At 43.4% G+C, this 141222-nt stretch overlaps 5 protein-coding genes and 1 long non-coding RNA gene across 22 annotated transcripts in view; 3 read left to right on the top strand and 3 right to left on the bottom strand.

Annotated features, from left to right (window-relative positions):
* Positions 1-22633: 22633 nt before the first annotated feature.
* Positions 22634-37888, bottom strand: LETM2 (leucine zipper and EF-hand containing transmembrane protein 2). 3 transcript variants are annotated; one of them, XM_050940077.1, is made up of 11 exons: positions 37812-37888; positions 36067-36141; positions 34554-35004; positions 33771-33914; positions 31331-31468; positions 30238-30441; positions 29126-29245; positions 27988-28098; positions 26658-26747; positions 25699-25773; positions 22634-25211 (listed from the first exon to the last, which is right to left on the bottom strand). In XM_050940077.1, exons 2-11 carry the CDS (start codon positions 36111-36113, stop codon positions 25161-25163), a joined length of 1431 nt encoding a protein of 476 aa, XP_050796034.1. In that variant the 5' UTR covers positions 36114-36141; positions 37812-37888; the 3' UTR covers positions 22634-25160. The 3 variants fall into 3 exon arrangements, with proteins under 3 accessions (XP_050796034.1, XP_050796035.1, XP_050796036.1); XM_050940078.1 differs by lacking the exon at positions 37812-37888 and adding an exon at positions 37372-37584; XM_050940079.1 differs by lacking the exon at positions 37812-37888 and adding an exon at positions 37412-37584.
* A 190-nt stretch (positions 37889-38078) lies between these two features.
* On the top strand, positions 38079-48190 carry LOC127045022 (uncharacterized). Of its 2 annotated transcripts, none has more exons than XR_007772588.1 (3): positions 38079-38204; positions 38937-39698; positions 45376-48190. It is a non-coding gene; the product is annotated as an uncharacterized LOC127045022 (long non-coding RNA). The 2 variants fall into 2 exon arrangements; XR_007772589.1 differs by lacking the exon at positions 45376-48190 and adding an exon at positions 42561-43170.
* Positions 48191-50076: 1886 nt separating this feature from the next.
* Positions 50077-114226, top strand: NSD3 (nuclear receptor binding SET domain protein 3). 7 transcript variants are annotated; one of them, XM_050939836.1, is made up of 24 exons: positions 50077-50461; positions 64989-65716; positions 70162-70230; positions 70960-71119; positions 72388-72542; positions 74289-74807; positions 75786-75912; positions 80312-80412; positions 82943-82988; positions 84338-84468; positions 84914-85042; positions 85865-85991; positions 86438-86635; positions 87303-87473; positions 92070-92219; positions 94560-94716; positions 97778-97980; positions 98428-98540; positions 99419-99688; positions 103752-103868; positions 104542-104683; positions 105685-105791; positions 106564-106768; positions 108443-114226. In XM_050939836.1, exons 2-24 carry the CDS (start codon positions 65033-65035, stop codon positions 108682-108684), a joined length of 4323 nt encoding a protein of 1440 aa, XP_050795793.1. In that variant the 5' UTR covers positions 50077-50461; positions 64989-65032; the 3' UTR covers positions 108685-114226. The 7 variants fall into 7 exon arrangements, with proteins under 7 accessions (XP_050795793.1, XP_050795794.1, XP_050795795.1 ...); XM_050939837.1 differs by lacking the exons at positions 103752-103868; positions 104542-104683; positions 105685-105791; positions 106564-106768; positions 108443-114226 and adding an exon at positions 101089-103292; XM_050939838.1 differs by lacking the exons at positions 99419-99688; positions 103752-103868; positions 104542-104683; ... (1 more) ...; positions 106564-106768; positions 108443-114226 and having other exon boundaries at positions 97778-97807; positions 98428-98519.
* Positions 114227-115681: 1455 nt separating this feature from the next.
* Positions 115682-129718, top strand: PLPP5 (phospholipid phosphatase 5). 3 transcript variants are annotated; one of them, XM_050940267.1, is made up of 7 exons: positions 115682-115799; positions 122054-122162; positions 124208-124298; positions 125146-125209; positions 127839-127963; positions 128366-128536; positions 129098-129718. In XM_050940267.1, exons 1-7 carry the CDS (start codon positions 115738-115740, stop codon positions 129265-129267), a joined length of 792 nt encoding a protein of 263 aa, XP_050796224.1. In that variant the 5' UTR covers positions 115682-115737; the 3' UTR covers positions 129268-129718. The 3 variants fall into 3 exon arrangements, with proteins under 3 accessions (XP_050796224.1, XP_050796225.1, XP_050796226.1); XM_050940268.1 differs by lacking the exon at positions 115682-115799 and adding an exon at positions 116119-116447; XM_050940269.1 differs by lacking the exon at positions 115682-115799 and adding an exon at positions 123205-123350 and having other exon boundaries at positions 122076-122162.
* Positions 119287-122042, bottom strand: LOC127044962 (uncharacterized). Its single transcript, XM_050940299.1, has 2 exons — positions 121271-122042; positions 119287-120877 (listed from the first exon to the last, which is right to left on the bottom strand). The coding sequence occupies exon 2, from the start codon at positions 120414-120416 to the stop codon at positions 119739-119741; it is 678 nt and encodes a 225-aa protein (XP_050796256.1). The 5' UTR covers positions 120417-120877; positions 121271-122042; the 3' UTR covers positions 119287-119738.
* Positions 129719-131363: 1645 nt separating the features above from the next.
* The window catches only part of DDHD2 (DDHD domain containing 2), a 20534-nt gene continuing 10675 nt past the window's right edge, over positions 131364-141222 (bottom strand). For 2 of the 6 annotated variants that reach the window (XR_007772542.1, XR_007772543.1), the window contains 13 exons: positions 140900-141035; positions 140013-140221; positions 139659-139729; positions 139253-139375; positions 138605-138700; positions 137563-137715; positions 136576-136731; positions 136143-136245; positions 135871-136029; positions 135123-135294; positions 134749-134867; positions 133198-133464; positions 131893-132344 (listed from right to left, as the gene is read on the bottom strand). Coding sequence is in view for 2 of the 6 variants with exons in the window: in XM_050939968.1 (XP_050795925.1) it covers positions 134786-134867; positions 135123-135294; positions 135871-136029; positions 136143-136245; positions 136576-136731; positions 137563-137715; positions 138605-138700; positions 139253-139375; positions 139659-139729; positions 140013-140221; positions 140900-141035 (1460 nt within the window). In the remaining 4 variants the exon portion in view is untranslated. Of the gene's footprint in view, positions 131585-131892; positions 132345-133197; positions 133465-134748; positions 134868-135122; positions 135295-135870; positions 136030-136142; positions 136246-136575; positions 136732-137562; positions 137716-138604; positions 138701-139252; positions 139376-139658; positions 139730-140012; positions 140222-140899; positions 141036-141222 lie in introns of those variants that run through there. The other 4 variants (XR_007772544.1, XR_007772545.1, XM_050939968.1 and 1 more) reach the window with 4 other exon arrangements.

Raw genomic sequence — 141222 nt, 5'->3', positions numbered from 1 at the left:
CCAGTCAGGGTCAGGGCCCCATTGTGCAGGACGCTGATCAAACAAGCAAGGAAGAGCTCAGACTCTGGGATTCTGAGGAGATGCAGCATTAGATGAAAGAGACGAGGAGCCAGTGAGATGATAGAAGGAGCAATAAGCATCATCATCTTGGTGCATTCTCTTCCATTTGGAAGCACAAAGAGCCACCCATGAGTTGTGGGAGAACTCAAAATCCATTGTGCAGAGACTTCTCATCCAAGTGTCATTCCTGCATTGGTTTAGATTCGTTTGGGGGTTTTGGTCTCCTTTCTTTTTAAGTGTTTTTGGAGTCATCACTGGGAGCCAGAGAGGCATATCTAAGTCATTCCTAATAACCAGAACAGATCAGTGCAGTGGTAAGTGTCAGAATGGCCATGCGCCAAGTACCTATCATTTCTATTGCATCTGTGGGACCCTGCATCAAGTGGCTCAACCACAAGCTAGGAATCAACCCCTTAGGCACCAGTGACGGGCTGTATTAACATGTCCTGCTACATTCTATAGAGTCCAGTGAACTACCTGCCTATTAAAATCAATTTCACTAACTGCAACAGCAAAATTATCCCATGAGCTAAAATAATTAACCCCTTGCTCTCCATACACAGGTACAGTGATCACTGATCACAGTCCAGTGTTTGCCAGCAGTGATATCTGAGATTCCTAGGGCACTCGGTGATGACAAATGGCCTATGCTGACTCGGAACAGCTTCTTCTGTCTCTAACCCAAGCCCCAAAATCTTCAGTCTAGTCTAAATGGAACAAACTATCTCCCAGTGTTTCTATGGGATGGGCCTAAACCCTGGGGCCAGACTGTAACTTCATTTGTATCCAGGGCTACCCACTGTGTCATTCTGAGGAAGGTAATGAAGTCAGGTGGGGAAATAAGTAACAAAGGCTCCCAGTTTCCATGGAAACTTCCCCCAGGACAGTGTTGAGGGGGGAAAACAGCCAGGGCAGGACAAAGATTTCAGAGGACTATCTGGCAGAGAGAACTCTCCGCAGAGGGGCCAACAGCACTTCAAGAAACCAATCGTTATGCAGAGGACGTTTCCCCAGAACTCGGGATTTCAGCAGGATCATGCTCTTGGGCAGTGCTGCCAGCTGACAGGGTCTGCTCATCTGGCACTGCTCATTTCAGCATGAGGAGAGAGACCACTGCTGTCAATCCAAGGAGGTTTGGATGCCAGCCAGTGACAGGGAGCTGCCCTGGAGCATGGCCGAGGAGTCTGTTAGTCAGGAATTCACAGATCCTGCAGAGCGGGGAACGTGACACCATGACAAGCAGGGGTGGAACATTTTGGAATGTACATCTCTGGCATTTTGAAAGACACTCTAGCCTGTCTGTGCCAAAGGGGGCAGCCAAACGCCCGCCTGCCCATGATGCTTGCAGCTCATCCTCCGAGGGGAGCCAACTGCTCAGAACATTTCCCTGGTCTTTGCCCAGCTCATTTAATGCTAAGGGATGAGAACCAGCCCTCTCGCTGCCTGGGACATGGTGGCCGAACAGCGCAGAACCTTGGCAAGTGAAGAGCTACCGACCCCATCTGAGAGACTCGGGAACGTTTCCTTTTTAGTTTCAAGCCCTTCTGTTGCTGTTCAGCCTCCCACCCATTGGGTGGCCTTTGGGATCCCAATGGGGAGTTCCCCTGTGTTTGAGAGGTGGTTACAGGTCAGGCCCATCTCTCCTAAGGATATTTGCCTGGAAACAAGATTGGTTGAGTTCCACTCCCCTCTGCACCTCACCCACCTCGGAGGGCAGGGTCCTGTTTGTGGTGCTCCAGCTGCTGGCTGAGGAATGTATTGTTCTCACTCCTGCCCGTAGATGGCAGCCTCATGAGGACAAAGGCTTGTTTGGCACAGATCACCGAGTCTGCAGGGCTGAGCCTCACCCTATGACAATCGCTCAGGCTCCTATCCAGCCAGGTACAGAATCAAGTGCTTAACTTCAACCACATGTAGAATCCCACTGAAATCACTGGGTGTGCCACTGCACATGCCAAGTGCTCTACTGGGTCGGGGCCCCAGAGAGGAGCAATGAATAGTGACTAACGAGAAGGTAGACACGGCTTTTGGCTGGTGCATGGGCTACTTCTGGCTCGGTGTCGTCTGCTCTTTCCTTGGCTGGGAAGGGACTGTTCCACTGAATGTTCCATAGGTTTGCTGTAGAATGCTAAGCAAATTCTCTTGTATTTTCCCCTGTTCCTCATTCTGTATGACTTTCCCAGTTCTTTTTCTCAGAACTTCTTGGCTACGGAGCCTTCATTCTGAGTTTATTTTAATCTGCTGTAAACCCCAGTCCGTCTTTCATCGTGTCATTATGAATTCATAACAGAAACAAAAGCCTGCTAGGAACGTGATGCTTTATTAATACAAAGAGCTATAAATCCCAACCTTGTGTGGGCCTCGCTAAATCAATTCCTTTCTGTCAGAATGCTAATCAATTATAAAAATGCTGATCCAGCAAGGAACAAGGATGGGTGATGGATGAAACACATTTTCCTACATTACCAAAGCTCTAGAAAAACCTGCAGAAACACTGGTGTGGATACTCACAGCTATAATAGTCTAGGTGATCACTCCCTTGTAACACACCCATGCACTACCCCAAGAGAAGGATGGAGAGTTTGACATGGGATGGAGCTCAAGTGCCAAGGCACAAGAGATATAAAATGTGAAGGGCTAGAAAGGGACAGTATGGGCAGGGCTGCTTGGTAAGTTGATATCTGTGCAACTCCCCCATCTGTCAGGGTGTGTATCCATCCCCCTGGGGCTTGTAGTGACCCATGTAAAACATCACCCACCTTTAAAACATGCTAAATCTCTAACATCCCCCAATACTGGCACTGCAGGCAAAGGGCCCGAGTCTGGGGCCTACTCAGAAGGGGCAGCACCTTATTCCCAGTGGCCCAATTGGGACTGTTTGTGGAGTAAGGTACTACTCAGTAAGAGGGAGAGTATGAGAATGTGGCCAGAATATGGTACTGGAATGTGGGCAAGTATTAGGAAAGGGATGGATACTAAGGGCTGGTCTACACTACGGGGGAAAATCAATCTCAGATACGCAACTTCAGCTACGTGAATAACATAGCTGAAGTCGAAGTATCTAAGATCGAATTACTCACTGTCCTCACGGCGCAGGATCGATGTCCGCAGCTCCCCATGTCGACTCCGCAACTCCGTTGGGGTTGGTGGAGTTCTGGAATCGATATAAGCGCGTTCGGGGATCAATATATCGTGTCTAGATGAGACACGATATATCGATCCCCGAGCAATCGATTGCTACCTGCCGATACGGCGGGTAGTGAAGACGTAGCCTTAGACAGTAAATATCACACTGTCCTATATAAAGAGACTGCATGCAGGTCTCGTCCCCCCATCTCAAGAAAGATGTATTACAATTGGAAAAGGTACAGAGAAGGATGACAAACATGATTCGGGGTATGGAACAGCTTCCATATATGAGAGATTAAAAAGACTTGGACTGTTCAGCTTGGAAAAGGGACGACTAAGGGGGGATATGATAGCGGTCTATAAAATCATGACTGGTGTAGAGAAAGTGAATAGGGAAGAATTATTAACCTTTTCACATAACACAAGAACCAGGGGACACCCAATGAAATTAACAGGCAGCAGGCTTAAAACGAATGAAAGGAAGTATTTCTTCACACAACACAGTCAACCTGTGCAACCTGTTGCCGGGGGATGTTGGGAAGGCCAAACATATAGATGGGATCAAAAGAGAATTAGATAAGTTCCTGTAGGATAGGACCATCAATGGCTATTAGTCAAGATGGTGATATTTACGTTGGCGATACCAGCCCATTGTCCCCTCTCTCTGCTCTGCCTGCTGCTTCCATGGCTGTGAGCAAGCAGGGTCAGCACAGTGTCACAAACCCAGTTCTCGCTGGATAGATGCAGTGATCTCGTGGGCACAGGTGAGCTGAAGCAGTGCTAGCAGGCTGGTACCATACAAGCGGATGCATGGTGCACACCCCCTGTATGCTCCCCTGGCGCAGATGTGAGCTGAGGCCCTCATAGGCCATATGCAGTATCTCTCAGGTGAGTGCCAAGAAGTCTGCATGAGCTGAACCCAGCTGGAAGCTGCTCTGACATGACCATCTACATACTAATAACTAATGAACACACTGGGAATGATGATGAAGTCGCTCAGAGACTGAGTTAATCATGTGCAACCTTGTAGCAAGAACATCAATAAAATCAATCCCCTCCCCATCCCGCCCAGCAGCCAGGACACGCAGGCTAGGGCCATTAGCACAGGCAAGTCCCGGCTTTATACAGAGCTGCCAAAGCAGGGCTCGCACTGCAAAGAAGCAGCTAGGCATAACTATCCCCACTGCCCATCCAGGAGGGGATGGAGGCTTGAGGCAAACCAATCGGGCTGATTTAGAGCGAACTTCACTGGCTAACAAACGCGCAGCAAATCATTGCAAATAATGGCCAGTGGCCTAGTAGAGGAGCCCTGTTGCTGGGGATGCAGCTGAGCAGCAGAAGGGATGCCATAGTAGAGTTGTATGTGGAGGGAGGGAGAGTCAACTAGCCTGAAAGATGAGGCCCCCACATGCATGGCAGGCAATTGCATGTGTCTCTGTAGCTAGTGACACAAGCTAACTAACCCCAAAGGGCTCACGGACATACAGAGCCACCCACCTCCTTGCGTTGCTGTTTGAATTCAGGAATGCTGAAGGGCCCGATTGGCTGCCTGGCTGGAGGACAGAACAGATATGGGACAGGTATGAGTGGCAGCTTGCCTGGTGAACGCCGCGTTCACTGCAAGGGGCGAGAGGGAAGTTCAGGCTCCATGGCTCGGCCCAGGCTGCATCCTCAGCAAAGCCTGCCAGCCACTCAGAAGTGTGAAGGGGGATGTCAAGAAACAGGACAGACCCATCCAGCTCATTTCAGCCAAGGGGGCTGAACAGACAGCAGATGGTAACTACCTCTGGTCAGTGAACTTGGCTTCATTGTACCCCATGGCCAAGAAGGAGAGATCCATTATCAACTCCCTGGACCAGCCACTTGTCTGAGACCCCTCTCCTCCTGGGGCTGGTGTGCCACTCACTGTCATTCCCCCCCACCCCTCCGCCTCCCCGCTCAAACCAGCTCCTTTCTTACAGACCAAACCTGAGTAGATTCTTCCTGCCTCTGCCCATCCCAGCTTCTCCTGGACAGCTTTCACTTTCTCCACATCACTACCCAGCTAGCCGAGAGAGAAGGAGATGGGGGACGGAGGGGAGGCTAATACAACTGCTGCAAAAATTCTCTGGTAATCACTGTCTCAGCAGGTTGTTGGGCAGTGGCAGCTTCGCAGCGCCTTTGTGTGTCAGCGAAACGCGGAGTCTCACGTTCCCAAAGGAAGGGCTCAGAGTGCTGGGCATCACTGTGCCTCTGATGGGACTGGCCCCAAATGCAAGACCCACAATAGGCTTCTTAAAGTCACAGCCCAGGCCTAGACAAGCCTGTTATCACCAGACAACCACTCCTTCCGCAACCAGCTTCCAGGACTGATGGCTCACTGTGGGAATCAGCAGCATACAGAAAGAGACAACTAGCAGGGGTGGCTTAGAGTTTGACTGACAAACTAGATGCTTAGCCTTCAGAGCCAAACGTAAGGGGTGTGGGTGTGGGTGTGTGCGTGTGCACGCAGTATAACCTAGGAAACCAGAGGCAAGCTGTGCAGCGTTTGCTTTCCAGAGCATCAGGAGCTCTCTGCACGTGCATGTGTCATTCCAGCGTTGCCCTGTCTCCGGCCCAGCGTTGTGATGAGGCTGTGTTTAAACACTGGGGCCAGCTTCCGGTCTTGGTTGCACTGACATAAAGCCAGGTAGCTCTTTACACTGAGGCTTTGTCGTGATGAGGACGAAGAAGTCACGGTTAGGTCAGGCTTAGCTAACAGTGCTAGCTAAGCCCTGACTAAACTTGACCCTTTTCCTAGGGTAGCTCTAGGAGGAAGCCCGAGCTTGATGTTAGCTGGGCATATTCCAGCCTAGGCGGGAGCAGAACTTGACCACGCTTCCTAGCCAAGACAAAGCCTGAGATCAGAATCTGGCTCTGGGATTTAGGGATGAAATCCAGAAGAGGCATTTTACCATGTCCTGATTCTGCAGTATTCTCTCTTTCCATCTATTGGCGCAAAACTATAATATGCCCCTGCCCTACCTCCACCAAGAGCTTAGAAAAGTGGATCAGAAAGCTGAGTAACAATAGAGATTGGACTATAATGGGGTACCTCTGCCCTCCAAAGCAGAGGTTAGTAAATTTGTTTGAGTTCCTTTAGAAGCCAGCCTGGCTTCCCTGCCTGCAGCTTGGATTCACAGGACAGACTTGCAGGGCCCTGCTTGCTGCCAATTCTGGTTCCTATTCTCCCCCTTCCTCCCGTTGCACTGAAAAGCAAAGACGAACCAAACGAGAACTGATAACATGAGGGATGCCCCTAGAGAAGGATAACCCTGAAAGGAGCAGGATCTCTGAAAATAAGAGCAGGCCAGAAGGTGTTTGGCACCAGAGTCCACAGGCTGGAAAAGTTATCTTGGAGCCAAAGCACATACTGGCTTGGCTTTCTGAACAGCTTAATTTGCTATTGCTGCAGAACGAAATCTTATTATTTATGGGGCTCTATTTAGTTAGTTTCTTTCTCTCTCTTGGTGGGTCATGTACCCAAAATGCGGACATTCTTTTTTCTTATGTTTGTCCAATAATGGGATCCTATCAGGCTGCATAAACTCAGTTTGGGAATGAGACGAGGTACTGGCAGAACCAGGAGGTTCTGGGCCCAGCACTTAACCTCATGGTCACATCACACACATGCCTGAATACCTTGCACCTCAGATTCCTAACATCATCCTGGCTGTTCAGTCTAGTTCCTCTCCTCTGAGGGTTTAGTGCCGGGGTGGCCCACAACTATCCCATGCCCTGCAAAAGGGAAAAAAGAGGCTGGTGTTCTACATTTTGACAAGTAAATAAAGCCAGAAAAGGCTTTGCCTCTCCAAAAGAGGAAGGCTGCATGTTTTGTTACATTAGAAAAGTAGGTCGTGTCTAGCCTGGAAAAGTCTGTGGTGCCTAGAAAATTAGCGAGATGATGACATCACAAGAGTCCAAACATGCGAAGATGGATTTACAGGCAGGAAATGTATAAATCCCTAGACAGTTACACCTTTTAAGACTCTGTTTTGTTTTTGTTAACTCCTGTTTTACTCCAATGCCTGATGAACGCTTGGGAGAAAGGATTTCTTTGCTAATGATCCAGCATTTTCCCACCCTGTCAGCTAATCTGTCAGGGCTTGCAATACACATCCCTGGGACCTCCCAGAAATGGAAACACTACTTTGACTTTTAGCTGGCTAAGCAGGTTATGTGGAAGCAAGAATCTGCTGCAGCATCTTTGCACAAGCTGGAAAATATGAGACCTTCCAGCCAAGCATCCTCCCAGCCAGTCAGCAGGACCAGTCTGAGCGTTATTTTTCCTACCAACTAGCAACCATGTGCAGAGTGAATGAAGAGCCTATGTGGCAGGGTAGGAGCTAAAAGGGCTGGCCAGGGGTCAGTGTCTAGAGAGGAAACAGCCACCTCTGCTGGACTGAAACAGCAGGAAAACTGAGAAGAGCCAGACAGGCATAAATACGGATTTTGGAACCGTCTCTGCAGGAGCATGAATATAACTGAAAAGCCATGATTTTCTGTTTTGGCTGGGGAGAAGGGAGACCATGTGAAGCAATCCCTGGCTTTCCACAGGCAGCAGCCAAGTGAGAGGGAGGGACAAAGCGGTGGGGTCCTTAGCAGCGATGGGAGGCAAGCGGAGCTGCTCAACCCTGGTTACTGATGTGCTGTGTCGCACCACATGCCAATGGTCCTCAGCAAAAGGAAAGGAAATTTGTTCAAAGCCAGCAATGATGGGAAGTGCTGGGGCCTCAGTAAATGGCACCCTCTCCTCCCTGAAGGTTTTTGGTGTGGTCTCTTCCTGAGAGACACTTTAAAGGCTGAGTGCCCCCACTGCATGGGCACTGAGCACGTCTATAAAATGGGGTATTGATAGGGTGACCAGACAGCACATGTGAAAAATCGGAACAGGAGTGGGGGGTAATAGGAGCCTATATTACAAAAAGATCCAAAAATCAGGACTGTCCCTATAAAATCAAGACATCTGGTCACCCTAGGTATTGATAATGACCTCTTGTGTACAGCGCTGTGAGGTCTGCTGGTGGCAAGCGCTAGGTAAGAGCTCCGGATTATTTTTATTTAACAAACAAACCTATCCGAATCTACGTGTGTTTCCTTAATGGGGTGGGGTCTTCCAGGGTCACTGGCCGATGAAAACTGGTCTCTGTTAAAAACAGGTTTGCTTGCCTGTGTTGCTAATAACCAGGGGCGGCTCTAGGGATTTTGCCGCCCCAAGCACAGCAGGCAGGCTGCCTCCGGTGGTTTGCCTGCAGAGGGTCCGTTGGTCCCGTGGCTTTGGTGGACCTCCCACAACCTGCCTGCCACCCTCGCGGCACCAGCAGAGCGCCCCCTGCGGCTTGCCGCCCCAAGCACGCGCGTGGCGTGCTGGGGCCTGGAGCCACCCCTGCTAATAACTGAATATTAAACCTGATTGGCTGCCTCAAAGCTTGTGTTTCCTTTTTACCCTTCCCACTCTGTGTTTACTCTCTATCTGTCAGGCTGGGCAAAGGGAATCGCCTCGTCCGATCACATCTTGTCTGTAGCCTCTCACCAGCTTCTTTTTCTGATCACACCGGAGTTGCCAGGATGCTGCCATGGTAGGGTGGCAAACCCAGCAGGGGAATGTTCTTTCTTTCTTTAGTTTCCATGGCAACATTTCTCTTGGTGTTGAGTTTCTACAAAATCCTAAATTCTGGGCGTATAGTGTCATTATTATTAACTACAGCTGCCTGCTTCCGTACCATCTTTTATCCAGGATCCCACTATGCTCTGGCTTGGCTTTTTTGCTCCTCCCTCCCTGTTCTTGTCTCATATGATCTCTTCCCAACCAAACCCCTACCCAAAACATGACTCATCTAAAAGTCCTTGGATGGGTTCACACACACACCTTTTGTTTTTTTGGTGGGGGTTTATGCTTGCAGTCATGTTAATTGAAGGAGGAGTTCACACCTATCAATCTCAGTTGGGGCTTTAACTCAACCCATCACAAGTTTGGCTCATAACAGTACCTCATCCATTAGCTATTTACCTATATTCGGATGTGGAGCAGTCTCATAATGTGCTCAACGGCTCTGAAAACCAGGTCCCTTACATGCAGTTGTACTCTGAAGAGTGATTCTACCAAAGTGACACTGTGGGAGTCTAGAGTTAGTAGATCTCCATGTTCAGAACAAATCTGCTCAACGTAAAAGTAAACCAATTATTTTTCTCCTACTTGCCAGCCCTGCAAGCTCCCCCAGGGATCTGAGAGTCAAGCTGGATATTTTTCTCATGTCTCATGCCAGAACTAGAGGTGTCTCAGGCAATGAAGTTGCACAGGTGTCAATGCAGGGCAGAGATAACCCAACAGTTTGGAAGTTAGCTAGAAATTCTGCTGGTACACAAGCCGGCTCCCTCTTCCGTAGCTGTGTTGGTTCTGCAATGCTGACAGGAACAAAGTCTTATTTTGGTCTCCGGGCTAGCGCTCAGAGCTGTCGATTAAATAGATTCCATCACTATTCACTGTATCTTCAACTTGGATCCAGCACATTTTAGCACAACGAAAAATAGGAAATTATTTTACAACTGCCTTCAAAGCCTGTACAATTCTCTCAGGCTGTTTGGACTCTCTGCCTCCAGAGTGCATTGTCCAATCTGTGCCACATAGCCGGGAACAAGGAAGACATTATTCTGACAGGCTGTAATATTTTAAGAATGTTGACGAGCTTGGAGTTCAGTTTCAGATTGTTGGGTTTCTAGTTTTACTGCAAAAAGTAGGCAGAAAATTACTCCGATAATGCCCCTAATTTCCTGCAAGTGGATAATGTTCTCTTGAAAGCTGTTCTCTCTGATAGTCTTTAAATGTATCTTAAGAGAATATCTTCTACAATCTAATATAGGATAATGGGAAAAGGCAGGTTCTTCAGACTAGTATTCGAGATCTGTGTCTGTTCCAGCTTCTGAACTCAATTCTTTCCTAAGTGCACTTAGTCATTGGCTATAAAAGTTTAAGGTAATTTGACCAGATAATTGCCCTTTCAGCACTCTCTTTGCAGGCTTAGGTTGGCTGATTTAAACAAGAGGCAGATCTGGCCAGAAAGGTCTAGCAGCACAAGGAACATCCCAAGCCCTGTTTCTCAAAGTCCCTGAGGGGCTGCTGCTGGGTGCAGAGCTCGAGTCACCTCAGCCCCCCTGCTGGAATGTTCGAGTGTTAAAACACAAGGATTGGCCAGCTGGGCAGAGTGCTGGGGTCCATCTATCCTGGTGCTGCATATCTGCCAGTTTGTTTGCCACTCAGGTTTTCCTAAATAAGGGGCCTGAGCAGAACGCATTTCTTCTATCCATATAATGTGTCCAGTCCAGACTGATTGTCCCCCTGCTGCTGCATTACAGGCAGAGGGACAGTAATGGCTTCTGAACAGTGTCAGTGGCTTTATTTGTTTCAGCGGCTTTATTGGGTATTGTCACAAGAATCATAAATTACCTGCCGTCAGTGCAGATTGATATGTCTGCAGGATGCTTTGCTGTAGCGGAGCTGAATGCTTTGTCCTGCTTATTGAAGGGGATTTCCTGGCTGTATGCGCCCAAAGTCAGGCATGCCTGCTTAGACCTTGGCACTGGAGTTTGCTAGTTGAGCATGACATCCTGCCTTACTGGCAAATCGACCTAACCTAGAACCACACACAGTGCCCTGGTCCCCCCATCTCCACAGCGGGAGCTTCAGATGGTCCTTTGGCTCCACCATAATAAATATAGGTGCTAATAATGATAATTCATATGGGATGCAGCTGTTAGTCTGGGGGGAGGGAGGTTAATTTAGCCCAGACTGTTGTGCAGCCATTGTGGCTCTCATTGGGGAGCTCAGCTGAGTGCAGCTTGATCCACAGGTAACATCCTAGGGTGTATCAACCCCCCTAAGAGAGAGAGCCAGTGACAGGTCACTTCATCTCCAGCCAGGGCTTGTAGTGACAGCATCACTCTGGAAGGTTGAGCAAGGCCCACCTTGCAATCAGAGTCAATTCAGAGAGCAGAGCCAGGGAAGGCCAAGCACAGGCCAAAACCCACCCTTTCATTTCCCTGCCCATCACCTCTACACACTCCCAGTGTCGACTCCCAGCTCATCTCCGCCTAGGGGCCCAGCCTTCATCGCCCACTTGTTAACGTTTCCAGCAATCACCTTCCTGCTTTCCCCCATGCTGCCCTGCAAGCGTGGGAGGAGCAGCCGGCAAACATCTGCAAAGCTACCTCATCAGCCTTCAAATCCTTCCTTGAACTCTCCTCTCCTGTGATGCTTAGAAAAAACTTGACAATGGGATGTACTGTGACCACTGCCTCTCATACTGACCAGTAGCGTCTCTGTGTGTCCTCTCTGTCTCTCTGCCTGCATCCACCTAGTGTCACTTATCCTACTCTTAGATCGTAAGATCTTTGAGGCAGGGACCTTTCTTTGTTACAGATTTGTGCAGCGCCTAGCACAATGGAACTCTGGTCCATGACTGTGGTTCTTTGGTGCTACCACAACACAAAGAATAATCATTTTATTTCTGGTGACATCTTGGATTCCAAACAGTCCCATTTATGGCACAGACTTTCACTCAGTTCGCTCCTCCCACATTTATCAGCCGTTTGCCTTCCCCTTTCCTGGAACTATAGGGACCAACATATAAGACCGTGAGCAGAACAGAGGCGTCCTTTCCAGTTACAGTCTTGGCTCCCTGCATCTCTGGCTCATTCCAGCAAAAACAGCACTCCCAAGTCCCTGCTGGGCCCTTTTGCTGAAGTCTTGGCATTAGGAATTAGGAAAACGGCTTCAGATGTCGCAGAGCTGCAGGGGAGGAGTTGAACATCAAAGGTAAGCTCTTAGAAAGGCTGCTCCCCACCCAGCAGCACAATGGAAGAGAAGGGCTGCCCTGGGTTCTCAATCATAGGAGCTGTGAGTTCACTGGTGCCCTGGCAGAAGAAAGATGAAATATCTTTTCTTTCTGAAGCATATGTGAAAATGTTTACAGTGGCATGGGCTGTTGCTAATGACCACAGCCAGCTCCATGCACAATAAACCCAAATCTATTTAAGGTCTTTCCAGGAAACTCATCACCATGGTATCTTAGAATAACAAACTGCTGGCCTTTAAAGGCCACTGAGCACAGGAGAAGATGGCAGAGAATGCTCCTGCCCTGGGAGTTAATTCAGCATGTAGCTGCAGACCTGTGGGGAGCAGGACTTGGTAGAGATGGTGTCACTGCAGCATCTCCATTCAAGAGCAAGGCGATCCCAGGGATCAGTGGGGCTGTGCCAAGGAACAGGACCCAACAGAGAGAAGCAGCAAGTGCAAAGGGGGTTCTATGTCTGCAGGACTGGAGGTGCTCAGCATTGCTCAGCTGTGGTTCTGCTTAATCATTCATCTCTCTCCAGTGAGAAGTGACTGAGCTCCCTTTACCCACCACTACTCTTCTGCCGAGGGGTTGCAGCCACAAGTATCAGATGGGGCTCTCTGCGGACACAGTGCATGGGGTGTTATTAAGACTGGCCCAGATGGGATGTTCTTTCCCAGCATACCTTTCTGGGGACTGTCCTTTTAAATTTGGCACAGACAAGCAGCTGTAGCCCTAAAATGACTGTTTTACAAACTGCTGCTGCTTGCTGTATTTCCTGATCTTCCAGCTGGTGAGTGTATTGTTCCATCTATACTTATTCCAGGGGAGAGAGCCCATTCTCCTGCACAATGCTCCTCCTCTAACCTCCTAAATGCCAGGCCTAAAACTTACAGCATCTTCTTCCTGGGCTCAGAAATGCCTGCTTTGTTCAGCTCTTGTAACTCCTGTGCATGCCTGAGGAGTGTGTGCTGCAGTTTTCCCTGGCAGACCTGTCTGCAGCCATAGAATGGATGGAAATATTCTGGGCTGACAGCTAGCCAGTGCTGCTTTCAGCCCCCCATTCTGAAGTGTTGCCCGCTCTGAGTCTTGTGGTTATGGAAGGTTTCCTTAAAGGCCCTGCTCCTGGAGTCATGCTATTACATGAGCATCTCAGATTTCTTTCTTTCTTTTGGTAAAGTATCTTTCTAGCCTCTATATGGGCATGGAGGAAAGCTTGACAATGTGAATTGTAAGGTTCCAAGCCCAAATACAAAGACACCACTTTTATTATTCCTGTAAACTCTCATGATTTTTAAGCCAGTCACATGATTTTTTGGGGCCCTGACTCATGGTTTTTAACTCTTTGAGGTTGGCAGAGCTGGAAGCTTGATCATCAGAGCACTCCCTGGGGTGGTGGGTTTGTAGTGCGAGCTCCTTAGTCGAACGTGAAATTTAGTCTCTGTAACAAAGTTGTGTTCATTTCCTCTCATCCCCTGATGACCTGGGTTCATGCTGGGCCTACAAATGCAATGAGCTCAGGGCTCTCGCTCTTGAAAGATGCCCAGGGTGGAATGAGCCATGGAACAAGATTAACTCTGCTCCAGAACAAGCTGATCCTCTCTGGCGAGTGTTGGGGAAGAGGCTTTGTGCAAATTGCCTACAAACTAACCAAACAGCCCATGCCTGGCCAGCCACTCTCGCTCTGGACACAGAGTCCAGGGGACAAGCCTGTCAATTGAGTTTGGAAGGTGCTGTGTGGTCTCATGGCCAGCTCTGCTTTCCCAACCACTGACCACCAGGGCTGCAGGCGACGCTCTCTGGGCCCAGCTGTCAGGAGTTCTGTTCTGGGCTTTATTGTCATGTCTTGTAATTCTTTCCAGTCTCTCTAGTGCTCAGCTCTGCAACCACGGGCAATCTCCAGGCTAATAACATTGGTTCAGAGTGACCCAAGCTACTTCTTCCCCCCTTGCTGTGGGCTGCAGATGGGGACCAGCTGGCACCCCTACCCCAGCGCTGGGAACCAGCTCTTCTCCATTAGCAAGTGGAACTTGTGAAATATTTGTAACACTGCAATGCTGAGCAGTGACCCCTGTGCTAGCAGTGCCACCCTCAGGTGCAGCTGCCTTGCCATAGGGCGGGAGGGGAAAGGTCTGCAATAAAAACTGCTATGTGTTCCTTGTATTGGCTTTTGCTTTTTCTGTCCCTATGCTCCTGGGCCAGAAGAACAGACCCAGACTGCAGAGGCTGGGCTCAGAGGTTTGCTGCACCAGCCATGCTTCTGCCTATAGCTAAACAGCAAAGAAACAGGCTGAAAATGAGATGGGACCACCTGTGGATGAAACCATGAAGTCTCACATTTGTTCTGTGCAAGGGAGTGCGTGTCCTGAGGGAGCAGATAAAGGGAGGACAGAAGAACGTGGATTGTGTCTATAAAAGCCTCACTGGGGATTGTGTAACAGAGGGGACGCCACCTGCTAGAGGTGGCTGCTGTGCAGCGGCTCAGTAGGGGGTTGACCAGGAGGTAGAATATACAAAAGCGTCATTTGCAGTGCAGCCTAAAGACTTGAACCCTGCAAAGCTGCATGGCTAGGAGAAGCCAGGTCTGTTCCGGGTTAACCTACAAAGCATTCTCTAAGCATACAGGGGTACCAGGCTGTACCTCGGAACTCAGTTGGTGGGGGTCCACTTCCAAACCGTTTTGTTGCTGTCCTTGGCTGGGGTCTGGAAGTCTGTCCCTTGGCCCTTGCCCCTTCCGGAGCTGGCACGGGCTGATTTGGGACCTTTCCTGGCATATAGCAACTTGGCCTTGGGCCTTTCCCCTTTTTCAAAGGGACTGAGGACCTCCAGAGAGATAGGATGTGTGGGTGGCTTAGCTGGTTGTTAGGCAGTGTTCTTCTGGGAGCTGTGCACGGAGCACTACCCTCACCCGCCCACAGCTCAGTTGGACGGCACTCAGCCGGGATTGCAAAATGCAGGGTTGAAAGGAGCCAGCCTCAGAGTTCGGAAGTTCAAGTAATTTTGTTGTTCATTTCTACTTGGCTGGAACAGGTCTGGATGCAGCACTGGGGCCCGGGCTTTGAAGCTTCAGCTGCTGCTGCCGGTATGGAGCAAACAGAACCCTTTGAAGTCTCCTTGGTTTCGACAGCTCTTCATTACAGCACACACTAACGATCGGCTGATTCTGCGAATTTGAACTTCTTAGGGCAGCTTTTTAACCAGGACGACTGCCTTCAAAAGGGCCCTGTCAAGAGAATGTGCATTTCTGGGTAACATTCCCTCTCGCTGGCTTTAATTACCCCGGAAAATGATGTCTCAGCCAAATTCTTCCCCTCCCTGGCGCACAAACATGGGTTTGTTATTGTAGGGTTGTTTGCAACAACCAGACTGTGTGTGTGTGTGCTGAGTTGTTATTGTAGGGTTGCTGCCAGCTCTTTAAAATGAGCAAAGTCCAGCAGTGCATAGTGTGCACGTGGCTTTTGTCCTGGAGGGGAGCCACAGCTGGAACCCTACAAATGCTAAGACGAATAATATGGGCACTGTCTGGCTTTTCTCTTCTCTGTCTGGCTGCAAATTGCTCTTGAGCAGCATCTCTGCTTTTCAACTAGCAACTCCAGTCAGGTGGCCAGGGCTGGGGAAAAGTCCTGACAACCCTTCCAGTGCTTTGGCCACCACCGGAGCAGCCCCAATGGCACAGCTATGTGTGACGAACTGGGAAAGTTCTTAATGTTTTCTCTGAGTACTGTGTTGGTGCCTCAGTGTCCCCATGGCAGTTCTGGGCTGCACCACCACAGTTCTATCTGTCCCAGGGTCTCGCCCCCGCAGGCATGTTTCCCCACTAACCCCTGGGCAGCCCCCTATGTCTCTCTGATCCACCATCACCAGTCCACGCTGCTGCTGCTTCTCCTGCAGCTTTTCCTCGGGCTCTTGCTCTCTCTCACGGTCCTCTCGCTCTCTCGGGCTCTGCTCCCATCCCATCCGTCTCCAATCTCCTGATGGGGAACCCAATCGTGAAGACCCTCGTCTGATTGGGGACCAGACTCCTGGGGATGCCTGGCTGATGCTCCAGCTGCTCTCAGATCCTCTTGTAGCCCCATCTGGGCCAGGAATCTGCTCCTCAGAGCGGTCCTTCTCCTCCAACTGCACGATTAACTGTGCCTTGGTGAATTTCCCCATGCGTAACCCTCTCTTTGTGCACAGGATCACAATGTCCTTCTCAAGGAGATGGTGATAGGCCATCACTTCACCGTTCCCAAGTGGCTCTGGACTCACAGGCCTGTGTGCTCTTGGCTCCCCCATGGTTTCCAGGAAGAACCCCTGGTGTGCCAGCCCTTCTCGTGATCACCACCTCTTTGCCAGGGTCGAGCTGCAGACTCCTCCGCCCCTGGGACTGCTCCTGCAATCCCCCGGGGAACCCTGCTACTGCAAAAATCCTTCTCTCTCCCAGGGTCGAGTGGCAAGCTCCTCCGCCCCTGAGACTGCTCGCTGCAGTCCTCAGGGGGACCCTGTTACTCCAACAGTCCTTCTCGCTGGTCACACACTCCCAGAGGTTAACCACCCCCTGAAACCGTCCCACTCTGAGCCTTCAGCATGCCTGGTCCTCCTCATCCCTCCTTTGTTTTACTGCTCCCCAGTCACTTACTGCAAGCAGCGCCATTCACGGGGTGCAGTACATCCCACAGCTGCCACCAGTTGTCACGGAGTCACCGGGCGATGCTCTGGAACTGCTCCCCACCAAGCCAGTCAGGACTTTGGGGAGCCTCCTCTCCCTTGGAGCAGACTTGTTCAGGGCAAGAAGCTCACACAGCTTCACCTCCTGGGTCTCTCCTTGGAGCATTTAGCATCCTCTGCCCCTCCGTGCGCTTCCCACAGCGAGTCCACCCCAGTGGGGTCCTGGGGAAGCCACTGGGTTCTGCACCCCCACTTTGCAGTCAGACGTGACTCTCAGCCAGCCAGTAAAACAGAGGTTTATTCGATGACAGGAACAGGGTCTAAAACAGAGCTTGTAGATACAGCGAACCGGACCCCTCGCCCGGGTCCATTCTGGGGGGCAGTGAGCCAGACCTCCAGGTCTGCCCTCCACCCTTGACCCCAGCCAGCTCCAGACTAACAACCCCTCCCAGCCCCTCCTCTCTCCTCAGCCCCTTTCCCCGGCCAGGAGGTCACCTGATCCCTTTGTCTCCAACACCTTCAGCTGGCACCTTTGCAGAGGAGGGGCCCAGGCCATCAGTTGCCAGAAGACAGAGTGCCAGGCATTTAGGTGCACTGGCCCTTTGCTCTGCCAGATACTTAAGAACTGCCATGGGGACAGAGGCACCAACACAGTACTCAGAGAAAACATTAAGAACTTTCCCAGTTTGTCACACTATGTCACTGTGGTGCCATAGTGGAGTTGCGTCTTACATTGATGGACAGGGTTTTCCTGTGAATGTCGGTAATCCACCCCTCAGGGCAGCACTGACATGTTTCTTGTGTTCCCTGACTGCAGCACTAGAGGGATTTGAGTCATTTTTAACACTGACTAGAGATGGAACAGAACCAACCTGCCTGCCCCTGGCATGTGGACAGGCTCAAACTTCAGATGGGGGAGGGTGAATCAAAATCAGACCTGGACCTGACTCCCAATTTCTCACGGGGGGACAGCAGAGGCAATTTATCCTGGGCTTTGCTACACCTCATAAATACAATCACCTCCCCCCAGGCACATTTCAGGGGAGGAAGGGGGTAAAACTTGTATCTGAAGCTTGTGGCCTGAGCCCATGTATAATGTTTACACTCCTTTCTCACTCACCCTTGGAACTGGTGTATTGTGCTGCACATGGCAAACCCAGGACATGAGTGCATCCCTTACACTCCTAGAATTTACAGGTTGTCATAAAGTTATTTTTTAATGCACTTGGCCTTCTGCAACAGGCCAGCGCAAACCCTCTTCTCTTTATGCAGTATCATTGGTGGCTACAGCCGGACATCTGTGGTGAAGGAGAGGTGACAGCCATTTTTCTTGCCCATCTTTTGGGTTTGTCCCAGTCCCACATCTCTCTGTAAGTGCGTCAACAGTCGGTTTGTCAGATTTATCTGGGTGAGAGACTCTCCTTGCCAGAGACTGAGTTGTCCCTCCAAACCCAGACACCTATTAGTCCATGAAACAGCTCAAGTCCAGACCGGATTGTGGCTTAGAGTCTGCAGAGAGTCTGGGGGTGGCATTTCTGCAGCACAGAGGGAGCTGAGGCTGTTGAAAGGGAACAAGGCTAAAGCTGTTTTGGGCTGGACAGATGGTCTAGTGGCTCAGGCACTGCCGGAACTCCAGAGCGCTGGGTTCAAGTCCCTCTTCTGCTATAGCCTCTGTGTGACCTTGGGCAAGGTAGTTAGGCTGAGATTCTCAAAGGTATTTAGAGTCCCAACATCCACTGAAATCATCTTTGGAACTGGGCCTTAGAATAGCACCTCCCTACCTCGCTGGGGTGGTGTGAGGTCATCAGATACTATGGGCTGGGGGACTGCATAAGGGCCAGAGAGAGATGGGGTATGTGTGTCTGAGAGGAGCCTTCCAAAAACAAATATGTAAGAAACCAACAGGGGAAGAGGGAATTGTACAAAAATTGTGTTTCGCTGCTCCCTGATGGAGGAAAGTGGTAATGGCTGTGAAACATGCCCATCCAAATGTAGGGGGGGGGGGCTTTCATTGATGCAGCATAGGTGGGATCTGGCTCATTTCATGGAATCCCCATTCTCCTCCTCCCTAAAGATTTAATGGCACAGACAACACTGTGGTGAGTTTGTGAATAACTGCGACCTCCTTAGCACTCTTAGAAAACATGCTACCTAATATTTGCTAGTGCACTCTGAAATTATTGTGAACTCTTCTTTTCCAAACAAACTCACCAAAGACAGCTTTGTAAGAGTCCAAAGTCACCATTGCTCACTTACTCACTGATGTGCAAGGGCTTTCTCCTTAGCACGACGCAGTGAACTGCTACAGCATGGGTTTTTCCACTCTTTCCCATTGCTACAACAATGCTTGCTTTAGACTCCCTGTGCTTCCGAAGGCTATATCAACTTAAGTACAGGGCATGGAAAGCATTTGAATTTGCTGAGTATGGATTTAAGAGGGGTGTTTAAGCAGCCATGTGCTGCTCATGGGACTGTGGTTGTCACCATTAGTCTTGTCTGGTTTTAGTTTGTCACCCCAAGGTGCAAGCTGGCTCCTGAAGTGTCTGGGAATAAATTCATCCATGTCATAGGCGCTGACTCCTACTCGTGCTGGTGGGTTCTTGACCCCAGCCCCGCCCCCTGCTCGGCCCCCATTCCAACCCCTTCCCCAACTCCACCCCCTCCCTGCCCCTATTCTGACTCCTTCCCCAAATCCCTCACCCTGGCCCCTCCTCCTCCCTGCCGCCTCCCCTGAGTGCACCCTGTTCCCACTCCTCCCCCCTCCCTCCGGGAGCTTGCTACGCCGCCAAACAGCTGTTTGGCTGCGGCAAGCGCTGGGAGGTAGGCAGAGGAGTGGGGATGCAGCGCACTCAGGAGAAGAGGCAGAGGAGGAGGAGAGGTGGGGCAGGGAGCTTGGCTGCCGGTAGGTGCAGAGCACCCACTAATGTTTCCCCGTGGGTGCTCCAGCCCTGAAGCACCCATGAAGTTGGCGCCTATGATCTGTGTGCTGATTTTTCAGGAACCGGAGAGGCAATGGTTTCAATGCAGAGTCTTTGAACATTCCTGCTCCCACAAATGTCACTTGACTCATCTGGAGAGAGAGTGTGTGTGTGTGTATAGAAGCCTTACACTTCTTGGTCCTCTTGCACCACTGTGTAAAAGAGAATAGAGGTCCCTCCCTCCCCTAGGCTCAGGCACACACATACACTCGCACTCTGGTGGGTGGTACAGGAGTCCTGGGCCAGGAACCTGATTGGTCTGTAATCTTTCCCTTTCCCCTGCCCCCTCCCTCCAGTAGCAGCAGGGCTTATATCAGCCCATAGGAAGCTCTGTGGTAGTAATGAAAAGTCTTTCCTCCCTCTCGGCTTTCCGTGGGGAATCCTAGCTGGCTTTATTCCGAGCTCTCCTGGTCACTGGCCAGGCTAGCCCTTAACATAGCAGCAGTCAGAGAGGATGCTACATACTATATGTGTATAAGGTCCATTAAAAAGCTTTCTGAATGGACTCCTGCTTCAACTGCCCTCCCCTTCAAAGCTTTACAGATCTCCCTGCCTCATGACCCTTTGTCTTCTGCCCAAAGTCTACTTTGCTGCTGGGAAATGAGCCTTGTTCTCATCACACCCTCCTCTTTCTCCTTAGCTGGAACTTACACCTTTGCTCCCCTCTGGGCAAATGTTTGTTTGGACAAATGCAAAGCCCTTGTGGATTGCATAGTGCCCTTCTTGTTCTGTCCTGCAAAGAGCCAAGCTGATCCTTACAGGGTTTGGGTGGAGCTGGGGTGCAGTAGTGTGATACCAGGCATTAGAAAAAGTAGAACTTCAAAATTACAAACACCTTGGGACTAGAGTTACATTTGTAACTCGGAACAAAATGTTGTGGTTCTTCTTTCAAAAGTTTACAACTGAACATAGACTTAATACAGCTTTGAAACTTTACTATGCAGAAGAAAAGTGCTGCCTTTAACTATCTTAAATGAAACAAGCACCCAAACAGTTTCCTTACCTTGACATTTTTTTTAAGCTTCCCTTTTTTTCCAGTAGTTTGTTTAACACAGTACTGTACAATTTTGGTTTTTTTGTCTCTGCTGGTGCCTGCCTGTGTACTTCCAGTTCCAAATGAGGGGTGTGGTTGACCAGTCAGTTCATGACTCTGATGTTCCACAGTATGCAAACTATCTCTGCTCCTAGAGGTTGCAGAGACAACTTAGTTTGCAAAATGGAAAAAATACTATTTGTATTCAAATTAAAAAACCTCAGATAAACAAACTGATAGTACATACAAGTTATAAGCCTGATTGTTACCACTTTAACTTTTGGGTACACGGCTGTAAGTGTGGATTAACAAACATGGATTAACCAGGTCTGGAAACATAAGCTGAAAAGTCACCAACCACCAGCTTTCAAGTTTTTACACAAACAGTAAATTTTATGTTGAAGAAAAGGGGGTTTGGGGGGAGGGAGGAGATGAATAATTAATAGCCTCCAAGCAGCCCCTAAATTGTTCTATTTTCTACTCTCGCAGAAGCCAACCATTTCCCATACATCCTTTTTTCATTATGAAATTTTCACTTACACCCAAACTATGAGTAGTGATGAAGAACTGTGGGTTCATTCAGTGGGTGTTGATTCCGAAGACTAAATAACGATCATTTCAATATTGAATGTTAACTGTTGCTACTGATTATTTTAGCTATTATGGGATTGTCAGCAGAGCATGATCACTATGCATTCTGAGCTCTCGCTTTATCAATGACCTTAATGCTTTGTACATTGAGTGACTAAGAAGCACGAGACAGGTTTCCAGGTCTGGTTAACAAAGGAATCCTCCCATCTATGTACTTACCCAGCAGCCCAAACTCTTGTTTTAGGATGAAGAGGGATGGTCTATTAAAGATTTAAAATAAAACAAAGACTTCTAAAAGGAGGCATGTTCCCATTTAATTAATTAGGAAATTAATTAGTATAGTGCTCAGTTTGGTTAGATGTCAGGGATAGTTTCCAGCCTGGAGACTTTGCAGAAACATTGATCATGATTGTTTTGTGCGACTCATGTATGGCCTAATTACTACATGGCCCATCGGCATCACGCTGGAGGGCACATGTTCCTTGATAATAGCCATGTAAGCTATTGTTCATTGGCAAGGGGGGTTTCAGGCAGCATAGCAGAGCTGGAAGAAATTATCAATAGTAATATAATTGCTGTGTGTATTGACTACCAGCAGATGGAGCTCAGCTCACTGAAATTATATTAGCATTAGCTACATTACTCATCTATTTACTATTGTGCTCACAAATGGCATTACACAGTAGCAGCAGCCCATCTAAGATCTGTAACTTGGGTGACATTACCAAAGGTTTGCTTGAGTTCAGACAATCTCCTCTCCCCACCCTCCAGGGTTATATCCTCCAACAACAAAGAGCAATCATGCAAGTTGACTATTCCCATATTCTCCGATCTGTGAAAAGTAGCTTCTCCAAGAAAACTGCGTTCCACCAAAACAACCATTATATGCTAAGTTCAATGCCTAGAGTGCATTGCTGTGCAAAAGAGACTCAGCATTAACTTACTAGAGCAGGGTTTCCCCATTGTCTTGGCAGACCAGTCCTTACAGGATCCATCAGATGCCATCATTCCAATGCCTGTGTCAAGGTTCCTTCCCCACTCTGAACTTTAGGGTACAAATGTGGGGAGCTGCATGGACACTTCTAAGCTTAATTATTAGCTTAGATCTGGTAACTCTGCCACCATCCAGAAATTTTAGTGTCTGGAGCTCTTGTCCCCCACAAAACCTTCCCCTCCCTGTGCAGCCTTGAGAGGCTTCACCAATTCCCTGGTGAACACAGATCCAAACCCCTTGGATCTTAAAACAAGGAGAAATTAACCATCCCCCCTCCTTTCCCCCACCAATCCCTGGTGAGTCCAGATCCAGTCCTCTTGGATCTTAAAACAAGGAAAAATCAATCAGGTTCTTAAAAAGAAAGCTTTTAATTAAAGAAGAAAGATAAAACATCTCTGTAAAATCAGGATGGAAAATATTTTACAGGGTAATCAAATTCGTATAGCCCAGAGGAACTCCCTCTAGCCTTAGGTTCAAAGTTACAGCAAACAGAGGTAAAATCCTTTCAGCAAAAAAGGACATTTACAAGTTGAGAAAACAAAAATAAAACTAATCCGCCTTGCCTGGCTGTTATTTACAATTCTGAAACATGAGAGACTGATTCAGAAAGATTTGGAGAGCCTGGATTGACGTCTGGTCCCTCTTAGTCCAAAGAGCGAACAACCCCCAAAACAAAGAGCACAAAGACTTCCCTCCACCAAGATTGGAAAGTATCTTGTCCCCCTATTGGTCCTCTGGTCAGGTGTCAGCCAGGTTTACTGAGCTTCTTAACTCTTTACAGGTAAAAGAGACATTAACCCTTAACTATCTGTTTATGACAGCCTGTCCCCACGACAGCACTTTTATTTATTTCCCCATTTATTAGGGAGCCAGCCGTTGAGTGGCACAGAGTTGTTTACCTTATTAATTCATTGATTTTTTTCCCCCCCTTTCCCCATTGTAACCATGGTTTTGTCAGGCTAGCTGGTGTGTTTGGAACAGAGCTGCTTCTTCTTGTACCACAAGTCTGAATTTGAAAAAGTTGGAAAGAGAACATCAGATCCAATTATCACATTCTGCCCCCACTACAGAAGTCACCAGCCCTCTTTCACTGCTATTTACACTGACTTCAGAATGACCAACACAACAGCTTTTTAGTGACTTGAGCCCACCTATGCTTTGGGAATGATGAAGGGATGAAAAGAGAAACAGCCAATGGTTTAGTTTTTGTGGAGAGAGTTTTTTTGCAGATGTAGTCTGGGGTCTCTCTAGTTCAAATGATCCTTGCCAGTTCTCATTATCAAAGACACAAGCAAGTGGCTAAAGGTTCCTCTGCCCTTGTCTAACAAAGTGCAATGACGACCATCAGCCAGATATCCTTATTAAAATAACCAAAGGAGAGGCTGATGCTGGAGCAGCGGGGCATTTATTAGAATTACACTGGTTTTCTGTTACCACTAGCAAGACACCACAGCTGTTTATCTTCATATAACACTTGCATTAGCAAAGCAGAGATTTGTATCATCCTGGTACATGGGGTTTACTAACCAAGAATACAGTACAATTGTAATATGGCCCCCACCAGAGTTGGTTCTGCTTTACCAAAAAGACCTTGGCGTAATGAATTGTAACATGCTGATAATGCCTAACTGAGCTGATGGTTACTTTAGCCAGGTGATGGTTCTAATGACTCAGGCTGACTCACATTGTACTCAGCATCCACATCCACTTTTAATTTTACAGTAATCAGAAATATCCAGGTTCAATATATCCATAAAATGAGCAAATTTTAACCATTTACAGGTACAGGAGGCTAAAATTAAATCATAAAAAACCCCCACACTTTTCAATCTCTTCCTATACAATCTACCAGGAAGATAGTTACCACTGAAATATACAAAGAACTGTTTTAAAAAAGTATTCCACCAGTACTCGTCATTGGGTAGTTTTAAGAATCAGATGATTAGATTTTAAAAGACAAGTCTAATTTCAGACTTCATTTTAAAACAACAAAACAGTTTAATTTGAAAGCTCAGGTCATTGCCATTCTGCACATTTCCTAGCAAGATGCTGCCACGTAAAAGGCATGTTTGCAAGTTTGTACTAGAATGGTGTTTGGGACCCTGGGAGACTTCATGCTGCTGCCAACTGTGGGCAGAAAGTAGGCACAGCATGCAATGGAGTACGCCCTCTTTAAATAAGGAAAATAGAGCAGCAAAACCTCTCAACTGTTATTTTCTCAGTCTCCCCACTGAAGATACTGCAGGCCTTTCCTCTTTTGTCTCTTCCAGCGCAGTTTATTCTCCTCAGTGAAAACCTGACAGCAACTGATGTTAGTTTAATTGTAACTGCTAGATGAGCCAGTCTGATCACAAGATATTAGCTAACAAATGGAGATTACTATGATAATCAAGGGCTTGTGGTCTATACAAATTGCTTCAGCAGTCAAGCCAAGCCCTGTCTGTGTGGCAAAGCTCCTGCACAGGGTTCCACAGTGTGGATGAGGGATATTTTTACTGAAGCACCAAACCCAGTCCACGTCTGCTCTCCAGCCTTTCATAAAAATAAAATGCTGCCTTACTGAAGAGCACAAATCCTAACTGTAGGACATACAGCCATGGGATAAGTTACAGTTTAGAGCATTTTAATAGACGTATTTACATATTTACAATATAACTTAATTTATAGAGGGTATTTTAAATGGGATGTGTCCTTTATATGGCCTCGCTGCTAATAAAACAATCTGGAATTGATTGATAAGGCCCCTTGGGCACAGCTGAAAGCCTTGGTGTGGGAGGGAGCCTGCCAACACACTGCTCACCCAGTCACTGGGTTAGACGAGGAATGGAGTCTTCCTCTGTCAGTGCCCTTGATCCACGGTCCTTGCTGGCGCAGGGCTAGACTCCATTGGCACTGGCCTTGCCGCTCTGAGATGCCTCCATTTTGGTCTGGGGTAAGAGAAAATTATAGGCTTAAAAAAAACCCAATAGCAGTCCAAATGTGTTCATTAACATTCAATAAAGACTAAGATTTTCAAAGCAGGTTAGGGTGTTGAGATACATCTTCCATTAAATGAACCTAAATCCATTAGGAATTATTGATGTGGGAAAAGAGTGGTTTTGGCAGACAGCTTGTGTTTACCTATTAAAATACCATGTGTTTGCTGGTCTTGTTTCAGATTTCTCCAGTTAGGCTAAAGAACATTATTCTTCCTTTTAATGAAAAAAACTCAGACCAAAATTAAACTTAGGTGCCTAATGTTAGGTTCCTAATCCCATATTCAGACAGCTAGACAGAAATTAAGGGTGCATGGATTTCCCATTGTAGAAGGAATGGGCAAGCTCTCTGCAGTTCTTCAGATCTTTTAAGAGGCTCAATCTAGAACTTCCTTAGTTAAACCCACAAAACCTGGCCTAGGTCTGCCTCAGAGCTCACCTCTCCTGGAAGAGGCTTGACAGATACTCCAGGGATTGGTAACTTCTCAGATGCCTGTGATATAAATTCTTCTCCCTTCAAGAGAACAATATAAAAGATGTTTTAACAATTACAGAATTATATCAGAACATGGAAGAGGTCTACTTGGGCCCCAGACAGACCACTGCCCTGCCAGAACACAGTAGTTCCCTGCGATGCACTTCTAATTTTAATGTTAGATGCTGGGGATTCCATTGCTTCATTTGGGAGACTATTCCACAGCCAATATCTATTAGGAAATCTTTCTAGTTTTTAAACTTAAGCTTTCCCTTTCTGAACTTCAGTTATTACTGCTATTTGACTCCCTTGTATCACACTAAGTCACTCATCGCAACTTTGGTGATCAGACCATCCTGAACTGGCTTGCCTGGCTGCATGCAGAGTTTCACATGCTAATCTGCCCCCAACTCCTCCAATTCTTGTGGCTAACACCCTCAGGAAAAAGTCTCCTGGGGAGGAGCTTATAACGTGATTCAGAATTTAACCATCCTCTCACAGGTGACATGCGAGCAGAAGTAGCAGCATGTGACTGTCTAGTTTACAGAAAAGAAGTCTGAATAACTAAGGATCTCAGAAGTGCTCTCCTGCTGGAAGTTGGTGGTGATTTTGTTTTGAACTGTCAGCAGCGTTTCCAGCACTTGTGCAAGAAGTGATGCCATTGCAGCTTCCTCTGCCTTTTCAACATCCTCTCCTTCCTTGGCAAAGGAAGCACTGCTGTTGCAACAGTGTGACGGACAGACAAACTTGCCTATCCCAAGAGTTTCTATTCCAGTGCACTATTCAGAGATACTAGCTAAGGATGCCGGACTAAAAGGCCACCAGCTTCCATACTATGCTAAAGTATGTTCACACTCATACTTCCCAAACCTGCAGCATTTCATATAAATCTGATACTCATTTGTAAAGAGTCATTTTCTAACCTTTCTTCCTTGCACAATGGGTGCAGAATCCACTAAGGTTTCTTTAGGTTCAAGAACTGGTGTTTCCGCAGCAGTATCACTAACCCGAACCTAAGGAAAAAAATAAACAGCTCAAAATTGCTGTTCGTATTTTATGCAGATTATGAGGAGACTCCAGACCAGTAAGTACCTGGCCAAAGTTTAGTTATTTAGCACCATGTGTCTTGCATTGTTCAGGTTCAATCTCAATCCAAGTCTGCTTTTCAAGAACAATTAGGACATTAATAAGAAAAATGCAAGCAAAAAAAGAACTCACCTATGCATTTGACACACCTGTCTGGGTAGAAATCTGTCTAATTTGAATAATAGGTATATGCTTCACACAATTATTTATACTGTAAGAGCGCCTAAAGCGTGCCAGGAACTGTAGAGATATAGGAAGACTGAGTCCCTGGATAGATTTTCAGTGATGCTAAGTACTTCTCAACTCCACCTGAAGTCAACTGAAGCAGTGAGTGCTCAGCACCTTTGCAAATCAGGCCCCTAGTCAGTTAGACACTTCAAATACACCAGGCAGGTATTTTCACCTCAAAGATCAAAACTCAAGTTTGGCAGGTTGGAAGTTATATTAAACCCAAAACCAAGTCTATGAATGTAACATGTCACTGGAGGAAGAACTGGACTACTAAAAACGGCTAGACTACTGCTGTGCTGAGACCACTGCCTATCAGGCTGACCAATATTGTCTCATTCTTTCCCTGTGCCCTGCCCATCAGCCTATCTGCATTCATCTGTTGTCTCCTCTTATACTTACCTTGTAATCTCTTTGCGGCAGGACTCTTATTTTTGTTCTGGTTTTACAGAGCATCTAGCAAAATGGGGTCTGGGTCCATGACGGAGGCTTGTAAGTGCTATTCATACATTCTTTTTCTACAATGATAGTGCAATTACTATGGTTTCTAATATCGAAGCTGCTCCCCCCAAGTCTTTCATTTGGGATGGGAGCCCTAAAAACATTAGATGTTTTACCACAATCAGAGTGTGTTCATCTGTTAGTAAACTAGTCAACATGCTGGAAGCTAAGACAGCCGTAAAAAAATTCAGATACATTGTCTCTACAAAAGGCAGCTGGGAAACGTCCCATTTGGCTTGAGGACACCAAGCTGGCACCAACTAGTCATCATGGTGAGCCTGCTGTTTTAGACAGGTGTCTAGTAGAGTGTATGGCAGGACATGCGCTGTGTGTGACTGAGGCTTGGTGAGTAACTGAATCCTTCATTTGTGATCCTTATGTTCTTGTTTTGTTAACTAGGACCATGTCCTCAAGCTAACTGCTATTCAGCCCACTCACCTCATTCTGCGACACCTGAATAGGTTTCGGCTTCATGTCTATCAAGTACAAGGCGCGAGAAAGCAGCAGCAGAGAAGGAGGAACATTCTCCTTTAGATGTAGATCTAGCCACTGTAGAACATGGGGAGAAAGGAGGGAAAGAGGGTTATTGGTTCAAAAATCAACTGTTTAAACACCACTCACTGAGGAGAATTCTCTAGCATTGTAAAGCACCCTTCATTCTGAAGGACTCCAGAGCATGTGACAGATTAAGCTTATAGAGGTTCAAGTTGCCTACCTCCAGAGGTGAAAGGCAACAGCTATTTAACCAGCTCTCAGTAGGAATAAACAGTTTCAAAGGGCAGTGAAGATTCCTGCATCCAGCTGAAGCTGGAGAAAAAGTCTAGAAAGGTAGACTAGTTACTTACATAGAAGTTGACTGCAAGACTGGTGTTAACATCCCTACTTTTGAAAGACTGCCATAGGTAAATTAAGTGTTCAAGCTTCTACTTCACGTTTTATCCAAAATACAGCACCTGCAGCAACCGTGGCCCTGACCCCGGCAGAATAAGGCCCCAGTACGGAGTCCCAGGGATGGGAGGAGGGAAGTGCCACATGTAAATAGCTGCCACTACTACTGGCAATTTTAAAATCAAGATCAGATATTTTTCAAAGAGATCTGCTCTAGGAATTATTTTGGGGACCGTCTCTGGCCTGTGTTTTGTAGGAGGTCAGATCACAAATGGGCCCTGCTCACCTTGGAATCTGTGAATCCCTAAATAGACAAGTTACAATGTCTCATTATCTGTCCCATTCCAGCACTGTCCTCTTAAATAGACAAGGCCTTTGCTGCTCTAGTGGTTTAAGTAATCCCCTGGGTCCTTGTGTCCTGTTCCCGACAGGTATTTGCACTTGGCACTCAGCCACCATCTTTTTTCAACTGGGCTTTAGCATAAGTGGTATGTTTTGTGTTTTTACCGTTCAGTTATGCAAATGAGGATCAATAACAAAACAGTGGCATGAATCTTCAGTGCAAGGCCAACCATCTGTCAAAACCAGTTTATTTGAAGACTGAACATCTGACATGGTCCCTTTAAGTAAAATATAAACTCTGGCTGCAATGTTCCAATACTTTAGTAGCAGGCAAGGCCCTACTTGCCTGACTGAGTTGTTCTTTCAGCTGTTCCTCTGTGAGACCCAGTGATCGCATTCCTCTGGCCCGGCATGCACTCTGCAGTTCAGATACACTTAGCCCATTAACACCTTCCTTAGCAATCATCTGAAACGAAAAGGAACATTCACAAATGCAGGCCTCCAGAAGCCCAAACCCTAGTTTATTCATGAAGTCTGGTACCAAAGAGATGCCTGCTTGCACTGGAGGGGAGTAGAAAATAAACAAAGGAAAACCTACTGATACCAAAACTGGGATTCAGCAGACATCCCATCTGTGACTGCCTAGCTGCATGCTAAACACAGCTAAAGGCGAGGGATAACCTTGGGCTTGATCCTCCAAACACTTACTTACACATGAGTAACTGCACTCTTGTGTGTGGCCCTACTGAACTGTAATGCAACCACTCACAGGGTAAAGTAGCTCACATGCATAAGGATTTTCAGGATTGGGCCTTTATTTGTAAAAATGGACCTATCGTTCCATATACTTAAGTCAGAGGTAGCCAGGAGCCACTTAGAAATTATGCTGTGACATAATCGATTAACAAAAAGCTTCCAGATCCTTCATTCGAGTCTCATAGTGCCAGATTTCCTCATCTATCATGCTCCCAAGCTTGGACCGCAACAGGAATGAGTTTGGCATCAGTGCACTCTAAATTCAGAATGCTAGTTACGTAATAGAAATGGCCCAAAGTGTCTATAGAAATAAGTATGATAAAATTGAAGTAGTATAAGAGATGGGGCTCCACAATCATTCATTGCTATGGCTACTGAGATCCTAAGAGGCTACCTTCTTAATTCTTAACAGCAAGAGAGTCTCCTCTGAGAACCTCCTTGGTAGAGCTGATAGAAGGCACTGGAGGGCTGAACTGCCAACACTCTACTTCCTTAGAGTCTCTCATGGGATAATCCTTCTCTTACAAATAGTAAGATCACCCCTCTCCCTGTTAGCGTGGGCAGCAGCATACCTAGAATATCAGATAGGCAAACTGCAGCTCAGAGAAAGGAAGTGACTTGCAGGATCAGAACAAGAACCCAGGTCTCCTGTACTAACCATCAGATCACACTGCATCTGTGCTATTTGTTTTAGTCTCTTACTTCATCATCTGCTTTTATAGACCTGAGCTGCATCAAAAGCTGGAAGCGGAGTAGGTTATTGGTGCCAATGGGCTGTAGTTCGAGCAGTTTGCAGAGGGCTACCAGTTGTGGCCGTTCTAAGTGTTCAAGGGTCAGCTCATCCTCAAAGAGCTTGGAGAAGCGCACAATCTCCTGGGTGCTGGGCTGGTGGCCAGCATGACGAACCTGCGCAACAAAGCCAAGGCATCAGATAGGAATATACCTCAAAAGCCACTAGCAGTGCTGGAAACAGAAACTAGGCATCCTGAATCCAGTCCTCACTCTAACACTCCCCAAATCATTTCACTTTAGCGCTTTTTGCTGGTGGCCACTAAACTACTATTGTTCAAACGTAGGGTCTGAAAATAATCTACTATTTCTAATGTGCTCTGAGAATGGCCACTTGAAGGACTTCACTATGTAAAAGAGTTTTTCTGCTGGTTAAAATGAGAATTAAGATAAGACAGTAACTTATCTGGACACAGGTTCCCCAAGGCAGTGGGGTTCACAAGGACAGAGGTTCACAAGGCTTCCCCAAGGCAGTGCCCACGAAAGGGCAATCAGTTTACCAATATCCCTCAGCATTTTTACATGCCTGGTAGCAAGGCTCTGCCAGCTTTCAATTTTCAACAGCTAGCACAACAGCTGCAGCTTTCTTACAGATAGATGGACAGGAACAATTTTTTTCCTCCATTTACCATTTGTTTTAAAACAAACAGACCATCACCACCCACTGAAACTTGCAATCAAGGAATTGCAGCTTCTCTAATCCTAGGCTTGTCAGATAAGTTTGCCAGTGCAGTTACAGTTCACAGAATGGTTTAACAGCAATATCATGATTGTTTCTGTACAGGTTACAAAACATTTCACACACACAAGAAGGTGGGTGAGAATATAATCTGTTAATCTAGTTTGCAAAATTGCTTTGCAGATTTTTGTGTCGGACAAATCCCATACTTCCTTATCTCCCAGCACAAGACCCTTCAAAGTTGTATCTACCCACCGTTCTGCCCCGCTACACAGGACTGCAGATACCTTTTCTAGTCTCTCCATCTTATTTTACTGTTTGCTGTACCTGTTGCACATAGGAAGAGAACTGCTCGGTGGCCTCTCCCATATTTGCTTTGTTCCTTTTGGCCATCTCGGCAATAGTCTCCTGCAGGAATTTTGCAAGCTCTAACGTGGCACTTAGTTTCTTTTTCTGTTTTTCTTCCTTAATTTAGGAAACAAAAAGTAGTTAGAGGTTCAGATTGAACTCCAGGAAAGAGAAGGTTGGGATACATTTCCTTCCTTTTGTTACCCCAGACCTTGGGTTAATTACCTCTACACCTCTCAAAACCTAACTTACTTTTCATCATTGCTGCTGACTACTCGGCAGTTTGGCTTGGATAATTGAAGTACATGCATCAGTTTTAATCCCGCTTACTAGACAGATGCTGTAAATACAAGTTTTTTTTTTACTGAATAGTCTTCATAGAAATATAAGTTCTGTTATATTGTGTGTGAAAACAAGAGTAAGCCTAGATTTTGAGCTAGAATGACCTAATAATAAACCTCCAAGAATCCTATGGTTAATATTAATAAGCTTAGTTATAACAAAGATTGTGTCATTGTTACTGTAACTTTCTTTTGCATCCAAACAGTGCTTTAAATCCACATGGTTTGAGTTAGAAGAGTGTATTTTCTAGGCCATTAAAGTATCTCTAATATTGGCTTGATCATAATTGCAAGAAGCACACCGCACTGGACCACATGGACAGGGGACAATTTGCACATAAACCAGTAGTGCTGAAATTTCAGCAAAACCTGCTAACGTGAACCCCATTCTGCCAGTCACTCTGCCTCACTAATTGCTAGGAAAATGATTTTGATACAGAGAAACCAAACATGGATGAGTGAAGAGAGGAAAAAAACCCCAAAGGTGATATATATATAGGTTTGCATCCCTCTTTTAAAGTCAGCCTTGTTCTGGTTGGAGCCACTAAGTATAAAGAGTGAACAAGATCACTCTGCATGCCATGTACTGACTGATCAATAAGAGAGCAATTGTCAGACTCTGCTGTAGCTCTGCATGTGTGAATCCACTTTGAGTAAGAGTGTTTGACCCAGTTGCACAGAGAGGCAAGGCTGAACTGATTTACATTTGTGGGTGCTAATCAACAGTTGCCCATGTGGTAACAAAGATGTTTTGATTAGTTAGTATCAGACACTACAGAAAGTGACCCAGATTTCAGATGTTATCAGCTGCTAAAGAAGTGAGCTAATAGTGGACAGAGAATACCCCAGTTGTATGATATTGACAAGGGCTGAGAAGTTGATAGGGCTCATATGCCACACAGAACTAGCCTTTACGGTTTCAGGTGGTTTTGGTTGAAGAATAAAGGGCAAATTCTGCCCTTGGAAATATGGGAAATCCCCATGAAAGTCAATGGAAACTGTCTACACATATGACACTAGCATTTTGGCCCAAATTAATCTCCTCTTTTTCTTAAGGATCCATCAACATTTTGGTTAAGTGAAACCTAACAGTATTTAACTCCTGCCTTCACACACTCAGCATGTTTGATCCACTGGCTCTGCCTCTGAGCGATAAGAGGCACCTGATTAAAATGATCCTAAGCAGACCCTTCATTTTCTGTGGCTATCTAACCAAACATAGTTAAGGTTTCTATTTCAGGGCCAATCATTGTCGCTTCTTTCAGACTAAAAGAGTCCTGTGGCACCTTATAGACTAACAGACATATTGGAGCATAAGCTTTCGTAGGTGAATATCCACTTCGTTGGATGCAATCCACGAAAGCTTATGCTCCAATACAACTGTTAGTCTATAAGGTGCCACAGGACTGTCACTTTTTACAGATACAGACTAACACAGCTACCCCTTTGATACTTAGTCTGAAACTTTATTCTGAACTGGAAGGGAAAAAAAAATAAAATACCTCCAAACTTTTAAGGATGGAAGAAAGAAATTGGGAGAGGAGACAGGAAAGAGAGATAAAGACAGCCCACTCTGGGCACAATACTTGTTAAACCTTTCAGTTCTCTTGTACTACTCCTGTCTTCAATCAGTTATCAAGTATCCTTGCTGCAGACCGCTTCTATCTATCCACTTCTCTGACCCTAATCACTCTAATATCTCAGTGCCTCACAATCATTCATGGATTTTATCCTCACAGTATTATCCCCTTAAAGAAAAGAGAAACAAACAGAGACACAGGGTAGATTCAGTGACTTGGCCAAGGTCATAGAAAAAGTCTGAGCAAGGAACTGAACCCAGGTCTCCTGAGTGCTCTATCTACTGACTAAAATAATCTTCCTACACTTGCTTAGCCTCACTACTCCATGATGAGTACTGAAGAACAATTAATCATGGCATGCTGTTTAGTTAGATTCTAGCAGTATGGCTCAGGCTAGTTGATATCCCAATATACTTCTAGAGTTGCCATCCACAATCCTAGTTAATGGAGTCTGAATTATCGAAGCAGTCTGCTTTCTCAACAGCCCGGTACACAAACCTTTTTTGATTCCGTCTCAAAAGTTGAGGGCAACATTTCGGGAAAGAGTTTCAGAAATACAGGTAACAGGAACTCCATGAAGGGCACAATGATGAACACCAAGAAGGGAACCAGTCGGAAGAGATCAGCACATGTCCTCAGTAGCTGTAGAAAGGCATCGCAGGAGTTATTTTTCATTTTACAGGCACCAAAGAATACCTATTTTGGGCCCAATTAATGAAGGCTTTCTACAGGCGATCTTAGCGCAAGAATTACCACTCATTTAGATAACCCAGGTGCTTTTCAGCATGGTCTCTAAACTTAAGACTTGTCACATGGCCTCTGTATCAAAGGAATTTATAGTGCTTTTAAGACTGCATCTGTGTACTTTGAACAACTACTCTGGCCACTTTTAAAGTACCATAGCAATCATCCCCCTTGTCCAAAGTCTTGCAGAAACTGATGGGCCACAGAGATTGAATGTTCCTCTCATTTCAGAGAAGTCCTCCCCAGGATAAGGATGAGGGCCCTTGGCAGAACCCAGGGGACCAGTGTTGCCACTGCTTGTGCTGTACTAGTTATGGGAAATATATAGAGGATTTCAGGCTCCTGGGCTGTTGAGCTATTACCCTTTTATAGGCATTAAATTCACATGAAAGGTTTAAACAGACATCCATATTTGACCTCTATTCAAAGAAAGTTTGGAAACTGAACTGACCGGTTTCTTTGGTTACCTTAAGATTTTTGACACATCAGCGTAGCAAATTAGCATCAATGTGTTTGTGCAAGGTAGTTCATACTCACCCTTCGCCTCTCTCGTCTAGTGAGAACCTGACCATGTAGCAGCCTCCACACCATCCTGGCAGCGACCTTTGTGTCAATCCAAAGCAAGTGGAATCCATTGTAATAATGTTTCAGTTCATCCACAATTCTTTGGCGTAAAGACTTTTTCCCCACACCAGTCTCTGTGCTTTGGTCTGGCAGAGTTTTAGCATGCTCAGTGTCCTGGTTTATTGTCCTTTGGTGCAGCTGAGATTTATCTTGGAGCTCTTGATGCCAGTAAGCAGAGGTGTGCAGCGTTCTCACTGCTTTAGTTCGTAGTCCAGAGGCCAGCTGTGTGCAGTACAGTAACTGCTGGTTTTCAGAGTCTTTCATATAAATTCGGTTTAAATGAGAATCCACTAGTTGGACAAATGCAACTGATGAGGAATATGGAGAACAGCTGGAGTGAACAAGAAGATGAGGGCCTCTGAAACTGAAGAGAAGCTAGTTACTTTAAGCATGTAATTCTCTGCTGCAGTTAATTACCAAAGTTAACCATTTCATTTGACTTTATGTTCTTAGCTTCAAATTCATCACCCAGAATCTTCTTAAAGACTTGCCTAGTTTTTGGGAGCAGATTTTAGCTGGGGATGAAACACAAAGTTTTTGCATTATTGTAGCTGATGAGCTGTCCTCTCAAAGGAGCAACTCAGTATTTCAGTCCATTTCTTATAAGCACCATTCGATTAATGGATATGACAGAAGAATTTTACCTAATCACAGCCCAAGGGAAAAAAGCAAAACAAAACCCTTATCCCCATCACACCACCACAGCCAGGCTACTTCCTGGAACATTCCTCATAATTTCTTATGTTATCTACAGCCCCAGTGGGATGCCCCTGGTATCACAAAGAGACAGGGCTTTGGAGCGGAGCCAGAGCTGGAGCACAGAGCAGCTCCGGAGCAGTGGAGCTGCAGGGTTTTGCCTGGAGCTTGCTCTGGAGCCAGAGCACAGCTCCAAAGCCCTGCAAAGAGGCTTGTTAAACACCAGAGAAGGAAGTTTTACATTATGATTTTTAATCTTATCTTGTATAACAGGAATAAGACTTCTCATATTAGTATGTGCTATGGCAACTACCAGAGCCTTTCTAATCAAATCCCTCCATTTCATTCAGACATTTAACCAACCACAAAATTAATTCAGTACTTGGAATATAAAGAGACTGAACTTTCTCTCAAACTAAGATTAAACATTTGGTTTCACCTCATGTAGCCTCATTTACAACAGCAAGCCTGTTTTGAATTAAAAATTAATTGCTGCATACACTTCTTACCATGCCCCAGCACTAAAACAAAGCATCAGTCACCTGAAGAAATTAACCATCACTATGGCAACAGTGTTATCACTTATCAGACAAAGCTTTACTGGGATGTTTTACACAGAAGTGGCTACTATTTGAATATACTTCAGAGAACTAAAGATGCAAAAGTACTAGAACAAACCAAGAATCTTAAACAGTAAAATACAATTTAAAAATAAGCCTTCGTTTCTTACCTTGACCTGGCTATTGCAAGGACTATGTTACAGCTGTAGAATGTCATGTTGCCCAAGAATTATCAATTGTACGTTCTAATACAAAAGAGCAGATGAACAATAATATTTACATGGAAAGAGTTAGTTTAACTTTAGATTTACTCAATTAGAGCAGTGCTAAGACTGATGACAACTGCCTTCTATTCATGGTAGATATACCCATACCCTCCCACTACTCCAAAGATTTGGGAAAAGATATCAGTGCTCTCTGTAAGCTTCAGCTAGCCCTGGACAAGACATAACAGATCAGACTTTTCACTGAATTAACACCCCAGGCTGTCACCATAACAAGGTGCCCTGTGTGAGAGTAATCTGACAGCACCTCACTAAGACGGGCTACGAGGATGATCCAAGGAATGGAAAAACTGCCTTATGAAAGGAGACTCAAAGAGCTTGGCTTGTTTAGCCTGGCCAAAAGAAGGCTGAGGGGGGATATGCTCGCCCTATATAAATATATCAAGGGGGTTAACGTTAGGGAGGGAGAGGAATTATTTAAGTTTAGTACTAATGTAGCCACGAGGATGAATGGGTATAAACTGGATATTAGGAAGTTTAGACTTGAAATTAGACGAAGGTTTCTGACCATTAGGGGAGTGAAGTTCTGGAATAGCCTTCCGAGGGAAGTAGTAGGGGCAAAAGACTTTCCTGGCTTTAAGACAAAGCTTGATAAGTATATGGAGGGGATGTTATGATAGGATCGTTAATTTGGGCAATTGATCTTGAATTACCACCAGACAGGTCTGCTCAATGGTCTGCGGGGAGATGTTGCATGCGATGGGTACTGAGTTGCTGCGGAGAACTCCTTCTTGGGTGCTGGCTGGTGACTCTTGCCCACATGCTCAGGGTTTAGCTGATTGCCATATTTGGGGTCGGGAAGGAATTTTCCTCCAGGGCGGATTGGCAGGTGCCCTGGTGGTTTTTCGCCTTCCCCTGCAGCGTGGGGCACGGGTCGCTTGCTGGTGGTGTCTCTGCAGCTTGAGGTCTTCAAACCATTTTTGAGGATTTCAATAACTCGGTCCTGGGATAGGGGTTGTATAAAATTGGATGGGTGGGGTTCTGTGGCCTGCCTTGTGCAGGAGGTCAGACTAGATGATCAGATTGGTCCCTTCTGACCTATGAGTCTATGAGTCTATGCACACTGCTGGAGAGCTCACTCATTGCTTCCTCAGAAGTACAGGAGTGGTGAGTGAGCTTCCCTTGGCAGAGGCATAGCGGAGCAGGGATTCAGTACAGGAAAGTTCACGACCCTTTAGCTCTACATTGTACCTTTCCCGGGAGGATCTCAAAGCACAAGTATGATTCCCACCTTATACACCACGAAGTGACTTGTCTAAACGGCCTCATTGACAAAACTAGGGAAAAGAACCCAGGAGTTCTGCTTCCCATCCCTTTGCTCTATTCCCTCGCCGGCCCGGCTCCTCCCCCTCGGCTGGGAGCTGAACCCAGGAGTCCGGCCCCTCCCGTTTTTGTCACCCCCCCGCGGCCTGGTCTGGCCCGGCCCGGCTGGCTCCCCTGTCAGGCGCAGCGAGGGGCCCCTGCCTGCGGGCAGCGGGACCCCAGGGCCGGGGGTGCCCCTGAGGGGGGAGGGGACCCAGCCCTGTGACGGGCTCGGAGATGCCCACAGGGAGCTAGGGCCGAAGGACTGGCGGGGCGCGGGCTAGGAGAGCCGTGAGCCGAGGTCCCCCGGGGCTACCAGCCCCACTCACCTCCTTCTCGGGGCTCCGCTCCGCCCCTCCTCCAGCTGCCTCAGTCCGCCCAGGCCCTTCCCATCGCCCCCGCGGCCGGAAGCAGACGGCCTCTCTACTCCCTAGCTCGATGGTTCCGTTCCCTTCCCAGACTCCGCCCCTTCAGACGTAGCCAACGCTGGCGCGGGACTCAGTAGGAGGGGGCCGGTCGTAAGCCAGCCAATGGGAGCGTACAGCTTGGAGTGGGGGCGGGGCCTGAGCGGGTGTGCCCGCCGCTTCCTGCGAACTGTCTGTCCCCTACCGCTCCATGGACCCTGGGCTTTCTGCTGGTGGGCTCCAGGCTCTGCCTTTTCCACGGGGAAGGGATGCTGTGTGATGTCAGAATGACGCCATTGCTTGTTACTATGGAGACAGGTGTGACATCACTCACAGGCGTATGACAAAGGCTAGGTTTTGGTTACACTTCTTCAAGCTGCAGGGGCCCCAGCCCTTCCTCCCCGAGATCTGTGGCTCTGACAGGTGCTGGAGCCCATTGCACTGTGCTCCTTCCCTGCTCTCCGCCCCTGACTGCTAGGGAGAGGTTTCGGCTGCCACAGCCCCAGTGGACTGCAGAGAATTCATTCCCAGGGGTGTGGCTGGTGAGTCTCGCCCACATACTCATGGTCCAAGTGATCACTCTCTTGGGGGTTGGGAAGAGTTTTTCCCTGGGTCAGATTGGCAGAGACAATGAGGATCTTTTCCCCCTTCCTCTGTAGCATGGGGCCCATGTCACACAGTGGTTTGAACAAGAGTAAATGGTGGATTCTCTGTTACTTGAAGTCTTTAAATCAAGATTCAAGGACTTCAGTATCAGCCAGAGGTTAGGGGTCTAATACAGAAGTGGGTGCGTGACATCCTGTGGCCTCCAATGTGCAGAGGTCAGACTCGGATGATCACGATGGTTCCTTCTGGCCTCAAAATCTATGAGTCTATGGCCTGGTCTACACTACGTGTTTATACCGATTTTAGCAGCGTTAAACCGATTTAACGCCGTACCCGTCCACACTACGATGCCATTTAAATCGATATAAAAGGCTCTTTAAATCGGTTTCTGTACTCCTCAATGAGAGGAGTAGCACTAAAATCAGTATTATTATATCGGATTAGGGTTAGTGTGGCCGCAAATCGATGGTATTGGCCTCCGGACTGTATCCCACAGTGCACCACTGACCGCTCTGGACAGCTATCTGAACTCGGATGCACTGGCCAGGTAGACAGGAAAAGCCCCGCGAACTTTTGAATTTCATTTCCTGTTTGGCCAGCATGGAGAGCTCACCAGCACAGGTGACCACACAGAGCTCATCAGCACAGGTAACAATGCAGTCTCCTGAGAATAGAAAAAGAGCTCCAGCATGGACCACACGGGACGTACTGGGTCTGATCACTATATGGGGAGAGGATTCCGTGCTAACAGAACTCCGTTCAAAAAGACGAAATGAAAAAACTTTTGAAAAAATTTCCAAGACCGTGAAGGAGAGAGGCCACACCAGGGACTCAGTGCAGTGCAGAGTGAAAGTGAAGGAGCTCAGACAAGCCTACCAGAAAACCAAAGAGGCAAACGGAAGGTCTGGGGCAGGGGCGAAAACATGCCGCTTCTACGCTGAGCTGCATGCAATTTTAGGGGGCTGCGCCACCACTACCCCGCCCCCCCGTCCTTGGATTCCGTGGTGGGGGTTGTAATCTCAGCCATGCCTGAGGATTATGCGGACGGGGAAGGTGAGGAGGAGGAAAAGGAGAACGAGCTTGAAGAGAGCACACAGCACTCTGTTAGCCCCAACAGCCAGGAGCTTTTTCTGACCCGGACGGAATTACCGTCCCAGCCTTCCCAAGCCACTAGCCCAGACAGTGAAGCCATGGAAGCGACCTCTGGTGAGTGTACCTTTGGTGAGTGTACCTTTGTAAATATAAAACCTGGTTTAAAAGCAAGCTTTTTTTAATGATTGATTTTCCCTGAGGGCTTGGGATGCATTTGCGGGCAGTAAAGTTACTGGAAAAGTTTGTTAACATGTCTGGGGATGGAGCGGAAATCCTCCAGGGACATCTCCATGAAGCGCTCCTGGAGGTACTCCAAAAGCCTTTGCAGAAGGTTTCTGGGCAAGGCAGCCTTGTTCCGTCCACCATGGTAGGACACTTTACCATGCCATGCATGTAGCAAGTAATCGGGTATCATTGCATGACAAAGCATAGCTGTGTAAGGTCCCGGTGATTGCAGGCATTCAAGAAACATCCGTTCTTTATCTCGCTCTGTTATCCTCAGCAAAGTGATATCGTTCATGGTAACCTGGTTGAAATTCAGGAATTTAATTAAGGGGACAGAGATGGCCTTTTTCCTACAGGGGCGTTTGCCTGTTGCTTACAAGAAATCCTTCCTTGCATGTAGCCACGCAGGGGGAGGGCAGGAAGGATAGCACTGAGCTTTCTCACGTTTGGCTAGCAGGAATCTTCCCAGCTATCTGCCATGCGGTGGGGGGGGGAGAGGGGTGATTAGCAGTGATCTTCCATGATACCAGCCATGCGGTGGGGGGAGGGGGTAAAGCGATCATCCTAGAGAATTGGAGGGGAGGTGGGGGTGGCTTCTCTGAATGGAAGTGAAGGCTGCTGAAGCCGAAAGACAATGGCTTACCATGGCCGCATGCAATCTGAATTCTGATGCCCGGACCTGCGTCTGTGAGATCTGTAACACCAGAGCTCAGGCACTCAAAGTTAAGATGCAAAATGTGACCTTGTAGTGAAATCACATGTGCTGTGTAAGGTGAATAGTGTTGTTCACTGTGAAAGAGTATAACCATTGTTCTGTAAAATGTATCTGTGACGAACTGGGAATGTTCTTGATGTTTCCTCTGAATACTGTGTTGGTGCCTGTGGGTATGTCTACATCTACAATTTTGCAGCGCTGGTTGTTACAGCTGGATTAGTACAGCTGTATAGGGCCAGCGCTGCAGAGTGGCCACACTTACAGCAACCAGCGCTGCAAGTGGTGTTAGATGTGGCCACACTGCAGCGCTGTTGGGCGGTTTGCAGGGGGGTTCGGGGAACGCGAGAGCAAACCGCGGGGAAGGAGACCTGCTTGCAGGGGGGTTCGGGGAACGCGAGAGCAAACCGCGGGGAAGCAGGTCTCCTTCCCCGCGGTGTGCTCTCGCGTTCCCCGAACCCCCCTGCAAGCAGGTCTCCTTCCCCGCGGTTTGTTCCGGTGTTCCCCGAACCCCCCTGCAAGCAGGTCTCCTTCCCCGCGGTTTGCTCCGGTGTTCCCCGAACCCCCCCCCCCCCCCGCAAGCAGGTCTCCTTCCCCGCGGTTTGCTCCGGTGTTCCCCGAACCCCCCCCCCCCCGCAAGCAGGTCTCCTTCCCCGCGGTTTGCTCTCACGTTCCCTGAACCCCCCTGCAAGCAGGTCTCCTTCCCCGCGGTTTGCTCCGGTGTTCCCCGAACCCCCCCGCAAGCAGGTCTCCTTCCCCGCGGTTTGCTCTCGCGTTCCCCGAACCCCCCTGCAAGCAGGTCTCCTTCCCCGCGGTTTGCTCCGGTGTTCCCCGAACCCCCCCGCTAGCAGGTCTCCTTCCCCGCGGTTGGCAGGGGGGTTCAGGGAACGCGAGAGCAAACCGCGGGAAAGGAGACCTGCTAGCGGGGGGGTTCGGGGAACACCGGAGCAAACCGCGGGGAAGGAGACCTGCTTGCGGGGGTTCGGGGAACGAGAGAGCAAACCGCGGGGAAGGAGACCTCCTTGCGGGGGGGTTTGGGGAACGCGAGAGCAAACCATGGGGAAGGATACCTGCTTGATTACCAGAGAGGCTTCCTCAGGTATGCTGGGATACCTGCTTATTCCACAGAGGTCAAGAAAAACGCTGGTGAGTGTCTACACCTGATAACCAGCGCTGGATCACCAGCGCTGGATCCTCTACACCCGAGGTTCGACCGGGTGTACGGCCAGCGCTGCAAACAGGGAGTTGCAGCGCTGGTAATGCCCTGCAGATGTGTACACCTCCTAAGTTGCAGCGCTGTAACCCCCTCACCAGCGCTGCAACTTTGTGGTGTAGACAAGGCCTCAGTGTCCCCTATGCAGTTCTTAAGTATCTAGGTGGTGGGATAAGGGCCTGTGATTGCTGAAGAGCAAAGGGCCAGTGCACCTAAATGCCTGGCACTCTGTCTCCTAGCAACTGATGGCCGGGGCCCCTTCTCTGCAAAGGTGCCAGCTGAAGGTGTTGGAGACAAAGGGATCAGGTGACCTCCTGGCCCGGGAAAGGAGCTGAGCAGAGAGGAGGGGCTAGGGGGGTTGTTAGTCTGGAGCTGGCTGGGGTTGAGGAGTGGAGGGCAGATGGGGGGGGACTGGCTCACTGCCCCCCAGAATGGACCCGGCCGAGGGGTCCGGTTCGCTGTATCTACAAGCTCTGTTTTAGACCCTGTTCCTGTCATCGAATAAACCTCTGTTTTACTGGCTGGCTGAGAGTCACGTCTGACTGCGAAGTGAGGGTGCAGGACCCTGTGGCTTCCCCATGACCCCGCTGGGGCAGGCTCGCTGTGGGAAGCGCACGGAGGGGCAGAGGATGCTGAATGCTCCAAGGAGAGACCCAGGAGGTGAAGACGGGTGAGCTTCTTGCCCTGAACAAGTCTGCTCCAAGGGAGAGGAGGCTCCCCAAAGTCCTGACTGGCTTGGTGGGGAGCAGTTCCGGAGCATCGCCCGGTGACTCCGTGACAATATCTTTTTAAATACTTCTCTCCCTTTTTTCCCTCCCTCATGCAGCTGCACATTTTTCAAGCCTCCCTACTCCATCCCGAAGGCTATCTCAGATAAGGTGGAGGAAGAAGAGGACGTGAGACGAAATGTCCTCTGAAATCATGGAAGTAACCCACAATGAAAGAGCTCATCTGAATGAGTGGAAGGACGTGGTATCAAATTACAGGAAAGATGCCAGTGAACGTGAGTACAGGAGAGTCGCTCAAGATGAGAGGTGGCGGCAGGAAGATCAGAGGTGTAGGCAGGAAGATCAGCAGTGGCGGAAAGAAACGCTGGGGCTGCTGCGTGATCAAACTGATATCCTCCGACGTCTGGTGGAGCTTCAGGAAGAGCAGCGGGGTCACAGCGTGCCGCTGAAGCCACTGTGTCACCATCCTCAGTACTCACCATATTCCATATCTTCCTCACCCAGACGTGTAAGAATGCATGGCGGAAGGCTTTGTGCACCCACCCACTCCACCCCCATGGACAGCCCAACCAAAATGCTGTCATTACATTGAAATGATTTTAGTGGCCTTTTCCTTCCCTCCTATCCTCCTCCCAAACCGCACCCGGGCTACCTTGCCAGTTCTCTCCCTCTTTTTATAATGAGCTTTTTAATAAAGAATACATGATTTTTAAATGATAGTGACTTTATTTTCGTAAGCAATCTGTAGTCGAAGGGGGAGGGTGGGTTGCTTACAGGGAATGAGTCAATCAAGGGGGTGGGGTTCATCAAGGGGAAACAAACACAGCAGTCACACCGTACCCTGGCCCATGATGAAACTCGTTTTCAAAGCTTCTCTGATGCGCAGCACTTCCCAGTGTTCTCTTCTAATCGCCCTGGTGTCTGGCTGCGCGTAATCAGCGGCCAGGTGATTTGCCTCAGCCTCCCACCCCGCCATAAAGGTCTCCCCCTTACTCTCACAGAGATTGTGGAGCACACAGCAAGCAGCAATAACAAAGGGGACATTGGTTTGGCTGAGGTCTGAGCGAGTCAGTAATGTGCGCCAATGCACCTTTAAACGGCCAAATGCACATTCTACCACCATCCTGCACTTGCTCAGCCTGTAGTTGAACAGCTCCTGACCACTGTCCGGGCTGCCTGTGTATGGCTTCATGAGCCATGGCATCAAGGGGTAGGCTGGGTCCCCCAGGATAACTACAGGCATTTCAACATCCCCAACAGTTATTTTCTGGTCTGGGAAGTAAATTCCTTGCTGCAGCATTTTAAACAGAGCAGTGCTTCTGAAGACGCGAGCGTCATGAACCCTTCCTGGCCATCCCACGTGGATGTTGGTGAAACATCCCTTGTGATCCACCATTGCTTGCAGCACCATTGAAAAGTACCCCTTGCGGTTTACGTACTGGGTGGCCTGGTGCGCCGGTGCCAAGATAGGGATATGGGTTCTATCTATCGCCCCCCACAGTTAGGGAATCCCATTGCAGCAAAGCCATCCACTATGGCCTGCACGTTTCCTAGAGTCACAACCTTTTGTAGCAGCAGCTTAGTGATTGCTTTGGCTACTTGCATCACAGCAGCCCCCACAGTAGATTTTCCCACTCCAAATTGATTCCGGACTGACCTGTAGCTGTCTGGCGTTGCAAGCTTCCACAGGGCTATTGCCACTTGCTTCTCCACTGTGAGGGCTGCTCTCATCTTGGTATTCTGGCACTTCAGGGTAGGGGAAAGCAAGTCACAAAGTTCCATGTAAGTGCTCTTACGCATGTGAAAGTTTCGCAGCCACTGCGAATCGTCCCACACCTACAAAACTATGCGGTCCCACCAGTCTGTGCTTGTTTCTCGGGCCCAAAATCGGTGTTCAATGGGTAGAACCTGCCCCATTACCAGCAGGAGCTCCAAAGCGCAGGGGCCCGCGGTTAAGGAGAATTCAGTTTCCATGTCCTCATCACTCTCATCACCGCGCTGCTGTAGCCGCTTCCTCCTCGCCTGGCTTTGCAGTTCATGGTTCACCATAGACTGCACGAGAATGCGCGAGGTGTTTACAACGTTCACTATCGCGGTGTTGATCTGAGCGGGGTCCATGCTTCCAGTGCTATGGCGTCTGCACAGTTCACCCAGGAAAAAAGGCGCAAAACGGTTGTCTGCTGCTTTCACTTAGGGAGGGGTGAGGCTGTACCCAGAACCACCTGCGACAATGATTTTTGCCCATCAGGCACTGGGCTCTCAAACCAGAATTCCAAGGGGCGGGGGAGACTGTGGGAACTATGGGATAGCTACGGGATAGCTACCCACAGTGCAATGCTAGTGTGGCCGCGCGCAATCGACTTTATATTATCTGTTTTATAAAACCGGTTTATGTTAAATCGAATTTATCCTGTAGTGTAGACGTACCCTATGCTTGTCTTGAACCATGCTGGACCATCTACTCACTGCTGCCCCTCTCCTTGTTGTCTGCTCTACAGGGCCTTCTGCTATACCAGTCTGTTTCCTCTTACCCTCTCCTCCCCACTCTGTTCCACTCCCTGACCCTCTGCATGCCCCTATTCCACAAAATGAGCATAAAAGTCCCCACCTTTCTTATGATATAGAAACACAAACTGCCTCACCTCCAAATCCTACACATTTGCAAAAGCCCTCAAGAAATGTCCCTAGGCACACACTCCCACCTCTCAATATTAGTATGTGCAAGTTCCCATTCATATGTGCTCATGAAAACTCCACAGGCTACATGTAATAGTCATGGTTAGAGGAGCCTGGGAAGTTTCCATCAAAACAAAATTTCTGTGAAAAACAGGAAAAAGATGTTGAACTTTTGTTTTCTGCTCAACTTTGTTATTTATTATTACTGTTATTATTTTTGACCATTATATTTTCAAGGTGCCTTACAAACATTAACTCATTCATTCAGGAGCTTCCTCTGAAAAAGTATCTCCTTCTGCTGAACAAGCATTAAAACAGAGACACTCTTGTGTGTGCATCTCTTTACCTATTGTTATGTTGACTTATTTACATAGTGCCAAGTGTGTGAAAGATGAGCTTTACAGACATGTATGAAGACAAAGTCCTGGGAGGAAGTGATTTTTCTGTTCTATGCTGGCTGTTGCTGGATCCTACAAAGTCTTGGCTTAAAGTTTTCAAAATCATTGCTTTAAAGGTGAGAAAAAGCATGTCAAGCAAATTAATGCTGACATTTAAAATGTTTAATTAAGCTAAATGTTATATTCAGGACAAAATGTTTTTCATTTCTATGACATGGTCCACGTGCAGGATTTTCAGAAGTGAAAAGGTAATGGGGACCAATGATTTATTTTTTAGTGTTTAACAAAACACCAAAAGCAACATACAGTTTTCTTTAATTTTATATAGCAATGTATTGCCTATATTTGAAGGATCTATGTTTAAATTATTGCACTTGATGTCTACATATAGCACATTATAAATTATATGAAGGGAGGTTGTGAGAAGAAAAAATATACATTAAAATAGACGTTCTTTTAGGTTGTATCCCCCAAAATAGGTTTGTGTAGTATCAGGAATCAAAGGAATCTCAAGACAAATTTTAAGGGCTCCCCAAATTCTATAAATTAAGGAGGCACTTGGAGAGAATCTCCTCCTTAGCAGATGACAGAACTAGGAAGGTTACTCTGAATCTGTTCTGCATGTATAAGGATGACGTAGTAAATATTAGAACATAATCTGAAATGCAAACTGCTATTAATCCACTAAACAAATTTACCAGCTAATGTCCAAACAAATGGTTTAAAAAATAGAGGTAGGAAGAAAGTACCTTAGTTTAGCCACTAGAGGTCTCTTTGTGTCTGTGTTTATTCTCTCAACTGGTAAAGATATGTCTGCGAAGGCCAGTTCTCCAGACATTTTAGATTAAAAAAATACCAATCCATGTCTTACTCCTCTCCCCACAAAAAATCTTGGAAGCATTATGTTGGTATAGGCCTTTTAATACTAAAGCTTTACATTAAAACCTTCTGTAGTAGAACAAATCTTGATGAAATAAAGAAGGAAGTGACTAAGCATTCTTCCTGTCTCACATAGAGGAAGGTGTTTTTCCTGGAAGAGATATTCTGCCGAATTAATGTACAATAGTTATTGTACAAAGTACAACAACAATATGATACTGAGACTGATTGAGCAGCCAAACATAAATAATCCTGCACTCCAAAGTGATCAAGTGATGTTCGCTACACCATCCGAATAGTGGATTTTAATCTGCTATACTAGCTTTGAAGGTTCAGAGAAGTGAAAACATCCATCATGCCTTTCATTGCGCAGGGTTTTCAGTATGGAGTTGTGGGTGGATATGTGCATGAATTCCTTCCTGATTTCACTACTCCTATATAGGGACAAAGTCTGTCCTCAGACATACATGTATCTGAAAGCAGGGGAAACTGATCTTAAAAATCTGAGAGACTGAACCAAAGCCCATTTAAATCAATGTGAATTTTCCATTTACTTAATGGGACTTCAGATCAGGCCCTGAGAGCAGAAATTTGCTCTGCTCTATATGCTAAGATGATCAGGTCATTTAAAAAATCTAAATACAGCCTTTGACTGCAGGAGCACTTCTGTCCCAACAAACCCAGCAATATGGCTTTGCTGCCTGGTCACCCAGCCATTGGGCTATAATTTTTAGGTCCTTGCAGTTCTTCAGGGGATTGACTGGAAAGGAAAGCCCCTTTCAATCCAGTATATGGAGCCACCACAAGAACAGAAAAGAATCAGCAATGCTAAGTAAGACTCTTACGTTTGGGTTGGTTATGCCCATTTAAGGACTGACTAGTCCTCAAATGTTCTGAGTTTCCAGGCTGTTGTTCAGAGTCCCCATGGCACTGAAAGATTCACAGCTCTGGCTGTGTCACTCCTTCCTGTAAGAACATGTGGGACAGGGACTGTTACTTGCTATAAATGTGTACAGTGAGTAGCACAGTGGTGCATCAAGCTTTATGCCTCTAGGCAATACTGTACAAATATTAAATAATCCTTACAATCCACTGTACTTCTATGAAGAATAAAGATATGATGCTACGCACCTTCATCAATGGAGTTCAAGTGTGTTACATTAAGTCTCACAGTTCCCCTGTGAGTTAGGGCTATATCATCTGTATTTTATAGAGAGGCAAAGTGACTTGCCCAAGAACCTATAGAAAGTCATTGGCAGAGAGAGTTACAGAAACTGGGAATCCTATCTGCTAGTCACCTGTTCTAACCACTAGACAATACTGCCTCACAACACAAACTACTCAGTAGACAATCTTGCCTACGAAGAAAAACATGTACATTTCTGTAAGTGTGCTTACCTGGTCTGGATTTCAGTCCCTTGTTCTGTAAGCATTTTCCTGACCAACAAATGCTGTTAATGGCCTTTGCTGGATTAATGCAAGCATATCAACAACAATAAAAGATGAACGGGGAAAGAAAACACTGTATTAGGAGATAGAGTAAAACAAGATTTCCTGTAAGTGTGCTGGTTAGTTGCCTAAAAAGCACTTAATACTAAATAAAAAAAATAAACAAAACGTAAATTCTCATCCTTTTTACTGACTAATTCAGCTGTGAGTCCATCAACCTAGTGCTGCAGAATTTACAGAAGGGAAGGGGAGGAAGGAAGTCTTTTCTAGGTCAACTCCATTTTTGATGGCTGATTGTATTAGGTAGGAGGAGAATCATTTGTAAATGTGCCTTATTACAGTGAATTTTTTCCCAAAAGCCTAGACTTGAGAACTGTCTCATTTTTGTGGGCTGGATCCTGCAGCCTTTGGGCAATAGGAAATGCAGTCAATTTTGAGACCATTACTCAGCCTTTGTTCAGTGACTCCTAAAACCCACATTGCTTCAGCTTCCTCTTTCATGTTAGATCATGTGTCTCTTTTTCCAGTTCATTCATCTTGCTTCACTGTCTGATTTTTCTGGTAACAGGCATTGCGTTACCTTTCCATCTTGTATCTTTCTCATTCTCTCAGGTGGTTTTGTTGCTTTCCAGCCCCCCCCCCCTTTTATTTTTTTGTTGCCTGTAAGGTGAAAATTAAATTTGTTAGTTGCAGGATAGAGATTTTATTATGACTGGATCAGTTTTGTATTTTCTTTTAACAGGAATCACTTTGGATTTGTGGAGGAGGGGAATTAATTGCAAACATTTTAATACATATATTTTCAGCCAAAATGAGACTAGAAACTACTGCATATGACAGCATTCTCGCTCTCTATTCGTTTAACCCAGATGCGAAACCTCAGCAGCTAAAACTAGATTCTGAGGGAGAGACCCTGTAATCTCTCCAGCAGAATTTTCTTTTTCCCAGGCCTTATGCAATACATCAGTAATTAAATGCATCCAGCACATCTCAGCCAATGCTACGCTGGTTGTATAACAAACATGCAAATTAATTGCACAGCTTGGCCAATCTGAGCACCTAACAGTTGCCCCCCTCCCCACTCCAATAGAGTTGCATGTTCAAGATTGGCAACAAAATGCATCAGTACCTATTAGTGTTTGCATGTGTGTGTGCCTTACGCATTTCATTTAAACCTTTTGCATTAAAAAATGCCATTCTATCCAGTACCTAGCAGTGGGTGCTATCCTAAATATATAACCAGCATACATTTCCACTGCTTATTAAATACAAGACAGATCTGGACTATTAGTACCCACCATCTCCTCTGCCCATTGTAGCTTGTGTAGTTTCAGGCCTGATACATTGTATTTAAATCTTTTTGTATTAAAATACAGCCAACACATCTCATTGGACATCCATCTAATTAGCTCTTTATACTGCACTGAAAACAATAGTATTAGAGCATCTCATGTTCACAGACCTATGAATGTGTATTCCTTCAATTTGCAAGCATTTGTGTTTGCATGTCGTGAGACTATATGCATTTAATTTAAACCTGTCTTTATATCTGAGGCATTTCTATAATGCCCATTACTGTAGCATGGAAATACTCCTGTAGAATCATGCTTTGATGCACAGATTAACCACCCATCCTCCAGCTCTGTGTCTCTTATGTTGTCAGACCTTGAGTATTGTATCTAAAATCGTTTAATCAAATATGTATTCAGCACCTTGCAGTGTTTGCATGCTCCAAAATCTTGTTAGTTCCACTTAAATCCCTGTATTTAACATATATGGTATTTAGAACCCTATTAACAGGTCTTCAGTGAAAACCATAGGCATCCAATATAGCTCAAGATGTGTATGTTCCCAAGACACAGAAAGCTTTAAATGCAATGCCTAGTTAGGCATTTTTATAGCACCCATCCCTAGAGTATGCAAACATCGTGGTATTACAAATGCTGGTTAAACATGTCCAGCATCTTCTGTGCATGTTTCCTAGCCCTGTCTCTGAGATCGTGTATGATCGTAGGCTTTGTGCACTGTATCTAGATCCCTGCATCCGGCATGCCTGGCCTCCCAACCCCCTGCATTAAACGTGCCCCAGCGGCAGCTCCCTCGAGGCCCGCATCCGTTCAGGACTACAGTCCCCAGCATGCCTCGCGCCTGGCGCAGAGCCGGCAGCCAATGGGGGCGCGTCTCTTTTACTGGTGGCTACCGCGGCCTGTGGAGCCGAGCTTTGTGTGCGTGGGGAGGAGGGGGAGGGAGCGGGAGAGTGAGCGGGGCCGGCCCGAAACCGGGACACAGAGAGAACCAGCGCTCCCCTCCCCCGCCGCCAGCGGCCGCCCTCACCGCCCCCCCCCCCCCCCAGCGCCTCTCTCTGGTCTCCCCGCGGCGCTGCGGCTCCCCCACCGCCCGGGGCACGGGCGCCTCCCTGGGCGGAGCCCGTGGAACGCGGACCCGGTGGCGCGGAAATCGAGGCCGGGGACCCAGCGCGGCCTGCTGCGGGGTCCTCTTTCTCCCCCTGCTCCGAGCCCGGCCCGGTTCCTGCTCTTTGTCTCTCTGCTAGGCTCGGTCGGACACGGCGGGGGGAGTTAGAATGGAACAGACTGACGGTGAGAGGGGGTGGGGGATGAGAAGAGTGGGGGGGCTGTGGGGCAGCGACGGGTGGGGGTAGGAAAGTATGGGGGTGAGGGGGTGGGGTTTAGGGGACATGGGATGGGGATGCCAGGTCTAGGGGACTAGTGGTACAGAGAGCTGGAAGATAAGGTGGACTGGGGTGGTATTTCTACATGGTGAGTAATGGGTTGGGGGATCTGGGACGTGTGTGAGAAGCGCCGGGATATTGCATGGGGTTTCGGGTGGTTCTTGAGTATGGGAAATGGGGATGATGAACGAGTCTTTAGAGACATACGCTGATTTGTAGTGGGGAAGGGGCTCTTGTTTTTTTTGGCGGGGGTATGGGAAACGGTGAGAGGGAACCTATTGTTTCTCTCTAGAGTATGTATGTATTCCATGCGTTAGGACTGGAAGCTGGTTATTGCAATGATATTCTCTTGTTGTTAGAGAGGGAGGGTGTCTTTATTTTGTGTAGGTGGGAAGTAGGGCAATAAAGAGAGACGTGGGGATAATTTGATGTTTTGGTGGTGGTAGAGCTAGAGGAGGTCCGCTTGGATTTAAAGGGGCAGAGGCAGCCATGTTTGCTCCTAGACACTGCAGTGTAAATAAATTCCTCCTCCAAAACCTGCTTTGGATCCCCTTCCTGGTGGCTCAGCCCCCCTATTCCTGGCTTTTTACTGTATTCCTTATCTTGTCGTCTTATCTCTCTGAAATCTACCCTAGCCAGCAAAGTGGGGAAAGCGACATTTTCCTTCCCTCCTCCTCCCGGTTGCAAACAGGACATGCCGGGGGACTGCGGTGCAGAAATTAACCCTTTTCAACTCAAATCTGCAGAGAGATTATACTGCCTGACATTTCCTCTGATGTTCTAGAAGAATTAAAAGCAGAAATATGTGGAAAGTTGTATCTTTTTTGTAAACGGCAGATGTAACTGAATATCTTTTTCAGTTTCTTGAAGTAAACAAGGAAATAGCATTGGCCATTTTATTTGATCTAGGGCTCTTGGTAGAAGGCATTGTGGAATGCATTTAAAGGTATTTGATACCGTATCCGTTGACTATATTTTAAATCTAGCAAATAGGAAGTATTTTTTGCTGTAAATGTGAAAAATGTGGATTGCAGTAGTATGTTCTTTGACAAAATAACTAGGCCTTCCCCTTTTTTATCCACTTAAAATGTGGATACTTGTTTTTATGTATAGCAGAAAACTCATTAGGTTATCCATATTTGAGCCCAGCAATCAAATGAGTGTGAAGCAGGCATGTTTTGTAATTGTAATCTTATCAAAGCACCAAATATGAATAAAGAGACTTTAGGTCACTGTGCTGTAATTAGGGGCTCTATCACAGTAATCTCAATTCAAGTAATCTTATTTTTATCCTTTTAAAAAAATTGTAGGCTGAACCACATACTTGCCAATTTAGTTTAGACAGCAAGAGATCTTTACAAGGAGTTTTCAGGTACTGCACATTTGTAAATAGCTAGCTATATTATGTAGAATTTATGGATATCTTTTAAAGTAACACATTACAGCGTACCTCTTCTCTCATTCTGTAACTGGCTGTGGATTCAGTGTAACATCAATCTGTTTACTGGTGTTTTTCTCAACACATTTCACTGGTGCACAGTTTTAGGATCTTAAATTATGTCAGTTAGAATTGTATTATTGTTAGATTTTAAGAGTGAATAATTCCAGTGGACTAAAATCCTCACACCTTGCATGTTGGACCAAACAATGACATAGTAAGTAATGTAACTTCCTAGTTGTTGTTTACATCTTCAAATGGCTCATAGTGAAGACGTGCAATAAATGTTTCAATATTCAAATGTGTGTCCTTTGGACCACTTCAAAAGGTGATATTGGCTCCAAAGGAGAACAGACACCAAATGAAAATATGGACTGAGAGGAGGGGTTGTGCATCTAAATGACAAGGTGCTTTTCATTAATGTAGTATGGAATAATTTTGGACTCCTTTGTATGTGGAGTTACTTTTGAGCTCTGCTGCCGTGTGTGCTTTTAAAGTTCAAAGCAGTACTTTGTATAGTTTGTATGCATTAATGTTATCCAAGCATTGCCAACTCTTGCAGACTTATTGTGAGTCGTATGATATTTGGTGTTTTATTAAAGCCCTAGCTCCTGGATTCATGTGATTATGTAAAATCCCACTTTAAAAAATAAATCAAAGCCAAGAATTTTGCTCTTGTGGTTTCAGAGAAAAGCTTGAAAACATGACCTAATGGAACCCTGGAGTCTCCAAAACTAAAGAGCAAATAAAGAGTACTCCAGGTTTATTTTTTTTAAACTAATCTCTTGATTTTTAAATCACTATCTTGATTTGTGGTGCCTCGCTCATGAGTTTTGAATGCTTGAGATTTTCAATATTGTTATCCTAGAGATTACTTTCTGTAACGGTGGGAAACATCTTCCCCATCGACAAAACAAAAAGCAAACCTCAGCGGCCCATGAAAAGGTGCACAGGGAGGATAATCAAACTCACTAGGTATGTTAAAAGGATGAAAAGGAATCAAGTCACTAAGGCCCCATCCTACATCAGCTCTTTGCTATCAGAGACCCTTGCATTTGTGCATAGTCTCACTGCAGTCTGTGGGAATCCTCACAGGGACAGAGGTCTGCTAGTGTGTCCCAGTGCAGGATTGAAGACTATTTTATCATTTCATTTATCAAGTGCATCTTAGTTCTGTTTTTATTACTTCGTTTACAATGACTACTTTTGCTGTGAGCCAAAATGACTTATATTATTTTAAAAGATGTTTTATTACGTACACTATCTTTATTCTTCCTTTCATAATGTTAAAATCTAATTAATTTTTAGATAAAATTCAGTACGTACATATGGTATTGATGCTTCTGTGAAAACTGTCAGTGTTTTTCTGTAATGAAAATTGTAGACTATACAGGTATGCTAGGAACCAGTTGAAAAAAACTGTCTGATGGAATTTAGTATTGTCTTATGGAGTTGAGGCTATCTGCAGTTCAGATACCAACACCAGAATTAATTTTTGTTACTGGATTCAATATTCATATTTAAAACACTCAGCTTTGTGTTGTCCTGTTCTGGGCATCCTAGCAAACTTTGTATTAAAATTAATGATTATTTACATAATTTATTAAACTAGTCAGTTACTGTTTGAATTGTTTTACATTCATATTAGTGTGGCACACCTAAGAGTCTCTTCACGCCTATAAAAAGTGCCTGCAGTATAAATTCAGAATCTGCTCTGCTATGGTCAGAAGTTTCTTTGAAGTTCAAGGATTATTGCATTAATTTCCTATCCACAATACCAAGTAGTTGTACATTTTCAAATAATAGCAACATAGTTAATGTTGTTTGGATGCTTTAAGATTTCTGTGTGTTGCAACAAATTGGCAAAGTAGCCTGCCACAGCAATGCAATCTCTTTGTTTATAAGACACACATAACAAACAAACAAGAGTTGAAATTGGCAGCTTCATGGGTTAAGCTTTTTGATATGACCAGGACTACATAAATAAAGTGTCGTCATATGTAAGGAAAAATCAGATTGCTCCATGTTTTAGAAAAAAATTGCACAAAAGATAAAAGTAAGTTATGAAGTCTTTGTGCATAACTTTGACAGCTTTTTCAGGGTTTAGAAAAGAAACAGAACCTGGAAAATCTGTGGATTAGTGAAAACAACAAGGAGTCTGGTGGCACCTTAAAGACTAACAGATTTATTTGGGCATAAGCTTTCATGGGTAAAAAAGCCTCGCTTCTTCAGATGTGGGTTAGTGCTGCAACTCCTGCTTCTGTTAATGGGGCCTGCCTAGCTAATGTGCTATGATTATTTTGAGGCTATATCCCAGAACTTTGGTTTTCCAGGCAATTGCTATAATTGGAAAGTCCAGCCCAGCCTTGCCAAGCAGTGGCACTGTTCACTAACCTCATGTTTAACTATAATTAATGTAAAAATTTGTTTCTAATTAGTTTCTCGTTTCTCTCTTTACCTTTACCAATGAGCCAATAGTAAAGTATCAGTTCTTAAAGTAGTTTCTTTACATCTCTGTGGAATGCCCAACATCCAACAATGTGTGAACCTCCACAAACCGTATAACATACAATTTTAGATAGTCCCACAGTAGTACATTGCAACAGTGGACAGGAAAAATTAAGTCAATCAAACGTATTATGGAAATTAATTTTAAGCTTTTTGCTGCTAACACCTTCAACAAAAGTGGTGGTATTCGCAACTCAGGTACTGCATGGTGATAAAGTATCAGGTGCAAGTTAATGGGCTTATGCTTCATTCTCAGTCAGGAGCTCCTCTGGCTGGTCGTTATTGCCAGGGAAGTGCACTGAAACTATGGGTCTCAGTCATTCTTGTTAACATTCTGAATTTGTATTTGTTCAAATACTAGGTGTAACAGTTTTTTTTGTGAATGTTGTGTTGGCTTCTGCAGTTTGCCTGTAGATAGGTAAACCCACTTTACTCATAATACCTGTAGCTGTGGAATTCTGGTATCAGCATATCATGTTGATTGGCCCTTTCTGCTCAGATTTTGGGGACTTTACTCTGTATTCCTGTGGTATAGTAAGTGTGTGATGGTGAGGGAAAGAGGAGGGGTAGTGTTGACATTGGGAGATCTCATCTAGAAAATGAGATCTCATCTTCCCTAATGGTGCTAAACCTTTCCTGGCTGGGTGATACCTGCAGTATTCCTAGGTCATACTTGGAGAGCTGTGAATGCTTGTTTGTATTTGTATGTTTTTTTAATAAATATTCTGTTGGCATATTTCTCTATTTCATTCACCAGTCTAGAGAAGCCAATCAAGTTGTATTGCAGATTCCTGACTTGGTTGTGGTTTCACTATATTCTATTTTTGTTTAGCTTAGTATTGTCAGAAATTCAGATAGCATTTACAACAACATGGTTTACAATTATACACATTCAGATTAAAATGTTGTAAACGCATTTTGTTGTTGTTGTCACTTAATGTACTAAAAGTGACATTTAAAAAAAATCTGATTTACCTTTAATTAGTTGTTAACCATATATTTACCTTGTGCGTTTCACTTTCTAAACAATTTCATTTTTGGCTGTCTTATCTCAGCAAGATGCTGGAGTTATATGGGTTGCAGGGGAATGTTGTTTCCTTTTCCCCTCCCTTAAAGCTAGTTTCAATAGAAAATTTGAACATTGAAAGCTACATGTTGTCTTATATTGTTAATTTTCAGCCCTTTGATCATTAGGTCACCTATTCTAATTCATCCTATATCCGTAGTGTTCAAAAGTGAAAGCTTGAATATAACAATAAAAAGTCTCTACACTTGAGGGAAGCTGTATTTTATGGTCATCTATCAAAGATATCGTTAATGGATATTTAGTAAAGTGGAAGGTAAGAATAGAATGTAACTTTGTGGTGGTGCTCAGATGCAGTGATTGGCATCTTCATACATTTCTGTAATAAATAATGCTGCTCTTTCTCAAGATATTTCAAAGCATGTTAGAATGTAATAAGGTACCCTTACTAACCCGATCAATTCGCAGGTGAACGTTCTTTTGCGATTAGCTAATATCCATAGTTTTAATGAGACTACGTGGGATATTAGTAAATTATATAGCCTAAGCCTGACATTCTCAAAGAAGCCAACAAGGCTCTCCTTTTTGCAAAAGTCTTTCAGTAATTATCAAAGACAGGAAATTGGATCAGCAACATCCACTACTGAGTCTAGTAACATCTCTGTGAAAATCTTAGAGATACAATAATTATGTAGCTTATTATACTGCATGTCACTAGTATCCGAGCACCAAACAGGTATGTCGTAGCCTGAGACTTGTGATTTAGGTCCTAAAAATGCCTTAGATAAATGTAATAGTGATTCAGTGCGAAAAGCTTTTTCCCAAAAGATTCCAAAGCACTTTATGAACTTATCTATGTATGATTAACTTCAGCCATCGCTGAAATTGCAGCCACTTCTTGATGCCACAGCAATACTATATAAGAGTTTAGGGTAGGAAGTTAAGCTTATTTGCCATTAAATTAAGGTAACATTTCTCATGAGATCTAGCCTAATCACTTTAGATTATACTGTTTTCCTAGTACATAGTTTTCATTTTCCAAAGGAGAAAAACTTATTTAATTTGTTTAAATACTGTTCCTATTTGGACATTATTGTAGTTTTGAAAATTTTGTCTCTAGTTTCAGTGTCACTGACAAGTTCTGTTTACATTGCCTTAGGCCCCAGAAAGGTAGTGTGGGGAAAAGACAGGTGCAGAATATAGTACATAATTCTGGAGAATAATCTCTTTTTCTGCCCCCTGTAGGCAATGAAAAACTGTTCCTGTTGCAGTTTTGCAGATGTCACGATCTTTGTTCAAACTGTTTTTTTTTTTTCTCCAATAGTGCCAAAAACTCTTTCCTGTTAAGAAGCCTTAAATAATTTAGCTACATTCTTCTTGATCCTTTGGCTGAGATCCAGTGTAGTATCAATTTATTGTTTATTATATCCTTTATCTGGATATTGAATCCTGTACTTGCAGGAGGTGGACTCTGAGTTAATACAACAGCAGCAGTTGGAGATCCAAGAGACCTAACTAGCATAAAATAAAAACTTACAAGCTTCACTCAGACTGCTGAACATCCTCATTTCCAGCTCTTTTAGAGATTGTTCTTCTACTTGGGTGAGTTACGTCCAACCTCCTTTTTAGCCCTTTAGTGCTACTTCTGTGGCAGCCAGAGGGCTGCTGAGGAGAAATACGGTACTGTTTGCATCAGGGGTGGAATCTAATTTCTCAAAAGTAATCTTCTTTTAGGGTTAAGGTTTGAGATGGAGTCCTCCATTTATGGTCTCACATTATTCTAGCATTTGACTAGGCCCAGGAGTTATTATTTCAGTGTAATATAATCCAGATGCTACTTTATATTACTATATTCATTTTGAAAGCACCAACTGAAGTTTTGCAAAGGAGGGGCGATAGGAAAGTGTGTGGGTATTAACTATAGTGATGATGAATTCAAAGACTCTGGAGGAGGGAGCTACTGATGTGTAAGCTCTGTGGGAGGAGAAGAATTGGGCATAGAAGACCATTGCAATGTAGCCTTTCTGTTAAGCAAAAGTCCCTTCTGCTGCACTCTGTACTGGAAGGTAGTACACCAGATGAATAAGTTGTCCCAAATAGCCAGAATGCATAATAAAATCAAGATTATTTCATGTAGATGAACCCACAAAAAGGGAATATTTGAAATCTTTTGAAAAACTTAAGACTTCTACCAGTAACTTCTAAATTAGTAGATGTAATTATAGGTTAATGTATCCAAACAAAAAAACCCAACACTCCACATCCTGTTATGCTGTCTTTAAAAAACCCTTTCTTTGAAATTTAATTATTGTGAAATCTGCTCTGTTGGCTGCTCTGGGGACTGAATCCTGTTTAACCATGGAGCTGATACAGTAAACCAGGGGTCGGCAACCTTTTAGAAATGGAGTCTTCATTTATTCACTCTAATTTAAGGTTTTGCGTGCCAGTAATACATTTTAACGTTTTTAGAAGGTCTCTTTCTATAAGTCTATAATATATAACTAAACTATTGTTATATGTAAAGTAAATAAGGCTTTTAAAATGTTTAAGAAGCTTCTTTTAAAATTTAAATTAAAATGAAGAGCCCCCCCCGGACCAGTGGCCAGGACCCGGGCACTGTGAGTGCCACTGAAAATCAGCTCACTCATGTCATAGGTTGCCTACCCCTGCAGTAAACCAAGTAGCAATGCAAGGTTTTCCCTGCCAAAGTGTATGAGCTCTGACCTGCAGGGGCCACATGTGTGGGTTCAGTATCCATTGTCCCTGGTGAAAGTATTAACAGGAATCTAATTAATGCCAACTACTCACTAAATGATTTCATTTAAATCACTGAAAGCCATCAGTTTGTAATTTTCAAAAGATGCTGATACTTATATAGGCTGGATTAAAATCGGTGACCTCATGATCAAAGAGACTGTTGTGCAATCTAAATGTACCATTGGCCTAATGAAATAAATTTAATCAGTTGGACATGATCCGATTGGCATAATCTTGCAGTGTTCCCGTAGATTAAATATTAGTTCGTTTTTCTGCTTTGTACTAGAAAGATTATACTACTAAAAAACTATGCAGAATATAGATGCCTTTAAATCCCAATTTCTAAACGTCAAATATCCTTGTAAGAGAGAGATGAAAAATTGCCTACCTCATGTTTTTTATTCATACAAGTATGTTGCAGTCTGTAGTGTAAACCTCTCTCCAGTGTTTTACATCCCTGTTTTTGCTCTGATTTCCTTGCATTGAAAGTTAGTATAATGCTTTTTAAGGGAGAAAAGACCTTTTATTCATGTTAATGTAGTTCTTAGTGACTCCTGAACCAAGGGAGTTGACTGGTTGTGAATTATGTATAGTTGTTTACTGATATGTCTTATACACGTGTCAAGCTGATGCTGTAGCTTAATTTTACTGAGATCCTTAGGTAGGATTAAAATGTGGCCAAAATGTCAGAGTGAGGCTCAAAATTCCTATTGGATGCTCCAGAGCAGGTATTTTCTTAGATCACTGTCTAGAGAATACTATGGCTAGCCAATCATGTAATTTATAAGACATTGTATCTTCAAAGAGAAATTTCCGTCTCTTTTCCTGACTGACTCTTCATCCAAAAATTCTTGGTCTTTATTACTATTAGAGATAATTTGAAGAAAAGTCTTTAAAAAGCCCTTTGCTTCACTAGAGGAAAATTAAGGGATGAGCAGAGGCAAGGTAATTTTCTAAATACAAATCACCTTTAATGTGGTCATTGCTGATTTAAAGAGTGGAGATAATAGTCTTTGAGGGCTATAAATCAAAATTGGGTAGTATTAGCTGGATAAGTTTTCTTTGTTTTGGTAACTGTGGTATACACTTTGGTTCTTCCCTTGCAGTGTGAGTCACTTGCACATTACAGAAATTGTTCAATACAGTGAAGAAAATGAGTAGCTGGCCTACTTGCTTGACTGTAAAACATAAGATTTGGTAGCTGTTGGGATGAAGTCAACATTGCATGGCTGAACTTTTCTTCTTTGGCATAGAAACTTAATATTTTGCACCTTTATGCCTTCACGCTAAGGATCTCAAAACACTTTATGAACATCAGTGAATTACTGCAAGTCTTGCAGCACACACTTTACAGATGGAGAAACTGAGGAACAGAGGTTAAATGATTTGCCCAATGTCAGTGAAGCCTTTAAAAGAGCAGTTGGTGCCGCATAGAAAAATGTGGTAAGAATTTTTGTAAGTTTCCATTGTGGTAATGCCTAAGGACCCCAATCAAGGCCAAAGGTACCATTGTTCTAGGCACTGTACAAACAAAGAAATTACTTAAAAATGAGTTTGGATGAGAGCTGATGAACTTCAAAAAAATATTCTGTGTTAAAAGTTAATTGGCTTTTTCCTCACCCGCAGTTGCACAGCTGTTGGAATATAATAATTTCCACAGAAACCACTTGTGATGTTACAGAAGGAGAATCTAGGGACACACAGATACCTATTAGCTGGTGTATTTACGTCTTTAGGGCAAAATCTACAGGATGATGCTCCATCTCTGGAGGATGATAGGTTCATGGTTGCTAAAGATTTGTTACTGAATTTAATAATATCATCAGCCACTCTTAAACCAGTTTCAGAGGTCCACACAAGGAGGCTGCACAATTTAGAAATAGGTTTAGTTAAATCAGTGCAATTTCTTTTGTGGCCTAGGTCTTAAATGCCTCTACCACGGTTAGCAGTCTTTGCCTAGGATTAAGTGAGCATGGCCTGGCAGCCTGACTTCTGTAGCAGTAAAAATCAAAAAGAAAACTAAGCATATTTTAATTTAGCTATCCTCAATTTTTTCATGGTGTACATCACATTTGAATACAGTGTTTTATGGATCAGCTTTCCTTAATATCTGATACTTTTCCATGTAAGCAATTGCTGAAGTTAATATTAGTAAAGTATTTAATGTATTATTAGTTGACTTTTAATGCTATTTAGCTCTTGGAAATGAGGAGCCAGCACCTGCTTCAGTTGCTTGCTGCCGCTAGACCACACTAAGGCTATGGCTACACTATGCAGCTTTTAGCGACACTGCTGTGCCGCTGCCACCGGGCTGTGTAGCTGCTGTTTGTCGGCAGGAGAGAGCTCTTCTGCTGACAAAAAACTTCCATCTCCCATGAGTGGCAGTGGCTTTCCTGCAGACGAAGCGCTGTTCGCACCAATGCTTTTCGTCTATAAAACTTTTATTGTTCGGGGGTGTGTTTGTTTTTTTTTTAAACATCCATGAAGGACAAAAGTTTTGCCGACAAAGTGCCAGTGTAGACATACCCTAAGAGGAAATTGGTGAATCAGTGTCAATTAAGGAAAAACGTTAATGAGTGTGTTTTTAACAGGTAATTAATCTTTCTAGAACTCTAACTGGAAGCTACCCTAGAAGGTAATTTTTGTGAAAATGGGTGTGAACATAGGCATGAGTGTGGTTTTAGATGTGTTAGGGACACAGGAATTAGCACAGGTTCCAGCTAGTCTAGGAAAAGAGAAATTCCTTAGTGGATAGTTAAAACCTGCCCATAAGGGAAGTTTCTTCCTAATCCTCATCAGTTAGTGATTGGCTCAAGCTTTGTCATCCCTCATCTGTTGTAACTGCAACCCTTGTCAACTAATATTATGCATGTGTACAAACGTCACAGGATAAACTAGCAACTCTCTCGACTCACCTCTAGAACATCTTCACAAACCCCAGTATAGGAACATTTGACTTAACTTTCCATAAGAATGTTAACCGAATTTGTATAGTGAACAGTTTCATAGATTCATAGACTATTCATAGACCTGCGTAACACAGGCCATAGAAGTTCTGCCAGTTATATTCCAGCATCACACCTATAATTTCTGGTTGAGCTAGAGCAACATCTCCAAACTGTACATCGTGACCCTGAGAGGGTTGCAAAAGGGCACCAGGGGCTTGTGAGACATGCGTGATGCACAGTGATAGGTGGCTGTGTGCACCGCCCCTGCTGCCTTGATATGCTGCACAGTGAGAGGCAGTTGAGTCATCAGCATGCTTATTTTTACTCCTGAGGGAATTCTGCACTGAAAAATTAAATATTCTGTGCACAATATTTTAAAATTCTGCATATTTTAATTGTCAAAATAACACAATATAATCACATCATTTTCAATTATTTGCTGACAAGTATTTTAAAATAAATTATCAAAATAATTGAAAATGGTGTGATTATATTGTGTTATTTTGACAATTAAAATATGCAGAATTTTAAATTTTTTGCTGCAGAATTCCCTCAGGAGTACCAGGGTTCTGTGTGGTGCAGTCTAGGTTTGGGGGAATCTGGGTGCACAGGGGCTCGGTGTGGGGTTCTGGGTGCAGGGGGAATGGGACTCTGCAAGGGGTGGGTGAGGTGATGGTAGTTAGGGCTCAGTGTTGAGGGGAAGTGGGGTTTGGTGGAGTGGAGGGTCAGGATGCAGCTGGTTGGAACTCAGTGGTGTGGGGTTGTGGGTGCGGAGGGCTCCTGATTTGGATGGAGCTTGGTGGGGCAGTGTTCCAGGTGTGCAGATGGAGGGAGGGGTCATTGTACAGGGAGCTGCTCCCCCTGTCCTCCCAACCTCTGTGCATCCACACCCACCCTGCACCCCGCCCTTTTCCCCCCGCACCTGGAAAAAACAAACTCACACATGGTGCAGAGTTTCCTGCAGCTAGGGGATGTTTCTGGAGCTTGATCTGACCCATCCCCAGCTGCTCCATGCATGGAAGAGGGAGGGGGATCTCTGTCTCTGTTCTCTCCCCCACCCCCCACTGGGACTACTGTCCCTGGATGGCCAGGTCATCCCCAGCCCTCTCTCTCCCCCAGTGATTTACCTCTTCCCCTGGCTGCCTGAAGAGACGCATCTGAGCTGTGGGTAGGGGTGAGTGAGCGCTGGTGCAGCTTCTGTTTGCTTCCCCACCTAAACCATTTTCTGCAAGGAAAGCCTGGGGCAGCTCATGCTAAAGGGTGGCATTTGTCCATTCTTGGGGTGGCACAGTCCGAGCAGCGTGCTTTTTTTTTTTTTTGCTTGAGGTGGCAAAAATGGTAGAACCGGCCCTGAAGGAAGTAAAGGGATACTGTGGAGGGGGGATTTTTCTGCTGCACTGCAGTTGCGCACAGTTTCCCCAGGAATATCATGCTGCAGCACAGTGAGGTGGTGGCGGCTGGCAGGAATGGGACTTGCAGTCGCCATGCTGACCCCATGGGCAAGAGGTAGGGGAGCTGACCTGACCCTGAGGGAGTTGAATTGTCTTGTGACCTGAGCCAAACAAGACACTTGTAGTTGGATCTCATGAGGCCACTTGTAGTTGGATCCCATGAGGCTTTGGCTGATATCACCATGAAGTAAAACTGAGCATCAATATAATCTGTGAATGTGGAGTTGACTAGTACATTTTTGCTATGTAATTGGACAAGTTCTATTTTCTTGTAGTTGATTTTTCATTACATCTCTATTAGTTCCTGAGGAGGAGGGTTTTTTTTTTCTTTTAAGTCTGACATGGGGAATAAGATATCTGGATATGTTGCATTGGGAGGTTGAGAATGAAACTCAGGCAAGGAAGTGGGCAGATCCTTATTGTGAAATGTATGTCATGGGATCTTTAATATAATTACAGACCAGAAAAAAATCTTGTATGAAAGAGCATTCGGGACCTCCATCCTCACAACACAAAAATGCACATATTGTGATACTCCATTTATTTATCTTGAAAGGACTAAAATGACCTTACTGGGTAGCAAGGCGATATTTCAAACATGAGATGTAACCCATTAAGCCATTCCCTCCAACTAAGCATTAAAATGGTTTAAATTTCTTAAATAGAGAAGAAGGCTAATTTGTGAGCATGTAATATTTCATTGAACTTTTTTCCCTCTGTGTTTGAAGTGGCTGTAAAACTGTGTCAAGTCTTATGAGATACAGTAAAAATTTCCAGGACCTCAGATACTGCGGTGGTAAAGGTAGCGTTATTACTACCATGTGACAGACCTGGGCAGGTACTCCAAAGGAAGCCGAGGGTTGGCTTGATCTGAATTTGGCTTAGATGGTTGCTGAATTTCCTTCCTGTCTCTTCAGGGAGGAACTTCTCCTCTCTGGTGTGTGGTTCCAAAGGCTAGGAGGGCAGGAGGCATCTGGGAGAGAAATGTGGCCTACATTGGGTGGTGCCAAGGTGAACATTTTAATGGCAAGATAACTTATTTTCTGCCTTGGTTTAACCACCTCAGTCCTGAAATCAATTGTTACCACGTGTTGTTTAAAGTCTAATGGCATAGAAAAATGATCCTTCCATTGAGTAGAGCTCTTTGGGTTTTCTCACCAGCTGGAGTGGAATAATTAGCATCTATTTGCTATAATTGTGCTACTGTGTATTTAAAAAAGCCAACAGCCAGAGCTTGGTAACTTCCAGGGCATATATCAGTGCTCATCTGTTTTCACAGGCTTTGCTGGGGAGAGGTAAAGTTTGAATAAGATTTTTAAGGAAAAGGAAGAGAAGAAACATACATTGGTGGATTGTGGAGGTCTTTCTATGACCATTCCTGCCTGTTGAATTTATAATGGTTGTATCGTACCTGGAGCCTTGGATAGGCACTTCTGCAAAGTTGAATAAGCATCACAGTTTCAGTCTTCTAGTGATTTGTGTTAGCTTTTTCTGGTCTGATACAGTATTTAGAACCATTATTCTAACACTCTTAGTTTGAGCCCACAGTTTGACCTGTGTTTAAAACTCCTGCAGCTGACAATTTCTTCTGTTTCAAATATCTTGAGAAATGACCATTGCTGAGAAATACATGTAACCTTTGGAAAAAATTGGTCATTCTCCTCTGCTGGCTGAAGAGAAGCCATTAAGTCAAAAAGCCTGTGCACAGAAATGTGTGGACGGTGTCATGGAAGTTGGTATACAAAGGACTGTTCTTATTTTAGTTCCACTACAAATGTTTGGTGAGAGAGAATTTCCATTTTCAAACTTCTAGGTGGATATTACGAATAATGGGATTAAATTATTTATATATTGTTTTACTGAAAATAGGTGTGTGAGGCTTGTTTGCAAAGTAGCTTTTCATCTTTGGAACCCTATCTGGGTATTATACATTGTTGATCATCTGTGTATGAGAGTTCTGAATTTGATTACAATTTAAATGTAAATAAATTGGGCAAACCCATACAAATCCCTAGTAGATTATTGTTAGCATTAGAAAACTACCACATAATTTGGCATACTTCAGTCTTGATTTTCCCATGCAGAGAACAGAACGGTCAGGGTGTTACACAGCTGGTGAAAAGTCGGGTGCATTGGGGGTACTCTGTGTGCAGGGTAATGTTGACTGTATAAGAGGGTGTCTAGTGAAAGTGGAGGTATGAAAGTTGTTCATATTCTTGGTAGCTCTATTTCTTCTTAACTGTTTCAGTTGCTTAATTCTTTTCCTTTCATTTACACTGATTACTTATTTTTTATCCCTTTACTTTTAGGCCCTATGAGAGAAAGGGAAAGCTAAGGATGCTGGAGCAGAACAATGGATTTCTCTTTCTCTTTCATGCAAGGGATCATGGGAAACACAATTCAGCAGCCACCTCAGCTCATTGACTCAGCCAACATCCGCCAGGAGGATGCCTTTGATGCCAGCAGTGACATCGCTGAAGATGGTGGTCAGACACCATATGAAACTGCCCTGCAGCAAGGCTTTCAGTACCCTACTCCAACGACAGAGGATCTTCCACCGATCACTAATGGCTATCCACCAACAATCAATATGTATGAACCTCAAGCCAAATACCAGACATACAGTCAGTATCCCAATGGTTCAGCCAATGGCTTTGGTGCAGTTAGAAACTTTAGTCCCCCAGAGTATTACCAAATGGAAAACTCTAACATGAGACCGCATGAAGTTCTGGAAAAATCTTCCCCTCCACAACCTCCACCACCACCACCTCCTTCAGTACCACAAACGGTGATTCCAAAGAAGACTGGTTCACCAGAAATCAAATTAAAAATAACCAAAACTATCCAGAATGGCAGGGAATTGTTTGAGTCCTCTCTGTGTGGGGACCTTTTGAATGAAGTACAGGCAAGTGAGTATGCTAAGATGAAACATGAAGGGAGAAAGGAGAAAAGGAAAAAAAGTAGCAAGCATGACTCTTCACGATCAGAAGAACGCAAGTCACACAAAATTCCCAAACTAGAACCAGAGGAACAAAATGTAAGTGGAATAACAGTTTCATCTTTTTGTGATTATTAACAGGGAATTCCTTTTTTGCAGCTTTATATTTCTTATTAGTTGTTTATGTACTTAGAAGGCATTGTGAGCCTGTAGTTCACTGTGTGACGCACTATGCAATGTAATCATAATTGTTTAGCAAGTGTCTACTACAGCTCAGATGCGAAGCTTATGTATCCGAGAGGAGTAGTGGAAAGAATTATGAGTAGTATTATTTAGATTGCAGTAGTGCTCAAAATTGGGTGCTTTCCAAACTCAGAGGAAGATGCAGTCCCTGCTCATAAAAGAGTACTATCAAAAGATTCTTGAATTCTCGTTTTTCAAAATGTGATTTACTGGGGTTTTGTGGTATTTGAAGTATTCATCGTTAGCGTTCATAGAAACTTAGTGGAAATGTTACTTATTTCTAAGAGGCACCTAAAAACATGTTATAACTACCTATGTATACTGCTTTCTATACAACACTTAAACCACATGTTTTAACTGACAGTTGCCATTGAAATCAGTTTTAATAATTATGGTGGATTGTATGATTCTAAATAAGTGAAGAAGTGGTTGTATCTCGTGCACATACTAGCAAAAATTAGTGTACTAGTGTGGCATGCAAATTAGAAATGTCAGTTGACTGTCAGCCCACACTGATTGAGAGAATTCTGTATCAGTGTCCGTAATGCTTTTTGCTAGATGCAGGAGATGCCAAGATTTCATTTTGCAATATGTATGTGTACACTGCACAGAAATAATAGTATTGTAAGTAAACCCCTAGTACACTGAGGACAAGTGTGCTGGTTCTCAGTACCTGCAGCCTTTTTCTGCCTCCACGTTCAATAAAATGAGCCTCCCCATGAGCACTTGGACTTCTACATCCACCCTTAAGAGCACACAGTGTACATGACAACATGACCACTTTCCAGCTAATTGTTTCTGCCGGCCATGTGCTGCTGTTGTCCTTTTCTTATTTTTTCCTAGTTTGAGAGTGGCTGTCAGAAGAGAGAAGGTGAGACATGTCAAGAATATGGGAATTGTCAAACTGCATGGCTTTTTTTTTTTTGCACCTTCCTATGAAGCATCTGGTAGTGGCAGCTGTTGAAGACAGGATACTATGCTATATGGTCAGTGCTCTGGTCTGGTATGGCAATTTCCATGTCCTTGACATGTTCCCACCTCACTTTCCATCATTGTAAGCAGACTGGTTTGGTCCCATCATATCACGTTCATTTCTGTGTCTTATAATAGTTTTATGTAGCTGCAGGTTACCTAGGATGGAGACTTCTGAAGAAGTGGAGTCAGAGGCAGTCAGGGCCTCTCGGCAGCCAGAAAGCCTTCCTTTTCAATACAGTCCCCCACAAGACTCCAGTCCTCAAGTAACTCCCGTATCTAGTCTAAAGGACATTGTTTTAACCCTTTTGGTTGTGTTTCAGTAGTGCAGTTTCAGTGACTATCTCCTCTCTACAGCAGAAAAGATGGCTTTAGACACTTGAATGTGGACTTTTCCCAAACACAGGTCTCCCATGCAGTGGTTCATAGGCTTAACCGTCAATCCACAGCCTTGAGTGTTACCTTATGTTTGTACTTTTGTCAAATGAGAACTGCAGTAGATCCATTTTAACTAAATTTAAAAACAGTGTTTAGTCCTGTAAAGTCTTGTGTGCGAAATGTTTTTAGCTGCCAATGAAAACTGTATTTCAAAGCTTATATTTTTGTCTTTATTTTCTTTGTTTGTTGTTGCTTACATCTTCTGGAGATTACTTATAAATTAAGGATTTGAATTTCTGCCAGATTTGATCCATGTAGTTGTCACTAATGAAGCTCAGTATGATTTTAATGAGTGACTAATGCTAGTGCGAACTTGGAACAAGCTGTCTAACAGAATACAGTTACTTGGATTGTTTGTGTATGTTTCTCTTGCTTTTGGAGATCTGTTGTATTTAAGCTAGTTTTGGTGCTTGTGGAAGGTGTCTGGCTGACAAACCATTAGTCAAAAATATAGCATGGGCAGCAGCAGTGCAGGTTCCCTCTACACATCATCCCTTGCCAGTGTGCCTCACACCTGCCCTCCCTAGCCCACATGAAGGGGAAAAGTTAGTCTTTATGGCAGTTTATTTAATCCTTGGTGCTTCTGCTGAAACTACCAGTTTAGGTGGTTTCACACAGTTGCTGTACCAGCTCTGCCTCTGCATGCTGCTGTGCCTCAGTTTCCCTTCTTAGATCAAATGCTGCACAACTGTGTTTCAAAGGAAATCAAATCACCTTTAATCTGGTTTGTTAATATAATTCAGCAAAGTATTCACCCTTGTATCTGGGCTTCCTTTCTTGCCCTTTCCCTAGCATTAAGTCACCTTCGCGTCAGGCCTTAGTCAATGTTGTATCATAGGTTTGCTATGCTTCCATAGCAGGGCCTCTCTTGAATGTTGCTTCTGTCCCAGTTTTCTCTGTGTGGGGAACTTTGTTGGTACAGGCCTGCTGCCTGGCAACCATGAAGAGCATCTTCCCAGGTATCCCCCAGACTGAACCAAAATTATTGCCTTCTATAATCCCACAGGCAGTCCTAGTTCGCAGTCACTTGGTCCTCCTTCAGTCATGTGCTCTATCTGGCAGCTAAAATTCACCAGACTCTGGGAGTCTGGTTTTAAAGGCACTATATTATATCCCTATAATGGGTATATAGGGTTTTACTGGCACTCAAAGGATTATTGACCTGCAGGAGGATGTAACTAGTGTAGTATAGAACTTTGTCTACCAGGAACTGGAATTATTTTAAATTTGCCCTCTTTCTATCTTATGCTTCCCTTTCAAGGGACACTGTCAAGCTAAAGTGTTTTAAAAGGTAATACCCGTGTTTCAAATAACACCTCCGAATACTGAAAATTTGAATTCATTTTTAAAAGTTTACTTTTTGCTTTTTATTCAGTTAGGCATTGAAACGAGTGGTTTTGTAGTCCTTTACTTCCTGCTTCTAATGTAGAAATCCAGTGCAACCCAAACTCTTCAGGGGAATACTTACATTTAAAATAAAATTAGTATGTAATTAAAACATTATCAAAATGAAAACACTGAACTCTGTGCTTTAATTTTTGTTTAAAAACAAAAATTTTGAGTCTGAAGTCAAACAACTGGTTAGAATTTGCTTCTAGGAAACTAAATGAGAAGTATGCAGTCTTTTGTTCGGACTCTATTTTGTGCGACTAGCACAATTGTTTGGGCAGAAATAGTTTGTCAGCTTATTGTAGTAGAAATCGCAGGCAGAAGATGTAGGTATATTTGCCATTAACACAGGTTGGTGTAGCAAGGAAGAATTTGTGGACTATGGGTATTTATTTGGTTGAGGTTAGACAACCTGTAGAGAATAACCCTTGTGTACCACTTTAGAACTAAGTACTAACTTTTCTATATATCTAAAGTAACACATGTTGAGAGCTCTAATTGGCATGTACTAGACAGTGTGTTTTAAGTGAACATTTTTTAGACGTTTCAGTGTGAAGCACATATTTATGATTATCTTGGGGATAATGTGTAATTTCAAGGGAACGGATCTTCATTTTAAGTGGACTAATTATAATCTAGCTGAATGGTACTTCAGAGTTTCTGACTGAATGCTTTGTCACACGCACCCTTCCCATGTATGTCCACTGTCTTTCCCTTTGAGTGTCTCCATTGACTGCTGCTTTTCCACCATATTAAACACAAGCTTCGAGTCCTTACACTTAAGGCCCTTTACAACCTAGCTGCTGTCTACTTACCTGTTGTTAGATCATGTGCCTTATCGTATCTACTCCTCTGGCATTGCTAGTTCCTATTGAACCTTTATCTCCTTTTCCTACCTTCCTCCATGCTATTCCTTAAGCATGGAATGCCTGTCCTCTTCACATTAACCTGTAAAGCCACTACCCTGTTCTCTTTCAGATCCTTCCTACAAACTTGCCTATGCTATAATGTCTAAAGTGAACTGCCAACTAATATCATTTGTGTTTCTTGGGATTTTTAAACCAATAAATAACTCTAATACTGCAGTCTATTCATATAACCAATTCACATTGTGTAACTGTATGTTGCACTGTTTTCTTTCCTCCCTTCCTTATTTCCTCTGAGTTGTATCTCAGTTTAGATTGTAGGCTCTGTGGGACAATGACTTCTTCATTGAAAATTGTACAGCACCTTGCAGAATGAGACCCTGATCTGGTTGGGTGCTGCTATAATGAAAATATATTAAGTAGTGTGAGAGAGATGAGTATTTTAAAACTGAACGTAGGTTAGTCATAAGGAGTTTGTCATGTTTTCTGATTTTTATGATGATGTTTTTTTTTTCCTCTCTGCTAATTATTTTTTCCTGCTCCTATTCTCTGTGGCGTGTTCTTCTGTTTTACCATCCCCCTTATCCTGTTTACTTTTATTTTCCTGTTCTCTCCTTATTGTTACCCTTTTCTTAGAGACCAAATGAGAGGCTTAGTGTGCTATCAGAAAGACCAAGAGAAGATACACTGTTGGAGGAAACCCCGGTTAGTACTTATATAAATTAACAAATCTTGGACTCTTAGTATTATAGCAATTGTCTTGCTGTCTCATTACAGTGTGAACATTGTATAGTTTATTATCAGATAAATCAGTCACTGTTGTTGGAAATGGCTATATAATTATTATTGTGGCCCGTGCTCACCCTATTTGTATATGATGACAGAATAAAGCAACACCAAAATGACATTTGTAATTGGAGCAAAGAGTCTTGTGTCACCTTATAGGTTAACAGACGTTTTGGAGCATGAGCTTTCGTGGGTGAATACCCACTTCGTCGGATCCATGCATCCGACGAAGTGGGTATTCACCCACGAAAGCTCATGCTCCAAAACATCTGTTAATCTATAAGGTGACACAAGCCTCTTTACTGCTTTTACAGATCCAGACTAACACGGCTACCCCTCTGATATTTGTTATTGGTTTACTCAGTAGAAACTTTCTGTGGGGATATCTCCTCTTTAGAATGGCTTGATTTATCAATCATTGCTCATCCCCAGTGAACCGTGCAATTGGAGTCTGAGTGTCCCCTGTTGTCATGATTGCATTTGACCATCAGTGCCAGCTGAAAGAAGAAAGAGAGGAAAAACTAAATTGATGAAGAAATAAAAATAAAAAAAAATCCAAACCAAAACACCTTCTGAATCATTGTGCGTTAGTGACTGGTATTAAATTGTTTTCTTCTGCAGCTGATATGACCGTTATCTTCTTTATAGGTCCAGCAGTTTTCACCATCTCTTCCAACGCAAGTTACAACTGACATCAAGTTTCAGGTTGGCGATCTAGTCTGGTCCAAGGTGGGAACTTATCCTTGGTGGCCTTGCATGGTTTCAAGTGATCCACAGCTTGAGGTTCATACCAAAATTAATACAAGAGGTAAAGAAGGAGAAACATTGGGCGGACATGTTAGATACTGTATCAGTAATTGCTCTTTAATTAAAAATATTGCTATAAAATACAACTGACAACTTATGCCAATTGGGAGAGGGCTCCCAGAGTGAAGATATCAATGATGAGCCAAAAAACTATTTAACTGTCTGTGTGACACAAACAGATCTCTTCTGTTGTGGTTCACCTAGTGCAATTAAGAAATGCAGAATTCTCTTAATTTTTGTTTATAAATATATTCAACTGTTCATTTAAAAAGGAACATTAGAGGAAAGTACGCAACTGAGTGATTAATTTTGATTTATCTTTTTTCCCCCTAATATTTGTTTTAGAACAAATATACATATGCTTATATAAAAACAATAACCGATGAAGATATTTTGGAGTGAATTTAAAGAAAAACAAGTCCACTAAGTGGCATTTTTGGGGGGCAATTGACATCTGGATATTTTGAAAAGTAAATTTTGAATGATTAAAAAAAACTTAGGATTGCCATAGCTACTTCATTGATCTGACTTAGCTTCCCCTGGTTCCATCTGGAAGATCTAGCCCTTATGGACTTGCAAATGGGGATAAGCATTCAGTCTGTTAAACAGGAAAACTTCAGTTGCACATAATGTTGCATGATTCTTCAGTTAGCAATATGAATAAACAAATGCATGTATGCTCTCAGACCGTGTGTGTTTACTTAGTTTAGAGAGAGATTCTGCCACTTTAACTCTTGTTGGGTTAGTATCCTTACAAGTAGTCCTACTGATACCAGTGATACTGCTCAGTGTGAGGACCAGGTGCTGCCACCCTTAGACTGTAATCTGAAGGCAGGGACAACGCCTCCTTTACTTTCTGAAGTGTTCTGCAAAGTTGTTACAATACATAAATGTGCAACTTCAATTTCTCATAGAAAGTTAGTTTTGTTGAATGTTTCTGTGTAACAGAGATGAGTTCCAAGCAAATTAAAAAACTAGATGGCGAGGATGTCAGAGTAGGCCCCCCACAAATTGACTTTGTAGCCCTTGTTTAGCTTCTAGTCTGACTGCATAATCTTATTTAGGCATTTTTAAAAAACCATATCTGATCTATAAGAAATGGATCTGCATGCATTTTACTTTCTAGCTTCTATAGAGCTAAGGAGAACTTTTGTCTGCAAGAATTGAGTTAGTTGAGTGGGGTAAGAATGTTAGGCTATTATATCCAAGTAAACACATGAACTGACTTCTGTTGATAGTCCTGCTTACTAGAGTGTGTTTTAATTTCAGGTGCCCGTGAATACCATGTTCAGTTTTTTAGCAACCAGCCTGAGAGGGCATGGGTGCATGAGAAGCGGGTTCGAGAGTATAAAGGACATAAACAGTATGAACAATTATTGGCAGAGGCTACTAAGCAAGCCAGCAATCACTCTGAGAAACAGAAGGTATGTTCAGCACTACATTCAGAACGTTATCCACAATGTCTATCAAAGTAAAACCTAAACTTGCAAAGAGGACCCATCCTGAAACCTATTGTAGATAGGTGCATATTCGAATGTTGGAAAAATAAAGTACTGTATGCATTCCACCTGTGACTAAGTAATCATTCTACACAAAGATCGTTAAATGTGTCCACATGCCCTTATGTCCTCCTTATGGATAAGCTGTTATCTGAGCTTGTTTTATCCCCTTTATCTCTGTAACTTTCATGGTTGTAGCGCTTTTCTGGACACTTAGTGTGTGTGTGTGTAACTTCAGAATAAATATTAGATCACAAATTTTCAGTGTTTCCGTTATTAATATATTCCTTAGAAAGCAGTGCACATTTTAAATAGCAATTTTTATGTTCTCAGTATCCCATACATTTCTGTGTTATGTAGATTCTGCTTATTAGCAGTCCCTCAGTTCCCAGCAAAAAGTTGCTATTATCTGATAATTGCTAATAAGTGGAAGTCAGGTTTGCAAGACAGCAGCCAGGGAAGGAAATGCTGGGAGGTGACTTTCCTGACTGCACTCTGCAAACCTGCCTGCAGGGAGAATAGCAGCAGTGAAGGAGGCTGCAGCCCTGATGCTGGAGCTTTCTGCAGGGAGAGGGGGTGTTGGGACCCATGAAGCTATACAGTACCTCTTCCTGCACTCTTCCCTGGATTGGGTCTCAGAACATACCAGTGCGGCCCCCTGGCAGGGATCCTGGAGAAGGCAGGGAGAGGTACCGTGCAGCTCCGGCATCTGGGCTGCAGCCCCCTCCCTTCTATTGCCATGCCCACAGCCTCTCCTCTCTGCTGCCCCTTCCTATGTGGTCCATGTGTGCATTCAGTTTTGCTGGGCTGCAGCCCCAGAAGGAAACACTGGGACATGCTGAGCACTGGCTGCAGGCAGGTTTGTGAGACTGTAGCCAGAGGAGGCATGTACTAGCACTTCCTCTCCTGGCTGCAGCCTCACAAACATGCCTGCAGAGAGTGCTCTGCACATCCTGGCGTTTCCTTGTAGGGGTGTAGCCTTACAAACATGCCTGCGGATGGTTCCTTTCTTCCCAAAATTTTTGCTAATAAGCAGCACGTTGTTGCTAATATCCAAATCCTATCAACATTGATGTTACTGGGATGGGATTGGTTCCCAGCCATATGTTGCCATTAACTGGAAGCTGCCGATACCAGAATTGCCCTTAAGCAAAATCTACTGTATTTGTGACTTATCACTGTATTTTGGTGGGCTTCTTAAGTAGATATTTAAGTTAATTAATAGTAGTAATGAACAGGGAATGGGAGGTTCAGAGGAAGAAACAGGATTAAAATAAGTGAGTGAATTGGATTATCTTCTGGTTCGTGTATCTACAGAATTGTGGATTAAACTTTTGCCTTCCGTTGTCTTTAGTGGGGTTACTCAGAGCAGAATCTGATTCACAGCTTTCACTGGTGATGGTGAAGTATGGCCTAGTAAGAATCCAGTTTGACTGTCAATTCCAGTGTGAGTTTGCAGGCCTGTTGGTGGTCCCCAGAAATATCTTGTAAACTGAAAAAACAGTCACCTTCAATCTGAGATAAATCAGGTACTTGGGAATGGCTTACACAGGGTCATTTTGAAGAGCAGGACCACATTTTAGTTTATTTTAATTGAACATTTATTTTAATGTAGCCAGGAAGCTAAATAAATAAATGTAATAGTGTTCTCTTTTTGTCTTTGTTTTAAAGATTCGTAAGCCAAGGCCACAAAGAGAGCGTGCTCAGTGGGATATTGGTATTGCCCATGCTGAGAAAGCATTGAAAATGACTCGGGAAGAAAGGATAGAACAGTATACCTTCATTTATATAGACAAGGAGCCAGAGGAGGCTTTGTCCAAAGCCAAAAAGACAGCTGCCCCTAAATCAGAGGCTAAAAAGAATCGTCGGCCTAAACCAGCATTGAACGCTCAGACAGAACAGACCAAGGTGGTGTCGGCATCCCCCTCATTATCAAATACTGAGGTGCGAAGGCAAAGTCAAAGGAGGCAATCAAGTGTGGAAGAAGAGGAGCCGCCACCGCCTGTGAAAATAGCCTGGAAAACAGCTGCAGCCAGAAAATCCTTGCCAGCTTCAATAACCATGCATAAAGGGAGTTTGGATCTTCAGAAATGTAACATGTCTCCAGTTGTTAAAATTGAACAAGTTTTTGCCCTACAGAATGCTGCTGGGGATGGAAAATTCATCGATCAGTTTGTTTACTCTACCAAGGTACACACTTATTTATTACCAACTCCTTTGTCTATAAATAACACACACCCACAATATTTAGTATGGGGCTCAAACTTAAGTGTCCACTAACTTTCAAAATGTGATGGTCCATGCAGGCGCTTTTATTGGATACTACATTAAATCTGTCAGGCCCTGCTTTTTATCAGCAGCCCCTATAATAGAAACCTCTATAAACTTTACCAGCTGCAAGGGCTAGTACAACCAAGAATCTGTGTTTTTTTTGTTCATTTTTTTAAGAAAGGTGGGTGTAGAAGGCTACTCTTTGGTTTTAGTGATAGAAGTTTCTACAAAACCATCAAGCTATTGCTGAGAACTTTTGAAATCAATAGCTACAACAAACCACTTGTTTAATTCTAGTTTCCCACTTTAAATCAGAATTGAGCTGCTCAGCCTTTCTGGGTTAAATTGGATCTATAACTTTGACGCCTGTTTGCAACAGGTGAGATTACAAGATGGTGCGTAAATAGTGAGTTAAAAGCAAAAAAAAAAAAAAAAAATCCTGTGTGGTAAAGACATTTTTAAAAATAGCGTTTACCTTTTAATCTCATGCAGATTATCAGCAACCCCTCAGTCAGTGTAAGTAGCAGTACCGGGGCTAATTGGCTGCTTTACTCTTTTGCCTTGTCTTCCTTGAGGACATTTATGTACTTTTAAATTTATATAATGGAGCCCTTCTGCATTAGAAATACCTACAACAACAAAAAATCCACTAGTGCTGTTTAGTGAGAGACTGGTGCATGCAGTATATTTATTTGAGGGGGGACAATTGGAGACTTTCTTAGGCGGTTTCCCTCACTGTTTCTAAACTGCTCTCCCTCATGGTAATGCTCAACATTGTGGCGTGCATTCTTGAATTCCAAGTTGTAAGTGATATCCTAATAGACTTCGTGGTTATTGAATTAATTTTCATGGTAGTCTGATCAGGTAATCACTAACTTTATTCATGTTCTTTAAAAGGGAGTTGGTAACAAAACTGAAATAAGTGTCAAGGGACAAGACAAACTTATTTCTACATCAAACCAGAAAAGTGAGAGAGCCACTGCGCAAAATGCATCCTCACCTGAAACAACTTCTGGGTCAACAGGTAGGCAAAGGTTGGGACTCCTTGACTAAATCATAACAAATTAGCATTTAAACAGGATGCAAAAGTCAGGTTACTTCAGCAATTAGAAAATCATTATGAACATATTTCTCTTTGCATAATTATTGCAGCAAATGTGTTACATGTAATCCACAATGGGTGCAGATACTTGAGGGGGGTGATCTTTATGGCTGTAAGAATTTAAGTGATGGGTAAACTACCCTTAGCTAAGCCAGTTAGAATCTTGGACTTGAGGGAAGGATGCTTGGCCATTCTGAAACAAGTGAACATATCTATTGGATGGCTATGATGGTGGAGAAAAGATAGGGAACAATGGGTAATGTAATAGTTCACTAAGTTGGGAGGCAGTAAAATGGTTCTGTGTTAGCAAACCATTACAATGGCTTTTGGCATCAAATTTCAAAAGCAGCAATTAGGACCAAAGCAAATGAGGCCAAAATCAACATAGTCTTGTAGTTAGAGCCAGGCTTTATGAATCAGGAGTAAATTCTATTCCCAACTTTACTGTTTTCTCATGTGACCTTGTACAAGATAATTAATGTCTCAGTGCTTCAGTTAATGCCCTTGGTAAAATGGGATAATGCTTACCTTTCTGAAGCACTCTGAGTACTATCTTATTAGGCACTGTATACATATAAAGTATTGTGTCTTTAAGAGAAGAATGTGAAGCAGTCAAGGGTATCTAGAGGCTTAGAATAGGAAGGAGAAGGCCTGAGGCAAATTCTCTGAAGAAACTGAACTTAATAACATGCAGGGAGAGAGGCGTGAGAATTTAAATGGAATGAGTAACTTTTACCTTGGAGAAGAAAAGCCATGATTATTGATGCTGAGGCTTCAGAAATGGCTATGAGTTTGGCTCTTCTTTCAGTGGGGAAGGGCTAATCCCAGCAGAAAGTCTCTGGGAGCAAATTGATAAGACATACTATAGAAAGAGGTAGGGTGGAAAATGATGGGGGAGAGAGACATTCTAAATTGAACTCCATTTTCAAGTCCTTCCTCCTAATTGCAGTGGTTTTAGTATTTCAGCCAAATGGTCTTTATCTCCGATGTGGAAAACACGTCAGAGATATTATGTGTTTGGACGTACACCTCTACCTCGATATAACACTGTCCTTGGGAGCCAAAAAATCTTACCGTGTTATAGGTGAAACCGCATTATATCGAACTTGTTTTGATCCACCGGAAAGCGCAGCCCTGCTCCCCCCGGAGCACTGCTTTACTGTGTTATATCCGAATTCGTGTTGTATCAGGTCGCGTTATCTCGAGGTAGAGGTGTATGTTTGTAATCATATTATAGATATTATAGGCTGTGGAGAAGACCTAGTTTAATAATGAATATGTAAAAAGTAAGTTTGGGGTGGGATCAGAGTGCATTCATTTTAATACTCAACAGCAGGATGAACAGTTGTCTTCAGTCTGGAACCAGAAAAGGGGGGTATTGGATTCAGCTTAGGTGCCATAAAACTGACTGCTCTTTCTAATAGATCTTTTTATCTTGTAACATTATTCAGTGTCACCTTGGCTTTAGTTTTGTAGCTGTGCAAAGGACCTGGTCCTAGTGTAGCTAGCTCTTTTTTCAAAACAAAAATAAAAATAAAGACACCAAAACAAAAAAACCTCACACCATTCTGCATATATTGGAACACCCTCCTCAGCCCACACAGTTCAGCTCCTCGGCATATATAATTCTTGTTACATAGTGTTACTTTAAATCTGCTATCCCCTGGGTTTTCACAGCAGATTGTGCCTGAGGACTTTCAAATGCAAGATGAGCACTTTTGGATTTTTTTGACCCTGGTGTGAGCAAGATGGGGTTTCATCTGCTGTTGACGACAGAGTCATTGTCTCTCCAGCTTTTAATTGCTATGATTCTGGCAGCTTTTTCCAAACTATTGCTACTTTGTTAATTGCCCAACAACAGAGGAGGTGCTCTCTGTTTTGTTTCCCTCCCCTGGAAACGAAGGGCATCACCTCCACAATTCGCAGTGGCTCTTAGGGCATAGGGAGGGTGAGAATTCTGAGCCTCTTTTTTTTCGTTTTCTCAGGTTTTTTGGATACGTAAAACATCACCTGATAACACCCCATACAGTGCATGAGCATTACTTCAGTATACACTCCAAACAGTCACTTTCAAAGCCATTTCCAAAGTCCAGACAATTATTGGTCCCCTCTCATGGAACATAACTGGAAGTCCTTTTTTCAAATTTAAGGTCACCGGAACTTCAGAATACCTTTACGGTAAAGTATTTTACAGAATGACTCTGGGAGCCCTGATGGATAAGCCACAGTGAGATGTACAGAATTCCATCATACTGGGGAAAATCTGTGTCTGTAACCTGGAATCTAATAAGAGAACTACTTTAAGAATTCTGTTTAAAGGGGAGACTGGAGGTATAAATGGAAACAAATCTGACCCAATGACGTGGTAGCTAGTGAGGTGCACTGCTGATTAGAAACCAGCCTGAACCTAGCTCTTGTTCATAAATTGCACAGAAGTAGGATAAGAGTATTGTGGAGGTGATGCGCTGAACCTTTGGGGAATGGGGAACAAGGAGTGCATATTGCACTACTTGAGCATACCACTGGCATCCAATACGAAGTGGCACTGGTCTCCAACGGCACTATCTTCTCTGATACAGGTCTTTCATCACAACATAACTCCTTCTGCTGTGTTGAGCATAGAGAAGAAAGAAGAAAACTGATTAGTTGAACTTTCCCAGTCAGACTTGTCCAAAATTAGTGAACCCTTTTCATGGATAGTACAAGGCATGCCTGCTGAACATAGAGGTGACGCAGGAGGGGCTGCAGATCAGGTGCCTTGGGCCAATCAGAGCAACTTTAATACACAGTAAAATTTGAGGTATACTCTTGCCTTCTAAATCCCAATATGGGAACACTCTCTAGGACCCAAAAGTTAAATTACTCCAAACCTGAGGGGCACTAAGATTCTCCACGAAAACATGTAATGTTCTAAAATGTGTCCCTTTTAAAAATAAAATCTTTTAAACCATTTGTATTTGCCATTTGTTCCTATCAACTTCCATTGCACCAATTTAAATGCACAATTTTCTAAATAACGAGAAAGCAAGATTAACAATAGGTAATACTGAGTAATTGCACATCACATGAAACCTCACTAAATAAATATTAATTCTAAGTGCATAAGGGAAAGGTGAAGTTCTATGCTTCTAGAGTCCTCTGGAACAATTTCCAGCCTTTGGTTACAGCCTGCCTCTTTTTCTAGATATATACTATATTATCAATGGAAGCAACACAGACACTTATGGCCTCCAACATGAATCCTCTTAACAGAATACAAAAAATTCCAGATCTGTATTTTTTATTCTTCTAAATAATAATCATTTTTTTAAATTATAAAAAATATATTTAATTTCTATCCTGTTAGGTTGAAAACACCTGATGCAGAAGAACAAGACTGTAACTCGTGCTAAAAAAGAATTTTTGAACTTTGGACTTTTCTATCAGTCTTACACCTTTAATTGTGTGCTTTGTTTCAAGAATTGCACATTGCTCAAATGCTGTGCAGATGTTCCTCAACAGGAGCAGTGTTGTAACACAGAATATTCTTTTACCCTTGCCATTTTTTTTTTAAAAAGTAGCCTGTGTTCTGGTGTCTTCAAGTATCCTAATCACCCTTATTAATCTGAGCTTGCTTTCCAGGGCATAAATTTAAGAAACATATTCTTTAGTTTTTGTCTGCTAGAATAGCTTCCTGTCCATTGATCACCATTTGTTTTCAATTTTTTTTTCAGCATCCTGAAATCTTTATCTAAAGTTGTCAATTTTTTTATTTATTGCAATTATGGTAGCCTAGCTTTTGACTAAACTTGTCCTAATATCTAGAGTTCTTATAGTTGATAAATCAGTTTATCCACCTGGCCATAAAGTCAAAGGCCCCGAGAACCACGTTTTGAAAAGTGAAAGTTTGGAATCTAAGTCCTGAATCTGTAGAATACCAAGACATTTTAGGTAATGAGGTTTTCAGAGTTATGGATACCTTCCAAAAGAAGTGAAAGGCAAACTAGTTAATTAGAAAACGATCAGACCGGAGGCTCTGAAAGTAACATACCATGACAGATTGTTACCCTATTCTAAACATGTGGATTCCAGTCTTTCCCTTCACCCTTTTATTGGTGTCTTTTCTGAACCCAGGCCTCTCTCCATTAGATGTATTGTCTGCAATCAGGGCTCCAGCTGGCAAAAAAAACTTTGAACTGACTGTTTTTAAAAAATCTGTTAAATATCAAAAAAGCAAAAAAAGCTTTGCTTTCATTACTACAGCCATTGACTTGGTACTGTGAACATATCACACTAAGCTGAAATAGAAGGAATCATGTAATAGAGTCCTTTTCTTTCTCAGGTTCTGTAGAAAAGAAGCAACAGAGAAGATCGATTCGAACCCGCTCAGAGTCTGAGAAATCCACTGAAGTTGTGCCAAAGAAGAAGATCAAAAAGGAGCAGGTTGGCTTCCTCCATGTAGAGAGTTAAAATATATTTTGTATTCATAAATGTTGTGGCTTATATTGGTGCCTTTTTATTTTTCTCCATTTTGCCCATCGAGTTTCCTTTTTGGACTATCCTTCATGAAATCCCCCTGTCAGTACCATTATTGCTGTGACTCTGCTACTGGCATCTTCACAGTATCAGTTCAGGCTTTGGATAATGGGAACTCAATGATGCAAGACTCCTTATGAACCTGACATGTTAACTTTGAGATTTCTGTTGTGAGCAAAATGATTTTATGTTTTAATAATATCTATTTGATGGAATTGCCACCAGGTTCCTTCCTCTTCTTACTCTTGGTTTAGCTGCTGGTTTGTATTGAGGTTTTGTTTTTCAAAGTTTCTGATTTATTTGATCACTTTTGAAAATGGACTTAAGAATGATCTATTTTAAAGATGAATAATCTGACTTTTATGTTGGCAGACATAAACAAAAAAACAGGTCTTAGATTTTTTTTTTCCTCCCCCTTAAGTAGAACTAACATGTACAGGGGCACTCTTTTAATCTGAATGCCAGACAGACAAATGTTGTTGCTTTATTTAAAAAAAGAAAAAGAAAAAAAAAGTTCTGAGTGGAGATGAGGAGTAGGCAAGTTGAGCAGGTGACATACTTAAATATTTAACTCAATACACTTATTTAACAAGTTTGTCATAGTTGTTGGTTCTTTTCCTTACCATCAGATTTTCCCTATTTAAACCCTAAGGGCACCCACTGTTGAAACCTGAGACTTTTTTTGTATAACAAATGTTTAATACAGGTTTTTCCAATGGGCTTTTTAAAAAAGAGACACAGATTAAAGGTTTTTTTTTAAATTCATTAGAGTAAAGTGGATATTTTAAAAAACCCTAATTTATTCTTTGCCCATTACACTTTATTTTATTGCACTTCAATTATCTTTAAAGGATGAAAATAGGCCTTGTCTTTGTTTTTTTTTTTTTTTGTTTTTTTTTAGTTTCATATTTTGGTTCTGATGCACTAGTATGACACTTCTGTGTTTGGGTTGCCAAAGTGACAGAAGAAATTTTCACTCTAAATATTGTTGTCACTGAAACTTTTTTTTTAAAAGGCAACCCAAATGTTGGATGTAAAATAGCTGACACATAGGCCCTTTAACTTCTTGATGTGAGAAGTTGTGATTTTCCCTATTTCTAAATAAATCCTTTTGCGTTTACAAATTCTCCTGAATTTAACAAAGGTATAAGAACCAACAATAGGAACATTGTGGTTCCAGGTTAGCTTTGCTTGCTTATACTATGTAGCTAACTAAGGCAACATAGTACATTAAATTGCTTTTCTCAGGCAAAGTATGTGACTAAAACGTAATAAAATAATCAGTGATGCACTGTAATGCACATAACTTTGAATGTATTAAATTATATTCAAAATAAGTCTTACTAACTTCTTACAATTATGCAACAATCTTTGTTACCCAAAGTCAAGTTTTCTTGCGACCGATTCCCAAATTCAATCTGCGACCGCTTGGTTTAAATTTATAACTGGAATGAATACAAATGGGAAAAACAAAATGTTAATGCTACTGTTACAGTGAGAAATAGAGAAATACAAGTGATTGTTTAGATTTTATATTTGTATTACAAACTGTATCCTATACAAATCCTTCTATTGTATGTTTTTACCTATTGTACAACAAAATAAAATATTTTTTAAAAAAAATTAGATTAATCCTTAAATATTTACTAAATGTGTTTCTCTATGCTTTGTTAACCACATTGCAAAGAAATAAAAGCCTGCAATTCTTAGCTTAAAACCAGGACCTTAGGAAACAACTTTCTTCCTTTAATTATGCTTTTTATCACCAAATTCTCACATGTATTATATGTATATTGGCAGAAAAATTTCTAATTTCATCCTTCTGATGTAGGACCAAGAACATGACATGCTTTTGGAAGATCACAAACTTGTCGTCTTAAGTTTGTACTGACATGAGTTTCCAGTTGTATAGAGCTCTGCAATGCTCTATATGGAGTCCTCATCCCCACCTTTATGGGCCTTGCAGCACTCTATACAGAGAGAAAGTCCATATCCCCAGAAGCTCAAGAGTGCATGCTTGATGGAAGTGCCTTAAAATGGCAATACATTAAGTGTCTCACTAACCTGAGTGTCAGACCTGTATAAGTACAAGTTTACCTTAACAGGTGTGGGGTTTTACAACAGCTTCAGGGTTGGCTACAGGAATGAACCCCTCTCCTGCCTGCTGGACATGGATAAAGATTTCCTGTTGTCTTCAAGCACAAAGGGAGTGATTGAAAAGGACCTTGCTATTGAACATGTGGCTGCCTTCTCACCTGGTATTCAGCCTAGGCAGCTAGGATTAAATCCCAGCAGGACAGAAGGCTTACACTGAGAAGCGACTGCCAGACTACATCTGAGTTCAGATATGCTAATCACTTAAACTTGGATGTTTTTTTCTTTTTTATACTAGGGGAAAAAATTCCTCTGTTAACTATAGATTTTCCTGTCCAAACAGGTAGAAATGGTTCCACAGACAGCAGTGAAGACTGGATTACAGAAAGGTGAGTTCGGCTGAATAAAAACGTTAATTAGAAGTACCCCATTTACAGGTCATTCATTATATTTCACTGATGGCTTTCAGTCTGTGTGAACTGCACGCAATTCCCAGATGTTTGTTAGTGACGCCATTGTATTGATCTACCTTCGTTCCTCTGAATTATGGCCTCCTTTTTGTAATAATAGTTGGGAGAATAGAGTGTATGCTTGGTCTACTTTAATGTTTTCACTACATGATTCTTATTAAAAAAAAAAAAAAAGAGGGTGTCTGAACATATGCCTATTTATAAGATAAATGATGTGATGTTACCTGTTGGAGTTTATCCGTACCTAAGGCCGTGGCTACACTTGCCAGTTACAGTGCAATAAAGGAGCCCCGGGCACCCTAGCTCACTCCCCATCCACACTGGCAAGGCACACAGAGCGCTCTGACTGTGCAGCTACAGCGCTGCTGGTATTCCACCTCGGTGAGTGGAATAACGTTTGCTGCACCTCTGCTGAAGCGCTGTGGTGCCAGTGTGAACGAGTTGTTGCATTACTGCGCTGTGATCAGCCTCCAGAAACGTCCCATAATCCCCTTAAGTCAAGTTGCCACTCTTGTCATTGTTGTGAAATAATTGGCTGCAGGAATGCGGAAATGCCCTTTCAAAGCTCCCTTTTGGAGAAGCGGGCTGCTTATCAGCTCCAAGAAAAAGCAAACATTTACTCTGTGCTTTGAGTGAGAGAGAGAGAGAGGCAGGGGAAGGGGGTCTGAACTTACAAGACAGCATGCCGACACACACTCAGCACCCCAAAAACCCGCTCTCCCCCCTCACATACACACAACACACTTCCTGTCACACTCTACCTGCCCCCCTACTTGAAAAGCATGTTGCAGTCACTTGCATGCTGGGATAGCTGCCCATAATGCACTGCTCCCAGTGCCACTGCAAGTGCCGCAAAAGTGGCCACGCCAATGCGCTTGAAGCTGTCAGTGTGGACAGACTGCAGCGCTTTCCCTACTGCGATCTGCGAAGGCGGGTTTAACTCAGTGCTCTACATCTGCAAATGTAGCCATTCCCTAAATGGTGATAGTTCAGTAGGTTGTGCCAATACATGAGCTATCCAGCAGTTTGACAAAAGGTTTTGTTTTGTTTAATGGCATTGGAATGCTATTGGCTGAATTACTTTTTACCCTGGAGCACTGAAATGTTTAGTGGTAAAGTTCTGAACTTAAAAATCTTAGAGTTAGTGAGATGCTTGTAAAGTCCTGCTTTGTGGCTTCATGTTTCATGTCTCTGTCATTTTTCTCCATGTGATTTAAAAAGAAAATGAAAACAATATTTTAGGATTAATGTCAGTGTCTTGTGTTAAGGTGCCAGCGAGATTTCAGATTCTTGTAAACCTCTAAAGAAAAGGAGTCGGGCCTCAACAGATGTAGAACTGACTAGTTCAGCATACAGAGACACATCTGACTCTGATTCAAGAGGACTTAATGATCTGCAGGTAAATGTGTGGTATTTGCACACAGATATACATTTCAGTATGTTTGACAAAAAAAGTAGCATTATTGATGGCTGCAGTTTTGAATAAGCAAGTAACTCAATAGTCAAATTCAGATAACTGAATTGTTTTGCTCTTTAAAAAGTCTGATAGAATGTTATGGCAATGGTGAGAAAAATATTTCAGTGTTCGGTTGTGGGAGACATAAGCATCTTGTATATTTTCCCATCCTGGTCCAGTGCTGAAAAAGGATATCTATTAAATGGGCAGTAAATTGTTTGTCACTATATATTGAGGTTCACAAGCTTTCAGATAACTTTCAAATGGTCTTTTAATGTATATTAAAAGCATTTTTATTTTAATCAGCACTGAATTAAGTTTTTCCGTGCCATAGTTAGCCTTTTAAAGTAGCTTATTTAAAAATGGTTGTGGATTGATTTCTTTATAGGGTAGCTTTGGAAAGCATTCTGACAGCCCATCAGCTACTGCAGATGCTGATGCTTCTGATGTACAATCAGTAGATTCTAGCTTATCAAGAAGAGGCACTGGAACAAATAAGAAGGATACTGTTTGTCAGGTAGGTGGAAAGTGCATGGTGGTGTCATAAACAAATATATGCTAAAGATGTGCTGTCTGCTTCTGATTTTAATCTGGTCTAGTAGGAAACTCTTTTTAAATTACGCTATTGTATTTTGACCAAATCTCATAATTTGACATTGAACATCCTGAAAAATGATGAAATGACCCAGCCCTTGTACGTTTAATGCTCCAGAGGTGTTTTTCTTTTTTCCCCACTACAAAAATATGGAAATGGCATTCTGCAGGTTAATAAGCCTGAGTCCGTAGACAATACAATACAACCTGCACTGGGTAATATCACCAAGCAAGCAAGTTGCTCGGTTCTACCCTATCTGAAGATTCCAGACGGTCTTTCAGAGTAAGACAAAATGAGAGTATTACAGTATGCTCGTCTACATAAGACATAGGCCTGGCTAACTGGCAAGGTCTGCATCCGAGGGAGAATGTGGCAATTGTCTTGCCAATTGCTTGAGATTCTATATATGGCTGGGAGGGGAAAGCATATTTGTCAGCAGTGGCTAAGAGAAGCCTGAAAGCACCACAAAATAACCCTGCTAAGCTGATGCAAAAAGGATGGATGCACCTTGTTAAAGGGAACACATTCAATGACTAGTGAAGGCTTCCAGTACCCTTACTGTTGCTAGGTTATGGCAGTGGCTTCGGCCAACTCTCCTGCCTTGTTCAAAAACCAGGAAGCTGTAGTGTCATAGTATGTAGAGATTTCAACTGGTTAATTTCCCTTGCTTTGGTTCTATTAGTCACTTGAATTGTATCACCCATCAACAGCTTTGTTCTCTGACTAGCTATTTGCTTGTTTAAGATCTGTGAAAGCTCTGGTGAGTCTCTGGTGTCATGCGAAGCAGAGTGCTGTAGAGTCTTCCATATGGAATGCCTGGGACTGAAATCAATACCTGATGGGAAGTTCATCTGCATGGAGTGTAAAAATGGTAAATGCATTACTGTGTTTGCGTGATGGGGGGAAAATGTTGGTGTAGGAGCCTGGTGGATTACGGTGATTGGAAGAGGCTTCAGTAATCATATGGTGGGCTGAACAAACTGAGGCAGAGATGTTCTATAGTAAATAAAGTTCAGTGCTAACTTCCTTCCCTCTCCACTTAGCAAGTGCTTTTAAAAGGAAAATTAGTAATTCAGTGATAGGGTTATGTCTTCTTGTTTGTTCATCCTGCACCCAGCACAATGGGGCTCTCATCCTGATCGGGGCCTTAATAAATATGCAGTAGTCATCTGTTATTCTGTAGTGAGGGGGAGATATTCTCCTTACACTGGTGGAATTGCATTAACTTCAGCGTTTTTCCTCCTCTGCCAAATTTTCCTCTCAGGAAATAACTGATAGCATTCATACTGAGGTTTGTTTTATTCCTTTTCTTAAAAGGACAGCACACATGCTTTTCCTGCAAGCTTCCTGGTAAAGATGTGAAGCGCTGTTCAGTCAATGCTTGTGGTAAATTTTATCATGAAGCCTGTGTTCGTAAGTTTGCCACTGCAGTCTTTGAGTCACGAGGATTCCGTTGCCCGCAGCATTGCTGTACTGCCTGCTCAACGGATAAGGATATCCACAAAGCAAGTAAAGGTGAGAGCACAGCTGGCTTTGGATAGTAGCAGGAAACTAAAATACCTGACATTGAGACATATAGCAGAAAATGAAGATGATTGTAATACTGTATCACATTATGAGTGTAAAGTATGGAGGGATGGGACATAAATTTATTATGAACGGATTCATTATCAGTTTGATCATTAATACAGTGGGTTCACTGTGAAACAGGTCAGTCTTGTTGGGGTAATGTGAAACAGTCAGCATCTTGAGAAGTAGTGCTAAGGACACCTGGAATAGCTTCTGTGTCATTTGAACTTATTTGGCTGTTGGACTTCTGGAGTTTGCTGTAAGTTAAAGGTCAGATGTACAAAGCCGAAGTACTCTTAGACAGATAGCAATGGGCTGTAGAACAGAAGTTCTGTTCCAAAGAGGTCCTTTCCTTTAGAAGTGAACTAAAATGGTCAAGCAAACAAAGCAGTTTTAGAGAAGTTAGAGCCAAACAGGTCTTGTCTTCACTTGGAAGCTCTGCATCCAATGTTAAGAGTTAACAGAGTGAAACAGCATGTTGCTTTTTTGAAGACATTAATGTCTAATACCCTGGTTAAACTAAAACCAAACTTGTATCGCAGTCTGTGATGTCTTCTGCCCTATCCTAATTCCACTGTGACATGGTGCATTTTTCTGCATTTATATTAAACAGGACGCATGGTGAGATGTTTGAGATGTCCAGTTGCCTATCACTCAGGAGATGGCTGTATTGCTGCAGGAAGCTTGTTTGTGTCATCTCACATTCTCATCTGTAGCAACCATTCCAAAAGGAATCACTCTTCATCAGCTGTAAATGTAGGCTTTTGTTTCGTTTGTGCAAGAGGTGAGCACTACTTTTTTCCCCCCTTCAGTTTATGTGTCTGCTGTGGTCATTACTACAGTTACATGATAAAGCTGGGATATTTTACACAATTATTTTTTCCTCTTGGGGCTCTCCATTGGCTTCAAAGCTTTCTCTTTGACTGCTGGGATAGTACACATGATATTCATTTATTTCTCATGCTAGAGTTTTTAAATACAATTTTGTTTGGGTGTGTTCGGTGTTCAGACACAATTTTGAAGCACTGAGAAGGCATACTGTGCTGCCAGTTGAGAAGAAAGTGGATGGTTGAGTCCCCAGTTCCAGCAGTTGCAAGTCAAATCAGTATACATTGATTTTCTGTTGCTTCAGCAAGAGGGGTTGCGTTCACCCTCTATAAATTGAAAATAATGGAGCATCTTTTAGGTGGGTGGATGCGGTTTGCTCATAAGCTAGAAAATGCCTCTTTTGACACACCCATTTGAGAAATATTTTTTTTAGAAAAATATTACAGGAATTACCACCTAAATCAGTTAAAATCTAATTACAGTAAAAATAAAATTTTCCATATGCTGCAGCTATCTTTTTTTTTTTTTTTTTTTTTCGTTTTGAAACCCCAGAAGTCTGTCAGTCACTTTATTTATTTTAACTTCTGCCAGAAGGTAGGACTAAATATTGCAGTGCTTTATTTTACTTTGGTCAAAAAGCCCAGTGCAAAATTATCTCTACCATGTTTTTTGGGATGTGAAATTTAGATGCACAGAGTTTTTGTTTGTAATTTTGTGTGTGTGTGTGTGTGTGTGTGTGTGTGTGTGTGTGTGTGTGTGTGTGTGTGTGTGTACATATAAAAATGTAAAAACACGTGATATGTAATACTTCAAAAAGTTCACACTGCATCATGTCTTTCAGCAGCTTGACAGTCAATAGTAAAGGAGTGCAAATACATGACAAATCCTGAATCCGCTTGCTTGTATTCAGCTTATGCAATTAGAGGCCTAGTTTGTGTGGTAAAGATGGTTTTGTATGAGTGAGAGCAGATTATTAGCTACAGGATCTAGAGAAAAGGAAAGAAAGAGGGTTCTCAGAGTTGGATTTTTTTCCTGGTTCTAATTACAGTACAGGAAATGGAGCTGTCACAGAGGTTCCAAGGTAAAACAAAGTTCTTTCCTTTTTAAATACATCTAATTTTTTCCAGAGAAATGGCCTCCGGAGGTTCAGAGGGAAACAGTAAGTCTTAGACTGCTGAACCTGGGAGGGGCTCTCGAAGTGTGTGAAACAGTGTTTGCAAGTGGTTCAGTGCTTTTCCTTTAATGAGCCCTTTCAATACTTTGGGGCAGTTCTAAAAGGAAATATGCAAAGTGAATCACGCTGGTGTTGCTTAACCATACACACATGCAGACAAACGTATGGATGTTGCATGTATCTGTATTCTTTTATTGCTGAGTTGTAGATATCTTTATAGGTGTTTTGTCCTACTTTAAGTTTTATTTTGATTCTGACTTCGTTATCATGTGTACAAGTGCAAATCTAAAAACAAAAATCCTATTTTCAGATCTCTGAATTAAAACTAGCAAAACCCATTTGTATATGTTAATAGAACCACTCATATAGGTACTTTTGTTTTAAACATTAATTTGAAAACCTATGTCAAACAAATCTCACTCATTTCATATTAATATTCTAGCTAACAATTATGTCCAGGTGCCCAGGAAAAATTGCTTGTCTTCTCTCTCTTTTCAGCATAGAATTAGTAAAGCTCTTGAATGGATTCTACTGTAAGCAGGGCAGAGAGATGTAAAACGAAACTGTCCAGAGCTTCACAATTTATGCTAGTTGCATGGAAACACTTTTACTTTGGTCTCAGATGCAGGAGCCTATAGCCTACTCATGAAGAATCAGCTGAGAATTGGTGACCTAATCATTGTTGGTGGATGATAGATCAGATTAGAAATTGCTCTTTAAAAGGGTCAGCAGTGGCCTCAGCCTGATACTATAAAGACTTACATGAGGGATTCCATACCCTGGGACACTGCCTCTTCACCTACTGTTGTTGTAGCTTTTTCAATGATGGGGCAGGTCATAGGGCTATATCCATTGTTTGGAACAAGTTTCCTTACATGAGTGAGTTTAGATATTGATAGTCTCAGTTTATGAGAGGCTGTGATTGTAATGAGATCTGAGTTTAATTCCATGATAGACTTCTAGAACGGAGGAACTCAAACATTTCTAGAGCAGCTGTAGTGTGTTTGTAATATTACAATATACCAACCAGCATTTTTAAGTTACAATACCAGGATAATTAGCTATCCGGTAGCATGCAGTATTTGTTTCTGTGAAGGACCACAACATATATGGAACTGGCTCCTGAAAGCTGAGTATCTCTCTGCTCTTGTGTTCTACACCTCCCCGCCCATCTCTTTATAAACCTGAAATGTATTCGTCTCCATTTATGAAAATGAAACTCTCCAGGATTATTTTATAAGGTGCTGACCATGTGCTCAGCAGTGTGCAAATACAAAATAAAGACAGTTACTGTTTCTGTTAGGTAAGTCCCCTTCAGGTGGGAAGTTTCATGCATGCATTTGGCATCCATCAAGAGTCAGTGGGAGACATGCACAACTGAAAGCAGAATTTGGTGCTAGGCTTCCAAATCTGAATATTGATTGCCTACTAGCATGAAAAGGGGTTTCTTCTTACTCTTATTGTGATTGCACCAGAGAATGGAGTTGCAGATCTGGCATTTCTGTCACTTTCTAAAGTATGCAAGTTACAGAAAAAGTATTTTGTTTCTGTCACCAGTTTGTTTTGACAGTTACATGATTTATATATGTTTCACATCTAATTTATTATCTGAATTGAACTACTTACAAGCCCTGTGACTAGAACCTGAACTGAACATAAGGGTGCACCTCCTTATAGTAGTAGAAATAATCTTTCAGCACCATGCAGATGGAAATTAAAATACATTTGCACTCCTGTGTACTCAGTATGTGTATTGAAAATTTAAGAAAATATAAAATAACTGGACACTAAATGAAACCACTTTGTATTATGGTAGGGGTGTGGCAACTCTTGGCGAATATTTGATATAGATTTGTTTTTGTCCAGGATAGCTGACATTGGGAGGCATTGTGCTCTGCCAGTGGAAAGATTGAGGTGCAAGGCGCGCCTTCCTCAAGCCATTTGGCAGTATTGCTGGCTCAGAATGGATTTCCTTCCAGTCACCTTTGATCAGGATGGTGCCATGGAGTAGGAATTGGTGAAATTCTCTGGGTGGTGAGGGCACTGTGAGAATCCCCTGTGAGGAAGAATTCAGGAATTGTCCTCCAAATGTTCTCTTACTTATTGCATGTGCAAACAGCGATACCTGTCACTTAACATGCTAAGTAGTATTAAGAAGAGAGAGTTGTGTATTTAGACCCAATGCAGTCTTAAAAAGTAGGAAAATCAAAACACTAGCACAATATATCAAGAACTTACCTAGTAGCTACATGTAGCCAGGGCCTGGTGGACTCTTCAACAGTGGGGACCAAATGACACACCTGTATTAGTCTATTTTATCACAATGGAAATACCTTTCATTTCCAATCCCCTCTGTCCCACACAAGCAGTTCTATGGCTCAAAGTGGAAATACACGTTTAACTTGAAATTTGTTGATTATTTTTGAGAATGAGGGTTGTTTTTTTGGCTATGCTACCCCAGTGGCTCCATTCCCCTTGCATCAGCTCCTGCAATACTGTCTAGGCAGCCCAGTTCAGAATCTCCTCCCCTTGGCAGGGAGGAACTTGTAGCTGGCTTCAGCTCTTCATCTTCCCAGACCTTAACTGCTGTGCTGTTGGAGAGCAGGGGGCAAATGCAGGGAGACAGAAAACAAAATATCAAGTGATTGACAGTGGCAAAATTCCATAGCCATGGAAATGCAGAGTCCATGGAGCTTTTCTTGAGAAAAGTAGGGCAAGCCACACCTCACAGCTATTTTTTCGGGTGCCCTATAGACTCTGTGTGTTGGCTTATGTTTGGCATACGTCTTTTGGGGTTTTCTCCACAACTGTAAGGGCAAGAAACACAATGTAATTTTTTTTAAAAAATTAAAGGTGAGATCCTGGAGCCCAAGTCTGTGGCAAGTGGTGAGTTCCATGGCTGTGGAATTATTGAACATATGGGGACTTGCATATACCATCTGTATTTCTCCAATGTATACCCCCTACTGCCAGTACTGTTTCTGATGCAGTTATATAGTCATACTATTTTGTAATTTGGCTGGCTGTTTTCTTTTGGGGGCAGGATGGCTCATAGGGAATTAGCAGCAGGTACTTTTCTGGTGCCTTTTTTTTTCAAAGCGTGCAAGTTAAAACTACTGCACAAGAAAATTTCATTTAGAAAGAGTTTTTGTTTACTCTTCAGTTTTCCTTACACTCAGATTCAGTCTGACACATAACCTCTTCCTTTAGTAGATATAGAAACCTTTTCTGTCACACTTTTCTTTTTCTTCATATTATCTTTTCTTTCAAACTTATAACACATATATGCATAATAGGTGTTGATTTGATTTATTTTCTCCTTTATGGAATCATGGGTAGTTTCATTGCAACTCATCTCTTTCTGTTTGTTTCATATAGGGCTGGTAGTGCAGGATCATTCAGACCCCTTGTTCAGTTCATATGCCTATAAGTCCCACTACCTACTGAATGAATCAAATCGTGCTGAGTTGATGAAATTACCTATGATTCCTCCTCCTTCGTCAGCTTCCAAAAAGAAATGTGAGAAAGGTAACCGAATAGTTTCTTTCTTTTCAGTTTACTTTCGCTTTTCCTGTTTTTTCTTTTCTTTTTTAAATCAAACAAAAAATGTTTGCTTGTTGAGCACCACCTGTTGCTTTTAGTAAATTTCACTCATTGATTATTGTGAGTGTGTGTTCATGTTGTTGGCAAAATATTTATTACAATAAAAGGGCTTAAAATAATTAATAACACTAAATTTTCCCTCTCTACAAAGGGTTAAATCGTGTATCTGCCACTAGTTAGTCTCCATAAAATTGGAGTAATCTACATAATTCTATCACTGTGCGGGGGGAGGTGAATAAAGTTTGATATTGTTGTAGTTCAGTGCCAGCTCAATGACTTTTAAAACTTCTTAAATTGTTTATCTGAGGAAGTCTATTTTGAAGCCTGCTTAGAGCCTGCAACAGTCAGAATAGAGAATTTATCCGTTTGAATGTATGTTGGTATATTGGCATTCCATTGGAAGACCAAAGACTTAGGAAGGCAGATGGCTTTTTGCCTGTGCGTTTTTGTTACAATCCAGAGGCCTTGTATTTCATTTCTGTTAGTGCAGGCCGACTGATGCTCCTTTCTCTCCTCATGTGACTGACTGCTCACTTCCTGGAACAATGCTTCTTTTTGGAGTGGCAGAAGGTGCTGCATCTCGAACAAACAGGGATTCTGCCCTGTCAAGAAAGGCAGGCAGGTGGGCAGTTACAGTAGTATTAGGACAGAAGCTTTTTCAGGCATAAAAATTTATTGCTTTACGCTGGTAATGCTATTGCTTTTAAAGGAATTTATGGAAACAGATCCAGCTGTATGTGTCTGTAGGATTCAGAGGTCATACTCTAGCCCCACAAAAATTTGATTTTTCAAAGGGTGTTCAGAAATTGTTCCCAGTCAGTCATTTTAAAATGAGATCATTGCTAGATGTAGATAGCTTTTATTCTGTGTAACTTCTGACCACAAAAATTATTTTGAGCCCTCTATGCTTAGCTTGAGCAATATCTTACTAATGCATCCTAAGAGCAAAGTTTTCTTGCTTAGCTCTGAGAGTTTTTTGTTCTTGATTTTTGTTTGGTTTTCGCATCTCTTGGCATTTTACCATGTTGGATATTATTTCAGTAATTTATGCTGGGTCTGTATTTCCTCTGAAACAACACTTTCAAAAATTCATTAAAAAATGAACACTTGCTCATTGGGCGGGAGCTCAGGAAAGTCCAAATGCTTGAATTTTATTACATGTTTAGCAGAGGAAATATAGTAAGTGATTTTGTCACTGATTGTTTAAGGAATGCTTTTTGCAATATATTACGATCAAATCAATGACAGTTTTGAAAGTCTATAGGTGGACAAGATTTTCTGATGAATATTTGAAAGTAAAAATTCAAACTTCAGATATTATGATAATTGCTTAAAATGCTGTTTTAAATCTCTCCCAGTCTTTTTACCCTGGGGCTAAAAAGTTCATTACATTTCTATCTAGATTGTAGCAAATGTGTTTATTGTATGAGCTTCTTTGTGTATTGCCAATAGTTTAGATGTGCCGTGAGTACCCACAATAAACACACCTGCTAGAAAACAAGCCAACCAAAAAAGAACCTTTATTGTCTAAATTTTTTTTTTTAAAAGTAATGTTTACCACATTTTTAGATCAGATTCCCTTTGTGTTCAAAGGGAACTCTGGGGGAGGAGGAAATCTTTCCGTAATATCTCATTCTGCATTATATAAGTAAATTTATAGTGCTCACACTGGTGAACCTTCGTTTTGAAGAGTATGCACAGATATATAATTACAATTTTAATGTTTTTTTCTCTTGTAACTTTGAAAGCAGAAAAACATTGATCAACCTATAGGCTGATTTTTGTGCACACTAACTGATTGCTAAGGGATTTAGTCATGACAATGTTGGTTTAAAAAGTATTCCAAAAAAAGTGCAAAATTTGTCTAATTGTCAGGAAAAGGTATTGGCCACTGCCAGACCATCTGGATTAAAAAAAAAAAAAAAAAGCTATACAGTTTTCAAGACTATTTCTCTTATGGGGGATCTGATGTAATGTCAACTTGCCTGATATAATCTAAATTTTTTTAATTCATTGGCTTTCTTGTTCCAATTTGTGATGCAGTCAGGAATTATGATTTCATATAAAGAGAAGAGAAATAAATAATACAAAAAATACTTATTTTTAATCCAGCATTGTAACTTTGACTTGATACCTTCCTTTGCCATATGTTTGGTGTGGGGCAAATCCAAGTTTCATGCATTAAATTAAATAATAATTTTTAAAAAAATCTCTCACAAGCCTCAAACCCTTATTTCTGTAAAATGAGTGAGTTTTTGTTTCAAGGTGGAAAGTTACTGTGCTGTGAGTCCTGTCCAGCGTCCTTCCACCCAGAATGTCTCAACATAGAGATGCCAGAAGGATGTTGGAATTGCAATGACTGTAAAGCAGGAAAGAAACTACGTTACAAGCAGATCGTTTGGGTCAAGCTTGGAAATTACAGGCAAGTTCACTGAATACAACTGTAAACTATTTAAAGTTTTTGTTTTAGGTTAAGTTTTTATTATATGTTGCAGCTATGCAGGTAAACAACCAGAGCAGCCCAGTGTTAGTAAACAAGAGCCAAAAGTGTACACTGTGTCTAACAGGGTGTCAGATGCTGTTGTATGGCTTTTTAATTAAATCCTACTCATGCGTTTTTAGGCATTAAGGTGAATACTTACTCAAGCTCTATCTGTGGGTTCCCTAAATGTGCCCTGCAGATGGGGAAGATCAGGAAATACCTAGGGCATCAAAACTCCCTAGTTGCTTTTATGTTTAGAGATCATTCATAAAAGGCCTCTGCAGGAATGCAGATGCTGGTTGATTCTCTCTTGCAAGTCCCCACCTGTGCGTGCCTCCAAATAAATGCAATCAATAAAATGCTGCAAGTCTAACAGACAGTGGTGGAGGTGATAAAAAGTCCTCTATCTCCCAAGACCAGGAAGGCTGGGAGGTTGCCAGGGATTTTCATCTCAGGTATACTTCTTGCTGCCTCTGTGGCTATCTGGCTATAGAACACCTGCAGAGAACAAGTACATCAGACAGCCTTTGGCACTGCAGTTTCAAGTTGTCCATGGAGGACTTTTTTAGAATCCCATTTTTTATTGTAAGGGACAATCTTGCTTTTAATTTTTATTTCCAGACTTTCACAAGTACAACAAAACTACCAAGGAATTGTTACAAATCAGTGAAATATGTCCAAGACTAACTATTGTACAGTCAGTTAAAGGTCTGTCTTTTGCTACAGTTGCTCAGAGCATGGGCTGTCTTTCCAATAATAGTTGAATTTACGAACCGCCTTCCCTATCTGAGATCTTGTAGACATAGTGTCATATTTACCATTTGAATCTTCAGATCTCCAGTTCTGGCTCTTCCTAGAATCAACCCAAAAGGGGTCCAAGTTCCTCAGAGGTTGAAAGTGTTGGAATATATGCTTCAGGTTGCTGACGTACACATTAAATATCTGTATATAATAATTTATTTTTAAACAATGTGGAGTCTTATCTTTTCTAGTTACCTCTAGCCTAGGTTGGCTACACATGTTCAGCAGGATAAACTTAAAACTAGAAATGCATCCATGTCATTGGTTATTTAAATATGATCTTGTGATTAAAGCTTTACTTCAGTGGGTAAATGGAGCATAAGAAAATGACACTAAAAGTAGTTTTTTGATGGTTTTTTGTTTTTACAGTGTTCTTAGTTTCTCCCAGGTTGAATTGCTGTGTGAAAATATTCAGAATTGGTCTCACTATTGGCCCATAGCTTCATCTTTGGTTTCTAACTCCATTTACTTGAAATTGTCAAATCACACTACAAATGGTGTTAGTTAATTGTAACCTAGGCCGTTCAGTGAACATAGCCAGAGGCAACTATGCTTTTATTCGGTTCAAAATGTTGGGGTCTAAATTAGCTGTTACCACTCCAGAAAGAGATTTTGGAGTCACTGTGGATAATTCTCTGAAAACATCTGCTCAGTGTGCAGCAGCAGTCAAAAAAGCTAACAATATTAGGACAAAGATAACACAGAAAATATTATAATGCCACTATATCAGTCCATGGTATGCCTACCTGTAGAACAGTGTGTAGTTTGGGTCACTCCATCTCAGAAAATCTTTATTAGAATTGAAAAAAGTACAGAGAAGGACAACAAAAATAATTAGGGGTATGGAACAGATTCCATATGAGGAGAGAGTAAGAAGACCAGGACTGTTCAGCTTAGAAAAGAGATGACTAAGGAGGGATATGATAGAGGTTGATAAAATCATGATTGGTGTGAAGAATGTGAATAAGGAAGTATTATTTATCCCGTCGTGTAACACAAAAGCAAGGGGTCACCCAGCAAAATTAATAGTAAAAGTTAAAAAACAGACAAAGAAATAATTCTTCACCCAGTGCACAGTCAACCTGTGGAACTCATTGCCAGGGGATGTTGTGAAGGCCAAAAGTATAACTGGGTTAAAAAAAGAATTTGATATGTTCATGAAGGATAGGTCCATTAATAGCTATTATTCAGGGTGGTCAGGGATGCAGCCCACTGCTTTGGGTGTCCCTAAACCTCTGACGGCCAGAAACTGGGAGTGGATGATGGGATGGGTCACTCGATAATTGCCCTGTTCTGCACATTCTTTCTGAAGTATCTGGCACCAGCCATCGTCAGAAGACAGGACACTGGGCTAGATGGACCAGTGATCTGACCCAGTATGGCCATTCTTACGTTATGTTTTGGAGTTTTCATGTTGTTTATCTTAATTTTTAGTCTATGAAAGGGAATGCCTGATGTTTAAACAGAATTTTAAAAATCCAAATTACTCTCTCATCACTAGTGCTGTTTATTGCTTTCACTTTGCTCACTTGGGCAGTGAAATGATGCTGGCCAGTTTACTTTCTGGTTCTTATGCATTAGCAGAATGCTGCTGTTTGGGTTTCCAGTACCGCAAGAGGATTAACTCTCTTCCCCTCCCATTCCTTTAAAAAAGTTTCCATGGGGAAAAATTAAGTGACAATGTTTTCTTCTCATACCAGGATTTGTAAAACCTCATTTTAAAAAAAACAAAACTTTAAAAGTCTTTCATTAAACAGTGGATCTAAACAAGTTGAATGTCTGGCAAACATTTAAATTTTGGTTTGATTGTAATTGTTCAAATTATATTTTAAAATAGACTTATCAATGATTTGTTTTTCAGTAAAAAAATATTGTAAAGTACAGCTGGACAGTTGTGTTAAAGATTCTCTCATCAGATAACTAGTCCCAAAATTCATATACTACACAAGGCCCAAAGCCATACCCCGGATTTGGGAGCATGAGAACTGTAAAGATGGATATCTTTTTGTGGAGCTTCCCAAGTAAAATCAAAGGCAGTTTTGCTTGTGTAAGGAGACTGGGATAGGATCCTCTGCAGTCACATTTCTTAGGAACTAAATGTAGCTTTTGCTACTTGAACTGTAATTCCCAGACTGAGAAGCCAAGCAATTTGCCTTTGTTTCATAGAGTTTGAGTTTTTTCTCTTTTTTCTAATTTTCAGGTGGTGGCCAGCAGAGATCTGCAATCCCAGGTCTGTGCCTCTCAACATTCAGGGCCTCAAACATGATATCGGGGACTTCCCGGTATTTTTCTTTGGTTCACATGACTACTATTGGGTGCACCAGGGCAGAGTTTTCCCTTATGTTGAAGGAGATAAAAGCTTTGCTGAGGGGCAAACTAGTATTAACAAGACCTTCAAGAAAGGTAAAATTAAACAAAGTTTATAGTGGTTGATAACAAAACTTCCATGTTTTTTTCTACATCGTCACTTAACTTGCATGAGAATTATGTGGCTAGTTTTCTGTGTCTGTGTTAAGCTGCAAACTTTGTATAGTGCCGTTGGATAGAGGTTAAAATATTATTAGCATCTAACTTCCTGCCTCTCTGTGCTGTTTGTAGGCAGCCCCAATTCTTCCCCACTTAACTTGGAAAGAAGTTATGAGGTGGAACCTGGGCTCTGATGCAGATGGCCACCCCATAGTGTTTAAATATGTACTGAAAACTACCTGGTTTAAAACTCATTCATGCCATAGTGTAACATTTCATTGTTCGCTTGTTCTTTGTAGATTTCTAATTCCTAGCTTTTCAAAAATGTCTCTCAGCAGCAGCAGCCAATACTAATTCCTCCTCATTTTGGACTCCCTTGCACAGCACTTGAAGAAGCTGCAAAACGCTTCCAGGAACTGAAAGCACAAAGAGAAAGCAAAGAAGCACTAGAGATTGAAAGGAATTCAAGAAAACCCCCACCTTACAAACATATTAAAGTGAGTCCTCTCCTTTGTGTGAATGAGCTATAGATTTAAACAGGGAAGCCAATTGTTGCTTAGAAGAAAATTCAGATAATCAGTCTACCATTCGTCAAAGATCTCTTCTGGCCTGCTTCGTTTAATACCATAGGTCCTTTCATTGTTATAAGGAAGGTGTAACCATCAGTAAAAGGGACTTTGAGTTTAAGGTCAGTTTTACTGAAGACAAAGGATTTTGATAGTTGCAAGTGGGTCTCACCCATCTCAAATGAATCTTGGGGCTTACTTACCATTAAGAAATTATATTAGCATTGAAAAATAACAAACTGTTAGTATGAGAACTTAATCTCCAAATCTGGATACTAAAAAGATGATCTAGATTTTTTTGCCAGCAACCTTGGGGGCACAGTACTGCAGGTTGTGCACTTATCTGTTTGATTGTACTTTATAATATGCTTAATTCCCAAGAATTTAAACTATTTTTGTGTGCCTCAAAAGAGTTGTTGTACTAATACATGTACTATACAGTCTGAAACCGTCCTGTCCCACGTTCTGTGCTGCATACCTCATTGCTGGTTTCTCTGAACACCTGAGATGCTTGATTGTTAGTGGTAGAGCAGTGCCAGATGCAACCTCTGAAATTCCTAGATTGCAGAGAAGTATTTTAGCCTTGCTGCCTTTTCTTAGTTGACACACTTGCTTTTAGAGAGAAACAGAAAAAATACAGCTGTTTCTGATGTTAGTAGCGGTGTGTGTAATAGCTGTTGCGTTTGCTTACATTTTGAAATATCTTGACTGTCATGGGCCTTGATTTAAGTGGTTCTGATCTAAATTCTGTGTGTATGGCCATAAATCCAAATTTATCCCTTGTCTTTTTTTTTGTTTTTGTTCCACAGTCCAACAAGGTAATAGGAAAAGTTCAGATTCAAGTCGCTGATTTGTCAGAAATTCCTCGCTGTAATTGCAAGCCATCTGATGAGAACCCCTGTGGCCTAGAGTCAGAGTGTCTGAACAGGATGCTACAGTATGAGTGTCATCCCCAAGTGTGCCCAGCAGGAGAGCGCTGTCAGAACCAGTGCTTCACCAAAAGACTCTATCCAGATGCTGAAATCATAAAAACAGATCGACGTGGCTGGGGTCTCAGGACAAAAAGGAACATTAAAAAGGTAGAATTTAGGACAAATACAGAGCCATTAAAGAGAGTATTTGAAGAGAATGCTGCTATTCTTTTATTGTTTGTACCTTGAACAAAAAATATATCAAGAAGTTAATACTTTCAAGTGAATTCATCCTGCACACACAATTGTTTCTTTAAATTTACAAGGCATGAAACTTCCTCAAATGGAAGAAATGATGATAAATCCAACTTCATGGAATATGAGACATCTGGCAGAGGTGTTTTTTTGCCATTACAATGCTTTCTTGTAGAGTAAGAGTCAGATTCAACTGATTAGAAATTTCACTGGTGATGGGCAGGAGATGAGGACTATCAGTACTTCTTGTAGAAGATAGTGATGTACCTAAGTTCTCATATTGACTTCCGAGCATGGAGGGAGAGGGAAAAAATAGTTTTTTAGATGGTTTCAGATGCTTTTTTGACCAAGCCTGGCTTTTGAAGATGCTAAAGTCTTAGAGAGATGGGAATAAAAAATAAAACACACCTCCATTATTTTCTCTTTCCCTCAACCCCAGAGTTAACACAGCAAATGAAATTAATGACACTTCATGATATGAAATAACTCAAAGGATGGGAGATGGGGCAACCTAAGATGGTCAGCCTCTTTCTGAGGGGTTACGTCAAGGTAGCTTTCTGTACTTTCTTTTGCCTTTTCTTTTAAGCTCTTACGTGGTAAGATGATCACTCTGCAGATCCCAATAGCAGATTGTCTGGATTGGGCGTGGGAGGGGATGCAACATTGCTCTTACAAACGTCTGGTCACCAGGGAGCTGGCATAGCCTCCTTGACACTCAACTCTACAGACTGGATTTATTTCAGAAGAACTCGGAGGGGATTAATAAAAGGCTTGTGGTGATCAGGCTACATTGGACAGCACGCTTAAGTTCTTGTTTAAAGTTCAAGAAGGCAGAGAAGAATAATGAAGATACAGAGATTTCTATTGATGGACATGGTGCAGTTGTTGTAACTGAAAGCACCAAGAACTGATTAGTTTAAAGAAATATTGAGGATTAACATAAATGTTAGAATGATTGAAGTCCTTAGAGGAGTGGTAGCAGATGGGGTAGCAGTGATGGGTGGGGTGAGGGATGAAAGTACCTTTCTTGACTATGTGATAAAGATACTGGAAATGGATCATTTTGGTTTTCCTTTACACTGTATCGCTGCACACTGTATTCCTGGGGACACCAGTCTGGGATTATCCACTGGGATTCAGGTGGGATGTGCAACAGTTGATATGGAAAAACAAAATCTTACACTGGATTGCAGTCTTGCTGTACTTCGAGGCAAGCGTGAGGATGATGGGCCTGGATTTCACGTCTGCTTTAACTTGCCAGACAGAGGATTGGATTTGATGGACAGATGTATGTTTTGCTCTTACTCATGCAGGCTTCGTTGTTTCTGAACAAGGAGGAGGCTGAGCACACCTGAAGAATGGAAGATCCAGCTATGGCTGCAGATGGAATGGACAATTAAGACTTCAGGACAAGTTGTTTTTATCATTTGACCTGCATCCTCAGAGTTCACTTCAAAGCACTATTTTGCTTTCAGTTGGCTTCATATTTTCTTCACTTTGAATTTGCACACGTCTTGCTAAAGAAGGTATCCTGGAACTTCTCATAGCGAAGGCACATTCCACAGTTCTGGTGGACTTAAACTTGATGTAAGGTCTTCACTGCGATTCTCTGTTAAATGAAGCTGACTGCTGTCCAGACGGGATTCTGATGTGATGTTTTGGACTGTAGCTGGACGTGATTTGTTTGCTGTTGGATGGTGTGTTTTGCTCCATAATGTAATCTCAGCAGTTAGATAAAAGCAAAGAGATTCTGAATTGTTTTTCATCCTTAAGTTATATGCTGCTTAAATATTACACGTGGATAGTAGAGGTTTATCTGCTAGTCTGAAGTGACCCGGCAGTACCCAGGCAAATGGGCTTGGGCAAAGGCATAGTAGCAACTTTTAACTGTGAATTCTTTGCTTTTGTCAGTTCTAATTAGAGTCTCTACCTTGTATTTGTTTAGTACCTTAGTACATAGAAATTTAGCATAGAGAAATGTTGTGCAGGGCCTAAATGGATGTGTCAAGTATTCACTTACCTGTGGCAATATCAGAGATGTTTGAACAAACCAGTTTCAAATCTGTGTTTTTAACCATTGCTTCAGCTGAAACTATAAACCTTTGATTGGACTTGGGATAGTTCTACTCCTGGGTACTTAAATTTACAAGTAACTAGAGGAAACCAGAGTAAATTGACAGAGAATACATTTTAACTCTCTTCAGTTTCTTTCTGCACCAAGTACATGGTAAATGTTCATAGCATTTTTATGGTGGATTTTCTGTGAATTTTCTTCGCATACTAAGTATGAAACAATGTATTTGTGTCCTGTAGGAGCTCTACTAAAAATTCTGTCAGTGGCTCCATTAGAAAAACCCTTCTGAGCACTTGATTAAACCATTTGTTCCAAAACACGCAATCTAAACGAAAAGGAATTTGGTGGGGAAAAGAGAGAGGCACTTTTGAAAATTTCATCCCAGAGATGACAGATTTGTCCAAGTAACTTAGGGGCCTGTGTTCATTGGAGTCTAAATTCCCATTTCCAGGAATGACTTGAGCGCTTTTGAAAATGTTATCCTGATGATCTCCTCCTGCAGTACAGCCTTTTCTCCTTCAAAGCTCCAGAATGTGACAGACATGATTCTGGTCTCTCTGGAGCCATTCCCATAACCAGCTACGACAGCCATTAGCGCTCATAGACTTTTGTCAGACTGTTGATGCCACATAGTCTATAACGTGTTGGTACTATTTTATTTAAAAAACAAAACAAAACAAAAAAACCTTGAAACTGCTCAGACACTTGTTTGACACTTAAATTTGAGCATCTCAAAGAGCTACTTTTGGAAATGTTTAAGCACTAGAACTGTTGAGACTGTTACAATAAAATGACCCTCAATGTGCTAAGTGTTAACTCCCTTGTATCAAGGTATCATCATTTCCTGGCCATTTCAAAGTCCATCATGTGAAAGCTGGGAATACGCAGTCAGCCTGAAGGCTCACTTTTAACTTGTTTTTAGTGGTTTAATTATTTAAGCCAGTTTTGTAATATCTGTTCTACATTAAAACTTTATCACAAACTTTTCTTGTTTGTTATTGACTGTTAAAAGTCCTGTTAAAATGAATTGTTGAAATGCTGTGCAGTGAAAATGTTTAGCAGTACAGTAAAGTTATATTGTTATATCAGGTTGATATTCTGTGGGCATCTATATGTTAGTCTGGAATTTGAAAAAAAAGAAAAGAGCATGTGACTTAAAATATTGCCAGTGAACCTCTAAATAATGTTGAATCTTGTAGCTGTGCTAGGGTGACCAGACAGCAACTGTGAAAAATCGGGACGGGGGTGGGGGGAGTAATAGGCACCTATATAAGACAAAGCCCCAAATATCGGGACTGTCTGTATAAAATCGGGACATCTGGTCACACTAAGCTGTGCTGCTATTACTAGGACCAGTGCATGGAGAAGCAGTCTTAATTCTGGCTTTGCTATTGCCTTATACTTAATGTATAATAAATGTAGTGCCCAAGTGGTGTTTTCTCATGGGTGTTTGAATATATTGTTATAAATATGTTCTCATTTTCTATAGACTGACCATACAGATCTTTTTTTAAAAAGGACAGAAGTACAAGCAGAGCCTTGAACAGGCTATATGCAATTGACCACAAAAGATACAACTCATTAATCAAATATGTCCTTCAGAACCGCATAACTATTTTTAATTGCTGCTTTATTAAAAATTCTAGTTGTGATGCTTCCATTTTGAAGCACAGTTCTATAACTTAATCTAAACTTGTGTGCATATGTATTTTTCTATACTGGTCACTCTTGTGTAGTACTTCTATTTTAACCAGTTCTCAGTATTTTGATTATCCTAAGGAGCCACCCTACCTAGACCTTGCAATGGACAAGGGCTTCCCATCCCATTTTTCTGTGCTTCCTCTCTCTTTAACTATACAGATAGCAGGCAATAAGCATGGGTTTCTTTGGTTGACTTCGCAGGGTGAATTTGTAAACGAATATGTTGGTGAATTAATTGATGAAGAAGAATGCCGATTGCGGATCAAACGTGCCCATGAGAACAGCATAACCAATTTTTATATGTTAACTGTTACAAAGGTAAAGCACCATATCTCTACAATATAAAATATACTGCTGCTTAAGGGACTAGGCCTTAAGGTCTGGGATCGTAGGATCAGGGGCCATGTTTAAAGCACAAGAATTACATTTTCTTTCACTTCTAGCTAAAATGTAATGTATTTAGTTCAGGTGAAAGGTCCAAGAGAGTGACGTCCTCTTTTCATACCGCGTGTACTTCATGGACCATTGTGCTTCAGCCTTGATTTAGTGGAGCTTCTGTGGGGAGTGGGAAAATGAATTCCCATGGTCTCTTCAGTCCATAGTGTGTCTGCTGATACTGCCAACAAGCCTGTCAGTCAGAGTGGAATGTGGACACCTGTCTGATAGAATTGCATTGCAATTCCAACGTATTTCTGATCAGTCACCAAACAGTTGTATTTGAAGGGTAACTCACTTGACCAAGATTGGGGTTGAACCAGAGATGAAAGGATCCAGAGCTTCTTAGCAGTACCATAAGCCATTCATTTCTCCCTGCATTAAGCGCTGAGGAGCTTTAGGTAAAAGTTACTTCCAGGAAAAGCCAATATCCATTATAACTCATTTATCAAGTACCTGTCTAAATATATTATCTGCATTCGTCGTTACTTGACTTGTCAAAGGAAGACTTTTGTTTGTCTGATCCTAAATCTGTGTTTTTGTCTCTTTATTGAAGGACCGGATAATTGATGCTGGTCCAAAGGGGAATTATTCTCGTTTTATGAACCACAGTTGTAATCCGAACTGTGAAACACAGAAATGGACAGTGAATGGGGATGTTAGAGTTGGACTCTTTGCTCTCCGTGATATTCCTGCAGGTAAAAAGAAGCCCCCATCCTGCATGTGCCCTCCTCTCCTAAAATGGAAATCAGTTGCCAGCTCACCCACTTTTTCCCTTCTGAAGTTACTTGATCACATTGGCATTTACAATTACTAACTTACCCATTGGGACAAAGAAAATGCACTGTCAAGAAGTTCTAGATCTTCATATGCAGTCTCATTAGGAGCAACTTACGATGAAATGCAGAATATTAAAGATGAAACTTGCTTTATCACAAACACGAAAAATATCAAGGGCTTCGCCTAATACTTGAAAACACAGGAAAACTCAATGTTAACTCTTTTTGCCATGTCTGAATAGACTTTCAGCTAGCATAGACCCCCAATTTCAGATCCATTCCCTAACATTATTTTGTAACCAATCTACCACTTTAAGCTGAGATTAAAATGATAGACTAGCCGTTGTTTCTGTGTGATCTGTAGAAAAACAATGTGCAGTGCTCCTGTCTGGCCCAAAGCTATGCTGGCACTGTATAAACAAAGCAGAGGAAGGATGCTTTGTTTCTTTTCAGAAAAACTAAAAAGAACAGTAATCAGTGTTGATCCAAATGGGAAAATGGACACAGTCAATATAGGAACAAGACTATTTGGGGCTTCTATGTGAGTGTATTCCACCTAGAAAAGAGTGTTTTAAAAAGAAATTATTTCAGTGCTAGGTTTGTAACCAGGCTCATAAGACTTATAGTTCCACAACCACAAAGTTACTGGTTGTTGAATCATCATTTGGTTTTTAGAACAGAACAAAACTGAGTTGTCATCCTCAGAACATGGATTCTGGATCATTTGTTCTGCCTTGCTGTTTACAGCTTCTCTCGCTGTTGCTTCAGGAGTATGTTTTATCTCAGTATTTTTGATGTAGTTATAAATATTGTGATCTTGTAACTATGCCCTTTTAAAAACAGTGGTGTTAATATTAAGGGAGAAAATGCTAAAGCTGAATTGCTGTATTGTGTATGAATAGTTTTTCTTTAAATTTCAGGGATGGAGTTAACATTTAATTATAATTTGGACTGTCTGGGCAATGGTAGGACTGAATGCCATTGTGGAGCAGAAAACTGCAGTGGCTTCCTAGGAGTACGGCCGAAGGTTAGTTGTACAGAAATAAAAATTGAGCTCAACGCACTTGTATTGAAAGCTCTTTTTGTGGAAGGAGAGTGAATAGAGGTCTGTTTCATTTAATGTAATATCTTAGTACTTTAAAGATTCCCCCAAAGGCTTTACAAGTTTGTACTACTGTAAATGTACCCATCTCCAGGATGGAAGAGCCACTATGGCACCCAGATGTGGCATGGAACAGTCCCATCATGTTTAGGGTGCCTGACTTAAAAAAACAAAAACAAAAACAAAACTTCTTGTCACATATTTTACTTCTGTATTTGCCCTTCTTATATGGAAAGCATTGTGAAATTCCCCTGCTTGTTTGAGGATCTGGAAACTTGTCTTGCGGATGTGCTTCATTCTGGTCCCAGCCCAGAGTGCTGACCTTAGTCAGCTTCTTATGAAGTAGCATCTCTGTAGGGGCAGAGAAGTGACTGAAGTCTCTGCTCACATAGCTATTATGCATAAGCTCTCTGAGGAATACAAATCCTACTGCAGTAGGGACCCATCCTCATTGGGCCTTTGGCCGTTGCCATCAAATTACAGCTCACTAATTGTAATCTGGCAACATTCTAACTTGTTTCACATGTGTGTGGCAGGGGAGATGAAGGTGGGAGTCACTGGGTAGACTAGACTTCGTTGAGCATGATTTGCAGAAATAATAACCCGCAGTTGACTTTTGGGGGCCATGTGTCTTTTTAAAGTGACTATTATTGACTAAAATTGTTACTGCTGTGACTTTTTTCCTTTTAATGGCCAGACGGCGTTTGCAACAGCGAATGAAGAGAAGGCAAAGAATGCCAAGCTAAAGCAGAAGAAACGGAAAATAAAAACAGAGCAGAAGCAGATGCATGAGGATAACTGTTTCCAGTGTGGAGATGGAGGAGAACTAGTCATGTGTGACAAAAAGGACTGCCCCAAAGCATACCACCTCCTATGCCTTAACCTGACTCAGCCACCATTTGGTAAGTGCTTTTGCATAGCCACCAGACTCTTTGCTTGCTTCATGGATATCATGCTGCATAGAAAGTTGTAGCTTAATCCAAACTGTGATGTCCCCCTACCGTAAATGTGACAGGTTTGCTTTTGAAATGCTCTTCTGTATTGAGAAATCTCCTTAGGTAGCAATATTTCTAAAGATCTGTGTGGAGACGAACAGTTACAAAGCTATAATTTAATTGCAGAGCCTTTTTCCTGTTTGGATCACATTTGCTTATTTTATTTTGATTGAAATAATTAGACAGTCTTGGTCTCATATCGTTCCCATGTTCATATCACGTGGTAATGCTTATGACAACAGCTATGCACAGCACATGGTAGTACTTAAATTTTAATGGGTTCTCTAAATCTCTTATCTTCTAATCATGTGGGTTTTCTTTGGGTCTCTGTTTGTTTGTTTTTTTTTTTGTCTTTTTCCTTATTAATTAAAAAGGCAGCTCTCTGTAGCCTAGGCTCAAATTATCCAGTGATAACCAACAGCAAATTTTATTTAAAAACAAAACAAAAGAACCACTTTATCCTGGTTTTTAAACTATCTGTTTCTCGAGGCCTTAATCAAATTAACTGGAGGCTCACATTAGTCTATGACTGAATTAAGTGGAAGATTTTGAGCTGTGAATGGAGTTCAATCTGAGATGTGCCTTTTCAGGACAGCAATATATGGAAGTACAGTAAGCTTCCCTCCAAATTTTCTTAACTAGTGACATAAATTATTACATTTGATCAGCAGGAAAATGCTGGTGAACGACTTCAAGAAGTAAAATTTGTTTTTTACCTGGCCCAGTGGAGGCAGACACAGCGATGCTAGAGATCTGGAGTCCTGTCTTGGTGCTGTTCATACTCTCTGGGCTAAGAGTCTGGTCATGTTGTGGATGCAGTGCGTTATGTCCCGAAGAAGGAGAGTGCTTCCTGTTTTCTCTACAGCAACGCAGTTTAAAGGAATATAGCATGATTTCAGTGTGAGGGAAAGGAGAAGCTGTTAACTTTCCTTTTTGACATGCTCAGTCTAATTTTACAACCTGACAGTTGGGCATGTGGTTATGCTAATGCATGCCTGCATGTTTTTGTGGTGGTCTCTGTTTGCTTGTACTTAAATATGGTATTGCCATATCCCACTCTTGTCTGAGGCACCTTCTCATTTATGACTCAGAACTCAGCCATTCTGTGTTTTTAACAATATAGTGCAGTGTGATTGTTATAAATATTGATTTAGGATACCCATTTCAGTCAGTGTATCGAAATTATTACCATGTTCAGATCCAGAAAGCTGTGAATTTCACAAGTCAGACGTGCATAGAAGCCAATGCTCTGTCTTGCAAGTACACAGTGTGTTCTGATGCCAGAGCAGGTGGATCTGGTTACATCTGGCTCTACAGTGCAGTAATGTTTTGCTTACAGTCAACCCGAGGCTCAAAAATGTAAATTTGTCAACAATAACTGCTTCCAATCCAATACTTGTGAAAGACAGATGCAGGAACTTTAATAAAAACTGACTTTTGGGAGGTACCTTTTATGCATAGAGTTGAATGGCTCTGTACTACGTGGAATGAGAGAGACCAATTCCAATATCTATTGCAGATAAAGACTAACTTCAACTTCCTGTCTTTTTCCTTTCTCTCCCTTCCTTCTTTCATCTTCAGGAAAGTGGGAGTGTCCGTGGCACCAGTGTGACATCTGTTGCAATCCTGCAATTTCATTCTGCGAGTTTTGCCCTCGTTCATTCTGTAAAGATCATGAGAAGGGAGCCCTAGTGGCATCAGCATTGGATGGCTGTCTCTGCTGCTCTGAACATAACCCCAAATCTCCTGTGGCACCAGAGTATTGGAGCAAGATCAAATGCAAATTGCAACCCCAGAACCCTGGAGAAGAAGCAAAGGAATAAATTTGTTCAAACAAACAACAAATGGCAAATAGGTGATGAACTTGAAGAGACTGCTATGGCACATTCAGTCTTCATCATCAGCGCTGCCTTGTTGGAACTGGGAAAGGGACCATCTAATCTTGGCAGGCGGAAGCAGTCAGTCGTGTCCGTTTTGGGTTTTTTTTTCTGTTCTTGTCCTTTTCTTACCTTACCCTTGAATGTGCTTCAACAGCTCTTACTGTTGGAAAACAGAAATATCTTGGCTTTCTTAAGGAAAAAAGATCAAAAAAAGCAAACCTTTTGACATTGAAAAGAATAGTGTGTTAAAATATGTTCTTTGAGTGTAGAAGGGAAAACATAGCATATTTATTTATTTAATTTTAAAGGATGTTGCGGATTCTGGTCCTGATCGGTAAGCGTGTCTAAGAAAAGAATTGAGTAGCAAAACCAGTCCGGTATAACGTGTATGTCTAGTTATTAAAAAAAAGGGAGAGGACCAACCCTCCCCAATCTACAAACAGCTTTCACGTAACACCATGAGAAGTGATGTGGGTTTCAGAGCAGTGGACAGTGAATGCTTTCATTCCAGTTGGTCATCTTTAAAGGTCTTCTGAGAAGATGGATTTCATCTCATCATGCTTAACTTATTATGAATAATGTTGTAAAGATTTTCACATAAGCAATTGGGAGTATTATCCAGTTTTTTTTCTTGAAGTGCTTTTTATTTCAATAGATATTTTAACAAAAAGGGGGAGAGGAAGCAATCTCGGTCCCTTATTGTTAAAATGAGTGGTGTCAACTAACAAAGCAGGCATAGAAAGAGCTTAATTCTGCAGTGGTCACTTTTCTGCCTCGCTTCGTTTGGAGGGCAGTTTTGGGTGGAGAGGATTCATGGACAGCTTAGTCATCTGAACATTGCACTACATTAATCATAGCGAAAGCCCTGATCCTGCTTTTGTTGGAGTCATTGCAAGCTTTGTCATTGACTTCACTGGGTGCAGGATTAAGCCCTTTTCGATGTATTTATCAGATATTTAGTCTGTACTTGTTTCATGATGATTTTCTTAGAGCCTGATCCTTTGTTACCTTCCTCCCAAACTCCCATTAGTTTCAAAGGGAGTTCTTGAGAGTTAAAGGAATAGGGGATCAGCCTCATGTGTGTGATGTGTTTTTAAAAGAGTTTTGGGGAACAGGGGTGTTTAGATTTGCAGGGGTGGGGATAAATCTCCCAATTAAATTTATCTTCGTTGGTTTTTATAGAATAGTGAAAAATCAGTTTTTAAAAGCACTTCCTGAATTAACAGGGTATATATTGGGCCAACACTAAAGCACTCAATCTTACAAAGTACTGTGTATATCCCAGTATAGTTAATATAGTCAACAGTAATCCTTTAATTTGTAGGCAATGGCTGGTGTTCTGATATTGCTAGCTACCTTTACACTAACTTTCTGCCACTGGGTGTTCCGGAGCATCCCCACCTGGAAGGAATTAACAACAAGGTATGGCTGGCAGATGGCAGAGGGATAATTCTTTATTCATTCTGAAGAACATTCAGCATTGTCTCTGGGAAAATGTCTACATAGACCTGCAGGTACATGGTAGCATGTCAGTTCCAGAAAGTGACTAATAAAGGGGTGGAAAATAATACCATGGGGTTTTGGAATATGGCTCGCCTTTGTACCAGATTTCCTTTTGCATTCTCAAATTATTTCTAATCTGTGTGTGTGTGTGTGTGTGTGTGTGTGAGATTTGTTCTTTTTTTTTTTGTGCAATTGCAAAATTAACAAAATACACTACAGCCTTTGAAGCATCTGAAATGCCACTTCACTGACCTGGCAGCTATTCCTCTTGAAACAATTTACAGATCCCTTTCCAGTAAACTCAGTTTGTTCGGGATTTTTTGTTTTATTACATAGTATAGATCTCTCATGTGATCTTTGGGTCAGTTTATACTTTAGAATGCTGATGGAAAATGCAGATCACTTGTCCTGTTATGGCCAATACTGAAGTGAATGTCTAAAACACTAATCTTGCTTGTAAGCAGTGCTATATTTTGGTATTTTTTTCAAAAAAAAAAATTAAAAAATTTTATTTTTCTTAGCTTTTTTGTTTGTGATAAAAAAAAAAAAAAGCTCTTAATGGAGAAGGTTTTCACCCTTTTCTAAAATTCCAAACACAGCTCTTTCCTTGGTAGTGTCCATAAGACCTGATCTGTTTACATTGCATAATAAAATGTTAGGTTTTCTGTTGTTCAGACGATTTGGGGATATGGTAAGCCAGAAAGTGCTGAACTTTTAAAATATTGTATGATGTGTTCCCATGTGCTTTCTTCTATAGTATGTCAACACTGTCTTGTCATTGACTGAGGAGGAATGGCTATGTCAAAATGCCTTAAGCATTTGAGATGTCAATGAGCTGACAGTTGTTTAAAAATATTAATTGTCATGGGAAATTATCAAAATATATTCTGTGACATATCAGCATGTTGGGTGTAACTAAGTATATAACGGTACTCTGAAAGTTTAGTAAATCATATAATGCTGTGAGGGTCATGGAGTCAGTTGTCACTCCTCTGCCATGTCACTTTATATGTTCTGTTTCAAAGTTCTTGCTGATTGTCCTCTCTTGTCTAATCCTTTACAGGAGAAAATTGTAACTGAAAGCAGCCAACAGCTGGGCTGAGACATGGGTGGTGTGAGGACAAGGATAGCTTTTAAATATGTATAATTATGAATATAAAACTTGAATTGGTTTTCTAACTGCGACAGAGGGAGAATTTCCCAAAGCATCAGGAAGCTTTTTAGTGAAAGAAGAGACCATTGGGTTGAAATAAATTGGTGACAACTGGGGATTCTCTTTATTTAGGTGATGGTTTTGTATGTAGAACACAGAATATGCTGAAAACAAATTTTAACCATGTTTTTGTAACATTATTTAAAGTGAATGGAAGAATAACATAACTTTTGTAGTAAAGCAGAAATTTGTTGCTATAAATTTGTTACTGTAAATATTGACATTTTGATTTATCAGTATTTCTGTGTATTTTGGGCTGTTGAATTCAACTTACAGTGTCTCTGAATTGAGCTATAGGAAGAATGCTAGAGACATTTGTTTGTTTGTTTGGAAGTTTTAGTCCAGAGTCCTACAATTTGCTGCAAAGAAGAGAATGCTGAGGTTGGTTGTTACTTCCTGGCTGGAAAATGAAGAGCTCTAATTAATAATCTAGCAGCCCTTTAAGTGAAGGAGGGTGCCAGTCACATTGTTTTTTTCCCCCTCATTTGGATTTTTTTGTCTGTTAAGTTTTAAAATAGGGTCAAACTTTCAGCAGACACCTGACTCTAGATATTATTATTATGCTGGCTACACAGTAATGCAGTACCTGAGCTGCCCTGCACAGATGTTGCTGGTTTACTTTACTGGACCCCTTTTATTATAAAGTGTGCATCTTACTTCAGATCGGAGGTTCTGTGCACCATGCCCTAATGGGGTAAGGATTAATTACTGCAGTTTTCCAATAGTTTGTAAAATTGGCTTGTCGTCATGTCAGTAGGACATAAGAGTGGAAGGCGTTTGCAGCTCAGGACAGGTAATTGTATGGGCAACTTTTTCTGTATGAATTTATCTTCACTACATTTACTACGAGAGGCTTAGAGAGTCTAACATGGAGTGAGAGTTAGAATATTTTGTTTGGCCTTTCCACTAAAAGCTTGTTTTATCTTAGTTTCCAGGTAGAATCAGACAGACACACTTACTAGACATAATAGAAAGCGAACGTCTAGACGTAAAATATGTATATACTGAACTTTACAAAAAAAATTATCTGGGTTGGGTTAGGGAGGTAGGGTAGGGGAATGAGAATGTCTGCCGCTGGTACGAAGTAGTCACTTTAACATTGAAACCTCTGCCTCATTGAATTCAGGGTTTAATGTACTTGAAGCTCTGCAGCTCATTATTTTTACAGCTATTTTATTTATACATAGATAACATTTTTTATATGCTACATCAAAAGTCTCTTTACCTCTCCCTTTAACTTGAGTTAAAAATTGCTTTCCACTCCCAGTGTACAGTGTATTCAAGGCAAAATGGAGAGATTTTTCAAAGCAGATGTCTCAGACTTATGTATGCTCTTAATGAGAAGTATATTGCATGAGACACCAGCAACTTTTTGACACTTTGATGTCCTTTACTTTATAATATTGTATCAACTCCCTCACCCTACACCACTTATTTTTGTATAGCAAAAGACATTTGCACTTATGATACACTCCTGAAATTCTGGATGTATTCAAGATGTCATTCAGAAAAAGAGAAAAATGCTTGTTTCTTATTATATTCTACTCCTGAGTAGCAAACTCGGTACTTTTACCCTAGTGAGGGTGGGAGGATTATAAAACTGAAACTGTCTGTACTTCGTCTAGGACAATATAAAAACAAAAAGGGAATATAGATATGAATTTGCCAAAGCCATGAGTTCACTGTTTGTCATGTGGTACTGATTGCATTTGTGCACAAGAGTGAGAGAGCTACCATTTTTAATGGTCTCTTCTAGCTTGAAAAGCAAGTATGGCTATATGTTTGATCCTCTCCCAAACCTTTGTCCCATAGCCTAGCACTGGACGTTTTAAGGAATTCTTGTTCACTTTTGATTTACAAACAGACTGGATGAAATACATTTGCTTCCTATTAATTAATATGGATCCGTATCTCATTTCTAGTGTCATATTTTTTCATTTATAAGCAAACTCATCATTGCCACTGAAAACCAAGATGATGAAATAACTATTACAACTGGCTAGTAATAAGATTGTCCTTTTTGTATAAGGGTATGTGCATATTTGGGGTTGCTATTAAAATTGAACCCATTTATACCTACACAAGTGATATTGCACAACAAACACAGATACCTACAGATTCTGTTTTCATTTCCATGTAATCTTTATCTGTAACTGACCTTTGTAGAGGTGTTATTTCTGTAGACTTTGTTTATCTGTAACAAACTTTGTAGATTCTGTGAAATGTTATTTTAACTAAATCACTTGAGTCTTTAATAGCAAAGCATCAATATTCACTAAAGTCAATATCTTAGGAGTTTCTAGAACTTGGCTAGAAGCTCTTGACACTAACAAAGTAGTGTTAATTTTCCCTGGGGATGTTCCACTGGGGCATTACTGTATTATGACTTGATGTTGCCGCATAGACTTTGAGATATACAATATTGGGGAGGGGGGTTGTTGTTTGGCCTATGTTCTCTTGCATAGTGTGAAACCTGTAAAGCTTGGTTAACCTGTATATAGATAGCTTATTGTCAACTAGTTATAGTGTATTTAGAATTGCCTGTAATATTTTAGCTTCTTACTGAATGTTGTGATGGTAGGATCATATAATTTTTGTACATTATATTTACTGAGATGTTGCCTTTTTTATTTTACAAATAATTTGGAATTCAGATGTGTTTTGCTTCTGTGAGGATTAATTTGGAAAGGTTTTTAATGACATTCCACTGATTTAAAATTTTGCTTGAGGTTGACTTCAATAAATTGTTCTGAATGTTCCAATTAAGAATGTGAACTTTTTCATATTGTAACTTTCAATCTATGGACAGAGAACCTAGTTACTTCTGAACTATCTAGCTGCAACAAAAACACACAGCAAACTAAGTGACCAATAAACCGATATAATGTAAAATATTTGACACCCATGTGTGAATTCAACTGAGAATAAAAAAGTTACAAATGTGGTCTATTTGAAAATCTCTGTAGAGAGAGCCACTATATATTTATAACAGAGCCTCTTTAACATGGATGATCACAGAGCGAAGGCCTGGAATCTATGGAAAGCATTCTGTAGCTTTGTTTTACAAAGCACACCAAAAGGAACTTTGTGTAACCACAAGGAACAGCTTTTACATATATAGTTCAAAGTCTCTAGCGTCAACAGAGTCAGTTGCTTTGAAAAATAAGTCAAGGCCTGATTCTTTCAAACTTGTTCTCTGGTGCTGTCATCCTAGTTGAACTGGAGCATTAATCTAGCATCTATTTCTTAGATCTTTAGTGTAATTTAATGTTTGTGCTTTTCTAAATTTATGTGCAACTGGGTTGTGATCTTACATCTTGATTGTCCTTTATAAAATATTGTCAGTTGACATTTATACTAGTAACTGGGCTTCACATGGGATTGTAGAAGTAGCCGCGGCCCAGAGACTCTAATGCAGTACCACTGTGAATTCTAGTGTTGCTAGCTATTTGGAGCAGCTGCTTTTCTATATGTCTAGGATTGGTTCAGTAGGAAGGGGTTTTTGTTTGGTAATCTTGACAATTCCAAAATTTTAACTGATCTATGGATACTCTGGCAAGTGGCTTAAATGTTTCCTGTTGGTCTTTATTTATATAGCACCCAAAGTGTACTGGACATTTTACACACTTCTTAGAGGAGGCAGCTTAATCTCAGAGATTTCAGCACAAAGAGGTAACCACACTGCCCAGAGGCTGACGTTCAGAATATGCTTCAGTTATTAAATCTTTTGTTTTTAAACCCTTGGTTTACTGCTTGCCCTATGATCTTTGCCAATTCCCCTCAGCGGTCTCTTTAAATTTTGCTTCATTTATAAAAGGGATTATGTGGTGAATCCCCTCTTCGCCCACATTTTAAAAAAGTAAAACATGAATTCTTCCTCCCACCCACCCCCGTGATTTTACTTTGAAAGACAATCTGACTATCTACTGCACAGGTGTTAGTAAAAGCTCCTAGGGGCAGAATGGCCAAGCTGTTTTGACAGTTCAGGTCTAACCAATATACTACCCACTGGAAAGGCCTGGGAGTTCCCTGCATTGCACCAGTGCCCTGTGTTTCCGGGGGGGGTTGGTTTTGTGCTGGCTTAGTGATGGGGTTTGTGTAACGTTTGGCTGCGGGGGGCCGGGCGGGGCCGCAGTAGCGGGCGGCTCACGGCAGAGGGCGGGCTCGGGCTGCTCCGGCTGCAGCCACGTCGCCAGGCCCGGGCGGGGAGGAGCCGCCGGCCCGGTGCCCAGGCGCGTCTGGCTGCAGGGAGCGGCCGCGCCGCGCTCCCCGCCCGGGCCATGGAGGGGCAGCGGCTGGTGGCCGAAGTGGGCGCGCGGTGCCTGCTCGTCGGGGCCTTCCTGTGAGTGGGGCCCGGCCGGGGGGACACGTCGGGAAGCACCCCCACCCGGTCCGGGATGCGGCCGGGGAGCCCCCTAGGAAACACCCCTGGCAGGGACAGGGCGGGGGAACCCCGGGGCAGGCCCCCGCACATGTACCACAGATGGGGATCCCCCTGGGAAACACCCCCGTTAGGGACAGGGTGGGGGAACCCCAGGGCGCCCCCTCGCACCTTAGGACACATGGGGATCCCCCAGGACAGCCCCACCACCTTAGCGCACACGGGGATCCCGGGGCAGCCCCCCCCCACCTTAGTGCACCCGGGGATCCCCCAGGACAGGCCCCCCACCCCTCCCAGCTCTGTTGATGTGATCCTTCTGTGTCGTCTGGACATTGGACTGAGCGCCAACCCGCTCATTGCACTTGGGCTACTGACTGCCAAATGGTAACTACTGTCACTGGTGGCCTGGGCTGCACTATGACTTCATGATGGGAAGCTCTGGAGTCAGACAGCCCTAGTGGTATCTGTGACACCCCAGAACCAGGGAACTGGGTGGCAACTACAGAGATCCTGCTTTTATTTTTTAGAGGTTAGGTTAAACCTGTACTGGTGTGGAATGCCCCATTTTCTCCTCCCAGTGTAGCCAGCCTGGAGGGATTCAGCACAGAGGTGTGTGGCTGATTTGGCTGTGATGTTTCATCTTTCACCTCACTTTCAAAACAGAGGAGGGTTCCCTTCATGGAGACAGAGGCCTTGACTATGTAGGAAAGTTGCCCGTTTAACTTAAAGTGGTTCTTAAATTGATACAGTTAAACTGGTGCATGACACTTTAGTTTAAACCTGTGGAGTAAAGTAGAGACTGGAAGGTAACAAATGTGTCCATATTTAAGAATGGCTCTGGATCCTGGGAATTACAGACCAGTATGTCTTACATCTATACCTGCTAAACTGACAGAACTGATGATTGAGCTGTGGGACTCATTGCCATGGGATGTCACTGAGACCAAAAACTTTGCAAGAGTCAAAAAGGGACTGGATAGTTATATGGATGAAAAGAATATCCAGAGTAATAATTAATACTAAACAGGGATATTAAACCTTGTGCTTCAGGGTTTAAGCCAATCTCTAACTATGACCTGGTCTATACTATGTATTTATACCGAATTTAGCAGCGTTAAACCAATTTAACCCTGCACCCGTCCACACAACGAAGCCCTTTATATCGATATAAAGGGCTCTTAAAACCAATTTCTGTACTCGTCCCCGAAGAGGGGAGTAGTGTTCAAATCGATATTGCCATGTCGGATTAGGGTTAGCGTGGCCGCAATTCGACGGTATTGGCCTCTGGGCGGTATCCCACAGTGCACCATTGTGACCACTCTGGAAAGCAATCTGAACTTGGATGCACTGGCCAGGTAGACAGGAAAAGCCCCGCGAACTTCTGAATTTCATTTCCTGTTTGGCCAGCGTGGAGAGCTCACAAGCACAGGTGACCACGCAGAGCTCATCAGCACAGGTAACAATGCAGTCTCCGAAGAATTGAAGAAGAGCTCCAGCATGGACCGCACGGCAGGTACTGGATCTGATCGCTGTATGGGGAGAGGATTCCGTGCTAACAGAACTCCGTTCCAAAAGACGAAATGAAATAAAATTTGAAAAAATTTCCAAGGCCGTGATGCAGAGAGGCCACACCAGGGACTCAGTGCAGTGCCATGTGAAAGTTAAGGAGCTCAGACAAGCCTACCAGAAAACCAAAGAAGCAAACGGAAGGTCCAGGGCAGGGCCGAAAACATGCCGCTTCTACGCTGAGCTGCATGCAATTCTAGGGGGGTCCGGCACCACTACCCCACCCCTGTCCGTGGATTCCAAGGTGGGGGTGGTAATCTCAGCCATGCCTGAGGATTCTGCGGATGGAGAAGATGAGGAGGACGAGCTTGCAGAGAGCACACAGCACTCCATTCTCCCCAACAGCCAGGAGCTTTTTCTCACCCTGACGGAATTGCCCTCCCAAGCCACTATCCCACACAATGAAGCCATGGAAGGGACCTCTGGTGAGTGTACCTTAGTAAATATAAAACATGGTGTAAAAGCAAGCATTTTTTAATGATTAATTTGCCCTGAGGACTTGGGATGCATTCGCGGCCAGTACAGTTACTGGAAAAGTCTGTTGACATGTCTGGGAATGGAGCAGAAATCCTCCAGGGACATCTCCATGAAGCTCTCCTGGAGGTACTCCAAAAGCCTTTGCAGAAGGTTTCTGGGCAGGGTAGCCTTATTCCGTCCTCCATGGTAGGACACTTGACTACGCCATGCATGTAGCAAGTAATCTGGTATCATTGCATGACAAAGCCTAGCTGTGTATGGTCCTGGTGTTTGCTGGTATTCAAGCAACATCCATTCTTTATCTCACTGTGTTATCCTCAGGAGAGTGATATGGTTCATGGTAACCTGGTTGAAATTCAGGAATTTAATTAAGGGGACAGAGATGGCCATTCCTACTGGGCTGTTTGCCTGTGGCTTAAAATAAATCCTTCCCTACAGGTAGCCAAGCAGAAGGGGTGGGGGTGATTAGTGCTGAGCTTTTTCGCATTCGGCTAGCAGGGATCTTCCCTGCTACCAGCGACGCAGTAGGGGGGAGAGGAGGGTATTTAGCAGTGATCTTCCATGATACCAGCCACACGGGGGGGAGGGGTAAAGCAATCAGCCCAGAGAATTGAATGGGGGGTGGTTTCTGCTGCTGCATGTTAACAGGAAAGAAGCAGCACTCAATGGGCTTTGCTTGCTATTTGGGAAAGGAGGGCGCTGGATATATGAAGGCCTGCAGAAGATGAAAGACAGTGGCTTACCATGGCCACATGCAAGCCGAATTCTGCTGCCCGGACCTGCGTCTGTGAGATCTAACACCAGGGCCGCAGGCACTCAATATTAAGATGCAAAATGCCATCTTGTAGTGAAATCACATGTGCTATGTAAGGTGAATAGTGTTGTTCACCATGAAAGAGTATAACCATTGTTCTGTAAAATGTATCTTCTCTCCCTTTTTCCCCTCCCTCATGCAGCTGCACATTTTTCAAGCCTCCCTACTCCATCCCGAAGACTATCTCAGATAAGGCGGCGGAAATAAAAGACGCAAGACGAAATGTTCTCGGAAATCATGGAAGTGACCTGCAATGAAAGAGCTCATCTGAATGAGTGGATGGATGTGGTATCAAAGTACAGGAAAGATGCCAGTGAACGTGAGGACAGGAGGGACGAACGTGAGGACATGAGGGACGCTCGTGATGAGAGGTGGCGGCAGGAAGATCAGTGGTGGCGGGATGCAATGCTGGGGCTGCTGCATGATCAAACTGACATGCTCCGGCGTATGGTGGAGCTTCAGGAACGGCAGCAGGATCACAGAGTGCCGCTGCAGCCCCTGTATAACCACCCTCCCCCCTCACCATGTTCCATAGCCTCCTCACCCACCAGTTGAGTAAGAACTCGTGGGGGGAGGCTCTGTGCTCCCGCACACTCCACACCAGTGGCCAGCCCAACCAAAAGGCTGTCATTATTATGAAATTTTTTTAGTGGCCTTTTCCTTCCCTCCTATCCTCCTCCCAAACCCCATCCGGGCTACCTTGTCAGTTCTCTCCCTCTTTTTATAATGAATTAATAAAGAATACATGATTTTTAAATGAGAATGACTTTATTTCCTTAGAAAGAAAGCTGTGTTCAAAGTGTGGGGGGGTAGCTTACAGGGAATGAGTCAGTCAAGGGGTGGTGTGTTTCATCAAGGAGAAACAAACACAACAGTCACACTGTATCCTGGCCAATGATGAAACTGGTTTTCAAAGCTGCTCTAATGCGCACCCCTTCCTGGTCTGCTCTTCTAATCGCCCTGGTGTCTGGCTGTGCATAATCAGGAGCCAAGTGATTTGCCTCAGCCTCCCACCCCGCCATACAGGTCTCCCCTTTACTCTCTCAGCGATTGTGGAGCACACAGCAAGCAGCAATAACAAAGGGGACATTGGTTTGGCTGAGGTCTGAGCGAGTCAGTAATGTGCGCCAGCGCGCTTTTAAACGGCCAAATGCACATTCTATCACCATTCTGCACTTGCTCAGCCTGTAGTTGAACAGCTCTTGACTACTGTCCAGGCTGCCTGTGTATGGCTTCATGAGCCATGGCATCAAGGGGTAGGCTGGGTCCCCCAGGATAACTACAGGCATTTCATCATCCCCAACTGTTATTTTCTGGTCTGGGAAGTAATTCCCTTGCTGCAGTCGTTTAAACAGAGTAGTGTTCCTGAAGACGTGAGCGTCATGAACCCTTTCTGGCCATCCCACGTGGATGTTGGTGAAACGTCCCTTGTGATCCACCAGTGCTTGCAGCACCATTGAAAAGTACCCCTTGCGGTTTATGTACTGGGTGCCCTGGTGCTCCGGTGCCAAGAAAGGGATATGAGTTCCACCTATCGCCTCACCACAGTTAGGAAGTCTCTTTGCAGCAAAGCCATCGACTATGACCTGCACATTTCCCAGAGTCACAACCTTTCGTAGCAGCAGCTTAATGATTGCTTTGGCTACTTGCATCACAGCAGCCCCCACAGTAGATTTTCCCACTCCAAATTGATTCCTGACTGACCGGTAACTGTCTGGCATTGCAAGCTTCCACAAGGCTATTGTGTCTCACTTCTCAACTGTGAGGGCTGCTCTCATCTTGGTATTCTGGCGTTTCAGGGCAGGGGAAAGCAAGTCACAAAGTTCCATGAAAGTGCCCTTACGCATGTGAAAGTTTCGCAGCCACTTTCGCATTCCACACCTGCAACACTATGCAGTCCCACCAGTCTGTGCTTGTTTCCCAGGCCCAAAATCGGCGTTCAGTGGCTAGAACCTGCCCCATTACCAGCAGGATCTCCAACGCGCCGGGGCCTGCAGTTTGAGAGAATTCTGTGTCCATGTCCTCATCACTCTCTTCGCCACTCTGCCGTAGCTGCTGTCTCCTCACCTGGCTTTGCAGGTCCCGGTTCAGCATAGACTGCACAAGAATGCACGAGGTCTTTAAAACGTCTATGATTGCCTTCTTGAGCTCAGCGGGGTCCATGCTTGCTGTGATATGGTGTCTGCACAGTTTACCCAGGAAAAAAGGTGCGAAACATTGTCTGCTGCTGCTTTCACGGAGGGAGGGGTGAGACTGTACCCAGAAGCACCAGCGACAATGTTTTTTGCCCCATCAGGCACTGGGATCTCAACCCAGAATTCCAATGGGCAGAGGAGACTGCGGGAACTATGGGATAGCTACCCACGGTGCAACGCTCTGGAAATCGACGCTAGCTTTGGTACATGGACACACACCGCCAGATTACTGTGCTTAGTGTGGCCACGTGCACTTGACTTTATACAATCTGTTTTAAAAAACCGGTTTCTATAAAATCGGAATAATCCCGTAGTGTAGACATACCCTATGAGAGATCAGAAGGAGCCGTAAGGCTGACCACAGAGTGTCCCACATTTACCTAGTGCAGAGTTCTTGGACCTTCGTCTGAGGCATCTAGTGATGGCCACGGTTACAGATATGGTACAGGACTAGAGGGACCTCACCCTTGGGTCTGATCCAGTCTGGCAATTCCTGTGAGATAAGCCACTTTAAACCAGAATCAGTGTCCACACAGCTTTTTGCATTGGTTTAACTATATTGGTTTAAATGTACCCCTTGAACCAGTGTAGCTTTCTCTTGTAGACAAGCCCAAGATGCAACCTGACTACTCATTAGGCAGTTAGGAAGATAGGATTAGACATATCTGAGAATACCAATGGCCCATCTATTTCAGTACCTAGCCTTTGACTGTATCCTGTAACTGATGCGTCATGGACAATCATACAATAACCTGCTAATTGGGAAAGTTTTCTCCTAGCCCCAAGCAGTCAGTGGTTGGCTTGTGCCCTGAAGCATATGGTTTTATCTCATATATGTTTTCATCATAGCTAGTATATATGAGAATGGAATTCGTATTAGTCATGTAAATAGCTAGTGCCTTTTTTAATTTGACCAACCTCTGGGATCCTCTGGTAATGGAACAGAATCACTGCTGGCAGGGTGATTTGTGTTTCTAACAATGCCTTGTGGCAATAGGTGCATGCAAAGTGTTTCATCAGTTTCAACCTTTGTTGCCTTTTAATTTCATTAGTGTCTCCTTGTTCTTGTATTGTTTGAGAGAGTAAGCAGGAGTCACTCAACTGACCATCTCCTTAGAACTACCCAAATCCCGGCACTCCAAACTCTCTTGTTCTTTCTCTAGGATCATGGAACTTCTGCCTCCATTTCAACGTGTCATACAGCCTGAAGAGATGTGGCTTTATAAAAACCCATACATAGAAGCAGACCATGTACCCACCAAGCTCATGTTTGTAAGTATTCGCCCAGGTCACTACACTCTATTTAGGTTTCTTTAGTTTAAATAATAGCTATCAGCTAAAAAATCTTCTTAATTTACAATACTGATGATATTTTAGATTAGTAGAAATGAAAGAATTTTCAAAATCTGATGTACCTGTCCTTACTGATGCTCTGAGATCACTTTTTGCATTTCAGCATGGACACAGAAAATCAGTTTCATGTTTGTTCACAGTCGCTTTTACTGTCAGGTTCTCAATGCTGCAGACTTTTGCATTTCACACGCTGCCAGGGAATATTGTTTCAAATCAACTGTTTTCAGTGGAATTTTATTTTATTAAATGTGCAGTTGTTTCTGTTATAAGTTTTATAAGAAATTGTTTTTAACAAAACCTCGCCTTTTGGGCCAAATTTTTGGTGATTTAAAAGTTTTTATTGGATGTGAGGTAGGAGATATAGCTATACAAGCAAGCCAAAGAAGAGGGAATGCAGCTCTCTAGAGAAAGAGGAGGTGGGGGGAAAGATGAGATGGGAAGAGAGGGAGAAGTGATGATCGATTGGATGAGTGGTTACTGGGTGTCAGTGAAGCGTTGATCCAGCAAAGCACTTTAGCTTGTGATTAGAGTTAAGCACAGGCGTAAGTGCTGTGATGACTCGGAACCTGAATGAAGCTCAAGGAGAATGGAAGTGTGACACAGAGGATTATAGGGATGCCCTCAGGAAAAAAACAGGCTCCTCTCTGAAAACTGTTTACCTACTACAGCTGCAGGTAGCACTTAAGATCATTGTAACTGGAAGAGAGAATTTTAATTCTGTATCAGTTCCTATAGTGAAGCTGACTGCAGGTACAGTGCTGCCCGGACACAGCTTCCCCGGCGGGTTGTGTGGGGTTTCACATAGCAACGGGGGAGAAAAAACATTTAAAATAGGAAAATGTGATTGTAGAACTGCAAAAACTGGACTCCAGTGCAGGGGTAGGACGTGAGATTAAAAGTAAACTCACCATTTTTCAGGTAGCCAGTGTTTCGTTGATGGGCTTTGTCCCTTGATTTGCAGAAGTGGCATTCCTGGTGAGATTCTGCAGTTCTTGGATTGGTCAGTGGCCTTGGGGGCAAAGAACTCCACTTTCTTTTTGTTGAAGAGGCAGGTACAGCGTGTAGGAAATGCTAAAGGACAAAACTCTTGCATGGCATTGGGATTTGGTGAGTTGACCTTTAGGTCAAGTACCATGTTAGACTCCCAAAGTGACCGCAAATGACATTTGGGCCTGTCTGACCACAAGAGCATTCCCTGGAGCACTGGGTGCTGTGACACAATCCCAAAGAGTCCGTTGTCCCTGAGATACCAGCAATAACAACTGTTGTCTCATGACAGCTGCTCTTGTTTTTCTCCCTAGCAAACAATTTGGATGATACAGCTGGTGGATTAATTAGTTAATATTTGCAAAGCGCCTAGAAAGTGAAACATGCTCAGGGGCCTTACTGTTCTCAGGAAGCAACGTCTGAATGAGCAGCAGCGAGGAGCGCCACAGCGGAAGTGATGTACGAGAGCAAGCTGAGGCTGCAGGCCCCTATGTCAGTGTGATTATTTATACAGCTCCGACGAGGCATTTTGCAGACGTATATGAATATAAGCCCCCTTAAGAGCTCACCTAAACAGAAACAGCAGCAGGGCAAGGCTATTACATGGATTGGAGCTTTAACAGGGAGAATTTTTGGCTGCTGGTCTTCTTTACCTTTGCTGTCCTTGTATCTGGAGAGCTCCCTATTGATGGACTTCGCCTCCTGCAGGTTAGGGCATTAGTGAGAACTGGATGGCAGACAACAGAGAGGAAGCCATGCTACTGGTACCTACGCTTATTCAGTATTAGCTACTGACGCTAATAGCTGGGATCAGCTTTCGGTTTGCAAAGAGTAAATGGGGGAGCACTCTTTTTGGTTTAGAGTGAAGGTTTTTAGCCTCCTTTAACAGCTCATGCATTGATTTTTGGTTGGGAAGCCGAGGGAGCTCCAAGAACAAACATGCAATGTTGTTACTGTGCTGTCGTGTGTCGTTGCAGTTAATTTCGTTTTTGTGTCCCCTGATGTTCATCCTTCTGGCAAAATTCCTCATGAAAGTTGACCGCAGAGACACTCAGGAGGCCTTTTTGGGTGAGCTTATCTCCCCCCGCCCCCATGTCCTGACAGGCATACCGACAACATTACACTGAACTGAGGGCATCCTTGGGGCAAACAAGTTCTTCTTCTAGCAGCAGTAATGCCCAATGGGTAGATCAGCACCCAGCACATGGGACACAGGGAGCATCATTGTACTCACACAGTGGTTCTTTAGAGCTGTGGCTAATGTCACAGCCTAGGGTGGGGGCATCTCCTTGTTACGGCTCAGGAACCTCCGTGTGATGGAGAGTGGGCCTGAGGGGAGGAGGGGTCTCTTGAATCCATTGCTGGTCACACACAGCATGTTGGCCAGGGTGCATTAGGGAATTGGGAACTTCTTCCTGCTGGGGGCCTATTTGCTGGACTGTCTCCCACTGTGTGCCTTTCACGTACTGGGCTACATCCTGGCTCCACTGAAATCAGTAGCAAAACATTGGCTTTTATGGGGCCAGGATTTCACCCATTGTTCTTAAAAAAGCTCTGTGGACTTAACCCCTCCCAGACCATTGTCCCCTCTTGTCTGACTCAGAGTCCAGCCCTTCCCTTCAACCTTAAGGCAAACACCTGCAGGGAATGCTCAGTGTTGCTGGGCAAGGGACGTTCTTCCCTACAGTCCGTGTGCCAGGTGTCATGTAAGGTGAAAGTGCCACCTCTCAAGTCAACTCAGGCACACAGGCCAATGCACCATCAGCACCAGCTGAAGCATCCCTCTGATAGAGGCTGCTGATCAGGTGCTTGGCCGACTCCACCTGCAAAGTTTCTCCAACAACTGCTGTGGGTATGTGCTGGTTAAATATTAACATGCATTTGGTGCTGACATGGGCTTTTTGCTCTCTTCCAGCTGCCAGCCTTGCTCTTGCCCTGAATGGAGTCTTCACCAATGCTGTGAAGCTAGTCGTGGGAAGGTAAGAAAGTCCATTAATCGCCAACCCCTGCGCCCACAGAGCCAGGCAGTCTTTTACGTGGCAGTCAGCAGTGCGTTGCCTGAGACGGGCTACATTTTCCCAGACCCTTTTGGGGGGAGTGCTGGGGGCACTCTCTTAACCACCCACCCTCAGTGAATTTAGTGTGGGGACAGTGTCTCTCCACAAAGCAGCAGTGGTAGGGTGAGCTTTCCCTGCATGCTCTCACCGATGTATGAGCCTATTCTTGGAGGGTCTCTACCAGGCTCCGTGGGGAATTGAGTCATTGTAGCACATTTACTCCTCTGCCAGTTGAGGTGTGGCTACTGATCAGTCTCAGGGCCTGGGATTGGGACACTCCCTCTCCCCACCCACGACCACCACCCAGGCTGCTGAGCAGCTGTTGGAGGGCAATGACTATCTGTGGTAGTCAGGCTCTCTCACTTCCAGAGCTGCCAGCCACCTGGGGTGCAGGACTGTCATAAACAGATAGCTAAGGGTTAATGTCTCTTTCACCTGGAAAGGAGTAACCTGAAACACCTGACCAGAGGACCAATAAGGAAACAAGACTTTTTCAAATCTGGGTGGAGGGAAGTTTTGGGTGTGAGTTCTTTGTCTTGTGTTTGACCCTCTCGGCTCTGAGAGTGATCTTTCTGTCTCCTGCCTTTCTAATCTTTTGTTTCCAAGTTGTAAGTACAAAGATAGGAAGACCATAGGTTTATATTGTTTTTTTTTGTATTTACATGTGTGTAGTTGCTGGAATGTGTTAAATTGTATTTTTTTTGGAGAAGGCTATTTATTCATATTTTTTTTAAGCAATTGACCCTGTATTTGTCACCTTAATACAGAGAGACCATTTTTATGTATTTTTTCTTTCTTTTTTTTGTTTTTCCATTTCTTGGCGGTGGGCCACCTCTTCTTCTTGTAGTTTTCTGTGGTGGGCTGCATCTTCTTCTTCTTGTTTCCTTCTGTGAGCTGCCTCTTCTTCTTGTTGTTTTCTTTTGTGGGCTGCCTCTTCCTTGGCTAGTTCTGCATTTATTAGTTCTATCCGTCTCTTATGTTCATTTTCTTTGTCTATGGCTTGTTGCCGTGCTCGCTCCTGCCTTAGGCTTTCCTTGGAACTCATGTTTTCTGCTTTCTTGTGCTGAGGCGCCCTCTGGTGTTTATTGTCTGAACTGCAGCTTCTCTGTTGCCTCTTGGGGTCTGCCTAGCAACAGTGCCTTTTTCCCTTTCTTCCTCTAGCTAATCTTTTAAATGTAAAGTAAACCAGAAAAACCACTTTATTTGCATGTGTATTGCTGGATACTTGACTCTCAATGGGAGTGCTATTGTCTCACAAAAGACCCCTAATAGTTCCTTACTTAATATGCAAGCCAAAAACTGCAAGAGAGAGCAGAAAAAATTTTTTTCTCTGGTTCCTTTTAAACCCAAACCCTCTCTGCTTAAAAGCCCCTAGCAGAGAAAAGGAAAATAATATTTCTACTGGCTTCTGGATTCTTCTATCTATCCACACCGCTGTGCCACCATGTCATAACATATTTCCCAGATTTGGACCTTAGCGTCCAAAATATGGGTGTTAGCATGAAAACCTCCAAGCTTAGTTACCAGCTTGGACCTGGTAAAGCTGCCACCACCCAAAAAATTTAAAGTGTTTTGGGGCACTCTGGTCCCCCCAAAAACCTTCCCTGGGGACCCCAAAGACCCAAATTCCTTGAGTCTTACAACAAAGGGGAATAAACCATTTCCCCCCCCTTCTCCCTTCCAGGTGTTCCCTCCCTGGGTTCCTGGAGAGATACACAGAAGCAAGCTCCACCCTCCCCGTTTCCAGTCCTGGAAACACAAGTACTTCCCTCTTCACCCAGAGGGTATGCAAAGTCAGGCTTAGTAAATCTAACACAGAGATTTTCCCCCTGACTTCTTCCTCCCACCAATTCCCTGGTGAGTTGCAGACTCAATTCCCTGGAGTCCCCACTAAAGAAAACTCCAACAAGTCTTAAAAAGAAAGCTTTATAAAAAAAGAAAGAAAGAAAAAATACATAAAAATGGTCTCTCTGTATTAAGGTGACAAATACAGGGTCAATTGCTTAAAAGAAATATGAATAAACAGCCTTATCCAAAAAGAATACAATTTAACACATTCCAGCAACTACACACATGTAAATACAAAAGAAAACAATATAAACCTATTGTCTTACTATCCTTGTACTTACAACTTGGAAACAGAAGATTAGAAAGGCAAGAGACAAAAAGATGACTCTCAGAGCTGAGAGGGTCAGACACAAAACAAAGAACAAAAAACTCACACCCAAAACTTCCCTCCACCCAGATTTGAAAAAGTCTTGTTTCCTGATTGGTCCTCTGGTCAGGTGTTTCAGGTTACTCCTTTCCAGGTGAAAGAGACATTAACCCTTAGCTATCTGTTTATGACAAGGACTCCATACCCCATTCTCTATTCCAAGCACCTTCCTTCCCCAGGAAGGGCTGTGCTGGGGGGATTCTGGAACAGGCAGGCAAGGATGCCCTCTGGTGCTTTAGCCTGAGCTGGGGAGCGTCCAGTCAAACTATGCCAGCTGCTAAGTGTCTCCTCCTCTGCATGGTGCAGGGTCACATGCTTTTCTTCTTTGCCCATTAGGCCACGGCCAGATTTCTTCTACCGCTGCTTTCCGGATGGACAAGCAAACGCCAAGCTGGTATGCACCGGTGACCTGGACGTGGTGACTGAGGGACGCAAGAGCTTCCCGAGTGGGCATTCCTCTTGTAAGCATTTGTTTCCTCTTTGCAGTGCATTATGGGAGAACCAAACAAGGGTGAGCAGGTGCCTGGGAGGTGGGATCAACTTTGCCACTGCCTTGCCACGTGGCTTGGGGCATGTTCATTGACTTCTTGCCAGGCCTCACTTTTCCCTCTGTAAAATGGCGATGCACAAAGCTCACTGCTGTTTGCAGAGCTTCTAAGCGCCAGGTATCAGTACTTCCTCCCCAGCCCAGGCTCCCTGTCCCTGCTTTTTGCCTAGTGTCCTTTCAGGACAAGCTCAGAGAGGGCCTTTATCCTCTTAAATCACTCCTGGCAATGGATGGCTCCTGAGCCGGGGTTTATGTGTCTGCTGGGGCTCTCAGAGCACGGGTTCTTCAGTGATGTGATTTTCCCCCTTTTGCCCAGTCGCCTTTGCTGGTCTTGCCTTCTCTGCCTTCTACCTGGCAGGAAAGCTGCACTGCTTCGCCCCTGGCGGGCGTGGAAAATCCTGGCGGCTCTGTGCCTTCTTATCACCACTGCTCTGCGCTCTCCTCATCGCTCTGTCCCGCACCTGCGATTACAAGCACCACTGGCAAGGTGAGCATGCTGGCCGGGGAGAGTGGAGAGCAGGGGCTGTGGGAACAGTGGTACGTAATTGGGACATGCTCAGTAACCGTGGTGATGAGCACCATAGAAGACCCTGGATAGGTTGCATGGGGCAGTGATGTTCAGGGCTGTAAGTGGGACACAGAAATGTCAGTGAAAGAAAAAGTCATTTCCAGGGTTGTGCTCTATCATACTCTTTGGGCTGTAAGTAGCGGAAGCAGAGAGCTCACTGTGAAATGTGTGTTCTGCTCAGCACTGGAGCTGAAGATTAAGTGGCAACTCTAACTGAAGCACCATGAGCAGGCATCGTACTCACTGGGGCGTTCAGTTCTGCTGTGGGTAGTGCCTGGAGCTGTGCCATGGGATGGGTACTTATGAAAGGGAAAATATATTCAGGGATCGTTGCTTGGTCCCAGTAAGAGCTCTGAACAGCAGTGGATTTGCTGGACCCCACATTGCCGATTGTTGTGATATCTAAGCATAGCTCCTTGGGGTTCAGTGAGACAGTGCTGCAAGCTGGGGGTGAATAACCCTTTTGTTTCCATCCCACAGATGTGCTGGTTGGCTCAGTGATTGGCTTCACATTTGCATACCTATGCTACAGGCAGCATTACCCTTCCCTGACTGACTCAGAGTGCCATAAACCATTGCAGTGTAAATCCAAACTACCACCAGCACAGGAGCACAAGCTGGCCAGCTCCAGCTTCCACCTGGAAATATAATGATGGGATCCACTTTGCTGAGACCGGCCCTTGAGTAATCATTCCTTCCACTCTTCAGCCCGCATCGTGGGGAAGGGTACAGGCTTTGGGGCCATCGCTCACTGCCTACTTGGTGAAGTAGCCCAGTAACCCAAATGCGGATGCGGCTGATAGATGTATAGGAATTGCTCCCCTGAACATGGGGTAAGTGGTCCTGCTCAGCAGGCCTTGGCTCGTACTGTTCTTGTTTGAGAGATGCTCCCCTCTTTCAGGCCAGCCCTGGAGGAAGCGAAGCAGGCTGGCTACGACACCATCTAAAGTAAGAACTGGCTCTCTGTGAAGGGAGGCTTGGTGGAAATCCTGTAGGTGTATGGGGCCATGTAGTAATGTGCAGGGAAGTCAGCCCTCTCCAATGGAAAATGTCATTTTATGAAAGGACAGCATGCACATAGGAAGAGCTGGTCAGTGTTGTGGGTACACAGCATTTACGGTGGGTACTGCATTTAGAGATAGCACCTCCTTGGCCTACCCTGCAGCCTGGGCACACTAGGTGTGGTTTTGGTGAAAAAGCTCTGTCCTACAGCAGGTCCAACAGATGCTGGGCTGAAGTCCTGGTGTGGCACCCTGGCTGGCTTTGAAATCTCTCCATGCCATATTGTTGGACACTGCACAGACTGCTTCAACCCATTTGTAAATACATTTGCTTCCAGAATCCTGCCCCAACTCTCACCTGAGGATAGCTGGACAGTGTCTTCAGCACTCTGATCAGTTTTAATCCGGTCCTGTGTTCCCACATCCTCCCAAGGCCAAGATCAGCACTGTAGTGCTAGGGACCTGTCTGACCAGCATGACTGCCTAATACCATGGGAAGCTGTCACTCATCGTCCCACTGTTAAGAATTACAGCTAGCTGGGGGCATGCGCTGTGATGTTTTATATTTAATTCCAACCTAGAAGCAGCAGGGCAGTGAGATGGTGTCTGTACAGCACCATCCACGGGCTCACTGCTTTATGGGCAGGATGTGTCGCTCTGTCCATAACTGTTAAAGGTGAAAGGATACAGCATCTTTCCTTGTAGAATGTTTCCCTGTGGACCAGCTGAGCAATTTGCATTCTTGTTTCCTAGGAAATCTGTTAATTTCAAATGTACTGTATCCCTAACATTAAGTACTGGAACTGCTGACTGTGCCAAGCTAAGGCCTGTGAAGTATATCTTGTTAATCACACCTAACATAGTTCAGAGTATGCAAGAGCAAGGGCTCAGCCTTGTTGTGGTTTTTAGGGGGAGGAAGAGCAGCATAGTACCTGAATCATGTAATTTACTGGATTTTTTAATGTCAAATAAAAAGCTGGTTTTAATTCAGTGAAATGAGTTCTATTACTTTTTGGTACTAAAGAACATTATCGATCTTTATATAGCTGGTTCTTTTTATATAAAGTAGGTCAGGTTTTTCTGTCTATTATTAGCAATTCTAGGCAAGGTTTGCTTCCTCCCTCCCTACTGTACACTAATAACAATGAGAGATGACAGTCAGAAGCAAATGCCATCTGTCTTCACAGTTGTTGAAAGACTGACTGGTAAAGCAGTGTATTCTGTCACAGGGTTTGGTTTATTCAACCGTTTATGGTTAGATTTGAGAGCTGTAACCCTCAAGGAATTACAGCTACTCTTTTAAGATAACCTTCAAAAGCACCTGTTTTTGCTGGCTGGAGGTAAGCAGGCAGTGTTGAGGCTGCTTCATACATAGCTGAAGGACAGTAACAAGGTGAGCTCTGCCACTTTTAGATGTGGGCATCTCCTTTGCTTCCAAGAACAAGAGGCTGAATGATGGGCTTTGCTGAAAAACCTCTTATCCTTACAGCAATACTCATTTTTAGAAGCAGCTCTCCCTACCTATGAACAAAGAGGTGCTTCCAGTTGGTGCTACTTCTTAGTTGTGTTTTCTCCTGTAATGCTTGTCCACTGCAGTGGCCTTTTGTAAAATGCCAAGGGCTCCTCTTGGGAATTTTGACAACAGCTTTACTTTGTCATGAAGTGAGATCCCAAAATAATAGGTTCTCATATTCCACCACCCCACTCAAACTCTCCCTAACACACAAACACAACCACTGCACCCATAGATTTACTTTTGTATTGACTGGAAAGAGACATTAAATAACAATTTTAAATGCATTTAAATTTTTTACCCAGAGTGCATAACTTGAAGAGCTGGTCATGACTGTGTGTCCTGTCAAACAGTTCCTTCTTACATACCTCCAGGAGATGCGATAGGAATCCAGGAGCTTAGCTGTGCAGAACATCACTGCCCAGTCAGGTGTGAGTACAGCTTCTCTTAGTTCTTTTGGAGGGGGCAGGGTTGGGGAATACAAAATGCATTTAAATAGTGCAAATAATACACAGAAGAAAAACAAACAAGCTCATTGCACTGGGAAAAGGCCTATTGCACTGAACAGCAGGAGGGGGAACATGGGAGTGGCCACTTCCAGGCTCCAACCCAGAGACACTATCTCACACCCTCCGCATTTGCTCTCCCTTGCTCAAAGGAATCCACATGCTAAGGGGTTAGTTTAGTCCACTGTTTACCCTGTACATCTTTGGTTACAAGGGATTTATCATTGTAGTATCTCTGCCCCTTACAGTGCTAACAGCAATCATTCAGCAGCTCCTGGTTAATACAGCATAAGCCATGGCTGTGTACAAAAGGTTCCTATGGTTTCATCAGCAGGGTCACCCACATTTTGTGAACATGGATCTAGTGTCACAGCACCTGTTTATATAGGAGAGGTTGGTTGATGATGCCAGATGCTCCCCTCAGCTGTACCAATGTAGCCACTTTGAACTCAGCAGTGTGGAATGGGTGGGGTAAAGGAGAGCGTTTGGCCCATGAATCACACTGAAAGCCTCTACCACCACAGCTGTTCATCCACACTCAAATGCAGCTATTTTTTCTCCTAATGAGGTCTTGACTGAGTCTAGATTGAATGCTTTGCTAAGGAACTGGACATGGAGTTGGTCTGTCCTCAGCCCCCAGCTGCAGTTACTGGGCTTAAGCCCCTCTTCCTTGGACAGGTCCCACTCCTACTGCAGAGGGGTTTTGCCTGTGAAGGAGAATGGAATTAGAGCCAGAATCCAGGCTTCAGCCCTTCATTAATGTGCCAGCCTCAAATAGCCCAGGGCTCTGGGTCTGTGTTAGAAATACTGCACTGGGGTAGGCAGCCTGAACTGACATGAAGCCATACTTGGGTTTATTCTTAAGCCTTGGGCTAGTTCTGTTAATAGTAAATAAGCAGCAACCGGACATCTTCATGATCCGGTGCAAATACCTGTCATGACTTCAGCTGGTATAAAGCAAGGAGCTTAGGAGATCAATTCCCACCTGCTTCCATAAAACACTTCTTTCCCCAAATACAGTGAGACCATGCTGTGGGTGGACACTAAGGGGAAACATGCAAGCCTCATGAAGGAGTCCTATTTGGCCACCCACTGCAACATAATTCTACAGGCATGATTCAGCTCAGGTGTCTTAGGGGAGCTGGCCACTTCAAAGCAAAGCGGTAGCATATAGTACCTTGGCAGATGAGGCTGTCACACAATTACTGACATGCCACCCACCCTGGGCGTGCGGAATAGAGATAGTCATGACAGAAGGCATGTAAGAAACCAAAACACTTAACAGCTGTCTGCACTTCCACAAAAGGTTGGACTGCTGTGCTTCTTTAGTGCTCATGACCTCAAAAGGCCAAGAGATGGCAGAGTGAGCAAAGAGTGGTGCTAAGCTACTGTGCTTCTACTTCTGTAGCATGGCATGTGCCCAGGGCATTAAAGGCGTTTTTCACAAGCAACACATTTGCTCACTAACCAGGATTCAATACGAGGCCCTGAAGTCTCCAGCACCAGATCCCAACCACCTCTTCTGTATTTATACTTAGAACAGCTAGTATTGTAACTTACGAGATGATCAGACTAGTCAGCTGAATGGTGTTGGCGTGAACGATCCCATGGGCGTCACAATGGGCACAGGGGCAAGTCCATAGTGGGTATTTTAGGAGAAGAGAGTGTTTTGCGTTGATTTTTTTCCCCCCAAAATGAGAAAAATCTCCCAGTGCTCCAGGCAGCAGCAGGTATGCAGGAAGCAGCATGCAGGATACAGTAGCAGCAGAGGATAGGAAGGCAGAGGGAATTCCGGGCTTTCCAGGTGAGTAGTCACTTGGTGTGCACCTAGGGAAGCAACAGGAAAGGGCACACAGCTTACAAGGAAGCAGGGTTTATGCAGCATTAAAGCCTGAACGCACAAGGATTTTCCATGTAGGTGAGACCACTCCCACATCAGCCAGTAGCATACCTCAGGCCATTTCCTAATGCACACGAGTCACATCACAAAGTTGTCACCACCCCAAGTGCTATTAGCTATGCCAGCCTAGTCAGGGTTCTAACACAGGATATGTGTCTCCAGTAGTGTTTATCCAGTACTAAGTTCACTTAAACACCTTCCTGAGTAAATAATGAAGTTCTAGAAGCTGAGGAAAAAGCATGATTGGGCAGAGAGAGAGTCAGTCCAGATTCATTCTCTTAACATCGTGGGGTCTATTCCTAGGGAGATGATTTTATCTCTGTATGGCACTGGTGAGACCATTACTGGATATTCTTTCTAGCCGTGGTGTCCACACTTTAAAAAAGGATGTTGAAAAATTGGGAGTGTTCAGAGAAGAGTTCTAGGAATGATCCAATGACTGGAAAACATCTTGCAATAAGAGCAGTCAATGTAGTTTAATCAAAGAAGAGGTAGACTGTGATCAAGTCACAAGTACCTTTCTGGAGAGGAGACAGTGGATACTAGAGGGCTCTTTAAGCTAGCAGAGTAAAGCATAACCAGATTCATTGGCTGGGAATAAAAGTGAGACAAATTCAAAACAGAAGGCCCATTTATTTTTTTTTTAAAAGAGTGAGGGTTCAGGGTCTGGAACAGCTTCCCAAAGAAGGTGATAGAGCCTCCATCACTTGGAGTCTTTCAACCAAGATTATATCTTTTTATAAAGACATCCTCTAGCTTAACCACAAGTTATGGGTCTTGATGCAGGAATCACTGAATGAAATGCTCTGAGCTGTGATTTGGAGGAGGTGGGACCTTCTGGCTTTAACCTATGAAATGGACACTGACCAGATCCAGTGAGATTGAACATGTGGGAGAATCCTTGGGCCTCTCAGCTGAACAGCTCCATTAAAGCACAAGTTATTCAACATTCTCACTGCCCAAGCACAGCGAAGAGCATGAATGCTAAGGAATTAGATTTTAAAAGTTCCTTCAGTTTTAGTTACAGCCCTTGGGAACATTCATAACCTGACAGATAGTTCACTGGACTTGTCTAAGGCACAGTGCTGGAAAATGGAATGCTCCTAGGTAAGACAGCTACATCCTTAACACCCATTCCCAAATGAAGCAAGAAGTTATTTCACAGTAAACATGTCAACAGCTGTCAGTTTCACCAAAACACGGTAACTTACATCATGTCACCAGAACAGTGCAGCTGGTCATCTGACTTCATTGTAGAGGCTGATCTAATGTAATGCCCTGTGTTTGGTAGATCTCTTTCAGAATCAAGAGAACGGTATCTTCGGACTCCCTGGAAGAGAGGAGTGTTAGAACTACACTGACAGTACAGGGTAATTAACATTCTTAGAGAGAGCACATGGCAACCCCTTCATTGCTGAGGCATGGGCTACTATAGGCAAGAATCATACATAACCCGTTTGCCTTTTAAGTGACTGGAATCTACTTGCTTTCACCATGCCAGCTTTAAAGATGCACATTACAAGAATATGAAGGTGCCAGGGACCAGAGGGAGAGTTTGAAAAGAGTAGGCCAAGGAGATCCTCACCAGTAGCAGAGATGGCCTTGTAGTGCAAATAAATATTCATTAAAACTCTCTATAGGCTTCTCTTGCAGCACATAGTCAATCCGGTGGCCTCCATTTAGCATTCCCACATTGATAGGAGGGGTGTCTTCCTTCCCTATAGCAGCAGGCTCTTCGGGCTTCATATCTGAATGGACTTAACCAAAATAGCATGATTCAGCAACAGTACAGCCTCAGGACCCTTATAAGCAAGAGCATGCCAAGCCTGTCTAACGCTAGCAGCAGGAATGGAACTCCCACAACTCCAGGACCTGCCTTCTACCTTAAGAACGGGGGAAAAGGGACTTGGGTTTAAGGCAGCTGCTGTGAGAAGCAAACTGCACAGTGGCACATGCTTAAGTTAGTGTAGACTGCACTTGGTCTCCCTCCCTGGTATTATAACCAAAGCAGCAGGTTGCAGGGAGGAGATTGTTGGCATTAAGATTCACACACTGGGATTCTGTGTCCCAAGCACCAGGCCTGCCTCTCCTACCCAGGCAGCAGAAGGGAGTGCAAGCTCCTTAGATAGAGGTCATCTATTAGCAGGCACCGTGAGGTTGGTAGGCAGTGAGAATGGAAAGACCACGGCAATAAGGAGAACCCAGGAGTAGGTGTCCAGGTTGCTCTGGGACAATTCATTTGCATCCTTGTTTCCTTCCCACATCAGGAGAACTAGCAGCACTGAGCTGGGGCTTGGGCCTGAAACCAATTCTTCCCTTCTCATTTTTTTCACCTGTCTGTTTCTCCAAGCTAGTTTCAGCTTCCTTTTCAGTGGCTGCTGCCTCCACAGCCAGCAGTGGGGATCTGGTGAAAGACTGCCAGGCTATCCTCAGTGACCCCAGCAGGTTGTTCTTGAGATCCATACCCATGCGGGTCAGGCCCTCTTTCAGTTCTGAAACACACAGGTGCCTGAGGTGAGGCATTTGAGCAGTAACATGCATTGCATAAAGCAACAGTGTTACAGACCTGCACCGAGCCATGAGGAAGGCCTGCTCTGTGCTTTACCTAAATGCATTCTCTTCCTGCCCTTGTGATGAGGGAGCAGCATGGGCTCGAACTCCAGGTCTGGAATGATCATAGGCTCAATCCTGTACGCCACGGGGTCAAACTGCATAGAAGGAGAACAGCGGCACTGACTTCAGCTCTACACTCACCTAATCCCTGCCCCGTGTGGGAAACCAGGCGCCCCCAACATGAGGCCAAAATGGAAGCTACACCATTAAAGCAGATAGTTCTAATGCAGACTCGAGGCGCTCTCATTCCCTAGCCCCTAAGCATTGTACTGACAGCAGAGTCATTGCTAGTTGCTATTCCACTGTACAGGATTGCAAAGGGGCCAGGGCTATGCTGTGAGAGCTGCTCAGAGTACATAGGTGTAAGAGCCTGCTAGCTACAGCAGATCTAGCATGCAAGCATTGTGTCAATTGATCATACATACAGGATGGAAGATATTGAAGAAGCCTTTGCAGGTAGGAAGGCTGTAGTTTGGATCAATCCTTTTCACACCTCGTACAGTGAGAAACATCCCAATGGGAGACCCAAAAGCAAAGAAGATGTCAGGTTTGTAGATTAGCTGAGGGTAATTTGCTGAGACCTAACAGAGTTAAGACACAACAGAAGTGTTTAGACTCCATGCTGACCTCCCTGGCACCATCAGACAATACCAGAGATGGCCATGTGGGAAGTTCCCCAGAGGATATTGTTTGTATCAAAGTAGCACCTAGGGGTTCCACCAGAGATTGGAGCCCCACTGTGCTTTCCACACTCTGAAGAGTCAGGGCACCGAGAGGGGCAGGGACTTGCCCAAGCTCACACAACAGGCCCATGGCAGAGCCAGGCTCTCCTGGTCACTACACTGAAGGCACATATCCTAGCCAATGTGTTATTCCATCCTGCCTAAGCAAAAGGGTTAAAGCGGTCACACAAGACTGGAACCAGCTCAGGAGTCTCAGCTGCATCTTTAGGGCAAACACATACAGAGAGGTGTGAATGTGGCAGGATTCTAAACCAGGGCCAGGAGAGATCTGCAGCTCGGGAGGAGCCTGCTCCAGGCAGAGGGCCAGCGCGAGACCTAGGAGCCACTTAAATAGGACTTCAGAGGCACCTGGTAATGTCATCCTCCATGGGGTGCATCTCACCCTGGCTCCAGCATTGAGCTACTTACAAAAGTCTCCAGCTGAGGCCAATGCATTACCTGTAAGGCTGGGGGAGAGAAGGGGACAGTGGGCTGGGACCTGGCAACCACCATGACAGTAGCTCTGCCCTCAGAATTAGAGACTGTCAGAAGCATGGTGAAGTGACCCTCAATTAGCAGCCATCCTCCCCAGAGCTCTGTTGGCATTAAGTCAGTCCCCATTAGTCTGAGTTCTACATATTACACATTCACCAGCTCTACCAGGCCACATCAACGAATGTAAGTTGTTACCTGTCCTAGCCCGACATCCAAGTATTGACACTTCCCCCCACCATTCATGCTGCTGCTCCAGGCGCCCAGCTGCGGGGATGACCCTGACTCAGGTTTGGGAGCATCTTCGCTCTTGTTATTCCCAACAGGGACAGGGGCCTGCTGCTGAGCATCCTGCACCAACAAGAATGGGAGAGACTGCAAGGGCTGTCCTCTGTGAGCTTCCACACAGCAGCAAGCTCACATGGGCCCATGGCCATGGGGGAGCCAAGGAGACATCACCTGGGAACAAGCCTGAGCTAGTGCACTGACTGGCTCCCCACTTCCCCATGTGGACATGCTGAGGTCATTGACCATGTCTTGGGAATGGCTCTGTTCATACAGCACAAGAGGGTGGGAGATTCTAGGCTCTAGTGTTCTGGACATGTCCACTCTGCTCAGGGGCAAAGCCTTTAACAGCTGCCACCCTGGCAGAAACACCCTCCAGAGAGAGATCAGCATGGCTCCAGCTGCAGGAGCTACCGCAGACCACTCCATACCTAAACCCTAAGTAACAGCTCCACTGTCCCAGAGTTCCCACAGCAACAATTCTTAGAGCCCAGATCTACAGTTTTGGGCTCTCACAGTGGCCAAAACCAGCTGTGTAGACCTTTGGGCTTGGGCTGGAGCTCAGGCTCTGAAACCTAGGGAGAAGGGTGCATTTCAGAGCCCAAGCATCTACACAGCTATTTTCAGCACTGTTGTGCAAGCCCCACAAGACTCAGTTTTTAGACATGGGCTCTGACACTCACTGCCGCAGGTTTCCACTTGCCACGCAGATGCACCCCAGAGGCCACAATACAACTGACGCTACAACAGTGTCTAGAAAATGCTAGCATTCTTGTAGGTATGGCCCCAAAATGACCAGAGCAACAGTGCATGCAGCTGTATCCACCATGCCTTGTACCAGTGCAGCATACATAAGCAGCTGCGCTGGCAACAATGGTCAGATAACTGTTTCCTCCTGACTCCAAACAAGCCGCCACTTGGGACTGGACCATTCCCTCTAGGAAAAAAAACATACCTGTCTTTCATCTTTGGTTCTTACATAATGAAGGATCTTTGTTCTTGGTCCCAAGGGAATTCCCATGTCTTTAAGATCCTTCTCCGTACACAGAGCCTGGACAGTAAGTTACAACCCATTACTACTACAGTACAGGAAACTGTGCACTCAAAGGATATTCCATTCTCAGCATTACGGGATCCTGGGAGCCAATTGCTCTGATTTCAGTGTGCCCCTCTGGAAGGGAGGGAGCATGGATTGCATGGGAATCACTCTGCTCTGGAGAGAGAGAGAGGCAGCAATCTCTGAACTCAGCCTCAAGTGCAGAAATGCCCTCCCCCCCGTCTCATTTTCGGTCTCTAGTGTGCAGTTCAGCATGCCGCCAGCCTATCAGCCACACACAGGAAATCAGGGCTGCTGCTAGCACGGGCAGAATCAAGAGCCTGCAGAGGTATTAGTCACTCAGCCTTATCAAAAGCCAGGGTACATTAGGCCAGGTGGGCTTTACTCTAACCAGAGGGCAAGACATATCCAAGAAATACCTCTGTGAACGTGCCCCAATATCAGGGTGATGGGCACAGAGAAGAAAAATGTGAACTTTAATACATCTGCAGGCAAGCAGTGAAACATACAAGGACAGTAGTGCCACTGCTGGGAGAGCTGTTTTACCAGTGCTTGTGTGTCCATTCTCTCCTTCTCAAAGACACTGTAGTACTCAGACAGCTCAAGCTTCTTCAGGATTTCTTTCACTCCCCCAATGTCTCCCTGTCCATAGGCACCCATCTGGGACCCCTGCAAGTACAGCCACATGGGTCACGTTTATAGAGCTGGTCTCCTCCTTCCTTTATGTTCTGGCTACAATATTGGTAGTAGGCGTGGGATTGTTGTGTTTTGTTTAGACCTACACCTGGCAGGATAGCGTTGAGAATGCAAAGCTCTTCTGCTACAGAAGCAGGAGACAACAGCAGTGTTCTGCATTGCAGCAGTAATGGAAATGCTGGAGTGTGGATGTAGCCCACAGATTCCATCCTGAATTAATGAGATGCTTAACACGCACAAGCCGTGGGGAATTTACCTCTTTGTTGTCATCTTCATCCTCAGAGGAATCTTTCTGATTTGTTAGGAGATCAAACAATATCAGTGACCCTAAAAAAATAGCCACATACACAGTCTCTGAGCAGAATGGTCAGATCTTATGCTGGAATAAATATACTTACATGCCCATATCCCTCTGTTTGGTAAGCGGGGGGGCTGGGAGGGGTCGGCTTCCCGCTTTCCTCCTCCTTTCCCACACTCAAGTGTCCCATGGCATGGAAATGGGACTTCAGCACTAAACTGCAGTCCAGAGTTGTGTGCCATGTGCATAGACATTCTATAGATTCTACAGTATTATACACAATACTGGGATACCCAGGACTAAACCCTTTACCTAAGCTGTGGCCCGCGATGGAAACACCCCCTTTAAAGTCAGGGTTCCTCTGCAGGAAGAGCCGATACAGACGGTTCATTTCTGAAGCAACAGTATCCACTATGGTCTGGCAGTAGGTGGAGCTATTGTAGAAGAAAACATCCAGTATGGTGTCGTTTATGAAGTGCCGCAGGCGGTTGATGCTCGGCAAGGTAATTCGCTCCAAATCGCTAAACATGGAACAAGGGATTGTTATCAGGGACAGAGATTTCACCCACGGCTCCAGTAGCTATTACCTAGTAGGTTTCCAGGGTGAAATCCGGACTCTCAAAGTCCATGGCAGTTATGCCAATGAGGATTTCACCTGAATTCTTAATTATGTGAACAGAACGTAGTAACAGAAAGGAGCTACAAAACCACCTTTCCTCAGAAACAGAACACGGTTCTCTGAGGTATGGATGCAAAGAGCCAACCTTCCCTGCTCCAGGAGTATTTAAAATCGCTCCCCACTTGTGCAGCTGATATGCTGTTCCCCAGTGCAGCGGTATGCTTCAGAAGGGGTATCAACTCTCACTGACTCCCAATGGGGGTTGGGAGTCAGTGTTCTTACAGCAACAGGAAACAATGGTCCGAACTTCTAGCTTTACATGCCAGTAGACTACTTGTGGTGCAATTTAAACTAGACATCAGTCTGGCTTCATGAGAAAACTGGACAGCATGGCTGGAATCCTCATATTAGATGCTACAAACAGTTCCTGGTTCCCTTTTTTATGTTCACCTGTGTGTTTCCTGATGTAAAGTAGCAGCAGCAAAGGCATGGCACTTCAGAAAAAGAGCAAGACACTCCTAGATTTCACGCACTCAGTTACTACAGTAGATTTACCTCTAAGGTGCTAGAATTTACTTACACATCCACCCCCGTGGAATGCAAAGGGCTGTGCCAGTTTACAGGCAAAAACTCTACCCGGCCAATCTGTTGCTGCTCCTGGGCTTTCTTGAAGTGTGCTTGCAGCATGCTCAAGGAAACGTTACGGAAGTCGTTCACTGGAAAGAGAATATGAGCTCTGTATCAAGGCCTAGAAAAACCAAACAGTTTGCTAGGAAACGCCTATTGCATTTACTATGCTGAAGAAGCTGAGTTGAAAGGACACTGTCAGCTTAAAACAACCCTACCTCAGTCTGAAGTTTTTTAACCTACTGTTATTACAAGTAACAGCGCAGATCACTAATT

The sequence above is a fragment of the Gopherus flavomarginatus genome, chromosome 2 (assembly GCF_025201925.1).
Source record: "Gopherus flavomarginatus isolate rGopFla2 chromosome 2, rGopFla2.mat.asm, whole genome shotgun sequence".
In the NCBI taxonomy this organism is placed as follows: domain Eukaryota; kingdom Metazoa; phylum Chordata; order Testudines; family Testudinidae; genus Gopherus; species Gopherus flavomarginatus.
The sequence above is the reverse complement of the archived record's forward strand: the minus strand, read 5'-3'. Positions and strand labels throughout refer to the sequence as shown.

Excerpts from the sequence above, each read along its gene's own strand:
- LETM2 (XM_050940077.1), bottom strand. The coding sequence starts at position 36,113 with ATGACATTCTACAGCTGTAACATAGTCCTTGCAATAGCCAGGTCAAG. Across the intron at positions 31,469-33,770 it reads TTGAGACGGAATCAAAAAAG|GAAGAAAAACAGAAAAAGAA; the intron begins GTTTGTGTACCG and ends TCCTAAATTAAG. Across the intron at positions 29,246-30,237 it reads CTATAAAAGCAGATGATGAA|ATGATTGCTAAGGAAGGTGT; the intron begins GTAAGAGACTAA and ends TTTTCGTTTCAG.
- NSD3 (XM_050939836.1), top strand. The coding sequence starts at position 65,033 with ATGGATTTCTCTTTCTCTTTCATGCAAGGGATCATGGGAAACACAATT. Across the intron at positions 72,543-74,288 it reads ATCACTCTGAGAAACAGAAG|ATTCGTAAGCCAAGGCCACA; the intron begins GTATGTTCAGCA and ends TTTGTTTTAAAG. Across the intron at positions 92,220-94,559 it reads CAAAAAGAAATGTGAGAAAG|GTGGAAAGTTACTGTGCTGT; the intron begins GTAACCGAATAG and ends TTTTGTTTCAAG.
- PLPP5 (XM_050940267.1), top strand. The coding sequence starts at position 115,738 with ATGGAGGGGCAGCGGCTGGTGGCCGAAGTGGGCGCGCGGTGCCTGCTC. Across the intron at positions 124,299-125,145 it reads CACTCAGGAGGCCTTTTTGG|CTGCCAGCCTTGCTCTTGCC; the intron begins GTGAGCTTATCT and ends GCTCTCTTCCAG. Across the intron at positions 125,210-127,838 it reads GTGAAGCTAGTCGTGGGAAG|GCCACGGCCAGATTTCTTCT; the intron begins GTAAGAAAGTCC and ends TTTGCCCATTAG.
- LOC127044962 (XM_050940299.1), bottom strand. The coding sequence starts at position 120,416 with ATGCCAGACAGTTACCGGTCAGTCAGGAATCAATTTGGAGTGGGAAAA.